We start from the raw sequence: 144,179 nt of genomic DNA, 5'->3' as shown, positions 1-144,179 counted from the left end.
ATTATTATCTCAAGTTATCAAATACACAAGCAACCTAAGATATATATCTGAACGACTCTATTAAATATTTAAAGGTGAAATCACTATAATTCCTGTGTCCACAGTTATGGTGTGACAAAAGCTAACTTTTGTCACACCATAACACAGATTTATGTCCAAACAGTTGTGGAAGGCTCTGATAAATGATGGTGTTTTGACAGTGTTTGCGTTTTTAAAATATTCAAATCTTTGCAATAATACATCGCAGAAATATGGTTTGACGTGTAGCGGTAAGAGGAGACCCGGGGAAGACCCAGGACACGCTGGAGGGATTATATCTCCCGGCTGGCCTGGGAACGTCTCGTGGTCCCCCAGAACGAGCTGGAAAATGTTGCTGGTGAGAGGGAAGCCTGGGTCGGTCTGCTGGGCTGCTGCCACCGCGACACGACCCCGGATAAGCGGCGGAAAATGGATGGATGGATGGAGAATTACAAATAGCCGGCATGGAACTACACACTTAAGCTTTGAAGACATGCTGGTGTTTTCACTCATAAAGAAGAGGGATATTATTGCAAAGACGCACTTTATTTTGGCGACGAGGAAAACTGGAGCGTCAAACCCTGAACGCTTCAACTCCTGCGACGAAGAGCAATATGCAGGCAAAAGGGATCCATTTGAAGATGGGTAAGTGTATTTTAGCTACTGAATTTGGTGTTGCGATAGCATGTTTACGTTAGCTAAGTAAGCGCATTTAGCTGGCATCGCTCCCATCCATGCGAAATTCAATGTTTCAGCTTTAGTTATGTTTTCTCTTTACACTTTTGCCTCATGACTATGCTGCCTCATTAAATAGAGAGCAGAGATTGTTCTGCAATTTTTGATGTAAAACATGGGTAAGTGCCTTTTAAAAGGTGAATTTAAAATTTGATGTAAAACCGAGAAATTACCAAATGCTGCTTTTCACGTTATGATTATCATACTATCTAAGTTTAGCATGTTAGCGTGCAACAATGTGCTCGCGTAGGCTGGTTTTAAAGTATTTAGTTCTATAATACCAAAGCTTCTGACAAATGTAAACACTGACCTGATTATGGCATTACATCATGACAATAGATTCTGAGGCGAAGATTCACGCGTGTGTACCAAAGTTTGCAGAGCCATCTCACAAAATCCAAACTTAGCATGATTTTGCTAAGTCATCTCGCCACTTAATGGATGTCTGTGGTCCACGGAGGATGAAGCCCTCTGAGTTTAAAGTTTTATCACAAACCATCCAATGGATGACGAGACATTACGCTACAAACCATGTTGTGATGGACAATGTGTTCTTCATTCAGCTTCATTCTCTGCTCAGGTGTTCATTACTCTACTCTATATTCATATTTTTACATTGCAAACAGTTTGCTGCTAAAACTAAAGCTCTGATCTTCCATTTAAGCTCCTGAACCACACAGTACGTCATCACAGCTGTGCCTTTTTGTTGCAAACGACTACCAAAGCTAACTCAGTATTTTGAGCAGCATCTGAAGTTTATGTACAGCTTAAGAGAAATATTAGCAGTGACAAACTATAAGTTACACTATTTACGTCCCGATTTAGACTTATCTTGTTTGTGTCGGTGTACCTGGAAGTAAGCAGTCTGTGCGTCTGTCTGTGCCCTCTGCCAATGACTAAGCCTGCTCAGTAATCTTGTTACAGCCGCAGTGAGAAATGCTGGAAAGGAACTACTTGTACAATATTGAGTTTTGGCTGCAGAACATCGTCTTCTCAGAACTTTCCGCTGCAGCCGCCATGATCAGTAGCTTAGTTGTAGAGAGGGCGATAAAAAAATCACAACAAACTTAAATAAATTGCTTTTCCAAGGATGAATATTTATGTCTTTCCCCTTTAGGTTCAATGTATAGCTTATATAAGACAAACCTGTACATATCCATTACCCAACGCATTATTAAGCTTGTACGAAATATTATTTGGCTACGTGAATAATATTTCCAATTGAAATGAAGGATATGCTTATTGAAGCTGTATGACTCAATATTATTATATTACAATGGGTCAAATGGCCGATACATTGTGCCATAGTAAGTATTTTAGCTCATTTTCAGCTAATTGTTGCTTTAAAGCTTCATGGCGTTACTATTTAGGGTCACTACTCTCATGGCGTTATTTTCTTTTTAGCATGAAAACTCTAAAATCCTGCTGATTCCTTTTTATTCTTTCTTTAAAAAATATATATTTTAACTTATTGAATTATTTTTTCCTTTTCGGTCATTCTTTGTCAGATGCATGTTCAGTAACTTTTCTTCTTTCTTTTTTATTAAGGGTTATATTTATCATTAGCTGTAAAAAAAAATTGTAAAAAAAGCGTAATAAAATGTTAAGTATAAAAAAGCAGTGTACATACTGCCCAGAACCAAACGTAACATTGTCCTAAAACTTGTCCTAAAACATCATGATAGCTGACTGGCTCTTTGTAGTTTGTGTCGCATCATTTTGCTTATTTCATTCTGGATCTGGTTAAAATGTCTTCTTTCAATGCATGACTCAATGATACTAAAAAAAACACACATTTTGATCACCACCACCTGAATATCTGATCAGGTTTCCTGAACTGCGGGAACATATTTTGTCTTCTCTCCACCACGCCACCCGTCCCACAGCTGCTATTTTTCAGTGTGGTTGACATTATTGTTGTGTGTGACATTATCTTTTTGCGTGCCACTAAGCCCTCTTAAGTTGATTTGTCAACACATTGTAATGTGCCAAATATAAAAGCATGAAGCCTGCGATGACATGTACGAGAATAATAGATAGCCAAGGGGGACATTAAGTCGCCCGTCTATTAATTGCACTGACTGTCGTCTGCAGGCTGACATCATGACAGAGTGAGCTGCTGCACGCAGCCTGCCAACCACAAACAAACAGAATAAAGTGCATTAGATTGGGGGAAAGCATTAGGTAGCCTTCAGTGTAATATCTACAGTCACTTCCCATGCATCCCTCTGCGCATTATGCACAGTATTGCATCACATGGGGCCGAGAAAAGGGTTCATCTTTAATTGCCTGGTAGCACTTTATTTTATCTACACACTATTTAGCATTAGTAAATCATGAATGAACACGTAATTCATCATTTATAAAGCATTCAAGCACTCATTAATAACTCATTAATATGCAATTCATAAACACAACTATACATGTTTTATTCTTGATTAATATGCTTGACTATTATGCGTTTCATTATTGGGTTTTCATACTTTTCAAACGATGGATTCCCCATTTGTAAATGAAGTATTAAGGGCCTATAGATGATTAATATGATAATTTATAAACTGTTAGTAAATGATTTAAATGTGATTTATTCATGCATGTATTTATACATATAAGGATTCAGCTATACTCTTTATGAACGTGTTTTAATACTGAAAATCATAATTAATTCAGGCAGTTAGAACTCGTTAGTTAAGTATTAGTTCCGTATAATCTGTAACCTCATCTCCAGCGAGGACTATCTATGCTTTACGTTTGCTAACTAGTGTGTAGTTAGTGTTGCTTTCATTAGCTTTTGATAGAAACAAAACAGTATAGTCCCACATGGGGTCTCTCTCTAAAAGTTACGCACTTAAGAGACATTAAAGCTGAATGTGATCCACTATTAACTATTTACATAATTGATCAGATTGTCTGCGGGCTGTATTAATGGAAAGTGACGGTTGTAAAGATTAAAGGTTCATGAGGGCGACATGGAGGCTTCTGGAAGTCAAGCAGCTGATTTAAAATGGCAGACCCCCCCTCCTCCCTCCTCCCCCGTCACCGCCCCGCCAGCGGCTCCAGAGTCAGATGGCGTCGAGACCCTCGGAGGGTCCTAATGAGCAAATGCAGTTAGGTGAATCACCACCTGTACCCCATCAAACAAGATGATTTCCGCCTCAGAGTGAGCGAGCTCCGACGTCGTTCGTCTTCCCCGCTTTGGTTTCCCCGAGACGCCCGGCATTATATGGGCCGCATTTATCATCACTGACAATCTCAAAGGGGACGCCGGCCCTCCCGTCACAGCGAGAGACACTTTGACAAAGTCAGTCCGGACCAAACGCTCCGCTTTGGCCTCGCTTGGACTGTCAGCCATTTCACGTTCCTCCATTAATAATCCATGACAAACAGAGTGGTGACACATATCATTGTTGCCACAAAAGCCCAATAAAGCTGTAATGACTTCATCAGTTAACAGTTTACCATCCTGTCAGACTTGACTCCTGGCCAGGGTCCATATTTGATTTGAAAAGTGATAATCCAATCAAATATCATCACACACAACGTGTTATTGTGCCTTTATCTACATTACGAGGTACACGCGCCGACACGCAAACACGCCGCGGCGGCGGCGGCGGTAACGGGTGTTATCTGCTGGTGGAAGAGGGAGACCTTTGATGACTAATTAGCGCAGGCAGCTGTCAGAACAGCACGAGCAGAGATTTAGAAGTTTTTCATACTACGGTTATATTTACGCTTTCACGGCTCGCTTTGTTCTCTCGGGGATTATTGGGTTGCCGCTGCAGAGGAGGAGAAGAGGAGAGGGGGACATCAGATTTCCTCTTGCCGCGCTGGATGTGACCACATTAATTATAGATTCTTTGGGAAGCAGCGGTTACTTTCATTGGGCATATTTTTAGAACACGAGAGGCTGATTTATTTCTTTAATCAAGACGACAGGTGTCAGCTCAGTTCAGGAAGAAAAAAATACTGAAAGCTGCTTAAAGTTGTCAAGACGGTGACATTTTTTGGAGCATGCTGAGGTGTGAGGCGTTTATTTGTGAATTCTTGCCTGAGGCTAAAAGGTGGTGAAGGTGAAGACCTTACAGTATACACACACACACACACACACACACACACACATATCTATATATATATATATATATATATTTACTGTATAGGTGCAGTTGAAGACCTGGTGGAGGCTGCAATCTAAAAAACCTCTCCAGCAGTCATGACCAGGGCTGGACAGAAGTTTAAAGTACTTAAGTAGAAGTGATATATATCTATAGATACATCTATAGATATAGATGTATATATATGTATGTATATATTACAAAAGAAATGTGATACTTCTTTAAATGCAAATGTGCTCTGCAGTAAAAGAGAGAGGAATAAGTGCAGCACGAATCCCCAGCACAGAATTCCCTCCCATCAAAGCGAGATGGAAATTGTCCCACAGAGAAAAAGCTCAAGAACATTCTCTCCTACCTGTTTTATTTTTTCATTAACTGGGTATCCTTAATGTCTTTTAATTATTAAATCATGAATATCCAGCTGTGGTGGAAAGAGGATCTGAATAAAGTTAACTCATCTTCATTCGCACGGCTCAGTTTAATCCTGCAGAGAGTCAACCGCAGTGAAGAAGAGTCCCATCCAAAGTGTGAGTGCCTTTAAACCAATTATTAGTTTTAAAAACGGTACTCAGTCTTCTCTTGCATGCTCTTTTGTTTATATATATATATATATATATATATATATATATATATATATATATATATATATATATATATGCTCTATTAAATGCTTTATTATGGACTAATAATTGTTTGTAATATATTTCTTAATTTCCAAATTCCTCATTCATACAGTATAAAAACCCAATCGTGAAACGCATAATAGTGAAGCTTATAAAACATTTATAACTGTCTATGAATCGCATACTAATGAGCATTAGTGTTGGAGTGTTAAGTGTTTACTCATACTTAGCTAATGCTAAATAGCGTTAAGTTATTCTAAAGTGTTGCCAATGTTCCTTATGGTTATGTAAACGTCCTGAACTTCCCTTCATCCCCTCTGAGGTATGAAGTGATGCGTTGTCCATAATCCATCAGTCTGCATGTCTATCAGCTGTCACCACACACTTAAATCTCTGAAAGCCCATCACGAGTGCTGATCATGTCAAGCCTGTTCCTTCTGAATGTAATTTCATAATTTCCACTTGTTGCATTTGTGATTCATGCCTTTTGGCACACAAACTACTTTGCGCGTTGCTCTTTTTGTTGTGTTCTTTCTCCGGCAGCATCGCACACACTCAGCGAAGCTTTCAGCCGCGGCTCGTTTGGAACTTTACAAATCTACGCATCTACGTACTCAGCCGTATTTAGTAAAGTAAGACAGTAAAGACTCTCACACTGCTGCAGACAGTGTTTACCACTGGTTTTGGTTTTCTCACAGAGTTCTTGATGCACTTATGAGTGATTGTAGAGCACTTGTGACTGTCTGAGTGCTCCGAAGTGCCTCTAAGTGCTTCTGAGTACTGGTCTACGGTGCAGTACTGGGGCTTTTACCCCTTTGTGGGGCAACTTTCAGTGTGGTAAATCCAGCATTGGTCTCAGAGAGAACCAATATTAGAAGGACCCCTAAGAAGAAGCAATGAAACTTTTGATTTTCTTTACTCGAAGTTCAAAATCAAATGTCAACGCTGTAAGTACATTATATTCGTTGTAGGAATAAATAAATTGAAAACTATTTTATAGACACTTGAAGACCCTTCCCTGATGAAAAGGGTTTACCCTGTTGACCCCAGTAGACTTGAACCAAATTAGGTTGCATTGTGGGTATTGTAGGCCAGACATCTCTGGTTTGGTTAAGCGACAAAAATGGGCACCATTTTATATCAGATTACAAGATACAAATCAACAAAAACACATGGAATAAATCAAGGAAAAAAAACATGTTAGGTATCAAATTAAACATAGAAATCAGGGCTACAATAATATATAACCCCCATGTATAACCTTTAAACACAACTCTAACAATAAATAGGATTAAAGGTTATAATGAGGGCTGAAAGGGCTACTCGCATTATTTTCAACGGTCCATCGTGACTCGGCGACATTTCTGTCTAGTTTTAACACACTTAATGTTCTAGTAGTGTGTAAGCACTGCGCTTCATGGAAATGTAGATTAAGGTCTCGTAAGGGTAAAAATAAATGCAATGCTGGACACCTGCAGCAAAACAATTCTGGAGATAACTAAGTCAGGGAAGTAATTTTTCCGTCTTCTCAATTCCACATTAATGCACCGTTTAATCTGACGTTTCTATCAATCTGTGTATTTAACTGTGTTTCCATGTGGACTTCTGAGCGGACGCAATGACTGTAAAACGACTGTGGGTTACTGGGCTTTGCACAAACAGAAGTCAGTCTCTAAAGTAAAATCTTTATGTACCTTCTCATTAGATAAACAAGTATCAAGTGTGTTTACTCTTACGCGCCGGTTGCCAGCGATTCCTGTCTATTCATAGCGTATCCATTAGACAGAGCTGTGTGACTAATGGATGAGAGAGCACCTCACCTGTCTGTGGATGCGTTTTATGAGGCAGTGCTGAGGGACTCTCCCGTTCTCACATGGCGCTTCAGAAGCGATGAGGCCATTAGGACTTGGCAGAGAACATGATACATCCTAACTCTAATTTGTTTGGTCCAGGGATTAAATTAACTCATCTAAGAGCTCATTTGCAAAGGGAGAAGAATAAGTCCGACTCTCTCTCTCTCGCGCTCTTTCTCTCTTTCTCTCTCTGGGGTTTTCTGGCGTCACCTTGGGTGGAATTTCCTCTAAATGTGGTGCAAAATGATCAATACCCTGAGTAGTGTAAAATGGCAGGTGACATCCTCTGAAGGGGAGATGTGATAATGGATCCCACACCACGTCTGATACCAGCAGCATGTCGGCAGCCTCTTCCTCCAATCTCTCCTGCGGTCTGCTCGAGGTGTATCATATCAAGCTGATTGTTTTCAATGTGACTTTGATTGATATCAGAGCCACGCTGTTGTCTAGTTTACAGACCAGGAGCCCGGCTCTGGTGGAGTATCGCTTTCCCCGGCGAGTCACCACATCGCCTTTTGCTGCAAACTATACTTTGATACATGCGATGGCACCGCGATACCCTCTCGGTCCCGCTCCGTCCGCCCCGTGCGGGATGCGTCGCGTTTCGTTTGATCAAAGGGGAGCGAACGAAGTCGCTCGGCTTCGACGGATCAATGCCCCCGCTGTACGACAGCTCAAGCCTGAGCTTTATCTCCATTATTCTTCTTTCATGTTTTTCTTTGACTGCAAACGTCTGTAAGTGGCTCTGCCGAGGCCTTGACTTGCTTCAATGGCATGAATGTTAAAAAAAAGAAAGAAAAGGTAACGGCTATGAGTGGAGGCTATTTTAGAACGAGGGGACATTTAATAGCTCGTCGCTGCTGAATGGAGCACGAGGGCAAAACACTCACTGTACGAGATGCGCCTCTCTTTTTTTTTTGTAAAGAAAACCCTTGAAAGTCATTTTGCAACTCTGTATCGAAGGTGTTTTCTGACAGCGAGCGCGTAGTCCGTGTTCGCCGCCCGTAGATGTTGACGCTGTGTGCCGTTAATGGGTGGCAGCATGGTGCTGGTTACCAGCTATTTCTGTGCGGAGCCACCTTCTACCGCTCTGCTTTCCTCGGCCCCGACGTCCCGCCGGAGATTGTGTTTAGCGCCCGTCGCAATGAATCGGCGCGTGCCCTGTGAAGCGAGGCGGCGTGTACAGGACGTGCTGGTCGGGGTCGTGAGGAGGCGTGCGGAGAGTCTCAAGCTGAAGTTTGTTTTCCGTTCTGGGCACGCAATTAACATTTGCCTCATTGTTTTGGGTCGGACTGTGTGGAACCTACGCGGCTATCTCACGCAGCGGTCTCCTCACCTTACACCATCTGCGCTCTTTTGGAAGGGCACCGCCGCAGCATCCTGGTGAGGGCCGCCCACGCTGATTGAGATTGGTTGAAAGAAATACTAACGAGCCAAAAGCGTAAGAGAAACAGGACAACGGCAGGAAGGACTCAAAAGCAGACACACGAGGCGAGGTAGTTTGTTGCAAAAACAAGGTTTACTCTGGCGAAACTCACAACAACAAGACGGCATCGAAAGACACACTGGTTCAGGACAGAGAGTAGACACAGACACACACAAGGTAACGAGACACAGGTGGAAACAATGAGGGCGGGGCTTGCAATCACACATGAGGCTGGCACACGAGGAGGGAGGAGCCTGGAAGCAGAGACAAGGTGAGTGACAGCCAACACAACAGACACACACAGTGAACACAGAACTACCCAGGAGGTCTGGAAGTAACAAAAAAAGGTTGTTGTTATTTTTTAGCCCATTTCCTGAAATGATAATTTCATCCCGACTCCTGTTTGGGATTACGTTCAGAAAAACCAAAGGTTACAGTTCGGGGGAAAGACATTTAAATCAAGTCGGTTAGATTTTTTTTTTTTAAATGCAACGCACATGCAGTAATCAGGAATCCATTTGAACCGAAGCTGAGCCAAACGGTGAAGCAGGCGAGCGGCGAGAGGGAAGCGGAGTCTCTCTCTCCGTCATAGTGACTCAGTGGCAGCGGGTCGCCTGCATCACAGAGGCTATACCTGGATATGTGGTGCTGCTCCGAACATTTTACATATTGACACACTTTTTAAAATGTTCAAATTTCATATAACCCCAAAGGTGGGTCGACACTCTCACAGTCGTTTGGGGTAGTTAAGTCTGGCCTACATTTGGATCGTGTGCCACAGTAAATGTAAACCAGTCTGTATTTCAATTATAAGCTCAAATAGTCCGAACTGTAAATGACAGGAAATGGATCGCACTCATGTACTCCTACCAAACCGGCTTACAAGTTGCCTTTTGAAACACACACACACACACACACACACACACACACACACACACACACACACACACAGGCCAGTAAAGTGTCTTGCTTAAGGACACGTGTGGCAACGTGACCCGTGACAACAGTTCATAAAATCTCACAAAAAATGTTCATGCTAGCAACATGAGTACTGCCCTTTACGTGCATACGGCCTTTTAAAAATAAACTCAGACTTTGGGAACAACGTTATTTAGTTAGGTTTCAGACTAGATTGTCATTTGGGTTGAAATAACACGTTAGTGAAGTATGCATCTTACATGACAAAAACATCAGCAATGACTCCTTGTTTCATACGGGGAAGGACCGTCCCCCCCCCCCCCATTTAACACTCTTGACTAAGATTACATGGATAAAGGTAAAGTACGACAAAATATTATTTGTTGTAGGTGCTGGATGAGACGGGCCTGCTACTGGACTGGAGGAGCAGAGCATCAAACCTCCAAGCCGACGCTCTAGCTCTCGTATCGTGTTCAGTTTTTTTTGACTGAAACTCCTTTGAACACCCCAATGCTTCGTTTTATTGAGATTTGTTGCAAATTCTGATTTCTTATCTTTCCAAAAAGGTGTATTATTAGTATGTGGGATGTTGTGGATGACCAGTCCAGGAGGTATTTTTGTGAAATCTTGCTTATATCATGCTGGACGTTCATAGTTATGAGCAAAATATGTTATAAAAGGTTGTTTGTTTTTTTAATATACATTTTTTTTCACAAATAAAGGGGTTCATACGACTACTTGAACACAAGGAACAAGAGGTCCAGCCCGCGCATAATCCACAAGCAACGGTGGAGTTTCCTGACCATCCGACGGTTAGCTTAGCATCTGTAACGGCTCCAGCGTCCCAGAAGTCGCGACCTCAGCTGCACAGTTCATGCATCTCTCGACTCTGAGCGGTCGGAGCAGTACCTCTCCTGAATGCACTGACCAGACACCCACATGGCATTGTGTGACAAAGCAAAGTTTTACTGGAAATAGTACCTGCGATACAGTTGCTCACTTTATTGCTCTTTAGTGGAAACAAGTGATCACGCGCTGTAACACATTCGTACTGAGTGAACACCAAACTGAGAGGGGGGGGCTTTTGTGTTACGTACATATTATGGTGGTTGATTTGGTACTGCCGATTTCACCTGCACTTCAGCGAGAACATGCTGGTACATACCAAGTCAGCTGTTTCCATGGGAACATCAGTACCTGTCTCCAAACTGGAAGCAACCTAAGATGACTGGAGACCGACGTCAGGTTGGTGTTCTTTAAACACAGATAGAGGGATGCATTCGACAGTGTAAAGACAGCACTGTTCAAGCACCGACGCGGGCCGAGGTTATTCATGTTTTCAGGTGACGCTCACGCCACGATGCTCAATGATTAAGAACCATGCAGCTCACTATCTAAAACCAATGAGGAAGCCACAACGATGCTGTGCAGTAGCATTTTTTTGTGTGCATACCGCACCGTGTGCCAGCACTGTACTGCTGCAGTGTATGCAAAAGTGCCAATGATTATACAAGCATACAATTCACAGGTCGTACATGTATTTCTGCAACATTAAGGCCCGCTGATGTATTCTTGTCTCGTCAACTGAACCACACGTCCCCACATTGCATCAACCTTTCAGTGGAAAAGCATGCACAAGTGGCACACCGGCCTAATGCTATTCAGCTATCTAGAGGCAATCACAAAATGAGCAATGCTGACCAAGCAATTATATTATTACCAACCCCATTTGGGGTTCTTTTCATAAATAGACGTTCTTTTTCCGGGGAGAATGTAAAGGGATGGGTGGAGGAAATGAAGTAACTCGGGTATTAAGGTGCATAGATATCGCAACATGTTTAAATGAACAACCACGGTCAACAAAAAACATGCTGTGATTCCTATCAACGGGAAATGCAGGCAATTTGTGTCGAGGCGGCGCTTTTTTTTTCTTCTTTTTTTTTTCTTTTTCTTGTCAGCTCCATTTGCTAGATTTCCATACCCCCGTCCCCGCTGTTCCCACAGCCCCCCCGCTCGCGCCGGCCGGCAGGAAATGGGCATTCAATGCTTTCTAGATGACTTCCTGAAAGAAATGAATCTCTCCACGGAAAATGAGAACAATGAATAATGAAACGCTGGATGGGATGTGCCTGACCCGTGCTATTCATACAACCAGAGAGCCGTGTATGAAATTGAAGGTTGTGATCACAGGGCTGGAAAGGAGGGTGGGGAGACAAATAGGTTTTTTTGGCGCTCATATAATCATTTGATTTAGGTTATGCAGGCCAGAGCGCTTCCGTCAGGATAAATCTTGCATTTTGCAACTATAAGATAGATTATGTATTTTCCCTGCACTCATGACGTCCTGTATTTCTTTCCGGGGAAACAGTGAAATTTTCAATCACAGACGTTTTACAACTCGGCCCGCGTAGAATTGAAAAATGGATATAAAACTTTACCAAGCCTGGGGAATATATGCTTGGAGTGTTACCAACCCGAAGGTCCGCGGGGAGGAATAATACAGTCAGAAGCGAGAAGACTACTTCCGCCGCGCACATCCACTTTACGGCAGGAAAAGTGTCTTAACAACATCATAACCCCACAGAGAAAATAACCCACCAATGACAGCGAATATACAGCTGTATAGTGCCGGAAGAATGCCAGGGCCCGGAGGTATTCAGGCTTTTTGACAGCCTTCCTCTCTGCCTCACATTAGCCTCAGCAGGACGCCCCTCCTCCCCCCCTCCAAAAAAAAGGAAAAGAAGTTGCTTGCGCCGTTTTAAATAAAGAGTCCGACTGCAGCCCTCCAGCTACTGCTGCAATCCTGACATGAAGGAGTCAGCTTGAGCACTTACAAATCTTTCTAATCCCTTTCAACATAGAGCAGCATTTGCCAGACCCCTGCTCCAGGGTCTTAGAGAGAGAGAGAGTGTGTGTGTGTGTGTGTGTGTGTGTGCATAGGTCTGTCAGTTAGGGTAAGTTAGGACGTGCGAAGGACTTTTGAGAGTCACTAGGAGAGACGAAGCACAGCGGCTGCTCAGTATGAAGCTCCACACTGTGCTGGAGAGCTATCATTTACCCTATGGATGTCTGGGTGGCTTACCGCCTGTGTGCAAAGGCTGTGAGCTGCAAGATCAAGTAATTACTGAACACTGTCAAGGCTCCTGTGTGTGTGTGTGTGTGTGTGTGGGTGTGCGCCATGTCGTAAGTTTCCATTGAAGTGAACGACCGCGCTGTTCATTTGGCTGTGTATAATCACATTGAGCGTAGTGGCAGGGGTGCCTATCTGACACCCGGCGCCGACTGCAGTGTTCCGGGTCACCAGGCGCTGTTTACGAATCATTGATTTTGTTGTACGACAGCGAAAGACACAAGGCGAGGCTTCGCCTCATCACGGACATTCCCAGCGAGGCACCGACAAACAGACGTGGGGATCGGGGGGGGGGGGGAGGGGGAAGGGGAGCACCGCGAAGTGTCAAAGCAGCCCAATTATGTTTTTGTAATAAGCCAGTGTTGCCAGGACAATCACGGGACGCCCTCTTCCTCCCCCCGCCCCCCTCTCCCGGGACCTTCAGCGCTTGCTAATTCCAGCGGAGTCGCCAATTCCAATCTCATTCACCGCGTCGTTTTCATCTTCACCAAATGTTGGAATGGGGCGTAATGAGATGATTGATCGAAGAGAACCGCCGCTCTGACAGGTTACTGACGTGGACACAGCTGGCTGCCTGTCAGAGGAGGAGATGGCTGAATGATGTATGAGGATCCTCGCTCAAAACAAAAGCAACAAAAAAGAAGAGCGAACGCCCACATTTGCGAGGTGATACTGTATGCGTTCACTCATTATTTGAGGCGCGCGACGCACATCCAGTGACCTTTGTGCCTTCGCGACTGTTGATCTCGTCCGCACGTTTGTTTTTGCCCATTCGGGGGAAAAAAACGACAGTGAAATTAAAGCGTTGGGAAAAGCCTCTGTAAGAAGTATTAATCATTAAATGCACTTACAGCGTGCAGTTATACCAGATAGCATCAGTGATGAAAACACTGAAGATCTTAATTTCAGTTTGCCGGAGAATGAACCGCCTCGACGTCGAATCACCATCTATTCTCCTCCTTTATTCCAATGAATGCTGTGACTACCGTGCAGCAGGGGGATATTGAAATGCAAGAATACTCCCACACATGCAACCTCATTGCTCATTTTAAGTGGAGACACAGTCATTAGAGGGAGAACACACAATAGAGCTATACACTCCATTAAAGGTTAGCGCTGGAGATAGCCCCGCTGGTGGATGGTGCTGAAAGAGAGTGCGTTGTAATTAAAGTTTGGTGGGTAAATATTAAAGTATGCACGCGTTGCAATGTAAGGTAATACAACAACTGGCAAAATAACAAAACACTGCACACGTTGTGAAGCGCCGTCATCTGTAAAATGTTTACAAATGAGAAAATCTATTGGGAGACAAAAAGCAAATCTAAAGTCCACATCCTTGTGTGATCTGATTGATGCCTAGGAAAAGTGGTATTGATTGATTTAAGTCTCTTTATCATGTGTATTGATTGCGTTGCAGCGCGCTGTGGATTACAGCCACACGTCCATACTCTTGCTTTCATTGAGGAGAAAAGTTTTTCTTCCAGTAATGAAATATGAGGATCTATTGAATTGGAAAAATAAATGCTTTGGAGAAATATCGCACGACAAAGCTAAATTGACGGGCTTCTCAAATGGTCATTATTTATGGGCTGGGAGGGGTGACGTGGCGCGTCCCGTTCAGCATTTTTCATGCAACGCGATACAATACAGCGGCGAGACCGTCTCCGCACAAAAGACTTGGCTAAGAGGAAAAAAAGTGAATGTGGCAATATGCGTAAAGAAAGCGGGATCAATAAGCAATCTAGGGAGCGGAGAGGGTCAGGTTGAGCACGGGGAGGTTATCATACACTGCACCTCAACACGGATAATGGAGGACTCCAGTGTGTTGGGCCGGCTTTGCGGTACACACTCGCCGGTTTGGGTGATACTATTCAAAGTGGAGAAGGGCTTCCTTTTTTTTTTTTGGCTTGCACAAGAGTAACCGAGCAGAGGTTCATTACACCTGTAGCAGATTACCTTTCATGTGCTACCACACACACACACACACACACAACTTGACACACTGCTCTTGTGTGCGTGTGTGTGTGTGTTTCGGAGCCAAGCCAGCTCTTTTTCTTCTCATCTCCAGTGTTAGTGCTAAGCTAGGCTAAGAGACTCCCCTTCTCTTGCGTTCCAGTTGTTACACAGACATGAGAGTTGGATTAATCTCCTCTTTTAACTCCCTGCAAGAAATTGGATGTATCAAAAATATAATCCTTCGACTCATATTCACAGCTGCAGTACGGAGTGACTTCATCTGACGGTGTCTTTTGTACGGGTGTAAATATGGACAACGTAGGTGTGGTTGCCCTTCAATAATGTGTTCTCAGAAATACAAATTAGAGAATGTATAAACTCATAAAATATTTAAAATATTTGTATTCCCCATAAACTACACAAATATCAACTAATTGTGCAAAACAATATTCAAATAAATGTTTAGTATCTTGTTTTCTTTGCTCTTTTTTTTTACCATGTGCAGATATGCAGTGGTGATTGCTGGGTAAAATATCGAGTCTCTATTTGATCATGTGACAAGGCGATGCGATATGTGATATGATCAAAATCTGTCAAGACCAGACGAGCTGAGCGAACACTCGTACCTTTCAAGCTTAAAAGCGTCAGCAGGAAAAGACGAGAGAGAAGAACAGAGCGGCGGCGGCGGCGGCACATCTCTCTGGATGAGACTCCTTTGGCTTCTTTTTTTCAAACACTCCGGCGCGTGAGCTTCATCGCTAGTAACTAGCCTGAACTGGGACCCGTCATAATAACATACAGTGGGAACGTTCACATCTTGATGCCGTTTGATCAAACTCTTTCTGCACTTTGCTGGGCTGCTTGTGTGACTAAGGAAGTCTCCAGAACATGAACATGCAAAAGATTACCTTCCAGCTTCGGGGAACACGCGGTGCAGCAGCTAATGGTGGCGCGCCGCTAGCTGCTTGCTAATGAACTGCTCCAACTTGGGCTAACTTCTGTGACCTAAATATAGTTCAACATGTTGTCATTTACAGACAATCTTTGTCAATGTGTCTCTCTTGTTGTCTAGTTGTGTACATTATGTATAGTGGATGCCCACAATGTCAGCGGTTGTGCGGCCGGGAGGATTGTAGCGCTTCTGCAAAGTCAGCGTTTTCTAACCCGGTGCATTTCTGACACTAGTTTCTGAATGACAACACAGCCTTCATTAAGCCTCAGCGTGGACACTGTGTAGTGCGCCCAATTAAACAGCATCAAAACAAACAACAAAAACCTACATGCGGTTGTAAATTCATTATACCGTTAGCCCATGAAATATGAAAAGAACATTTCTTGCAAGAAATTAGTCAAATATGAAATGACCTAGATCCGAATGGTCTGTTTCCCATTGAAGCCGGCTGGTTGAAAACATCCACACATTTGCAAATAAATGCAAAGCTTGAATTAGTCATGCAGATGATGACCCACATTAAATGGAGTCTCGTACCGTGTGGTCTGGTTGTTAGAAACTTAGTTTTGTGAATACGAGCCATTATGAGACCTCTTGAGCCGATCAATGAGGATGAGCAGCTTAAGCTCTTTATTTACCTGAGTGTCGTTTATTATCTCTGCGTGTCATCGACGCATTTACACCGCTTGTCATCGTGCCTACAAGACGTAGAAAATGTAAAGATTGGTGTTTGTTCCTTCCTAAAAAGGTATGGAAATGCAATCTTCGTACATTTTGGGAATCTCCAAACCACATAATAAGAACTAAAGCAGTGAAAAGCATATACCTGTTTGTGTTTTTAACCTCATAAGAACACTGATTTCTCACATAGTTGGGAGTAAAGACAATATTTAACTGAGATGCAACGCTTGCTTTCTACATTTGAGGAAAGAGAAATATTGTGGAAATGACAAACACACTATAGTTCAGGTTGTGTGTTACGTAATCACACTTAACTTTTACAGTGAGAAATATGTCAAATCTCCTCGTCACCTTGTCGTTCATACTCGCCAGAAATCCAAACCCTTTCCCTTCTGGACTCCTCCGACGCTTTCCTTTACACCTAAATGTCCACTTGCACACACGACGGAGCATTAAATGATCAAAGGGGCCATTTAGCGTCCGGGCTTTTAAGGGATAAGCCCTATTGAGTTTCATGTTCACTGGACTAAAAAAGATTGGCTGAAAGTTTCCACTCAAAACGTTTTGATGAGGAGCCTTCTCTATTCCCTGAATGATCCACTTATTCAAGAGTTTACCCCCTTTTTTTATTTACCTGAAACCCACAAATAATGACAATGTACAAGGAGAGGTTCAGCTTGGCAGCACAACCCTCACAGAGTCTGGTTTAACAACAATCTGAGCCGAGCGGCTCCTGAAGCAGCAGGAGAACCTCTGCAGGAGCGACAAGATGGACCACAAACGTCCACAAATGCAATTCCAGACTAAAATTAACTTTCTTCAAAAAGCTCGCTCTGCTAGAATAATATGGAGTTTCATAACTCACCTTATTGCTTACAAACCCTCTGTGTGTGCGTGTGTGTGTGTGTGAGAGAGAGAGAGAGAGAGAGAGAGAGAGAGAGAGAGAGAGAGAGAGAGAGTGTGTGTGTGTGTGTATATATATATATATATATATATATATATATATATATATATATACACACATATATATATATATACATATATATATATCAGTGGCGGGCCAGCTAGGCTTTCTCTGCTGGCCTAAACATAATCACAAAGTTATTTTATAATTAAAAATAATATATATATATATATATATATATATAATAATGTAATTGTTTTTCACAAATACACTGCATGTAATATCATTTATTTTTTTTAACTCATGCGCGATGCAAACTGGAAAGCAGGTCTGCATAGCTCGCTGTTAGCTTGCGAGCTAACTAGCGCTCACGAGCTAGCAGCTACAGATTGTACAGATCTCAACCTGCTTGTGAGACATGCGCCATAGAAACTGGAAAGCAGGTCTGCTGAGCTCGCTAATTATCTCATATTTAACAGCACAACTGAACTCAGAAAAAGCTGATGAACACTTTTAGACTCAAAGCCTGAAGGAGGTCTTCATTCATAAATTCCTGAAGACCAGACCGAACAATATTGTGTGTGTGTGTGTGTGTGTGTCCAAAGTCCTGATACATCCTCTTCCTCTGTGTCATAGGACCCCGTTGTTAAAAACCAACAAGTATAAACACACAGTGAGCCACATCACTGCACATAGTGACGTGTTGCTGTCGCACTCACCGCTACAACAAAGACGCATCAACTCTGAAAATACAACTTCTTGTCTTCACTCCTGTTTCAAAGGTGTTTTAGAAAAACCTAAGTGCCTGCCACCTGTTTCCATGAATTGCAGAGACATGACCTCCTCACCCCCCGAGGATGAAACCGTGACTTTTTTTTACTTTACCTCTCGTCAACGATCAACACGTATTTCTCCAACACGGGACACTATAGGAAAAACTTTTTCGGTTCCTTCAGACATGCAGTTGACCTAAAAAAAAGATGTGTAGCAGGTGTTTATGTTCAGGCTGCTTTAAGGAATGTAACACAGCAGCCGTAATAACTCACTTAGTTAATTGAAACTGGTAAAAGATCAATAAAGCTCCTGGTCCCTCTCCCTTAATTCCCCAGTATTAATTAAAGATACTCACTTTGAAGAGGTTTTTTCTCTTCTGTATCTCGTTAATTAGAAACTTTGAAGCAGTAAAGAGAGGCTCTAAACTAGATGAGCGAAACAACAGTAGATCAAATTAGGCCACAGGATCTTAATCAAATTCCAACAGCGAAGCGTTTTTGGCTGTGAAACGACTACAAATTCATATCACGGCATCGTCATCAGTTGCGTCCCGCGAGGTTGTGGCTTTAGCAGCTTTTGACTGGTTTCACAATCAGAATTTAAATGACATGTTAGGGGTCCGGCGACAAAGCAGCACTGCCCTCAAATTGTTCCTCAGTGGCCTGAAGCGCGCGCGGGACACGAGGCAAATGGCTTTCATTACATCATAACCTTGACCGCGGCGGCTGCTCTGCTTTGAGCTCTGGCCGTCGATGTGCTCGAGGGCCACTTTGTGCCTGTATTACCCCTCCATGTCGTCCGGCCATCACAGCGCAGCGAGCCCGGTGGCAAAAAAATAATAAAATGAAATGTCAAATCAAAGAGAGGACGGGGAATGGTCTTTACCACGGGGCTTAGATTTATTTTTTTTTGGAGTCAAATGGGAAAAGTCTATTTACTGCCACTATGCTCTGTGTTGGGTGGATATACTGCAAATTGAGTCAATGAAATATGGAAGGAGCTAAATGGCCACACGGCCACTGAGCGAAGATGCTCATCATGGGAAAAGAAGTGTGATGTTAAGAGATGTGTGAAGAAGTGTAACATGAATAAGGAACTTCAACATTGAGACAAGAGCATTACTACTGTAACAAATCAGACTCTACCGGTATTTATTCTTTATTTTACAATCCGTGGACACAATAGCAGCACAACAAAACACCACTCATTTAGTATAACATATCCCTCCTCAGTAATTAAAAAAACACTTCAATATGTATTTATTTGTCATGAATATTCAAGACATCAACCAATTCTTAAAACTGCTCACAGGGGAGTTGGAGCCTCTCCCAGCATGCACTGGGGGAGATGCAAAGTGTCACCTGGAAAAGTCGCGAGGCCAACACGCATATGGACAGAAACACGATCACACTAATGAACCACTGTGCCAAAGTCATAAATATATAAATATATATATTCTTGTCTTATTTTGTTGCTGGGATAATAACTTATTGATTGACGTTTATAAATTCTCTCTTTGAAGCATCCTGTGAGGTTTTTTTTACCACTATTAGTCGTACAAAGCATGTTTTTATCATTGATAAATTATATTTCATTAAACTATTTGTGATCTGCGCTAAGCACTGCTTGGTTTCCTTTAACGGGTCTTTGATTTATTTCGTCAAGTTTTTTTTAGTTGGGTCTTATCTACCTGAAAATAACAACACAATTAAATGTCTAGAGTTTGGGAAACCCAATAATTCAAGATTTATGGGTGAGCCCATTCTTGAAACCAGCCAATTATGTGGAAGGAATTTGCTCTGCCTCTGGCCTCTGGGCGAAGTAATCATTGAGTTAAAGTTATTGATGAACAGCCTACCCACTCTCTCAACTATAGTCATTTTCTGCAATCAAGAAACAGAACACTAAACATCAGCTTTAAAAAAAAAAGACTTGAAAAAGAGGCACGTCCTCGCTGGATGAATGTCTACACCAGCTACCTGCAAACGCCGGCTGCAAAGACCTTGTGCTCTGTGCATCGGGCGGCAGATTGTGATGCATGTTGGTGCTCGTGCAGCGATATTATCAACACTCCATGGATCAAGCAGTTATGGCAGCCTCTCGAGAGTCCAGATGCTGCAGGGGGAACCTCCGTTGACCTCCCAGCAGACCTGGGATCAGTGTACTGTGGGCCTGCGATGATCATCCTCGGGCCCTTTTTAGATGAGGTGTGCATAATGGGGAGGTTTCTCTCACTGAAGGATGAATCAATGTGGCATGAAGAAGAGAATTTCCAGCCCATTTCCCCCCCTGATTACCCCACCACATACAGCTCCTTAATAGCCTGTTGTGTGTCATAAATCTCTTTTTTCTTTACCACCACAGTATCACAGATGTATTCCAGTGTATGCCTTCCATATTAAACCAGAAAAGAAGGCGTCATTGGGATGTTGGTGCCGGTAGCATGTTGAGACGGTGCTGTGAGGATTCTGGCACCGCGTTTCATTTGTCGGGTTTGTCAGCGATATCTTAGCCAGCACACAGAGCCACGATGTGCAGCCGGCCTGCTTATCTTCAAACAGCTCTCTGGCTTATAATAAAGCCGTCCCTGCACGGGACGATGAGAGGGATGCTGCTCCTCTCACCTGGCAGGTGGGACTGCACTGGACGTTCAGGCCCACAGGCACTACAGAAAGACCAAACTGTGGCTACGGGATCTGCACTCACAGGGATCCGGTAATAACAATATTCTTAATACAATTTTTGTGAGTGGATTTAGAGAACAAACAGACAGAAATTGACTTAACTTGCATTTATACCAACATCATGCTGCAAATGTGCATCCCAATATGTTCTAAACATAGTACAGGGACATATTATTATTGTACAATATTATTAGTGTTAGCATTTTAGCTAACTGTTGCCTATTTACAAGTTGTTAGTGTAAATGGGCAACAGTTGTTAGCGTTGTTAGCATTGATTTGGAATTGCTATGGTTGCACCCTTAAAACGAACTGTCCACAGACACGTTGGTGTTTGGTTTGTAACTTTTACTATAACAAATCCACAGTTTAACACAAGCACATGTTTTCGTCTTTAGCCTGCACGTCTTCCTAGCTTCTCTCTTAAAGAGACAGCGCTCTCTTCTCAAGAGTCCAAACAATGCTTTCCTCCCTTCACAGTCAGTATGTTTGCAGGTAATTAATGTTCTCAAGCATTGAACTCACAACATATGAATTAACTCAAACAAATGACACATTTCAGGGCGCTACGCTATAAGTTCAGTATTCTCTCTCTCTCGTTTGTCTCCACCAGCTCCTGAGAGGTATCTGACTGTTTAGCTGCTTCATGTTTCACTATGTTCATCAGCTACAAGCGGCGTCTGCGTGCTGTTTGCTGCAGGGCAGGTGGCTTATCTGAGCTTTTTCACTGAAAACAAAGCGTGAGTATTGGATGTCCTGGGAATGAGAACCCAGCGCTCAACCACACATGGCAATATAATGATAACACTGGAAATGGAAATAGTGGGGGGAAAAAATGAATCATCTCCTCCTCTCCCGCCCGCTCTGACTCGCTTCACTCAGAAAATGACTACAACTAGGACAACCACCTCCCATCTCCCCCAATGAATATTTTAGGACCCCACAGCTGGCAAAATATAGAAACACCCTTGATACTTGGAGCAATCAGAAGAGGCCTCAAAGCAAAGCATACAAATGTGAAGATCTCGGTTCATTATTGAATCATGACTCCCTACCACTGGAAGGGGTACCTAAATGTATAAAATGTTTCTAATTCCATCATTATTTGTGCCAATGATTGGAAATCTAGTACAGATGCACAAATAACACTTCTGAATTGAGCTTTGAGAATCTGAGTATATGGATAATGTATTTATTTCCACCTAAAACCTCTAATATCACTGATCAATGCCACATACTGGTGATGAGCCTCTTCTCACTTAGTTTCCCTTAACTGGGCTTGCAGACCATCTCCTGCTTTCACACTGACTGTGGATAAGCACCTTAAACAAATCCACACTGTCCCTTTAACTGTTCATATGGCAACCAATATTACAGCTCTATGCCGTCTGATAGGGATGCCAGCAAAATGTACAAATCACTTGCTCCAGACAGACGGATGTATACTTTATTCATCCCCAAGGGCACATTTGTTTGTGGCAGTACCAAGCAAAACAGCAGAGCGTATTATTTAAGGAAACTAAACAATAAAGAAAGTGCTAAACTGTAAAGCATATGCAGTGATATAGGAGTATGTACAGTGACTAAGTAAACAACACAAGCGGTGCTAGGGCTTTTGATGTTGATTCAATCCATGGAGGATCTGACCAGAGGTGATTTTTACTGATTACAAACCATATTACCCCCATCCCAACACTCCTAACATCAACACCATGTGAGGCAAAATTAACAAAATGACACGAAATGTCAATCTATGTAAGTATGCGGCATGTCAGAATCAACTTTTAAGCAAACCACCGTGGACTCTTTAAGAAAGTCCTCGTCTGTGGGGCGCTGCAGGAGCTTGCGTCGCAGTTCGGTCTGCAATTCCTTGATGACTAGTGCAAAGACGACTGAGCGGACACGAGCCGTTTCCTGTGAGCTGAACGCTGCACGGGTCTACTGAGAAGGTCTCATTCCAACTTCTGCACGGTAGCTTCTGCACTGTTCTCTCTACTCTCTGTGCTGTTTGTCCATTTGGGCTTCCCAGCTGCTGATAATCTCCATGTATTTGTACAGTGGACCGTGATTAGCTTCATTCATGCTGTCACAAACCATGCCTGTCACCAGCGCTGAGTTCAGACGGGTGTGGACAAGCCTTCAATCTTGAGCAGAGAGATGTGCGTGCGTGTGTGTGAGTGTGTGTGTGTATGTGTGAGTGTGTGCAATGTATTTAATGAAAATCAAACATCCAAGAAAACAAGAAAAAAACACATTGAGTCTAAAGGAGGGTGGGGGGTCTTTGAAGCAAAGTCAAAGCTTAGGATAAAAAATGTGTATCAATTAAAACACTTTGAAGGTATAAAAATGAATCACAGCAGGAGTCTATCAATCCTGCCTGTGAAGATATTCTCCATCAGATACGTGGAGAGTGTGGTTTAGCTTAAGCAATGTAGCTCATAGCTTAGCTGATGGGGTCCAGAGGGATAAGAAACAGACTGCGCTTCAACCTTCATTAAGTCTGGCTGTGCATTGATACAACAGTCGGTGTAGCGGTGGAGGTGCACATGGACATATTCACTGTTCAGGTGTGTTTGCAGAACACACTGCGAGTCACTTTCCAGTCGAGCAATTACCGATGAAAGCCGGCCCTCCTGGGTATCCTCACATGTCTTCTTGTTTCAGAGGGAGAGGTGCAAAATCCCCGCACTACTGGGACTGCACGCACAACTCCAAGCTGCATTATTAGGCGATGGGATTTTTTTTTTCTTCTTTTTTTTTTTTGCTGTCAGAGCTGCATATGCAAATGTGACAGAAATGTACCAACTGGTCATGAAGAGCAGTGGGAGAGCTCTGCGCATTAGTCATCCCCAGCAGAATGAACCGCGGTGACAGAACCGCTAATTAATGGTTTAAAAAAAGATCCGAGAGTGATTTCCATCCAGCTCTCCTCCACCTAATCAGTTTATAATAGCGCTTTCGTCCTCTGGGACGATAATGTCTCCTCTCAGATGTCTGCTCGCTCCGTCATTAAGGCCTTGCAGGACTTGAAGTGCAGTAGGTGTTTTGTAGAAATAGTGTTTTTCTTTCTTCTGTAAGGACCATAAATATGACAAAAAAAAAGGACAGAGTGTATAAACACTTGAGTGACCCTTGTGTGCTGATACAGACTTTTTCCTCTCCAGCCAAACCGGGCAAATTACAGCAACACTCTGTGGTAAACAATGTAACTTCATCTCGCTCACATGCGTTCATTTGTAGCCAATTATGCTCACCTTTGTCTCGCTATGTTGTTAACTGCCAGCAATATTATGTGTACTACAGTGTCGGTTACCCAGCAAGTACAACCGGGCTGCGTTTACAAAAATGATATTGGCTGGCGACAGCAAAGGGACCGTGAGCATAATTGTTATAATGTATCTGCAACATGAGGACGTTATCCCCCCGTTATCCCTTTGTTATGGCGCCAATGGAGGTGATATAAACACACCTGTCTGGTGTCAAACACACCTGTACCAGCAAAGAAGAGTGCATCCTGGGAAATGATCTTGAGAACAGAGTGGGAACCCTGATTCAATTTGTATGCTGTTTAAGAACTCTTAGGAAAAAAATCATCTTGTGGAGATGTATGTGTATGTATATATATATATATATATATATATATATATATATATATATATATATATATATATATATATATATATATATATATTAACAGGTAAACACAGGGGACAGGAAGTGCAGAGACACCGAGGACACAAGACACAAACTACAAAACAAAACAGGAAGCCGCCCAACACCGTGACATTGTTTAGCTGAAGAACCATTTCAAAAGGGTTCTTTATCAAACCGTGTTTTATTTAGCTTCTTTAAAGAACCAGAAATGGTACCTTAAAGAACCATTTGGTGAAAGATACTTGAGGTACATTTATAGGTTCTTTAAAGAACTATTTAAGGAACTGGTTTGAAAGTCTGGTTTGAAATATTCTTCAAAGAACTAAAAAATGGTACCTTAAAGAACCATTTGTTGAAGGTTCTTTGAAGAACTATTTAAGGAAATTGCTCTTTCGAAGAACCCTTGTTTGAAAGGTTCTTCAAAGAACCAGAAATGGTGCCCAAAAGAACCATTTGTTGAAGGTTATTTGAGGCACCTTTATAGTTTCTATGACTAACTATTGAAGGAAATGGTTCTTTAAAGAAAGGTTCTTTGTGGAACCAGAAATGTGTGATCTATGGCGTCACGCTGAAGAACCATTTTCTGTTCCAGATGCCACCTTTATTTTTCTGTGTACGTGATTGAACGCGATCACACACCAATCGCACAATTACTGCAGATACCCGGACACGCGTTAATACTGTTTTAGCGCGCGTGTGTCGCTCGGCTTCCCTTCTCTGAAACGTCGCTGAATAAATGCATCGTTCAGCAGAAGAAGAATTATTTTGTTATCAGTTAATGATTGTATTTTTTTGTTGTTGTTGCCGTGTTTATTTAATGAAACCGTTTCATGGAAGCAACAAACGTCTCGAGGCCGTGATCTGACTGCGAGGGCGCGGAGGGGCCGTGAACGCCATCGCTGCCCGAGCTCACCTCGTCCCTGAGACGCTTCACGGTTGGACCGTTTGTTTTTTTCGCAGTACTTTGGCAGAATCCTCCGTTGCAGACGTTGCTGTCTGGCGGGTTAGCGTGAGGGAATCCCATCGCCACAGGTTCAGTCAGTAAGTCAGAGACAACGTTTTGCAACGTAATGAGATCAGAGTTTGTAAATCTATTCAACGCAATCCCCAAACACGGCAGGAACCAGTGAGGAAATACATCTGCAACCAAGCACAAGAGTTGCTTTCTCACCGTCGAGAAATGATTTTATTACCAAATATGACATAATATGGTTTGTGGGAAATGTGTTTATAAATTGACAACACATTCTTGTTTCTGTCCCCGTGGAGTGTTTTTTAAAAAAAAATGTTTTATTCTGTTTCTTCAGCAGGAAGAAATGAATTGTGCTTCGCAGCTGAAACGTGGAGCTGAAAACATCCCACGGAAAGGAAAATCGTTTCCTGCTCTTGAGTTTAATCCTTGACTTCTACTGTCCGAATTCTAATCCACCAAATAAATAAACGCTCAAATTAAAAAAGGCCCATGCCCTTTTTATTTAATAATTTCCATTCCACAAACTTTCAGGCCTTTGCCCATCGGTCAGAGGACTGTATCCCATACTTGCTTTGCTAAATGGGAAATATGTAAATTTCAGCAACTTCAGAGCAGAGTAGAATGTCTTTTAAGAGCATCATTTATTTTCTTTTTTCCCACAGGATATGGGTACGCCAAGCCTTCTACAAATGTCACTTTGACATATTTGTTTTACTCGGGCCGTGTGAGAATTGCATATACAGTAGATGCAATTACAGGCTGTGTGTATAGACCATCAGCCTGATCATTCCAGTGTCAGAGCTGTTTTATTCTCCCACATGGAGGGAATGGATGGAGGAAGCATGTGTTCCCGGGGTGACTCTGAGTTCACTCACACCTTTGCTATGGAAATTAAGTCACTGCGACGCTTGATATTTGTTTTCCAAGCCTCATTTAAACAAAAAAAAGGTGTCTCAGCAATAACTTGTTTATCGCAACAGCAATGCAATGTGTTTGTCATAGACCGCTGCACTGACATGGTTTATTTAAATAAAATGTATCACCCCCACGTGCGCGTGAGGGGAGTGCCATAACCATGCTCTATGAGTTAAAGGCTTGGCCAACCACTGACAGTTAAACATTGCAATTAAATAATTTGAGTCAAACATCTATTTCAGTTTTACGTTTGCATTGATTGTTGTTTGTGTGGATCCATGTGCTTCACAAAGACAAATGATTCCCACTTACTGTCGGACTGTCCTGCACAACAACAGATTTTTCTTTGTGAAAGCTGAACAGGATTATGATGCATGTTGTCGCTGGTCTCTATTGATCCAGCGCGCGCTTCATCTGTAAACCCAATAATCAATACAGCGAGAAGCACGTGAAGACATTGTCATCTGATGTTTGAGCTGCAAACTACTGTATTGTTTTCTTTCTATTTAGTAACATTTACTTTAATACCCCCTATGTGGCATTACTAAACAGTATATAAACAATTAATAAATGCTTCATAAACACAGTAATGAAGTCATAAGAAGACATAAGTACATTTTAAACTATTTATTATGAAACATGTATTGGTTTAATTTAATCAGGCCACATTGTCTTTACTAGTGTTAATGAATGATGGATAACAGTGTCACATAGCTGCAATTATATTTATTAATATACTGTATTTTTACACAAACAAATCCATACAGTATCTGTTTGCAGACATTCACATATGTTTTACATGTTTAATAAATATGCTCAAATCTAATGAAGATATTATAATTTTTATAATTTGAAGGTCTTCATTGGCTTATGGAGTTTGCTAGAAACCTGTCATGGATGTGTCAAAGAGTTACAGGTTTTGTCCAAAACTTGTAGCAATAACAAAACTAACACATAAAGTAACAGACGACGCTGATTTATCTTTAGCACGTCAGGTCAAAGACGCTGAAAACAAGAACTCTCTCTCCTGGTTTCTCCTCTCCAGACACGATGCACGAGATGCCGTGAAGGCCTGTCATCCTCCTCCAGGCCGGTCGAGCTCTCCGGGTGGAAACTCCCGCTGGAGTGATGTGAAAAGAGCTTCTAGCTGAGATCTGTTTCGGACCGGAAGGAGGCCGATGTGAGGCTGATCGCCTGATGAGGACATCCGAACCAAAAAGGCCTCGCATCAAAACTGTCAGTCAGAGTAAAACCAGTCGGACATGTTTCCTCATTCTCCTCCATTACACCAAATGATTTACAGTTGACATTTTTGACGTGGGAGATAAGCTGATCAATCAACCCGCCGGCTGCAAACAGGAGCACGTTTCAGGTCTGCTGGCCTCAGCATTGAAAGGAAAAGTGCAACCAATCGAGGGAGTTCATCCAGGTGTTAGCCGGGTGGGGAGCTCTGTGGAAGCTTGTCTTTTTAGGAACTTGTGTCAAGCCAAAAAAGATGAGGTAAGGTACATTCAAGTTGCTGAAGCCTTGAGCTTCGACCGGGTCTCTCCATTCATCTTTCAACCTTCCCACCTTGCAAGAGGGTTCAAACGGTCAGCTGGAAAAAAAGGACTCATAAAGAAACCCCCCTGCCCTCTTCGTGTCAACTGTGGTTGGAGGCTGACCTTTTCCCCAAAGCCATCGTGGATGTCTTGGCTGAAGGCGGGACGGACGGCGATGACCTATTTGATGAAAGTTGACGGGCGGTGTACCAGATTAGAGTTATGGTTTTGAGGAGACACATGAAAAATTTGGCCCACAGCTCTTAAAATTTCACAGAGACGTGGTCGCCGTGAAGTAAAAGGTATGTGGGGGTTTTCCAAGTTGTCACATAGATCACGGCCTTGTTAATGCTCCTCAACTGAAGATGAGGATGAAAACCAATCATAGTTCATGTGTGAGCCGTAGGAGGTTATGACGTATCCCTGAAATGAGAACATTTTCACAAACTGGAGCCTGTTGTCTTCTCTCTGTTTGGTAAAAGGTGTGTTCATCAAGGTGAACATTTGATGCTCCCGAGTTAGTCTATTTCTGTTATAAGTGTTTAGGTATGTTGTTCAATGTTTAGTACTTAATGCACATTCATTTGCAATAATCATATTGGAACATATTGCAAGAGACAAGACTGTTTGCTTTCTCCCATCTGGGCGGCTCTGAAGCGCTGAAGGAGGTATTTTAAAATAGAAAGGCAGAAAGCCTCAGCATCTTATTCTGATACTTTCCCCCTTTGCTCTGCCGGATTTGATATTTCTATAACTATTAGCAATTGTACCCTAATATTGTCATTTACATAACTTTGCCAGAAACATGTTCAAAAACTGTGTTTGGCCCTCTGAGCCCACATGACCTCCAGTCGGGTTTGCTCGTTAGCAGCTTGTGCCGGCTCAAGGTAACAAGAAAACTATACGGACAAAATGTAGCAGGAAACATCCTGAAGGCTGTCGAAGCCAATTAACTGGGACGAATAAATAAAACGCAGAAACCGTCAGTCTAGTATTGAAAACTGACATGGCGGCCCAGGACTTTAAGATGCTGTGCTTAATAACAAAACACCAAATGAGTTGTGGAAAAAAAATGGAAATTGGATGAATCCAGAATCGATATCGCACCAGAGCAAAACACACGAGGAGGCAATAAGCGTTGCACACGTCATCCATACATCCATCCGCCGCTCTTTGAGTGAGCTGCTGTCAGAGTTCATGCAGACTCTCGGTCTTCCTCCTCTGGCCCCGCGTGCCGAGCAGCCACCAGGCGACCTCTGACCCCGTGGCTAGTCACAGGGTTTTGATCCCCCTTCCCGCCCCCCCTTCCACCGTCAGCCAGCGGCAGCACAGCTGCAGCAGCAGAGGGGAGGCGTCCTCGGGCCCCAATTAGACTCCTGAGTCCCAGCCGGCCCAGTGCGGCAGCCGGCCCCGGGGAGCCGGGGCCTGACACTGATGTGGCGGTACAGCTGCTGAAGGGGAGGGCAGCGGGAGGTGCTACCTTTGAGGCAATGCCAATAAGTGGTTTCGGAAGGAAAAAAAATGTATATGCGCACCCCCTGTCAAACTTTTCTTCATTTTGCGGTGCCATGGCAACCGACTCGGGCTCGTGGCGTGGTTGGCGGTAAGAAGAAAAAAGACGGAGGTTTCACATTTGTTCTCTTTTGTCTTGCTCTGACTTACAGACACGCACACCAACACACACTTCACATCGCGGTGACCGCGGCTGTTCCAGTGAGACGATGTCGCCCAAAAATGGGAGGGAATTAATTGAGGCGATGTTTGTTGTTTGAAGCCCCGCCCCAAAAAAAAAACTGAAGAAGGCTGAAGTTGTCTACTTAGATTTAAATCAACATTTTAGAATCTCACTTTAAAAAAAAACTATTGTGGCTCAATTCCTACGTATGAAAAGCTAAATAATGAACACTAAAAGCGATATTTCACTAAATAAAATGATTAATCAATAACGTGAATGACTTCATATTGCTTCATATTCGCTGTGCATGCTGGGTAGGCACAATGGCTCTGCAGCCCATCAGAGATGCATTCATGCGACGGAGTAGCAGATAGTTTAGCTTGTTTGCGTTTCTACAACAATAACTATGTGACCTTGAGAGTTTCCCCCCCTCCTCCAGACGGCTTACCTCGCCGCGTGAGCTATAGCATCCAGCGGCTAACGAGGTTAGCACGGCAGACGGACCGCTGCTGACCTTCTGTCGACGCTGTCTGGCGTTGAACTCTCAAACTTGAGAAGCTAACCAACTGTCCATTTTGCGCCGCGCACTGAATGTACACGGACATGTTCAGATTACATAACATAAAAACACTTGGCTGACAGCAGCGCCTCAACTTATGTTAATGAGCGTCTCCCATGTTGAATTGTGGCCAGCGAGCCTGGCAGTGCGAGGGAGTGAGAATCTGTGCTGTCAATTAGCCAACGTGAGAGTCGCCTGGTGGGGACAGCTTGTAGCCCCGCCGCTCATCAACCAAATATAGTCCCGCTAATGCCGCCTTCTCCATCAGCCGCTTCACTTGTTTGAATTCACCTCCTTTCAACCGAGTCCGAGCTGTTGCATCCAGGGGGAAAACCTCTAAATGTGTTTTTGGATTCAAAGAGGCGAGCGCGCGACAGGGCCTGCCCCGTCGCCATGTGTCCACCAAAAGGTTTGTGATCAAGACGAGATGACTCCGTGATTGTTTGCTTCCCGCCGCGCACCCTCCCCCGTCCCCTCCCCGGCTTATCAAACCACTCTGCGAGGCAGGACGCCACTGAAAGCAGCCAAACGGCCTCAAAAAAAACAAACATTTCAGCTCCGAAGGTTAAAAAGTGAGGACGACACGCTGACAAAGCGGCATTGTTGTTGCAGCATTCATCACGTTTCCTCGACACCAGACGTTTGTGTTGAATCCCTGCTCTAATTACCCAGCATGCTGCTCTACATTGTGTAAAACGGGACTTTGCAAAAGGGGTGGAGAGGCCTCTGCCAAACACCTGGTTAGGTCGGTGGAATTCCTCCCGCTGACAGACCTCACAATTGATGACTTAATGTGCCTGTAATTTGTGCCCCATTTTCGGGGGTTTGACAGGAGTTGAATGTGATCCGCTCTAATGCCTTCCAACACACATTATGAGCACGTGAAGAAGACAAAGCTTTTATTAGGGATTGAGAGTGTGGTCATGGTGTGGCCATATCATATTCCACCAGACCGGCTGAAGCCATTCAGCCTGGATGCAAACCGGCTCTGGGGGCTCTCGGCGGGTTCAACCCTTGCCAGTCATTCCAGCGCTTTGTTCATTTGCAATTTTGCTCTTTTTGTCATATTTAATTACATTTGAGAGAAGCCAATTGTTTCTCTGGCATTAAAATAATTGCATTTTCAGAAAAATCCAAGTTCTGTGTTTTGGAGTGGGGCATGAGACACAAAAGATCCTCCACAGTTGAGCAAATCATTGATGAAAGGAAGACGCAAACAGGGGATCTCTTCTTTAGCGGTGAAGGTCATGTTTTCACTGATTTTAAATAGTCTTCCTATTTATTGCACTGTTTTTCCACAGGCTTTCATCTTTTTGTGGGATATTTTCAACATCACAGACACATTGCCGTTATCCATTTTCAGTCTAAATAGTAATAGGAAGGAAAATAATCTGGATTTTTAAGCTTAGTATATCTTTAAAATCCATTTCTTAATCCGTTTAACTTTGCCCAGATGACAGCTTTGAAGGTTTATGTGTCAAAAAGTGTTCCTTAAAGCGTCAGACTCCGGCTCCTCCAGCTTGGTCTTCTAACACAAGCAATTGACGGAGTTCATGGATTTGAAAACGTACTGCGTTGAAACCGTCATCTAAAAGCTACAGAGAAGCCCCGCCCCCTAATTATAAATAGAACAAGTAAGCGCACAATGGCTACACAAGCGGAAGTATAGAAATAATTTGCTTTCTTTGTGAGAGTTTGTTGAGAAGATTGATATCTAATGTCGGCCTGTTAAATATGATGCTACGGAGAGTTAGCTTAGCTAACTTCATGGAAGTCACTGGGCCAAAAGAAAACACGAGCATGTGGATAACCACTAGGTGTCATTTTTACATATGTGTTGTATGGATTAAAGAGATGAGGTCATTATTTAGTGAGCTTTGAAAAGGCTTGTAAGTGTACTTTTTGACCAAGCCAAGCGTCCCTCCTCCCCTCCCCCCGTTTCCAGTCTTGATGCTAAGCTAAGCTAAGCTAAGCCAACCATCTGGCTTCTACTGGAGGGAGTACAAATATAAGGTAGGAGATCAAACGTGAGACAATTTGAATGTTATTTACCAAACTGAATCTTGAGACGTCAGTACATCGGGGGTGTGTGTGAGTGTCAGGACGAGTGTGAAAAATAAGGCACGAAGGTGTCGAGAGCTCAGAGAAACGTCAAACCAAACAAAGCGACCGCGGGGACGACCACTGAGAGGCAGCGTGGCAGAATGAACTGGCCGGCTCTAGAGGCTTGAGAGCTCATCAGCGCAGGTGAGCTAGCTCGCTAACGAGCCGCTCTGCCAGCTAACAGCACCTGCAAGGGGACGAGACACAGGACGGATGGTCTCAAGGGACGGCAGACTGTGAACCACAGCATCCCTGATGGGGACCTGGTTTAACATCTCTCACCCTCCTTTTCCCTCTCATCTCTCTGTTATGATTATGACAGCAGCAGGGGGGAAACACTGTTTTCATAGACAGATCAAACATTCCCTCATACTTTATTCAAATGATTTAATTGTCCATTCTGAAACCATTTAATACTGATGCCTCTATCTTCACAAAGTAAACACGGTTATAAGTGAGGAAATTGCCTGTTTTCTTTATTAGTTTTCCTTAATGCTTGTCATCGCTTGGATTCCGAGCAAAATCGTATTAAATCATGCAAATTCACAAGAAAGTATTTGGGCTCAGACTCCAGCTGGGCCTTCAGCCTGCAGTCAGACGCTCTGTAGGGAGGAGGAGACGCCGATGTCGGGCGCTGAGCTCTCCTCGGGCCGGGAGCAGAGGTCGCCTCGCTGCCGAGCCGATCCCAACTGGGAGCCGACACCGACGCCACGCCGCCGGAGGCCCGGGACGTGTTGCTGGAGGGAAGGCAGGCGCAGGAGACAGAACCAGGACTGAGAGGGGCAGACTGTCGGACCCGAATGAAGTCAAGTAAGAGGCTTTCTGAAGGGACTCTGGCGCTCTGAAACACTACCACGTTCATCCACAGGGACAACACAAAACCAACACAAAATGAAAATTGCAGTATTACAAGCTGGGTGCCTGGTGGCATTCCTAGGGGGAAAAAAGGTTGCTCCTTGTAATATGCATCATGTCAATGCACTCCAGGCTGCTATCCTCTGAGCAAAATGTCATCGTTTGCACTCATAACAAGATGCTAAATGAAGCAGGAATAAAATCTTAAAGATTGCCACTTTAAAGATGATTTATGATACATGTATACTCTGTGTGTTTAACCTTTATCTGACAGCAATCAGTTCTGACCTGTTGAGGCTGTTTCAGAGATGGCTGTCATGACCTTTATGTAAAAGCGGCTCATTCACACATGAGACCAACATGCAAATGGCCGTCACGTTTACGGAGAAGGGGCTTCTCGCCTATTGATCTGAGCGGAGGATGATTGGCAGGAGGCGGGAGTACTGACATAACCACAGGAAGTGTTAGGAATTGCACGAAAGGGTTTGATTTTTGGAAGAACACCTGAAAATAACTCAGAGAGAAGGAATCAGAGAGAAGCAGGAAGGAAAAGTAAGATGATCGCCATCGTCCCGGTCGCCTGTGGTGATGTCGAGTCAGAACTTGAGCTTCTTTGAGAATATAAAACTGGGAAGACTCGTACTCACACTGTGAAGCCGGTTTTCAAAATGTTGTGCTTCTCATTCACTGTGATGGATTATTACTGACTGCGTTTGAAGTCTCCAGTTGCTTTGTGCACTTGCAGGAAGTGAACAGGAGTGAGTAAGCCGAAGACATTTCGGGAAAAGTTCGAGAAGTTTTTCGCTGCAAAAAGGGAAAACAAAAGAGCGAAAAGTGAAACTCGGAGAGCATCGTCTTTTACAAAAGACAGTAAAAGCACAGCGTACCCTTGAGTATCGTTAGAAGAAAACATTTGAAGGAGCCCAGTTCTGTTCCCTGTAAAGAATTACTTGGATAAAGACAACAAAAAAAGCTAATTTCTCTCGCTTTGGTACGAATGTGACCCGCTGGAACTCCGGGGGAGGATTTCTTGTTGAAGGCTCCCGAGAGATGTGATATTTTTCCCCAAGTGGATAGCAAATGGGGCCGGCTATGAAACAGTGTGGGGCGGTGATTGGAGGGGAAGGCCCCGCTATCATTGTCCCGGGGGATGTGTGTGCACACGGCTATGTGAGAAATTAGCATCAAAAGGTGGCCTCTTGTTTCTAGAAGCGAGGAGGGAAACTTCCTTACAGCTGATTTATGTCCGCTCACCACTCCCACAGACGGCAGCCACCCTGACCATTCAGACAGCGCTCGCATTAAATGGAGCCATTTCATTAAATGTAAAAACCAAATTACCTCATTGCGTTTGACCTAAATATGACCCGCCATAACACGCAATGATCTCTGAGGATGAGCAGCCACGCGACATTTCTCCGTCTGCAGGGCGTTTAAGCTCTGTGGAGGTAAAGGAAACATAAAGCAGAGGAAGTGTGATCACTTCAAGTCCAAACGCGCTTTAATCGACACATAATAAAGACATCGTTCTTTGCGGTATTGATGGTTTATACATAATTGAAAGTTTTACTCTAGTAAGTATGCGCTTCATTAAATGCATCCCGAGTGAAGTAGAGCATCCGGATGTATTTCTCTCCTAAAGGTGCCAGCACCGCCCCTGAATGCATCCTCAAAGCGATCGTCTTTATATGTGGGTGGAGAGTGTTAAGATTATAGGAATATATTGACTTATACAAACTAAAATGAGAACCATACAGAAGTACCCAATATTTGCCCTCTGAGGTCATCACAGTTGAACTGAAGACACACAACACAAGAGATCATTTGCCCCCACTGACCCCCTGCACACACACACACCTACACTAATAAGCGACACATACACTCACTGACATTTCCAGAAGGAGTCGGGGTCAAAGAAGGGAGGAGCCAACCCTGCGCTCCACCAAGGGGCTCTCGACCTCTAAACCAGGAGACGCCCCCATCTTAGTCCCGTCCAATCAACGGGCTCGCAAGCGTGAGCCACGCGCCGCTCCAACGTCTCGTCTCGACCAATCACAATGCTTTAATAGACAATACAAAGGTGAAAACTACACATAGAGAAGCTGCCTTTTCTCTTTCTTCTCCCAGGGGGTTGAGAAATCGACCCGTGTGCACGGAAAAGTGTGCTTATTAGTGTCTTTGCTGAATTAAATATGTGTTCAACTTCATCACAATGTTGTAATCTATTCACATTCAACAGAAGTTAGTGGGGATCACTTCTTGAATCATATGTAGAAGTATTGTTCCTCGTGCTTCTATGCAGTTTGTGTGATATGTGAGTCACTAGTGATTTTGGAAACCAGCTGACATTCGTGGTAAGCTCTTGTTCTTCTTTGTTGACCTCGCTTGATGTGCACGTGAAGAGGCAATGATCCCACCCCACAGTGGCGTTAGCAGTAATCTCCCTCGTCTCACATGCGGCCAAACACTCAGGATTACTTTTCTGCTGCTATGACACTGTGCTAGTGGGCGTGGTCTGCGCTCAGCTGCAGGGGGCGTGGTCTGGGGGGGGGCGTGGTTCAGGTATAATTGGCACAGCTGTAGCCTGTTGCTAATTATCCCTCATTGGTTTAGGCAGTAGCACGTAGCAGAGCGCTCACCGGCCTGTGTGCGCTGTGTGGGGCGCGGGTGTGTGTGTGGGGGGTATGACACACAAGATGAAAAGTACACAAAATCCTCCACAGCGCTAAAAAAAAAAAGGCACACAGATGGGCAATCCCAGAGGTCAGGAGGTCCATCTCTGTATCTTTATTCTGAGGGCACGGAGACAGCGGCGCGCTGACAGTTTGATCATCCCATCCAACACTGATGCAACGCGAAGGCTGAGTCGTGTTCACCCGGCTGCCCGGGTGATTGCCCCCAAAACCTGAGACGAAATCAAACCATCAGAGATGACTGACCGCGGACAAAGATAAAAGCCATCCGCTCTGCTGGTGGCGCTCTCTGATGAGCTCGCCTCTGTAAAGGGTCTGTGAGACGCAATCAGAGGTTTTAAATAGAAGAACTTTAAGATTTGTGTTCATATGCTATTGTTTAGAAAAACCTTTCAGTCCTTAATCAAGGTTGTTTTTTTAAAATCACAATCCTGATCTCACCATTAATTATTATACTTCATTGTTCACCGTCACAGCTTTTCTGTTTTGAATCTTCTCTAAAAAAAATAGTTGATATGGTTTATATGATAAATCCTGTTTATGTAACCTTGATGTTAGCAAATATGCTGAACATTAGTTTGACAGCTGAGGGTATCTTTACAATAAGCCTCTGTTCTGGATCAATATGCCACACATTCATATATTCTTGCCACTATTCGGGTGAGATCCGGGCTTCAGTATCTTGCTCAAGGACCCTCCAGGAGGGAACCACCAACCGATGGATGGACCTGCTCTCCAGCTCTCCGCCTTGTACCCGACTCCTCGGCTTGGCGTTAAGCCGCTCGCTGTGTTCAACCGTCACCTCCATGGTGACTGAGCAAAACCATGCATGACTGCTGCGACCGGTGAGCGCTGCATTCATACACCGCATGTTGCTGTTTAGTACGTTTCACTTGTACTCTGTGATGACGCTTTGCTGCTCAGGAAGAACACTCTGCGTTAGCACAGGAAAAGCAGTCTATAATTTCTCAGTTACATTAAAGCCATACTAAAGTTAATACACTACAATTAAAGCGTTGTGAAGTGTGTAGACAGACTTTCCCTGCAGAGTAAGAGGCAGCACATTGATTCCTTCCCCACCATTATTTACCATGTTCCTTTGCAGAGTTAAGGTGTTGCCGCCAGGAAAAGGACACTTTAAATGCCCAACACGCTCAGCTTAACAGGAATCAAATGTCATTGAGAAGGTCAATGTTCAATGAGTGGGAACCGGTGCTAAAGTAAACAGTATGGGATGGGCTTTTAACTTTGCTCATCACGGTGTCTCTGCAATATCCTCTGAGCCTCCGAGTCTGTTCATATTGTGCTCGCTGACGTGATCGCATAACGTCGGCGTTATTTCATTCTGAGCACTCTTTCCGCTCGTATTGCTTATATATCTCCCCACGCGTGTATAGTGGAAGCATAAACAATTGTTTTTAATCTCCCGGGCCCCGCTAGCACTGTTGGTTTAGAGAGAATATTTGCGCTGAGGGCGCTCCCTCGCTGCCGCTGGAATGGAAAGCCGACCGCACAGGAGAGGTGGCTTTGCTGGGTATCGTGTGGACGCATCGGTTTGTTGACCGGGCTGACCGGCGGCGGAGAAGGCGACAAACCCGCTGCGGCCTCGCACCGGGTTTGTAGGGGAAAGAAAGGAAAGAGACACCTTTTATGCGCCTTGACCAGCTCCCGGCCGCCTTTCGAGAGTCCAGCTTGAGTCCTTTTTTTTCTCCTGCGCCGATGAATAAATCAATTAGATAAGGAATTCATTGTGTGCAATGCTCTGTGCCCGGTGTACTCGAGCCATTGAAGCCCTTCACAATCTGTGGCTCGATCCTTTTTACCTGTTCAAAAAAACAAAAACAGCAACCGCTTTTTAGTTTTTGTTTCTGTGTGTGTATGTATTGATGGGTGAGGGGGGGCAGGAACAGATGGACTCTAATCTCAAATTTCACAGAGCTAAGAAGCAACTTCAAAGTGGATCACCCTGAAGGATGCAAGCGGAGGGAAGAAGGAGAAAAAAAACCCCCAGAAAGAATAAAGAAAAGCAGCATTTACATGAGGAGAGAGATGTATCCAAGGCAGCGGCGGAGGGGAACATACAATATTTAAAAGGTTTCAGACGGAGACAGCCTTCGCAACACAAACTTATTTGATCTGCAACTATTATTTCAAGGGCGTAGCAAGGTAAACAATATTCCTGCAGTGGGGTTTTAAGTTACAAAAACAAGCCAACCGCCAATACTCTCCCCGAGCTTTCCCCCCTCTGAGTTATTAAAACAAAATTTAGTGTCAGACTTCATTACGGAGTCGATCCTCAACAGTCGGCACATGGAAGCTGCCTTCATGATTTGTTCCCCGGCACACGGCTGTTATCATGTGTACTGACTTTGAAGTGTGTTATCAAAGAGAGAGGAGGCTCACGTTGTCGTCGGTGTTGCACAATCACGACGCATTTTTTGTCAAAAGAAGTCTTTATTAGCAGTAAGGATATCTACAACCTATTAACCTATGGAATCAGAAATAACTGCAGAACAGCACATTCAACAGACACTTTGATGTATAGATGCACTTTATATGCAGCGCATGGTTGACAAATGCATGCTGAGTTTGCACACACACACACACACACACACACACACACACACACACACACACACACACACACACACACACACACGTATAAAAACATATTAGTATTTCCAGTCTTCTTCCTGTGTTGTTTGCCCTGACGTCTATTCTGGTACCTTTGCTTTAATTTAATTACTTCTCTTTTTTTCTCCACATCTTTTTTCTTTGACTGAAATGGTATTCACACATAAGTATGAGCATAACAATTATTATATTTCCCAGAAGAAAAAAAATCTGTTTTTCATTGTAACTGAAAATATTTCCATTGCTCAACACAACGTGTTTCATTCTCCGTATTATTGCCCCGTGAAGCCAGTGATCCTTCACAATCTGAGCTCGCTCCATGCGGTCGACGCCCCGCCTCACAATAGTAACGCTCACGTCAAAAAGGAGATGAAGGAGCACCTCAACGTTGATCAGGCTGTTTTAATCTCAGTAAGATTAGGAGCCCTCCAGTTAATCACAGAACAAAAGGCAGGAGACAGCCGCGCTAGACCCTGAACATGAAGATGAAGAGGAATGCAGGTGGATGAGCAGACTTCACACAACAAAAAGCCATTGTATAAAAAAAGAGGAAAAGAAGGATTTCAAAGGACAGTCAAAGAAAGACAGATATAAAGGACCAAACTCTGTTTTATAGAGGGGATGTAATATTAACAGTATCAACAGTATCTTACTGTGTTTGCTTTGAAGGCAATGACAATAAAACCACTTTAAATGGAAATCTAAAATGTCTGTCTTTATACTTCATGATGAGTCTGACCGAAGGACATTAAGAAAAAAAGGCTGAAAGCAAAACATAAACTATACCAAATTTGTAGTTAAAGCGATTGCCTAATTTCATATACCGTTACATCAGATACCATTGCAACATCATTACGGGTATTTTAATCATACATAGGTTAAACGTGTACGTCGTAACTTTAAAGCATCTGAAACTTGATTTAAAATCGTGGAGAAAGAACAGAATAAGGAAGAAGCTTCATAACAAAATCTGCACACCTCTAGCAATCACTAAATAACATGTACATTTTTGTTTAATAAGTACAAACAGTGTGTAAAAATAAGCACTTCCAGGCCAACCGCTAAACCCTCCAGGAAGTTACTCATCAAAGAAATAGTCCGGCACACACAGGAAATGGGCAAATTAAACAAAATACAGACTGCATTGTAATGTCTGAGCTTTGTTAGCGCTGGACAGGGCCAGGCTAGCTGTTTCCTCGTATTTCCAGTCTTTATGCTAAGCTAACTGGCTGCTGGCTTCTGCTACATGTGGACCATACAGACATGAGTGTCGTAACAATCAAAGATACTCTGTCACTAAAGTTCTGCATTACATGTTGCACAGATGGTTTGAAATGGTATAGCCTTCCAGTCTCCGGCCCAATGGGACCAATATTTTTCATTGGTCACTTGGTAGTCTCAAAAAGGGGCGGGGCATATGTGAAACCCGCGTTACACAGATACAGAACATCAAGTCTCTGAAACAATCTTCTTTTCTAACTTTAGGAAAGCAATCCTTTCGGGGTTTCCCACCCAAACACTGAGCCAAACTGCTTTTTTTTTCCAGGACTGTGAGAGCGTGGACTGATCCAATTTGACTGACAGTGCTGGCAAAACCCACAAACCACCCCACACCTGTCATCACATTTAAATGCAAATGTACCTCTGATTGGCGCACAAAAACAAATCGCCTTCCGACAGAAGCATCCCCACATGAAATCAATGATAAAAATGAAAGACAAACACATGAATCCTCTGAAAGAGACAGAACACTGTTCAAGCTGTTGGTGGAGCATTGTGTCCATGTAGCACCTCATCATTCATAGAAAGAAGCTTTTAAAAAAACAAACACCTCTCGTGGTCCCAGTTCCCAACGGTTGGGATCCATCGATCTGTCTTCCACTGTTGAAGTGGACCCCCCCAGTAAGGGATCCCGGCATCCTCCTTTGTATACATTCCTAATCAAATAAGCTGCTCTTACTTTATTAACTTGGACAAGCTCACGCCAGATAAGCCTGTCGTGTAAAGCCACCTCAGAGGAAGAATCAGCCTCCCGGGAGGTGATGAGAGTTGACTCCCGCAGCCCGAGACGCGAGCTTTAGGTGGCCGTGTTATTGTCTGAGGCTTGGCCCGAAGCTCCGGAGAGAATCACTTCCTCTAATGGAAAACTATTGTCAGCCGCTGAGGACACACAACCGTGTGGAATACGGATCAGCCTATCTGGACTTATGCACAGGACCGAATGAAGCTCTCTATCCGCCAGAAAGCTATTTTGGAAATGTAATATCCACTGAAGTCGATTCTGATTAAGCAATACATCTGGAATAGACTGTACTGGAGTGCGGGGGACCGGCTGGTGTTTTCCAGTTCTGTGGTGATGCATACAGAAAAAAAAAACTACATTTTCCATCGCACTGCCCCACATTTTAATTCTGGCAATGGGACTAAACATCTACAGCTGTCATAACAATGCAACAATAAGGCACTTGGTGAATTATTCATCATGGGAGTGGATGGGATATAGGTTAATGAGTTTAACAATGTGGGATTAGGAGTGTCTTTGCTATAAATATGTCATTCCCTTAGCATACTGTATTATTTATTTACTATTCCTCCCCAGTGGGCATTGTCTAATGTAAATGGTGGACACATCCCCTCAACAACAGCCTAAGTCAAGAGGGACCCGGTGCAGGTTCAGGATCAGTTCAGAGCACTCCTGTGTGGATGAACTCCATTTGCCTCCCAGGTTTCCTCGGCACTGTCCTTCCACCGGGGAAGGGCGACGTGTGATTCATGCGCTATCTCTTTTCCCCCTCCTTTGTTTCCTGCATCTCAACAGGTCTCTCCATCTCGTCGTGCCCCCTTCAGTCCAGACTGTGGAAATGTAAAAACAAAACCAAAAAAAAAGAAAAAAGTCCGGCGTTTGAGCCAAGAGGAAATCCTTTGTGATGTTGTTTGACACCGCGTGGGCTCAAATATTTGGACGGAAGCTGGAGTGCAGTTGGTCAAATCTATTGAAGAGAGGAAAGAAGAGAAAGACGAACAATATGAGAGTCCTTTTGTCACATCCTGGTATTCACACTTTAACTTTCTTTTCTTTTTTTTTTTTGCGGTAAATGCAGTCAAGCGTCACATTTCTCCAATTAATGCAAGCTTGGTGTGTCTTTTTCAAAGTGCAGCAGCGGGGACCCCATTGTGGTTCAGATGACTCAGAGTGCTCTTATACTCTAATTGCATCGGTACAAAGTGAGGAGGGGAGTCCAGCAGAACAGAAGTCCCCTCGAGGGGATTGTGGAAGGGTATATAATACAGGAGAGATGAGGGTCCAGCCTCCAAACTGGGGTGGACGATTCTGGAGGATTTCGCAAGATTTTCAACATTAAACATCCATCAAGAGAACATCAAGTCGCCTCAAAGTCACATTAATATTTGATGTGTCCTGATAATAACACGGTCCTCTGTCAAATATTTCATTTTGTACCTCCGAAGGGATTTTAAATCAACACCCAAACAGGTTTAGAGTATCGTTCCCGATTTTCTCTGAGAGTCGGCCCTCCGTCTTTTGTGAGATTGTTGGAAGACGTTGGCCGATGCTGCTTTGTTTCAATGTCGAGAATATTTTATGCTTTCGATGCATCGGATCGTTTGCATGCAACACGCCAGCATGCACGAACATCCGACACACAATGCAGACAAACTACATACCTTTACCACCAATGAGATCATTGGACGAATGGCGCGGTCCAACCGGGCAATCGGCCTAGAAAGGAGTATAAAAACACTATGACCACGCAAGTTCACAACAGAAACACATTTTACAACTAATGTCATGAAGAGAAATGCCAAGACACAACACATTTTATGTTTTAATTATTGTAACAGAGGATATGTTTGATCAAAGTCTTAGGATAAAGTTATTTCACTATACAGTTCGTTGAAATATTACTGCTATTTATCATACTTTTTTTTATGTTACAGATATCTAATTATTCCCAGGTTTGTGGCTAGATTACGGACTTAACAGAGACAGGAAAACATGTTACATTTAAGTTTAGAGAGGGTTTATGTTCAACTACGTTAGGGGAGAGGTTAAACTGGGTCAGGTTGTTTACCTTGTGGGACGGAGGTCTTTTTAAACCGCTACTGCCATCCTCTCTCTGCGGAGGTCAGCTGGGGGTCATTTAGAGTCTCTTTAATGGACGGGGCAAAGGCAGGCCCTTTAAACGACTGGGAGAGGGGTCACATGACCGAAGGAGAACAGAAAGAGCAAAACAAGAAGAGAGAGCAATCCCACCACCCCCACTGCGCTGAACTGAACATGGCCTAGAGGTCAAGGAGGCTTTCGTGCAGCGCTGCCGGGCCGTTTCTGTCGGGGTAAACACTCAGAGAGTTAATGTGTGTTTACTGATGATGCTTGACGTGATCAGCGGTCGCCTCACATCGAATTATATGAACAAACAGAGCGGATAGGGTTTCAGGAGCGACAAAGTCGTTATCGCTAAACCCTCTACATCTCGGTTGGAGAGATTTCCAACAAAATGCATCACATGGCGCTCAAATACAAATAGGAAACCGTTCTCATCAGCTCACCAAGGTCATCTCCAAGGTCACAAACTGCCACGGGCTGTTTGTAAGTATATATATATATATTTTTGGGTAATACCATCTCGCTACCACTTTGGATTTTACTGACACAACATATGTTGTTTTTTCCCTCACTTAGTTAAAAAGATGTCCAATGTGTTTAAAGTCGTTGCGGGCGTCTACCTCGTGGAAAGATATTCCCAACTTATCCAGCTTCTTTCATTGGGGTTAGTTTAAATTATGAGTCTTATTTATGAGTAATTATTCTCTCCAACACAAAGGGTTTCTTTCAAAATGTTTATTGAGCATCAACAAAGAAGAGAAATATTAAAGGGCTTACATAAGCTAGAAATCATTATCGTTGAACAAATCGTCGGGATGGACACGATTACAAATTCACCAGCATGTGATTTTAGCATCTTAAAAATCGATTTATTATGCCTACAAAGTCATCTTGTGTTAAATCAAAAGAATTACATCAAAATTACTTATGTAGAGCATCTTAAAAAAATCACAAAAATTCAAATAAAAAGCCTGTGGACTGTTTTGCTGCTCTGGTTGTTTCGGTGTTCGTGAAGTATGAGTGTCTATTTATAAATGTCGGTGTACATACAGTGTGGGCGACTATTTATATATGTATTTAATTGGATGTTTTTGGGGCATAATCATGAACCACGACACAGGCTTTTCAGAATAAAACAGCTGACAATATCCACAGATGCACACAATGCTTTTATAAGCCCTTTAACAACTAAATAACTATTATTTTACAAAAAAAGGAGGAAACAGCAAAGCATTATGTATACAAGTATGACTTTTTCTCTTTACCAGTTTGTAAATGGTTCATTTACAATTTCACCAGTTACCCCTCAGAAAGAAATATCTACAGTACTGCACTTCCCTAGATCTAAGCTACTACATTTTAAAGTGATCAACCACGCAGATCAAGGTTTGAAGAATAGAGGGTAATAAATTAAGTCGCACTGGCAGCTGTGTAGGAATGTCGTATCGACAGCTTCATAGCGGATCACCAATCATTACCGAGTGAAACAGCTTGGTACAATGCCATTCTTCACAATCACAGAGCTGAGAGGGAAACCTAATGTACTATGGAGTCGTTCTTAATCTCACCGTCCAGTCAATTCCTCCTGGAGGAGAGGATAGATACTCTAAATTGCTTTACACATTTAACCCAGCAGGAGCATGTTTTTATAATCTTGTGGATGCCATTTTCCTTTTTTGGGGGGGAAACCAGTTCTTTTTACTCATTCAGCGGCTCACTGTCAGCGTTTCTCTTTCGTTATTATTTTTGCTGTTTAGTTTTCAATTCTAAAAAGAGGGGAAAGCGTCCATAAAAAATCCATTACTTGGGTTGAAACAGCCATGAGGACTCAGGTGCAGGTTGTATAAACAGTTCAATATCTGGTGTACGGCTGATCTCTGTACACTCCCTTGGTTGTCCGTGCTGGCGGTGCCTTGGCACGATTGTTTGCCCACTCTTCCAGTCCTGTTTGAGGAGGAAAGAGCAGAAACAGACAAAGGGGTGGATGACAAAGGGGTTATTCTTAATCATTCACTTGTAACAATCCCCCGCCCCACCTGCAAGTCTTTCAAACTGCACACACATATTTTTTTAAACATCCTCCGATGGAAATACGACTGAAAGTTGCGAGCACTTCGTGACTGTCTGCTATCGATGGCGCTCGTCTTGTAACAAAAGCGCCGGCGACGCAAGAAGTGACTCACGCCGAGAAGCTTGACTTTCACCTGGAAGGATGCGTCTCAGATAATTGAATGTGAGAATCAAACGGCTACTTGAAAAGGACCCGTTTAGCAGCTCCCAGCGAGGGGGGGGGAAAAAAAAAAAAAAAAAAGGTCACAATTACCATTAGCTCAAATCAGCCCCCGTTCACCCGCACGGACCCGTCAATGTGAAAGTGCCAGTATCGATGGCACCCTTTGTCTGATCTCCAGCCAGCGCTGAGACTTCCCCAGAGCCCAGGCTCACAAAGGGATGTTTTTCCTCTTCTCCTCCTCCTGTGTACAGGCTCTCTGTTGACAGCACATAGCCAATACCCCTTAATTAAACCTGTCACCCTCTCACTGACAGTCACTTTGAAGAAATAGACCAAGGTAACCTTGTGTTTGGAAAAACAAGGGTGCGCATCAACGCTGTTATCTGTTTCCTTTTGAACTGTCGCCCTCTTTTCCGTGACCTGAGCGGCAGCATTTATTTTTTTTTTACATTGTATGTGGAAACGCGCTGCGCTGTAATGAGTTGAAGGCGCTTGGTTCTTTCACTCCTGTGGTCCGAAAAGTTGGGGGAAAGTTTCTGTGAGGACGTGGCTTTCGGAAACAAATTCAACTCTCCAAAAAAAGAACGAGATATCCGGTTTTGATATAATTCATACACTGCGATCTTAAATCTGTACTGACATCATCAAAATAGATTTTGTCTTAAAATAATTAAAGAGTACACGTGAACCAGAAACAAGATAAACGCTCGATGAGGCTCATCTTGTATTTTCTGGTTTGCGTAAATAACACAAATGCACCGTTAGAGACGGCTCAACCTGCAGCTGTACCTGCCTCCGCTGTCATTCTAGTGCGCTCTGCAGCTAATGTGTCCTTGGCCCACTTTTCACCGCATCCTGTCAGAGGTTGACACCGTTGTTGAAAATTACAGGCGGTAACTTTTGTCTGAGTTTTGTGGCTTTTTATGAGCAAAATAAACTTCATGATGTGTAAGGAAATACATATTGTCATGTTAGCGTCCTGGCTCACTGCTAACGAGCTGCTGGCTGTGCCTTCACACACTTTCTTGGCTTTTTTAAAGACACACACACACACACACACACACACACACACACACACACACACACACACACATACAAACGCCAGCGGTGAGCCGTGGAAATGGTCACTATGGCAGCTGTTTAGTTTTACAGCTAATGGCGACGCATTAGCAGAGAAGAGAGAGAGAGAGAGAGAGACAGAGAGAGAGAGAGAGAGAGAGAGAGAGAGAGAGACATACAGAGGTGAGATGTGATTGGATAAAGAGCGTTCCAGGCAGTGTAGCGTATTTGGGAAAAAACAAATATAAATTATTATAAAATAGATCTAACTTTGAATTAAAATGATAAAATAGCTTTAACTTTGTGACTTTCTGTTCAGGCTAGCAGAGAAGCCTTAGCGGGCACTGACGGCCCGTCACTGGCAAACACACACACACACACACACAGACACACACACAGACACACACACACACACACACACACACACACACACACAATAGAGCGAGAGCAGTGCCATTGAGGGCTGACAGCTCGTCCCATGGAGTCATATGTCAGTGGGGCTGAGAGCAAAACAGTTGTTGGACGCAAGTGACATTATTATTATTTTTTTTTAAGTGTCTGCTAAAAACTAGAGATTAAAACTGTTTCTAAATTGTTGTGAAATTTTGAAATTGTTTCATTGATCTTTTTTTCCCACCACCCTTCTGACGGCTGAGACGGTCACAGAGTGCGGCGGCGCTCGCCGTGCGTGTGAGCGCAGTAATTATTCAAACGTCAGTGTTGTGAACTGGTCGGTGCGCTCACGTATGTAAATGTCACTTTGCCATTTTGATTCACAACATCGAGCTGAGGACCGCCGACCCGCAGACGTGCAGTTCTGATGAGCGGCACACGGCGGTGCTCGAGCGCGCCCTGAGAATGAAATGCAACACTTTGCGTATGGAAATGACCGACGCTGCCCATCACGGGTCCACAAGGTCGTCATCTATATCGTTGTGTAATTGTTTAATTTATTCAAATTCGACTTTTATATCACGTTTCATTGAGTTTTTTTTTTTTTGTAGCTGAGAACTTCAAATGTGGAAAACGTATATTGGCTATTTAAAGCAAATTTGTATTAATACTGTAAAAAAAAAAGCTGGATAAACCTGATGGACGGACCAGGAAGTTAAGGTGTTCCAGCGAGCTCAACACATCCCCACACGCTGAGAGCGGCCTGCAGGCGTCTGGAAACCACTTGTGAAGAAACCTCCACGCTCAAACTCGTCAGCGAGCGGCCAAAGAGAGACTGAGGCCGCTCGGCTTCACCTCCACGACGAACGCACACCAACGTTTGTTCAACACGTTCATGTCAGACGCAAAAAACAAAGAGAGGTCACGTTCTTCAAAAGCAATATGGATATGTTTGTAGAATGTAATGACGTCTATCTACCAGTCTGTCTCTCTACCAGCCTGTCTCTCTACCAGTCTGTCTCTCTACCAGCCTGTCTCTCTACCAGCCTGTCTCTCTACCAGCATGTCTCTCTACCAGCCTGTCTATTATCTACCAGCCTGTCTATCTACCAGCCTGTCTCTCTACCAGCCTGTCTCTCTACCAGCCTGTCTCTCTACTAGACTGTCTCTCTACCAACATGTCTCTCTACCAGCCTGTCTCTCTACCAGCCTGTCTCTCTACCAGCCTGTCTCTCTACCAACATGTCTCTCTACCAGCCTGTCTCTCTACCAGTCTGTCTTTCTACCAGCCTGTCTCTCTACCAGCCTGTCTCTCTACCAGTCTGTCTTTCTACCAGCCTGTCTCTCTACCAGCCTGTCTCTCTACCAGTCTGTCTCTCTACCAGCCTGTCTCTCTTCCAGTCTGTCTCTCTACCAGCCTGTCTCTCTACCAGTCTGTCTATCTACCAATCTGTCTCTCTACCAGCCTGTCTCTCTACCAGTCTGTCTCTCTACCAACATGTCTCTCTACCAGCCTGTCTCTCTACCAGTCTGTCTCTCTACCAGCCTGTCTCTCTACCAGCCTGTCTCTCTACCAGTCTGTCTCTCTACCAGCCTGTCTCTCTACCAGCCTGTCTCTCTACCAGTCTGTCTCTCTACCAACATGTCTCTCTACCAACATGTCTCTCTACCAGTCTGTCTCTCTACCAGCCTGTCTCTCTACCAGTCTGTCTCTCTACCAGCCTGTCTCTCTACCAGTCTGTCTCTCTACCAGTCTGTCTCTCTACCAACATGTGTCTCTACCAACATGTCTCTCTACCAACATGTCTCTCTACCAGTCTGTCTCTTTACCAGCCTGTCTCTCTACCAGCCTGTCTCTCTACCAGTCTGTCTCTCTACCAGCATGTCTCTCTACCAGTCTGTCTCTCTACCAGTCTGTCTCTCTACCAGCCTGTCTCTCTACCAGTCTGTCTCTCTACCAGCCTGTCTCTCTACCAACATGTCTCTCTACCAGTCTGTCTCTCTACCAGTCTGTCTCTCTACCAGTCTGTCTCTCTACCAGCCTGTCTCTCTACCAACATGTCTCTCTACCAGTCTGTCTCTCTACCAGCCTGTCTCTCTACCAACATGTCTCTCTACCAGTCTGTCTCTCTACCAGTCTGTCTCTCTACCAGCCTGTCTCTCTACCAACATGTCTCTCTACCAGTCTGTCTCTCTACCAGCCTGTCTCTCTTCCAGTCTGTCTCTCTACCAGTCTGTCTCTCTACCAACATGTCTCTCTACCAGCCTGTCTCTCTACCAGTCTGTCTCTCTACCAGCCTGTCTCTCTACCAACCTGTCTCACCTGACAGTTGTGAGTCTCAACAATAAGCATGTTTTGTGCGTTCACTATATGTTTACGATGCATAATGTTGAGTTAATTATCTTTATATATGTCGACACTAATTATTAAATCTGCCAAAAGCATTTAAGCAAAAAATACACATTTTTAAGTACTTTTTTAAAGTAAAAATAAAACAACGTAGATACTGAAGTGATTTTTTTAGCAACACTTTTTCATTTCTCCTCTGAAGTAAAACAACACACATCCACATTTTTTCAGTCAAAAAATAAATGAAAAATCACAGAAGGCAAAGTGTAAGACTTCTGCTTTTTGTTAGTTTTTTAAATAAAGGATCAAAGTAATGAACCCGAGTCAGACATCATACTTCCACGTGTCTCTACTTAGAAGCACACGCCACAAAACTTTGTGAATAGTTCTTCTTTTTTGTTGTATTGGCATTGTTCTCTCGCTCGTGAGCCAAATAAACTGCAGAGGCTTATTTTGAACATGTCGAAGACATCGCCACATTACAGTTGCCATGGCAATTGAGGCCAGCGCCGCAGGTTCAAGAGCTATGCATTGATGCTGTGACAATTGACACGAGGTACATTGGAGAAGGAAATGGTCTGCAACTCACCATACGAATCATACGACTCCTCACTTTGTCCGTATTCGTAGTAGTCGTCTGAGCTGGAAACAGACAAAGCAGAAAGGTGAATATCCGAACGTATCCAGGAATATGAAACGGGAAACATTGCACGCCGTGTCAATGTGCCTCATGGTAGAACAGCAAAGTCACATCAGTCATAATGTATGCAGTGGCAATAGTGAAAAACACACAGAAAGTGATTTTTATACAGTAAAAAACAAAGGAGAGGCAGCTTTCAATCACTCCAAAAGTTCTGCCACATTTGCGTTTTTACAAGGCAATTTCCTCCAACGTACCTCCGCACAAACTTCCAGTTCCATATCGCTGCATATGGAGATCTATGAGAGGTGGCAACTTTAATGAAAAATAAAAAGACGGGGAGGCGAGTTGCAGAGCGGCTCCTTTCTCGCCTATCTGTTTATTTTTTTTATTTGCGGTTTTCGCCGCCGAGATGCTGACAGAACAATCCTGCGTCGGTATCATTCAGCAACAGCGCTATCATTCAAGAGAGGTAATTCATCATAAGGCTGCCACTGAGCCGACACCAGCCATCACAGCTGGGTCCTCGCCGCCTGCCTGTCAGTCAGTCTGTCAGCGACAGCAGCACCTCTCTGCTCGCCGGATTAGAGAGCTGAAGGCACCACAAAATAAAAAAAAAAAGCCCCCGACACACCACATCAACGGCCGCCCGACTGCTGAGGGCAAAGAGGTGACGGTAATGACACACCACGGTGGAAGTAACGGGAGTACATCGTACTCCAGGGCAGTGTTACTGCAATGGAGTAGCTTTTTTTTTCTTGCGGTGTGATCTTAAAAAGCCAAACTGAGGTCTGAGAAAGGGTTGAGACACTCCGCTCCTCGGTCAAATTACACCGCGGTTTGCAGCACTCCAGGAAATCAATCTCTACTAATTCCGTCTGCTTTTAAGTCTGCTCTCGCTGAGCAGTATCTGCTTCACGAAAAGATGCTTCACAGCGAATAAATAGTTTCAGTAATTAATATTGCCGTATGCAGTTTTGTTTTTGTATCCTCCAAAAAATATCAACGCCAAACTGGAGACAAACTTCTTAGTGTCACCTCTGTTACTGAAAGGCACTATTATTTAAAGGGTGCCTGTTTGAAGATAAGGAAGGTAAACTCAGAGATTTTGTTGTCTATATAAACATATATTAAACATGTCTTATGACCTTCTGGAAGAACAAACTTTCAACCTTGCGGAAGGACCTTGGATTATTATGCTAACTGCTACAATTTAGCTTAATGATGAAGCTACATTTGTTTGTTGCTGCCGTTAGCATAAATGTTGTCTGTCTGGCTAGCATGCTGTCTGATTGGAGAACCATGTGCATTAATATGTGTTATTATGAAAACATTTTGTTAACCTAAACTGTAAAATGCCAAAGACACGCCGCGCTATCAGAGCCCAGTCGGCAGGAAAACCGGAGAAAGAAACTAGCGGTGCGCTGAACGTGGAGGTTTTTTTTGCATTTGATAAGTGAAAGTACAACCAGCACCTCGATCATTTTAACACAAACCTTGAACCACTTCACCATAATACAATGTAATCAAATCCAATTTTGTTGGCGGTGCTTCCAGCACTGGCGATAAGATGGAAAAATGTAACTGTAAAAGTGTCTTTGTACAAACAGTGTTACTGTTGCTCTGAATACTCCACAAAACACTTTCAGAGGGACTTTTCTTTCAATAGGAAGTAGTTCCAATGAAAACCGCTCAGTGTGCTTTGAGAACCTGAAAATAAAAAGAAATGAAAATAATCTCGTGTGATCCCCTCACAACACGGTATTCTCTGTGCCTGCAGTGTGACGGCACTGAGGCAGAAATCAAAACACGTGTATGAAAACGTTGAGATGGTCAACCGTTACATTTTCTGCATCGCTAACTAAATACCAATAAAAGAAAGTGAGAAAATATGTTTCCTTGCACTGCGGGCGAACTGATCCTCTGGCAGCCTTCCAACAACCGATAATGGCCGTCAACATCGACAGCATGACACACTTTGTGCTTGTTTTGTTGTTTTTCCGCAACAATTTCTCGTTTAGGGTGAACAAGACAGCACGGCCAACTGAGGACAGGGGGAGGAATCGCTTAAAGAGCGCGGCGGCGGCGGCTCAATGAGACGTGAGAAGGATCCCTCCGGGGGCTCCAGCCTTAAGTCAGGCTATGCATACATTTCACACGGTTCGTAATTACAACTACAAACAATGCCCAGCCAAGCAGCCGCAAACAAGGCTTTGTGCCGCCTCCGTCCGAGACGCGAGGCCAGCGGCTGCGGGCGAGAGGTTTCCAGTCAGCTCTCGCGGCCGAGGCGCCACCGTGCATCCGCCACGGAGCGTCGAGTCGCCGCAATATCCTTGACACCATTCACTGGCCGACACAGACATGTGGAGGAAGAAGAGCACGGGGAGCCGGAGAGAGAAAGAGAGAAAGAGAGAGCCGTGGCAACTGAAAGCATGTTTTGGCTTGTCACGTCGTGTACCCCGAGACAAGACCTGACAGGATGCTACATAATTAGATTTCACACAATGCCAAAATGCGGGTGTGTGTTCGAGAGAGGTCGCCTTTCAAAATATACATCGATCTTTAGGAATGTCGGAAAATCAATTTGCCACAATTCACCGGCGCTTGCAGACGGACTGGGAAGCATGGGAAACATTGGATATTCTTGAGCTTCTCCTGTGCGGCTCATGTCATATTCAACGATAAAAAAAACAAACACAAAAACGTCCGAACAAAACAAGCGAGGATGCTGCTCAGCAACGCCGACACTATTTCAGAGGCTCGCTTACGTTCTGCTGAAGGCGGTCAGCCTTTTCTTTCCGCAGCACATTCATTTTCACAAAAAAAACCTGTTGATAAACAACACTTTTTAATTAACCCTTGAGGTTTCCCTGTTGCTAACGGGAGAAAGGACAAATACTCGTGCTCGGCTGTGCTGAGAGTTGCCACGGCGGACCTTCTCTGTTCACAAAAGAGGAGAGTGCAACAAAAGCTGTTAGGCGCCTCTAATTTCCAAAGGTGACATTTTATCAATATTGCTACAAAACTTCTCACTGTGGTTACTTTCTCCTCTCAATTACAGAGACCGGTGAGTCTTGAGAGACACATCCTGAAGGTCAAAGATTCCAGTAAACTTCTGCTTTGTGCGGCCAAAAGTCGAGCAACCCCGGTTGCCCAGTACAACACGTTGCTCATCAATCGGCACTCTGCAGCGCAGCAAGCGTTCCCACTGATGAAGAGCTTTATTCATGAAACGCCAGTACACGGTGAACGTATTCAGTTTAAAGTACAGTACCAACGCAGAAAAGGACTCAAGGGACAACATCTATATTAGTTTATTTGGCAATTTAAGAGGAGGAGCAGTTGTTTGTAGATTATTATCTCCGCCAGGGGAATCATGCTCTACGCTCGTGTTTGTGCGCGACCGTGCTTGAGTCAGTGTGCACCTTTGTCTCTGTCCACGGCTAATCTTTCATTTTGCGGCGGCAAACTGCATATTTTGGGTGTCCAGGCTGCCATTGACTGCTCGCCGACTTACTCGCGACTTGTAACAGAACCCGGACGCGAGCGACCACATACCTGGTTGCATTGCCGACCCCCGGCTGCTAAAGTGGGAGTAGCACCGTTTGTTCACTTCCATTGCTAACAGCTAGCGTCACTACGAGTACGCGCGCTGCTGAGCGGCTAGCTGCCACTCAGCCACTGCTACACAGGCAGACAGCTTTGTGAGTTTAATACACTTATTTGGCGAGATTGTGTGACTTGTCTTATTTGACAACTTCCAGCCGATTGCCTGGATACTCGCTGCTTGTTTTGTTTAAACGTGGCGTTTGATGGAGCTTGATGTGGGCCTACGCCACACAAAACTGTAGCATCAAGCCACTGGCTGCATTTGAAGTTTTTCAGGTTCCTTTTAATTAAACAAAAAAAGATATGTTGCCAGCTTCAAGGCATTATGAGATAAAAGGAAACTTGAACCTCAAAAAACCCGTTTCCACTGCCTCGCACATTCTACATTTATCCTCCTTGACTTGGGATCACAGCGCCGCCTTGTCAGAAGTGCACAGCTGGCTGCGTGAACGCGGGCATGAGCCGCGGTGCCGAGCGCGGTTAGATCTCGCTCCAGACGTAGCCCTGTCGTAGGTGTGAAAATGCTTTGACTTTCTAAATAGGTCAGCTGCTGATTTGCCATTCATTAGCAGGCGGCGTCCGCTGGTTTGTGCTTCCCTTAAACTCCGCGTGCCAAGAAACAAAAAGGAAGAGAGAACTCGTCCGTAGGAAAGCGCAGGCGTGGACCTCGAGAGGCAAACGCAACAGAGGAGCGTGTCTCTTTCATCGGGCGTCTGATTCCAGACCTACTTTTCCACAGGTAGCGGACCCGGCCTCTCCAGCGTATCCGTCATCTCTGTAAATGCTTCGTCTTAAGCACTGATGTTGCCATTCCCGGGCAACACGAAGCAGATGGCGGTGTTAAATCTGAATGATGTAGTACACGTCCCTCGTGGACTTTGTTTTCTTACACCGCCATTACTCTTCCAGCCCTGTGTGATAAATCTGATGAGATCTAGAAGTGCATTACGAGGAGCTGCAGAGGTAATATGTGCTGTGTTCTTCTTTAGCCTATTTAATGCCTATTGTACACTTTTAAATTCAACTCATTTGGGGACAGGGTTGGACTGTGAATCCTTCAGCACAGATACTTCCTTGTGTAAGAATGTGTTTTCATATTTTCTTCGCGAAAGATTGAAAAAGTAAAATGTGGATGAAACTGCGCCACTGAAGGCTCTGATTACTCCGGTGGTGATTTCGACAGACAACAATACAGTGAAAATGGCCGAGGGGGAGGGGAAAAAAGAAGCAACGTTTCTCCTTTTCCGACTATTTAGTATGAAATGAAGCTCACATAATTTCAAATGGAATCCCTCCTTATGGATGCACTGGTGATTGCTCAGTGTGGTGGCTGATTGCAAAGCTATCTCCAACGCTGACCCCCTGCTGAAGAGTCACAAAGAGTGAAAGAATGGCCTACAGCAAAGATTTGACTTTACAAATGAGCCTTCTCTCCGCTTTTGAACAGACCATTTATGTTACTTTCCTCTCCTTTTTTGCCGGGTTTGGGTACATAAAATTCTCCTCCAGGGAAAATACTGTCTCTTAGAAACCTGTTTGGGCTGTTACATTGAGACTCTCCGGGATCTGTGAAAGACTTTATGTCTTATTGCGGGAACATTACATTTACAACTTACACTATGCCGCCTTTTGTCTCCCGACAGAGCGAGAGGTATAAATCCCGCCCTTCCTTCCCTCAGATGGTCTAATTCCCGCCACAGCACCTGTCACTCATCCTGACAAGCTGTCTACCTTGAAGAGAGCATCGAGGTACCCAGCGACGGTGAAGCACCGTAGGCGTTTTCAGAGGCAGACAGCTAACACAACCAATCTGTTCCAAGATAAAACACAATCCTGATATTCCCATTGTACTAAATGGGTGTTGTCTGCCTCGGGGCCCCGACACAACAAGCACGCCTCAAAGAAGCAGCAGCGGCTAAGGCAGTGTGATCAAACACGTTGCATCAGCTGCAGGTACAACGCAAAGACTTTCGGGGACGGCGTGTTGAGCGCTGACACACTGGCCCTGCTTCGGCACCGGAGCGCAGAACGAGTCATCGCGACGCATCCGCCATCCGATACCCGGCATTTACTAGCCGTAGCATTAGCTCACCACTGTGCCGAAACACAGCCTCACATAGCTGCAGACCCCTAGTTTAAATAATAAACACTCACACTGATGTATGTAGAGGTCTAGAGCCGTGAGACCAGACAAGCGGAGCTCTCTGCCGACCCAACGTCTGGGGATTATTAAATGCAAAGCTGTTGAGGGATCGTCCTCCCTAAGTGTCTTTGTCTGGATGTGCACGCAGGTAGATTCCACATGGACAATTACACACCGGTGTTTGTCAGTGTTTGATCAGAGGACCATGATCAACCGTGCTCAGCTGATCGAGACTCAGACAGCACTGAAGGCGCAGGTAGAAAATCCATGGCGCACCACTGTAATACATATATTATTGACATGTATATTTGTAGTATTTTGTAGTGTAAAAACAAGTTGTCCATTGAATAGCCAGGAGGTGTTTGTGTGTGTGTATGTGTTGCTTACTTCAGTAGTTTTGTGGCTCTTTTAAGGAATCAAGTCTAAAATGAAACCTAGAAAGGGAAAGCCAGCGCCTCTCCTCCTCCGTTCCCCTCCGTGGCCGTCTCTTGTACTAAGATTTACAGCCATTCCTCCCGGGTGCGCCTGCCCTTTAAAACACTGTCACACAGCTACCCCTCGTGCCCCCCGGGCCTCCGGGATCCAGCCGACGATGTAGTGTGTACCAAAGCAAGATGCGAGGAGGGAAAGGTGTGAGGTGTCAGCAGCCGGCTCGTCTCCGAGGTGTCGAGTATGAAATAACGCTTTGATCGCACACGAGCCGCGAGAGACGACCTCGCCGCGACCTCTCCAAGTGTCCGGCCGGGGCGCGCGCCACAGGCCGCCATCGCTCTCATTTCCCTACAGGGACGTCACCTTCTCCCCGCTGATGAAATTAAAGACGCTCCGCACACAAGCAACCGGCCTCCTCGACCTCGGCGCTCGATCGGTCGCCGGAGCGCCGCAGCTTCCGATGGCTCTCCTGAGACGAAACTCTCTGCTGCCGCCAACAACAAAAAAAAGAGATGACGGCTCGATGCTCCGTGTTGTATAAACACGGTAAGGAGACGCTGTGATCTGGAGGCCGGCGGACCCGACCGCCACAGCTGTCGCGCTGAGGTGACGTTCCACAAGGCTCCCTCAGGCGGCAGCTCGCTTCTGAAACATGTAAATGTTGTGAAATGTCTTCGAGGCGAACCGGAAAACAGCTTCTTCTTTTTTTATTTAGGTCTCATGTCTGATGGTTGTGAGCGACTAATTCTCCTTTCATATTCAATTATGTCTAAACTACTCAATTCTGGCTGTCCTGTGTGGCAGTGTGTACAGCACGGGGACACAGACTGTCTCGTCTCATTTGTCAAGTGGTTGCTGTGTTTTTTTCTTTATTGGCCGTAACGTGAAGTATCACATATCAGCGTCACTGCCCAACAGTGATATCACAGCAATACGTTAAAGTCCGTCTGTTTTTATTATGCAATTATAACATACACGGAAATATTCCATCCATAGTTTTTCTTGGCTGTAATTCAGGAAGACGTATTTAAGTGTTACACTGTAAAACTACTTTAGTCCGACTTACAGAGCGGCGTTTTAAGGGCAACTCATACGATCACATTGCGGTGCATCACGTTTGTAACGCCAACATATTTCCTCCAGGCAGATGTTGATCTCACGACACACACGTCTCACGCTCAGGATGTCAAACATCAACGCTTTGTCCCGCCCCTCCGCGTCCATACTCAGGGTCATGATGAGATGCAAAAGGCCGAAAAATATGCCAAGTAGGAATGTGATCTTGTCGGCGTGTACGTTTAATATTTCATGCTAACATAGGTACGTCTTGGACGTACAGGAGCAAGGTGAAACCAAAGATCTGCCCTTAATATGAACATCAATATTTGATAGTTAGTACGTTAAGCGCCATGCCCACTAGCAGTGCTAGGGTGAGAGTCTTTTTGTATCGACCTCCTGTTTTAAAATCCTGCAGATCCCTCACAAATCTTTGTTGATCAATTATGTAAATGATCATAATCATCAAACGGCCGACCAACTAATTGGAGTCCTCTTTCTGGTGACGCTGCTTCCGATGAAAATAAACCCGTAATTACCTCGGATTAACTCTGTTCAAGCACGTATGGCTAAATGTATTTCATGTTTTATGGAAATATATTTCAAGATAATGAAGGTATCAGAGAATCCACTGATGCAGCATAACAATCTCTTTTTTTCTTCTAACCATCCCCCTTCCTTTCCCTTCCTGTTCACAAATGGCAGGCCTGTTTCCAGCACGAGCCACCGGGGCAATAGCGTGCCAGAGAGACTGTAAATTGTTCTGCTTGTTATCCTCCGGCAACCACGAAGTCAGGGCTCCGATTGGTGACTGGGAGCTCCTTAGGCCTGAGAAACATTGTTAGGAGACTTCTCCTTCACACAGACACACACACACACACACACACACACACACACACACACACACACACACACACACACACACACACGCTCCCTACGAGGCCCTGCTGCTGCAGCTGGGAACGGATATGACTTTGCTCGGGCTCGGGGGTGAAAGTGATGCACCTTTGTCCATCAAGAAGCTAAGCAGGATTGTGACTGTGAAGAGGACACGATGGAGGGCGGGGATTATGTTGCAGTATCGAGTGCAGCGTAGCCAAAACGGAATAACTAAAAGGTAATAAAAGGATAATCCTTTTTTACATTTACGGACGTCTCTTCCCATGTGAGAAAACGCCAGCAATACATCTTACATCTGAGGGCAAAATGGCCAAAATACAATCAATTCTGGTCAAGTGACAGAGATAGTGCATGAAGCTGCACACATGCACAATGTCCGGCTGCAGTATCAGTAACCTTTCAACTAAATCCAGGACACAGAAATAAGAGGAAGAAGTAAGTGAATCAGCTGTCTCTGCAGGCACAGGCTTCCATGTCTGGGCCCTATTAGCTGCTTTGTTTCCCACCAGATAACAGACATGAAAATCTCTTTGAGTCGACCCAGCCTCCAGCCTTCATATGATGGACTCCATTTTTTTTTTTCCTTCTGCGCTGCCACCTTCACCAAAAACACCCCACCATTATTCAAGAGGAGGCTTATAAAACAAATAGCTCCAGATTCCTGAGGCGGACCTGCGCTCCCCCCAGCGAGCACAACCACCAACACTTCAAGATACAACCATCAGTGTGTTAGAGAGGCAGCGGAAATGTGCACGTGTGTGTGTGTGTGTGTGTGTGTGTGTGTGTGTGTGTGTGTGATGTGGCCCCAGCAAAAGAGATAGCACAAAAGATGGATGAAGCCCGGGTGACAAACATCCTGACACCACGACAAAGGGAAACATCGACCACCTCGCTGCCACAAAAGCCAAAGGACAGAATAATGTACCTTTTTCTTTTTTCTCTCTGTCTGTTTTCATCTTTTCCAACTGCTGCCAATACAATCCTTCTTTTTTTTTTGACACACTAAATGTCGCAACAATCACTTTTTCTTGAAAGTGGCACAGGCAGACGCACATAATTGTGTGCTGATGAAACAGGGCGGGACAGCAACAAACCCAAGAGAAAGACGTTGACCTTGTGCGGCTTGTAGAGCGTTATCGCTCCCTGGATGTAAGAAAATCAATATTTTTGCATTTAGCTGTGTAAGACTCTCTGTTAAATGAAGCAACGGCTGTTTATTTTGCATTGACATGAAAAATACATCGAGCAAAGCGCACCTTTAGTCGCGCATTTTAAAAGGTGATTAAAACAAAGGATTTCAATGTCCAACGTAATGAGCCGGCACGTCGCCGAGTCCGACCACGATTGCTTTATTCCCCCCCCCCCACAAAAAAATTAAATTATCAACTAATTTTCCACATCGTTTTAAAAAAAAAGTGGAATTCAAGGTTGAAGTTGTCTTTTATGAGTCTTAATCCTAAAAGACAACTCAGAGGTCAGTTAAAACATTTCACACTTCACAAAATACTTCATTAACACAAACTGTTCTTTCAAGTTTCAAGCAGGGCAGAAAATGAGCACAAATGACTCCTAACAGCTCATGCACCATCATCCAGCTGTTCACCAATCTCTAGCTTACCTCGTGTTCTCTCACATTGACTTCAGCCCGATCGGCCACACTGCAGCACATTTTCTGCCTTCTCTGTGCTGCTCATACGTTTGTATTTTAGACTTGGAGAGACAAACATATGCCCTGCCATTGTTGTGTTTTTCCCCGGGTTTGAACTCTAATGATAACCAAGTCGTATTGAGTCATTTAGTCTTTCTTGGTGCAGTCAATTTGCCACTTTATTAGGTACACCTCGCTAAAGATCCAACGGAGCTGCAATAAGTTCTCCTTCTGAAGTTCAGTTGTTGTTGAAACGGTTTGGGAGAGCTGTTGATTACATGTTATGTTCATTTGGGAGGACGTAGTTTGTTCCTGAGAAGTGTTTCTGTTAATCAGACGACCCTCATGGTGTTGTTAGAGTCATTATAGAGCAGCGCGTGCTCTCGTTCAGTAGCGAGAGCAGCATTGAAGTGCTAAGGCTTAAGTTTGTTACGCGCTAACCTACTCTATTCATGTTAACTCCACAGGTTTGCATGTAGAAATGTAACGTTTAAGAAACGTAGACATCTCCTTCCGACCTCTCCGGGTATCGAGCTTCACGATGACGAGCTCAAAATGCAGAAAACCACTCTGAACGTGAAGGAAATCTAAAACAAATGCATCGAGAGTTCATGTAGCAGCGCTGGATACGAGGCTATGCTATGATGCTAAGCTATGATGCTCTGCTATGATTGGCGCATCTGCGTTCAAGGGGGCGGGACTTGGCAAAGTCACAAAGCCTTAGAGAAACAGGGGTGTACAAATAATAGCAGAACTTACTTCTGTCCTTGAGTGCTGTAGTTGTTGTCATACGATTCATATCCTTGGTCATCATAAGTCGTTCCGTAGTCGTCTTCATATTCCTGAAGTAACAAAGACAAGAAGCAACCGGTTTAGATGTGCAACCTGTTGAGATGCAGAGCGAAGAGCTCGGTCAGGCGCGTGTTGGACGTGAGCTGCTGTGTGCTGCACCGCTGGCCCCCTTGTATTCTACTTTGAATATGTTCTTCACTATCTCTGTTTGCCAGGAAGATCGTTTTGACAACACGTTGCAGTACGCCGAAGCCTTCAGCTGAGCGCAGATGCAGGTCAAACTGTTGATTGGTATAACGGCCCGTATGCAGCGACCGCAGCCCTGCCCTTGTCTTCGTGTCGACTGGCTGACGGTGGGATGCAAAGACTCTCGCTGTGGCGATGTTTCATCAGCACCTCAAAGGATGAGCCTTGAACATCTGTTTGTGCTCCAGCAATCTGCCCCGGCCCCCCCTTCTGCACTCCACCCGGGCTCCCGCCAAGAGGAACATCAAAGCGAACCAGTGCCGCACCCGTCCTAATTTGGGATAAATGGGATTTATGTTCCACAAAAGGCGTCGACCCCTAGCGACAAATCTCTCGTCCCCCGCACACTTCTTCGGCTAATTCCATCTGCCCCTGATTTGCATGCTCGAAATGAACGTCTGTGAGATTTAGCACCCAGAAGTAAATGCTCATCACATCCATATTCTTATTAAGGCCCTAATTCCTGATTAGAAACATGCATTTGCCAAATGACAGCATTGGAATTGACTCTTTTATCTGTAATCCTGCAGAAACTTAGTGTGAAGATGTGAACTGGAGCTACTTTCAACAAAGAGACCCGGATGTTGTATCACTTCATTGTTTCTGGCTAAAACGCACAACACATGTTTTCTAACATCATGGGGGGAACCTGGCAGGTACGTTTTCAGGAATCACTTTCATACGCTGTGACCTCTCCTTCCTCATCCCGCCGGGCGGCTTTTAAGACTTGTTTGTGTTTCCTTTGTTGTTTGTGTGTGCGGGTGAGGTTTGTTTTTTTTTCGCGGAGGTCCGTCTATTTGTCTGGAGGTAGCTCGAGGGGGAATTGAAGTCCCTCCTCGCATTTGTAATTCTGCAGTTACAGGAGCTTTTCCAAAGTCAGCAATTCCCCCATCCTAATGCAAGGACCAGGTTTAGTCAACAACTGTACGTTTGAAAATATTAAACCCCTTTGAAAGCTTTCGAAATCGGTGCGAGCAACAAAAAACACACAGCGCAACTTTCTCCAAAGGGATGTCATGAAAAGCTCTTATTCACGGGCAGATCAAACTGTAGACCTTGATTTGCTATTTCCAATCATAACCTTTTTACTGCTTAATGAAACATTAAGGAGGCTGGTGGACATGGCTTCTGGAGGGAACGGGCTCGACAAGGCAATCTAAAAAACACTCGGAAAGTCGACATGGATTTTTAAACTTGGAAATCCGGAGTAGTACTTTTGCTTGTAGTCCTGGAATAATGAACATATAAAACAGAGCTGGTACAATAAAACCTTTGTGAAGGTTATACTGCTCTATTTCTGTTGTGTTTGGGCTGAATACACATATATAGCTACACATGTGTGTGTACCCTAACACTAACCACTGGAGACCTGATGGGGCGCTGCGTGTATCAGTAAAAGTCCTACGTTTAAAAAAGTTGAATTCAAGAGAAGAGTGACATTATCGTCACAATGTTCTTCACTTCACTTAACTCTGTTCAAGGTGGAGCGTTCGATTCTAATGGGATTCGACAGTTTAATGAGAGATAATGTCTCTTATTTGAGTTATTATATTTTGAGAATCAAAACTGAATCTGCACGCTAACCGGTAGCAGTTAACCAGAGAGTTGTATAGTTAAAGTACACAGTAAGTATCAAGCCTTCTCTGCTGGCCTGAACACAATCACAAAGCGATTTCATCATTTTATTGTTTCATTTTTTCAAGCTAATCAGCTGTCAAACTAAACAGCTGGCGTAGTGACCATTTCTACAGCCGCCACGGGTACGCGGTCGAGTTGTACTCTGTTGCCATCAGCTGCTTTCTTTCTATGAATTGTTCATATTTAGTAACATTTCAAAGTGTTGAAAATAAGCAATGCAACACAGTGTTTGCTCAAAGCCGCGGCTTAAGTCTTTGAAGCTGAAGCAGCTTTCACTGAAAGGCGTCTGCTGACGTGCGTTTGTGCGTTATAGGGATGTCACCTCATTTGAAATTGAAATGGCGTCTTTGTTTTTAACAAAAACACGACGTTTTTGTTGTCGCAAAACTCTAGGGATCATCTGTATTTCAATATATTTAAAAGTTGTCTCTATCATACCTATTGCAAGCTGGAATAAATAAGCATGGTCATGAATATTTAAATGATAGGAATCTCGACAGGCGCAAAGCCATGAAGCTGGGATTGTGCAGGAAGCCTCAGTTGTCAAGTAAGATATTTCCTTTGAGCAGAAAAACAGGAGGACAGTCAACATCTGTGAGAGACGACTAAGTCGCCTGTCTTCACCGTTTCTTGGATTGATGTCTTTTCCCCATAACTATGCTCGCCATTCGGACAGATGACGGTCATAAACAAGGCTAATGAAGGGACAAGCATCATGTTGCCTTCGGTTTACATCTTTAACATGTAATTCCAGACAATTAAACAATAACAAAATACTTGGTTTTGAAAGCTCACCTATGAAACATGTATTGTTTTACAGGTAAAACAAGACGGGGCGACGTATACATTATGCGTCGCATCACTTACATGTACTGCTCGGCTGTTCAGCATCTCTAAATAACTCATGGTCAGTGGGCGCAGGAATACAGAGGGAAGATGACATTCAGGAATGTATGAAGTCAAAGGACTAAACGTCTTGGTTTGAGGTACATCATTCCATCATAATAGGATCATTATTGCCTTCAGCGCTGAGTATTCAACGGGTAAAGACCAAGTGGAGCAAATCAAAATCAAAGGTTGGGGCGTCTGCTGTACCGATCTTTAAAGACACTGATATCATGAACTTTCATCACGATGTCCATTCAGACCAGTGATACAAATGTCAGTTGAGCCACAGCGGAGATGACGACGTCTCTCTCCTACACCTTCTGAATGTTTCATTTCTGCAATGGTTTAATTCATTCTGCGTAAGAAATAACAACTTCATGTGTTGTGTTATACGTGTATTAATATATTCCCATATCATGGAGGCGGCGAAGAGATGTGTTCATGCAATTCAAAAAGTAGTTCTCCTCCCCGGTAGAAACCTGTAGCGCTGACACTCTTGGTACTGAAGCATTACGCTGGGCAGACATTTTATTATTGTTGAAAAGAAATAGCTTTTCGTGTCAAAGTGTGTAATACGTTTTCTATTCCTGGAGGAACTTAAAAGGCTCTGGTATAGAGTTCAGTAACTTTACCTTGATGTCTTTTAAATTACTTTATATTGCCCACATTATATAAATATAGCTGTTGTGGCCATGCGACCTGTCACATACTCAACAGAGAAGCCATCCTGTTGCTCATGTGGAACACATTGACGTGCTTTAAAGGGCTTTTATCCAAAGTGCTGCAACAATTTGCCTCTCATTTAGCCATTATCACACACACACACACACACACACACACACACAAGAGTATAACAATGGTGGAAAGCTGCCATGCAAAGGCACTGGGCTAACCATCAGGAACAATTGAGGTTCAGTGTCTCGCTCGAGGACTCTTTGATATGCGGACGAGAGGAGCCGAGGACCGAGCCGCCAACGGACATCCTCTCTGCATCCGGAGGCCGTCCGGACAACGGTCGGACTTAATTTGTCAATTACAACACACTTAAGTTATTAGATAACACAGTCGCATTTAACACGAGGCCGATTTTATGAGATTGTACCACAGAGACAAAAACATTTGAATATGGCAAAAATGTCTGTTCTACCAGCGCCTTGAATCTTAAAAAGGCAATTATGAACCGTTACTCGTCACAGTACTCGAGTGTGACAAAATACCAGCTGATGTTGCCAGGAGGAACACCGCGGGGTCACTCGATTTAAAAATGTTCATCCACTCAATTAGCAACATTCATTAGAGGAAATCTTAATAATGTATCCTCTGGGACGATGGATATCAAACAGAACATTTTTACAGAAATCCATCCAGGTGGAAAGGAAAATGAAAATGTTGACTGAGGTTTTGAGGGTCTGTTCTGTTGGTGGTGAAAAGACGTTTCATTACCAGTAGCTGCTGAAATAAAGCTTCCATCTCACATTACTGACATCGCCAGTTTTAACGCGGCAGAGCGGCTACTAGATACCTCGATTAGCTTTCAGCACAAGCCACGTGCCGTTAGTGTTAAGAGAGTCCTCCTCGCGTCTCGATGACGACTCTCTCTAGGTGCTGTCCACTCGTATTGGACAACACGGCCTGGCATTGAGGACCATATTAAACTTTAACAATGGCATGTTATTGCCATTTATTAGGGCAGCTACTCTTTAATTGAGTTACAAGCTCGCTGAGAGCAGAAACATGCTCGTTTTATAAATCACACTGGCACACTGAAAATGTCTCTTTTCTTCGGTGTCTGACACAAGGGGGGAAAAACACCAGCTTTAAAATGGAAAGCGGGCTGTGATGGTAGTGTGAGTGAAGCTATTATAATATCTGATGTGTTTGCATTGATATACCATTTACTCAAAATATCTCGGAGAGCACAACAGCGCGACAATACTGCGACAGCGCTGTGTTTCCAACACTAAACAGGATTAGTGTGACAGTGAGAGGTTGCAGGGGAAAGGGGAGGGGGGGTTAGCAGCTCCTAAGTGAGTCTTTCATTTGTATGCCAGTGGATGGCTGAGAGGCGTGTTGTTAAAAGATAAGGACTGGCCTCTGAGGCCACTGAAGACTAACAGAGGGCCTGGCACTGCATGTTACAACAGCGGTATCACAGCCGCTCCACTGTGCTCCACAATACCAGTGTAACAGATAGGATGCCACAGACACCCAGAGCAGGCTTTTTCAGACGCTGAATGTGTTCCCCGCGCTCTGCACTGAATCCAAATGAGTTCAGCGACACGTTGTCCTCACATGATGAACTTTGCGGGCAACTGCGCACGCCGCGTGGACCGCAAACCCCCCCCGAAAGGTGTCAGGAGCGCCAACAATAAAGCGAGAAAATTAAGCAAATCAAAAGAAGGAGAAAGAGCCTCGTTCTTCCGGATGACTTCAGTAGAACACCATCTGGTCAAAGAAAATGAAGTCTTGCCTCCGCACAGCTGTGCCGCACATAGCTCTTATACCTTCTCCGCGATAAAAGCAAAATAAGACCCTGTGATGTTGTTAAAAGAAAACAAAGAATGCAGTATCTGTAACCCTCGGTCATCCGTCTTGCTCTCAACATTTTCTCAAAGCTACGTGTCATTTATTCTGCTCTTCCTGCCAGCATATTTCAGAACGCTGAACAGGCTGGAATGTGCTGAAGCTTATTTTTTTCCACTGCAGTGGTAAAAATACTACTCAAGCTATCAGATTGAGGACGACAAAAAGTTGGCCCATGCATCAAGTTGAAGTATCACGAACCTGTGCACACTTGACAAATGTCTTTGCTTTTCTCTGTGTTACTTCACCACCTTTTGTTTTTGATCATGGCTAAGTTTTGAATGAAGCTTATTCACACTTGTCAGGTATTATCAGGGGGGATTCGTGTCATTAATGCATTCGCCCTGCAGAAACATCCGCACTGGGAAATGAAATCCAGCATCACTGCCTACGATGCAAGGAGCTGTACTCTGTTCTCTGCGTATCCTGTGTGAGTCATGGAGGCACGCGAGAGGAAATGCAATGAGACATGTATTTTATTATAAAATGGTTCCATGAAGGGATTCTACAAAATCAATATATCAAACGTGCATTATTTGTTGATTGACAGTGGTTTACTCCCATTTTTATGACCGTAAGATAAAAACTCAGCCACTCTGGATAGTAAATGCTAATTTTAGAATGCTAACATGCTCACAATGACAATGTTCAACACGTTAGCGTGTGACCATGCTAACTGCAAAATGCTAACATGCTTACAATGACAATGTTCAACACGTTAGCGTGTGACCATGCTAACCTCAGAATGCTAACATGCTCACAATGACAATGTTCAACACGTTAGCGTGTGACCATGCTAGCCTGAGTATGCTAACATGCTCACAATGACCATGTTCAACACGTTAGCGTGTGACCATGCTAACTGCAGAATGCTAACATGCTCACAATGACAATGTTCAACACGTTAGCGTGTGACCATGCTAACCTCAGTATGCTAACATCCTCACAATGACAATGTTCAACACGTTAGCGTGTGACCATGCTAACCTCAGTATGCTAACATGCTCACAATGACAATGTTCAACACGTTAGCGTGTGACCATGCTAACCTCAGTATGCTAACATGCTCACAATGACAATGTTCAACACGTTAGCGTATGACCATGCTAACTGCAGAATGCTAACATGCTCACAATGACAATGTTCAACACGTTAGCGTGTGACCATGCTAACTGCAGAATGCGAACATGCTCACAGTGTTTAACACGTTTAACGTCTAAATTTAGAGTGTTGACATGCTAACATTTGCTAATTAGCACTAAGTCGGGGCTTACAGCCGGGGCTGAATGAAATGAAATTAGCTTTGCAGGTGTTTGCTCATAAAACAAAGTGTTGGAAATAAAATATAACCTACTGGTGGCTGGAAAAGGTCAGAGGATCGCCAGAGTTATTACAATTCCCCCTCTGCTTCATCATGAATATCTATCTGTACAACAAAGATGTTAAAGTATGTTCACTATATATTTAAAAATCAACTATGCTGCTGGTGGTGCAACATGAAACATTTAGATTCATTTTCTGGTGACCATGATTATCACCTGATCACTGACATTGCCATCTCATACTGCCGGCATGGCAAATATGAGAATAAAAAATGGATGTGCTATAGAAATAAATTACAGTAGCATATATATATGTGTGTGAGTGTGTGTGTGTGTGTGTCTAACTTAGTGGAAATTATAGATGATTTGCATTTGCAGGGGAGGCCATGATTACAAATCACAGGTTTTGTCCCATGTGGATGGGTTTCAATCTTATCTCCGTGACTGGTCTTGCCTGCCACACCAGTCGGATGCAGCTCCTTTATTACTTATATCTGAAATACTTTCCTAACCATTACACCCGGTTTAGATTAAAACTGCTACAAGGACAGCGGCACAGAGAACATGATTCAATTAACAATGCTTGGCTCTCAACAGGGCTGGACATGCGGAGAGGGGGATGTTTTTTTTTTTAATGCCACAACACTCAGCGAGGACGGGATTACTGTATCTGGAGGATTTAACATAAACGATACCGACCCACGTGCATCGCACATTTCTTGGTCTTCTCACCCAGAAGAATTAAACCTCCCGTGTGAACAAAAACAAACGCGCTTACATATCGCTCCAGAATTAACATGGAAGTGAAGTTCTGCTACTTTGATTAGCCTCGTCGGATTGCATGCTGGTGAAATGGGAAAACCAAAAAAAGACGACGTCGCGCAGCCTCGTTTTCTAAAAGGAGAATTACATCATGTCTAAATTGTTCTTCAGAGGGATTAGCAGCAGGTAAAGAAAGAGCTCTCAACGCACCTAATGAATTATATGAAATGAGATTTGGCTGCAATCACGGTAACCATTCAAGACTGACGGGGCTGCCAGGGCCGGATCACGATGTAATAGCATCTCTGAGATTTTGACTTGGCTACCAACTGGATTCAGGGTAATGTGATGCAGATACAAACTGCTTTACCAGAGGGAGATCATGTCAAACAAAAAAAAAAAAAAGATCATCCCGACAAAGATACCGTGCGCCGGATGCGTCATCATAACAAATTCGCCAGAAAGGTAACCCGCTGCTTTTCCAGTGAACAAGAGAGAGGAAGACGACGCCTCCAGCTGAAGAGACGTTTTGGCCCCGTGGCAATGCCTCACAGCGAAAAGAGAACGACGGCACCGTGCAGACGATTGAGTGATAAGCGGTGATGAATGAAGGCAACAACTGTAAAAAAAAAAACACACACACAAATTAATTGATGAATACAAGAGCCTATTTGTCAGCGCACGATGGAGAACACTTGTCCCGCCATGGTGATGTATTCTGATGATACAGGAGTCAAACTCATTCAGCCTCTAATTTGCAGCGATGTGGTTGGATTTATCATCCGGCAGATGTTGGGGGTCTTTTTTTTTTTTCCTCCCTCCACCCGGATACACAGGTGCAGGTGTCGAGGGGATGCAGTTTACAACTGTGACAATGATGGGAAACAGCTGGTCCAGGAGTCATTCTCTACGACCTCCACACATTTAAATTGCAACCTCTGAATAAACCTGTCAGATGTGGTTAGGTACGGGGCTGCCGGGGCAATTTCCCAACGCGGGCCACCTCCTCTCCTTCTATCTGCTAAATATGCGATGTTGATGCTGGAGTCCCAGGGGAGCTTGGCTTGACAGTGCGGCTGGGGACTCTCTTGGCAAATGTACAAAGAGTGGATTCGAAGCCTAATATATTCATCTCTGGCAGCTGTTGATATTACAGACAGGCTCCCATAAGACTGTGCAGGTAAGCTAAAAGAGCGAATCACAATAATTCACACTCTGCTAACTCCTCATGTCGCGAGACACAAAACTAAAGATGGTGGAGTTCAACTCCTGCGGGATGATGTTTAAGCAGCTGTGCATATTTCCTGCTGAAGTGGACATCTTTAGTTCACCCGTCCTATGAAACAACATATTTTCAATAGGAGCGACGGAACGAAGGGATGCCGCCCCAAAACAATGGAGATCGGTGCAATTCCAACATCGAAATGAAAACATTTAAGACAAGAACCGTCTCCCTGCTCGTGTGGACCATTCAAACAGCTTGTTTTCATTGATTTCATTGGTGAATGTTTCTTCTGTTTCCAACCAACAACGTAATCCGTCCCCGTATCCGGATAGAAGACTGAACATTAATGGGCGCGGATGTTGTATTTTACAACTTAACATTCATTGGCAGTGCAATTACTGTGGCTTCAAAGCATCTCATTGATTCCATATTGGTAGACAATTAATGATGAAATATATTTCGACATATCATGATTGAAAAGGTGCAGGCGGAAGCAAAACGCTTATATATTCCAATCCTGAATTCTTATCAATTAAGTTACACAATAATACCACACCATATGTTTCTTTAGCTCCTCCCCCTTCTCCTCTTCCTCAATAGTGAGCTCTGAAATGACAATTATGACTGTTATTGAACTCAAACTCCAATAGGCTGAATCTGGTATCAGATACCATTTCTTTTAATGAATAACTATTCAGTACATTTATATCGCAGCATTTCTTTGCTATATTTTGTTTTACAAAGTTAAGAAGCCGAGCAAGATGTTGAGAACGCTCTCTCACGCAGCTGGTCTCTGACGGGTGAACTCTATGGGCTGGTGTTCGACGCTCAGGTGTCGTCCGCCGCCGCTGCTACAGCAGCTCTGCGCTATTGATTTGGGCCTGAAATGTTTGCATTGTTGACTCCTAATTGCATGTCTTAATTCTGTGGTTTAATCTATAAGAACGCCACAAAAGAATGATACATGTTTTGCACAAGGTCCCACAGATCAAAAGAAGCTTGTTCACTCAGATATTCACTTCAACCAAAAGAAAAGCAGCTCATCCTCCCCCCTGAGAGCCTGGCGCGAGCCCATTTATTGTGCACGAGTTGTGATCTACTCACATATTCGCCGTATGTGTCCTGAACTATGGGAGGAGCCGGCCGGTACCCGGCGGTTGGCGGGGCGCCTCTGGCTCTCTGGACCCCCCTCCCTCTGGAAGACGGGGCCCGGATGGGCGGGGCTCCTCTGGGTGCTGCTCCCCGGGGCACCGCTGCATGCAGAGGAGGAACTCCTCCTCGGGTCCTGAAGAGAGAGAGAGAGAGACAAACATCCGCCCAGGTTTAGAGGAAAGAGCAGAAAGCATTGATTTTTTTTGTTGTTGAGGGGAGTGTGATGAGGTCTGAATATGGGCACATAGATCAGGTAACATACAGTGTATCCTCTTTCTACACATGTTGATTTTAAAGCATTAAAAGCTACCACAAGGATAGTGTTATGGATCATGAACACGAGACGCCAATGCATCCCCAGGTCTTTATGCTGAGGTGCTGTAATTTATCATGTTTGGAGTCGAGCTGCCTCGTCTACTTTCACTCCAGCTCGTGATTTTCCTGCATCGTCGGGAAAGACTCGGTGCAGCCGCAGCGATGCACCCGTTTACATTCAGCGGCAGGTTCCATGTGTAGGTGGAGAGACAGAGGGAAAGCGAGGGTGGAGGGCAAGTCGAGAAAAAGTGAGTCACGTCCATTACTCAAAACACAGCATGTCTTATGGCTGAATCGCTTCCCTGCCTATTAAGTCAAATGCAGACGACAAAACGGCGATGGATGTTTTCTTGTCTGACATTTTGACAGCGAGGAAGTGGAACACCAACCCAATTTTCACCGTTAATGTTTTCGATACTGTGGCGCACGTTTGTGCTGTTTGATTTCCCCTTTGAATGTTTAGGTAAACCGGCATAATACCCATAAAGCCCCGCCGCGAAAATAGCTGCGACGGGATCCGGAAATGTGCAGCCATCCAGATGGATTAACACAGAACCTGAGTCTGAACGGCACTGTAATGACGATGGAAGCAAAGTCAAGCCGCTCTGTTGGAAATCAAAGGCAGTCTGACCTTGTGGTTTGGTAATGTGTTGTTTGAGCTTTTTTTTTTTTTTTTTTTACACCGACTGAGCTTCCTTTTTAAAAGCAGTTAGCAGATCTGAAGGAAGCAGTGGAAAACCACCAAGGTTGTTCTCCGGGTGATTATCTCTCTATGCTTTTCCATTTCTCCATTATCATTGGTAAAACATCACAGATTTGGGTCAGGAGGAGGGAAGAAAAGGGAAGTCTCTCTTAATTTCCTGACTAAAAGGGGACAGCGGAGGATGTTTACTTGATGGAAATTGGACCACCCTCAAGCGGAGGACCGAAAAAAAAAAAAAAAAGCACCGAGAGTCGATTCCTCTTTAACGGTGCAACTTCTCCTCCAGCGAAAGACAAAGAGGAAAATGTGACAGCTGCAATGAGTCAATCCAGAGCACAGCGGTGACAATCCAAAGAAAAAAATGTAGAAAAAGGCCGTGCAACTTTCCGGTCAGGAGCCAAAAGGACTTGCGTCTCCACACACACACACACACACACACACACACACGCTGAATTATAATCACAGTGTAATTTAAAACGTAGCCGACTGTATCGCGACACACACCGCGTCTGTGACCTTGTTCATCTGAGGATCTGATGAAAGAAGTGTTTTCTTTTCCCAATACAAAGAACAAACAACAAAAGGCTCTTTGTGTTTGACGCAGAGAAACTAAAAGTTTTCTAATGGCCGTGAGCATTTTTTTTATTTGTAGTCCTGTGAGGTCTCAGAGGAGCTGGAACGAGTTTGTGTTCACAGGGAGAGGAGATGGGAGAGCATCTCCTGGAGATCATTTGCATATACAGAAAGGCTTTTATGCAAATGTGACTTTGCATCACTGTGTACGACCAGACACTATTTACTATCATTTCTGTTTTTCTATTAAAGCTACTTGCTCACTTAATGGCCCCTCCGACCTATTTCGGCACACATGAATACTACTCTCAGCTAAAATATGGCGGCGTCGGAAAAAACTATTTCATTTACCAAATGTAAACTGCCTGAATCACAGAGACCAGAGTCCCTCGCCTCAGATAAGAAGCTCCACATTTGCCCAAATTCAATTATGTCTCATGAAACCAGTTCAATGAGGAAGCACTGGTTTAATGACACCAAGTGCTGAGGATGAGTAGATGTACAGCGTAGATTATATTTAATAAAGATAAATCAATGTGTCACGCGCCACCTCTCCAACAACCACTTTAGTTGATGGACATAGTCGGTCAACAACATAAAGCTGAACATTTATAATCTCTAACGACTCCTGTGCTTGTTGCTCGTGGTCGCCGACCTACGCACAATGGATTCATACGAAAAATAAAGCAGTGATCCTATAGCTCAATATTTACTGTTCTCAATTCTAAACTGTCTTTAGTTTCGAGTAGTTTTTGTGGATTTTAAATACTGCAATCAGTAATGGAACTAGTAGGGCTACTAGATCGGTGATCTGCATAGCAGCTCTCAAACCACCGGCCCCTTTGGCCACGCTCCCACTTTGTTTTTTACCCCTGTGATTCTTTTCTCGTGAGGGTTTTTATTTCCAAGCAAAGCGAGTAAGCATAACATTGACTTTTTATTTGTTTCTCATTCAATTAGCGACTGCACTTTGACGAAATGACTGCGTGGAGTTTGGAGTGAACGCCGCTCTCGTCTACAAAGACGCCGACTCGTTCCGTTTTTTTTTGGAACGCGACAATAGACGACATGGCCGAACACGTGAAGCAGTATGACGAGGGCGGCGGGGGAAGGCGGAGCGTTCGGGCGCTGCACTCTTGATGACATTTCGAGGGAAACGAATGGAAACGAACACAAAAAAATGGAACAAAGTACTTGGTTCATGCGGGACATCGACAGCAGACATTCCTCAAAAAAACTTCTGCAGACTCACTCGAAACTTTATTGGGGAACATTTAAAAAAAAAAGCAAACATAATACACAACAAAATATGTTTTTAACAGTCTGGGAACAGGTTTTTAGGAGACGGCGCTGCCAGCAGAGAAAACTCTATCGTCTAGCCAGTGGGCTCCGGATAGTGTATTTATTTTTGGAGTTTGAGTACGATGGTCGACACATTTTATTCCTATAGTTTGAACAAAAACAGCACCATAATGCACGGTGCACGTGGGTACCAGAGAGGACGGGGGCTCACTTTATTTGATGAAGTGAACAAGGAGAGATTGTTTCAGCTGGAACAGTATCAGGTAATAGGCTGGGAGTACAATATAGGAATGGATCGAAGCCAAGAGGAGGGGCTGAGTGATCATGAAAGAGAAAGGGGAGAAAGAGTGAGATAGTCCCCCCGATTGAATATTCTCCAAATTGTATTGACAGACAAAGCAGGACTCGCCAGCGTTGGATCAGATGTTTTTAGCGCTCGGGTCCATTTGGTTTCTTTCGGTGCACAGAAAGCAGCCCGGTAAGTTCAGTGGCTGGGCGGCCGTGTGCACGGCGCAACTTTAAATGAAAGCAGCGGTGCTTTTGGTTTGTAGTCTCATGCCAATCATCTGTGCCTTCTGCCTCCTCTTTGTACTTCCTGCTGAGGTCTGCACACAGTCAGCAGGGCTCATTTTTCTGCCTTCTGAGGAAGTGATTTGCTGCTATTCATTCTTGTGGAATGCGAGACAAGACTTCCACATCCAGAGACAGATTAAACAGGACACCTTCAGTTTTATTGAAATATGTCCCGTTCAAACAACGTTGTGTCGGTCTGTGCCTTCACATCCTGATACACTGTTGCCTCCTGCCAGCCAGCAAACAACTGGAGGTGATGAAACAGGTTGTTTGTCGTTTAGCCGTAGAGGTATGGGTTCTTTAAGTTTAGAACAACACAACTTCTCAACATCTAGAAAGTCAATCTGGCCCACTTCTCAAGACGCAAGGCCAGCAGAACTTTAACCCTGAAACACCAACGCCGGGTTCATGGGCGATTGTGATGACGCTACTTTCATTGTGTTGTTTTTGTCTCAGTTGTGTGGGTCCTTGTGTAGCTTCATGCTGCTCATTGACGTTATTGTCTTATTGAAGGTGGGCGTGTCTTATTGGAGGTAGGCGTGTCTTATTGAAGGTGGGTGTGTCTTATTGAAGGTAGGCGTGTCTTATTGAAGGTGGGTGTGTCTTATTGAAGGTAGGCGTGTCTTATTGGAGGTAGGCGTGTCTTATTGAAGGTGGGCGTGTCTTATTGAAGGTAGGTGTGTCTTATTGAAGGTGGGCGTGTCTTATTGAAGGTAGGTGTGTCTTATTGGAGGTAGGCGTGTCTTATTGAAGGTGGGCGTGTCTGATTGAAGGTAGGTGTGTCTTATTGAAGGTGGGCGTGTCTTATTGAAGGTAGGTGTGTCTTATTGAAGGTAGATGTGTCTTATTGAAGGTGGGCGTGTCTTATTGAAGGTAGGTGTGTCTTATTGAAGGTGGGCGTGTCTTTTTGAAGGTAGGTGTGTCTTATTGAAGGTGGGCCTGTCTTATTGAAGGTAGGTGTGTCTTATTGAAGGTAGATGTGTCTTATTGAAGGTAGATGTGTCTTATTGAAGGTAGGTGTGTTTTATTGAAGGTGGGTGTGTCTTATTGAAGGTAGATGTGTCTTATTGAAGGTGGGCGTGTCTTATTGAAGGTAGGTGTGTTTTATTGAAGGTGGGCGTGTCTTATTGAAGGTAGATGTGTCTTATTTAAGGTGAGTTGGTCTTATTGTTTCACCCTCAATCACTAACCTGATGTTAGTGATAGAGGGTGAAACAATTCTGGATGGGTTTTCACATTGAGGGAGAATTTTCCTTCACAGGACAAAGCTCACATGTCCCAGGAACATGTGGACCAAATAACAAGTTCATAGCTCCATTATTTATATTTTAATCATGTTTTATTGACAATTCCCTAATTTTTCACTTTTTTTAAGGGTCCATCCATGATACCATTTATCATTTTAGGAGAAGAGATATAGAGTAAAATACTTCAACTTGCCTTGTATTGTTGTATTTTTAGAAATTTTAATATACAAAATGTATATGTATATTTTATCAGCTACATTATAACGGGTGAAATATACCCGACGTTAGTGATAGTGTGACTGTTTTTAAAGTTAGTGTTCTAGTGTTAATGCATGTCCATGTCTTGTATTCATAAAACCAGACAAAGGACCAGACAGAGGCCAGTTGTAAAGGGTCTGTAACTCTAAATGGCAACGGTAATACTCTACAAATACCGTCCAGTAGCTCCTGAACTGTAAATAACACCTGTTCCCCAGCTGCACGAACGTGCACGTACACACACACACACACACACACACACACACACACACACACACTTGGAGGCGGGTTACCTCGGTGGCCCTGGAACAGGTGTCCCTCTTCCTCGGGCGGCAGGCTTGCCCCTCACCGATGGCACCTTGGCATCCTCTGAGCCCCCGTTCAGGTACGTGAGCTCCTGCAGCTGGGCCTGCCGGATCTCATCGTTGTAGTCCTGCACACACACAGAGAGGCGAGCGCGTTCACACACACACACAAACACACCGGCAGCAATGGACTCGCTTGCAATTACACTGTATTAAATTCCTCCTCTATCTCCAGGGCCGCAGCCCCGGGAATATCTAATTAATGTACTTTACAGTACCGCCGTGACCGCCGCTCCTGAGGCTGCGAAACATTTCAGATCGCCTCGTTGATAAATCCTCGCGACCCCATTTGCCTTCATCTTCTCGCGGAGTTGCTTTCCCCCACTAAATTAAAGCAGGTAATTAACATGCAGGTTGGTCTTAATCATAAAAAATAAAAAAAAACATGATGTGATTGTCACGTGTCCGCTCTATCAATAAATATGTTTTATGGCAACGGGGGGGGGGAGAAGTGGCGTGCAGAGGATTGGGGGAGGGGTCTGCTGATAATTAATAGGGAGATGTAGATCATCATAGCTCTGAGCACTGGAGAGAGCATCCATAATGAATGCAGGGAGCGTAAATACGCTCCCTGCTGCATGCTGCTGCCAAGAAGAGTTTGGCCCATGCAGGAATCCCCCTCCCTCGCTTTTGTATTCTCGTTGTACCCTCGAACTTCCCACTCAGGATCGCACGCGCGGATCTTCAGACGCTTTCCACAAAAGTGTGAAAGCAATAGAGCAGGTTGCCGTTGCTCTCTTCAGTGTGCACAGCGCGGAGGAGGAGTCTCATGGAGGTTCTCCAGGAAGAGGGAAAGGGAAACTGTTCCCCTCTGAGGTTTACAGCTTGAAGTTAAGGGGAAGTCGGCTTTTGGCAAGACGCCAAGAATCGGCAAACCGCGCATACGCAAGCTAACCTGTTAATGTGACGTAAACATGACTTAGTTTTATATATGTAATATGTGAAGTTGATAAAGTATTGGTTTAAAATCATGGCGCCAGAGACAAAGTCACATGTTGGCCACGTCTTATTCCCTAAATCCAATGCCGTAGTGGACCAAGTGCTGATATTGAACGAGTGAGCCGAAGTCTGAAATGCCTCTTCTCGTATTCTTCTACCTAAAAAATAAAAAGCAACTGGCACATTAGTTATCTTTCTTAATAAAGTTCTTGAAAGAAAAGAAATCTGCATTTCCTCTTTTGCTGCATCCACCCGTACCTTCGCCCCGCGCAGAGAGAGAAATGACATGCCGTCGTGTAGATGAGGTAAATAACATGAGGCCGTTTAGTTTGTTGAATAAGAGAACACGCTGGAGACCTGCTCTATAGGAAAGAACACCTTGAGTTAATTACTTCTGTTGTGATCTGGAGCTATAGAGAAAATTGAATTAAACAAAATTAACTCGACCTTCAAAGGGGGCGGAGTGTGCGGTTGGAGGCGCCCCCCTAATATAATGGTAGGGGGGCGCTGGGAAAGCCGGAAATAGTCTGTGTGTGTGTGTGTGTGTGTGTGTGTGGAGGAAGAAGGGGAACCCACCGGTATCAGAAACTTCTTGATCTCCTCCAGAGCGTGACCCATCCTGACGTAGGCCTCGGCCGGCGGCGCGAACACCTCGATGAGGACGTGCAGGTCTTCGTTCAGGTGGTGGTATTTGGCCTCGCTTTTCTGCCGCAGCTCTTCTTCCTGATGGTACGGAAACAAGTTTGGCGTCATGTATATTCTCCGTCGAGGGAACGAGCGTGCGTTAGCTGTCACAGTCAGCGACATTTATCTTGTGGTTTTTTTTTCTTCTGGATTTTGTCAAGGATTTACTGCAGCGAGTTTTCACACAATGAGGTTTGATGCCTCGGTGATGGAGGGTTTGAAAAAAAACCAAAAACAGTCAGACAGACAATATTTATGTGTGTTCTTGTAAACATATATATTTGCAAACAGGCAATCCCTACAATTTGCTTCACTGCGGCTGTCACATTTAACCGATTACTTTTGTGGTCACACAGCTGCCTGTCCTTGTAACAAATGCACAGATAAAGTACGAGCTCTCGTGCACTTCATCACCATATATCATCATATCTGCTCTGCTGACTGCATTTTTTGTGGGAGGCAAATAATATATTTGATAGCGTGAAATAAGTTATTTTTAACAATAGTAAAAAAAATATTTAAAAAAGAGGGTTTATGTTGTAGAAGACATGTTTATATTAGCCAAGAGTCAAGAAGTGTGAACAGAAATATATATATATATATATATATATATATATATATATATATATATATATATAGCCACCGAAAGTCGAAAGACATCACACTCTTAGACACCCTCTGACTGGGAGGTGAGTCCCGGGGAAATGAATTGCACAAAAGACCTCAGCAATCACCACAATGCACCAAAGAGACTAATTAAAAGTAAAGATTCTCAAGGATTAGTAAATTAAAAAAAGATCACAATCTTAAAATAGATGGTATCCATGCAAAACCTCCCTCCTGCTAACACATCTCTGCACTACGACTGTAAATCGCCAAAGACATTTTGGTTGCAGATGGTGGATTGACCCCTTGACCTTTCCTTGCTTTTGCACCACCAGCAAGTCCGAACCTGTCACTCCACCACTGGAATATCTCTCCATCTGCAACACGGATTGACGCTGATGGCGGTCCGGTCCTTCGTGTCCCTCAGGGGATGAACCGTAGTGCCTTTGCTAAAGCCCTGACTTCTGACTCTTGGGAGCTGTGGGATGGATTAGCATGCAAATTTGGTTTTCATATCCTCAGAGACGTGGCCAACGCGTGACTTTGCATCTGGCTCCATGATTGGTCCGATTTCAAACCAACGCTTTATCAATCGGACATGTCGGTTCTTTCTTTACTGTGCAGCCTCGCAGATCCACCATCACGGCAGATGGTGAACGTCAGTGAATGAAGACATTCGCTGATATATGCTGAAGAAAAACGACCACGTATGCCCGGAAACAAAGTTCCACGACAACCCATCCGACAGTTTCGAAGTGAGTCGCACATTCGGACGGCGGACATTATGTTTCGGTACATCTGTCCGTGTGCAGTCGGTCCACGGCGCGGATGCGGGGATGTCGATCAGCTTGTCGGGTCCGACGTGTCGCGCCAACAAAGTCTGTTCGAGACAACTGCTGCACCAGACTCGCGTTTCACACGACACCTTTATTTTCATGCGTCGCTTTAGCAACTCAAACTAAGTCGTGTCTCACGACACCAGTCTGGGTGAATGTAACGTTTTCTCCGTGACAGAGGACGACTTTGACGTCTTCGCTTTGGATACATCACCAATCCTCTGTCGATGCCGCAGAGGGCGTCAACAAAAAAGTTACGGATTTTTAGCCTTTAAACAGTTTTGGGGTATTTGTTGTTTAGTTCCTGTGTACTAAAACCAGTAAAAGTAGAGCGTATGCTGCTACTTTTCCTGACTTCCTTTAATTTAAAGTCCAACAGAAGGATATTCCATGTAAACAGTGAGGGCTATTCAGGCCCGACAGAAGCAGGCCAGTGTAACGTTATTGATGGCGAGAAATAGGACAGCGAAAACCCCAAATGTCTCCCGCCACATTACACAAAGGAAACTACAGGTTTCGGCGTCCCAGTTTCTCTTTCATAAAAAAAAGAAGAAGAAAAAAGTCTTCTTTTTGGTCTCAACTCGATGGCTGCGACTTCCTCTTCCCCTTCTCTCTCTCCAGCACCATGCAAGCCAGTGTCTCTGATGTCACCTAATTATAAATAACCTTCTTTTAAGAGAGCCTGTGGTATGTTAATGATATGTTAATTCCCCCCCATAAATCTGTGCTTTACGAGCAGAGGGCTCCTCAACGCACGGCACCAGCGCTGACGGAGCTGACGCTGTCGAGTGGGGAGCGTGAGCAGGGTGTTAGAAAGAGACGACTGATTGCAGACCTCTTTCCCTTTCATGTGTTCCTTGGTAAAAATGCATGAAGAGGGGAAAAAAAAGATTTTAAAAAACAATCTTTATTTAGTGCAACACCAGATGACAGACTACTGTCAGCATGTGGCATCTGAGGACTTCCTTTTCTTTAAAAGAACAATGTTTTCTTTCCAAAGTGTCAATGTTATTCCTCCTGGATATCTCTTTGAGTATGAAACCCATCCGTATGTGTGACCACATCATTTGCATATGATATTATCATAGCGGTTTAATACACAAGGACTCCCCCCCCACACACGCCAGCGCTGATAAGAAGCGTCAGCGCTCCAGCAGAGTCCTGGAGCCGTTAAGCAGCCCACGGTGGGAGATTACAGCTGTCTGTTTTTCATATCTGCTGGCGGATCTTCCTCCCACTTTTTTTTTATTTATTTTTTTTCCTCTCTCCTCGCAAATCTGCTTACGAAAAGCCGCTCGCCCTGGAAACAGAAGGCCGGAGCGCCGTGGACGCGGGCGCTCCCGCAGACGCAAGGAACGCCGTCGAGCTCGAAGCGCTCGCGTTCAAGTGAAATTAAAGGAGAGATTTTGGCAAAAAAATGAGGTCAAGTTCTTCCAATCTGTGTTGATCATCAACGCTTCTCCTTCCTTTCTGAGGACTTATACCAGCTCGTCCTCACCGGTCGAGTGAGAGGTCGCACTGTATTGGCTCTTTAGTGGCGTCTCTTCACTGGTTACCAGCAGCATACAGAATTGATCCTTTCATTTGATTTTAAAGCGCCGAATGGACTGAAACTGCTTGATTTCTCCAATCTTCCTTCACCCCTCAGATGTGCTGACCAAACGCTGCCCTCCGTTCAGTTGAAGTGAAATGGTGATCGAGCCGTTGGCGTCTCCGGATCTGCTTCCATCCGTCAAAACCACTTAATCCGAATCAATCACACGAGCACGAAGGAGAAGTCGTAAAAATGACAATAAAAGCCTGAGAAAGGAAAAGAGGAGGCGGCTCTCCTGCAGCAGAACGCTGGAGTTTGCAGAAGATAAAAAGGGGACGGAGCAGCGAGAGTGATTAAGACATCGGCGATGACCTTAACAATTAGACAATGAGGCAAAATCACAATTGAACAGCGACCGACACTGTCAATATATTGGCTTCGTAAACCGGTGAGGACAATAAGTGTCACCCTGGACTTCATCTCCCGTAATTCAAAGGCTTGTTAATATGGGTGAAATTATAGCAGCCCGAGCTCTTCAAATAATTATGCAAGCACACACAGCTGGGTTCTGTTAAAAAGAAGGAAAACATTGGGTGCGGGACTTCTTCCACATGCGGAGCAGTCCTCTCAGTCCACGACGGTAGTCCAGCAACGCCATGCAGGGCTTCAACCCGAGAGTGAACTCAAAGGCGATTGTCGGGTCTGTCGGGCAAATTGAAGCGAGACTACGAGTCCCAGGGAGGGGAATGGATGAGTTCATGGCGGCGCTAACGAGGAGGCGGGGCCGTTACGTCATCCTGCTTTCGGAGGCGGCAATTGAGGCGCCACAACCAGCCGGTGGAGACTTTCAACCTCTCCCGTTCTTCTGAAATGCACTTCCGTATGGGGCCTCCTTGCGGGGCAGCGTGTGGTTCATCGTGTGGTTCATCGTGAGACATAGGCGTGTGTCCAGAGCCTCATGTGCTGCTCCAGCAATGGAAAGACAGCTTTGTTTCACCTTGACTTGAAAAAAAAAAAGAGTCTCAAAAGTAGATCCCTCTTTTTCTTTTTTTCTTTTTGGCTCTGCAGTGAACCGGCCCCGTGACCTCCACGAGGAATTTGAAGTGCTCAAAATGATGATGACACATACTGCGCAAGTCAGCAACCGGCTGAAGATAAAGTAGTAGTTTTGTAGCGAAGGTGTAGCCTTCTTCCCTCCCCCCTAAAAAAAAAGGAAAAGAGGAAGCGGCGCCCCGGCAGAAAGCTGTCAGTCATAAATCCCGCGTCGGTTTGGTGCAGACAGGTAAGGGCTGCCGAGGTCAGCACATCTCCGTGACAGATCTTTTCTTCAGCTACTCCAGAGGAGTCGGACCATCGACGCCTACAGAGGAATCAAAAAGAGTGTCCTGCACGACGGCGAGAAGCATCGCCTCTTACGAATCAACCCCGACAAACAAGATGGAGAGACGCAGGCAGGTCAAGAGAAGTGGATTTATTCTCCGTTAGCCGCTCCAGCATTCAATTCTGCCGCTGGGAGACATTCAGATATATATTTTTATATACAGACATGATCGAGAATGACTGAAGTCGTTAAAGTGGATTGTGTTTGAAATATAAAGTTGCCGTCTTTTCGTAAAATCCTTACCTTTTTTTTTTTTTGCCACAACGTTTCCATTTATGCTTGAATCACTGCGATGCATTTTTTTTAGTATCTTGGGACGGAGCGTATGTGAAAACAAAGACATAAATTTAGAGGCTTGTCATTTGCGCGGTCTGCACTCTGTACTTTGTTTACGATGAGAGAACAGGCTTTGAACGGCGTCAGGCGTGTTTGCTGATCCCCGAGATCCTTCCCATTTCCATAAACTTTTGAAATTTGTTTTCAAGTTGGAGCTGTTTTTCAAAGCCGTGTGTGACCCACGAGCTGTCAATCAAACTGTAGGATGGTGATCTGTTTACAGCTTTAAATTATACAATTTAAATTTAAAATGAGACAAATAAAGTTTGAGTAAAGAGTGCAGAAAAACTAAATGAGAGATTTTCCCCGTGTGATGAGGAAGGAAACTTAAACGCATTGGTTATGAAACAATTGGATTACTAATTATGTAAAACACATACAGAAGCTGCGTATTAGAACAGACTTCAACACGTTTTTTGAAAATTACATTGAATGAAACTGATATAACAATAATAGTTTGATTAATTAATTCTAGTTAACCAGCAGACAATTCAGCTGCAACGATTTTGAAAGTTTTTAAATGACAAAAACTGTACAAAATGTGCTTGTTCCAGACTGTAAAATGTGAATATTATCTTGTTAACTTAGTTATCTAAATGAATATTAGACATTTAAATCAGCAAACATTCAATCATAATACGTATAATAATAATCAAATCAAATAAAAAGATATGCACAAAAACTAAATAAGATACAAAACAACAAAGAGATCCAAAACAAAAAACAAAACAGCAAAAAGAGATGTGCAATGACGACAGAGAGATGCAAAAAAAGCCACGAGAGACGGTGATATTTTCTTGTTAACTCAGTTATCTACGAGAGTAAAATGAATGTTGGACATTGAAATGACCAAACATTCAAATGCATTGCTTTTGAACAGTTTTAACTTCATGAAGGAAGAACTTCACATTTGTAACTTTGAGGAAGAAGAACACAAAGCCACATCGCGTCACTTTGTCCCACAATCCTAATGTTGGATTTACATGAAAAGTTCTCCTTCTAAACTTTAAAGGTCCAGCCCGCCTTCACTTCAAGCCGTGTGAAGACAGCAGCAGGCCCCGATGAAATGATGTGCCGGTAACAGAGTGAGATCAGCGGGTGGAGGGGTGAAAGAACAGTCAGGTGGCGTTACCTTTTCTTTGTCTCTCATGGATCCTTTTCCAAGAATTGACATCTTTGTGAGCGTGTCCTCCTGTAGTCTCTTTAACGAGTTCCCGCGTGGCCCGAGGAGTTTGCCGACAAAGTTAAACTGCAACAGAGAGCGAGAGCGCGGATCAGTGTGTGTTTGAGATAAAAGAGGCGCAGACGTGTCTCCTGCCAGAGCGCCGGCTGAAGCTTAATGAAACATTATCAGCAGTTTCTGCTGTCGCGTCTTGACGGGATCAGCCTGGAAACATCTCCGGGAGACGTCTCATCCCAGGTTCACTCCGTCACCTTTCTCGTGGCTTTGTGGTTTTCACAGTGCAGGAAGAAAAGTCGGAGCATAAAAGTAGCGTTAAAATCAGAAGTATGTACAGTGGACACAACGAAGTCAGTCACAAACAAAAGCTGTTATTCCCTGCGTTACACATATTCACTTCATGTTTGCATGTACCATTTGTTTTTATGTAATTCCCATAATCCTGGTGGAATAAAAGAGCGTTTCAAGAAATGAAAATACTACGTAAATCGCTGTATTGTTGTTAAACCCATCCGTGAAACACCTTTGTTCATGTTAGAGACCTGACACTTATCTATTATGTTATTAATATGACAAATAACAGTGTTTTTCATCTCTCCAAAGACGGTCAGTGTCCTCGAGGTTATTATGTTTCAGTGCAAAGCCGACAGTAATGAGACCGAATTCTTCGACTGCAAAGAGGCTCCGAACTTGCAACAGCCAAATAAAAAAAAGACTGTGAATAGAGTATAATATGCAACACAATTAAGTCATACAAATAAAACATATCTCCTGCGGTCCGTTCGAGTAGACCGTAAATAAAAGCATCGATTAAATGCCCGCGGTCGGCCCCGACGGCCTCCACTAATGAGGTGGAGGAGTCTGCACCTGTTTGTTGCCTGAGAGGTGGAATCCAGGGCAAAAGAAACCTCTGTTGTTCCAAAAATGTAATTACCAGCAGTCCATGGCAACGACTAAAGGTGATAAACTCTTCTCAACCTTCAGAAGTTTGGCAGCTTGACACTTTTTTACTGATTAAGTCAAACCGGGGTGAGTGATGGGGACGAGACAATAATCTAGATCCCAGTAGAAAAGATGCCCTTGTAAGGTGTTATAATTCATCAATGCGTCTCATTCATCAGATTATTTAACAATCTGCATCCAGCCAATGTGTTTTGAGGTGTTTATTAGACAGATGGCAGCAGAGGCATGATGGGAAACATATGGAACAACATGCAACAACATTTCCGGGCCAGATGTTGCAGTTCACGGACTAAGCGTTGACCCCGAGGTCAGCAGGGCCGCCCCCCACTCAACCATCATTTAATCATTATTAATATCAAAAGCATTTCAGTCCCACTACCAGATTATATAAATGGTCACAGACACAAAAGATGGTCAGAAGTGATGCAGCAGAAGCCGAGATACGCTGAGTTTTAGCACCAACGTCAAACCTCTATTCACTTCCCACAATGCAACAGTTATCTCAGTGATGTCAGGCGTGATACAGCTCCCTCCAGAGCGACAGAAGACATTATACAAGTGTTTTCACAGGCAGTGTACAACTCCCCATGACTAGTTTCACTACTTTATTTTACATTTGAAATGTTCTTTTATCAATTAATCCCGTGTCCTCGTTAACCTTTTACGTTCACCACTCGCATTGAGTCGCATTGACGTATTTATGGTGATTTTATTTGATGAAACCAGAAACTGTACCGACATCGGTTTGAAAACATCCCCTTGAATCTGTTGAACGGCATGTTCCCCGAATGTTTGAATATAAATGTGCAACATTATCATAATGCGCGTGTTTGAGCCAACATTGAACTTCAGCGCCGCCGGCTGCGTCTCCATCTATCAAAGGCTTCCCGGCTTAGATTACTTCACAAGGTCAACGCTTTTTTTAGCCGTAAAAAAAAAAAAAAAAAAATGTTATGCATTACTGTGTCGAGGCATGTTGTGTGCAGACACCCATCAAAGTCGTGCGTCCTTTACGCGGCCTAAACGCAATTCCACCGGCAGCTGGAGATGGCCGGGGAGACAAAAAGGAGAGCGATGCTTTTCTCCCCCTCTCCGTGTTTTCCGTTAGCCGTGAGTTATACAGCTGTCTCCCTCAACTATCTAGGTCATCAATTAGCTTGCAGGAGGTAAAAAAAAAACAAAAAAACACTCTGGTTCTACACCTCACCTATATCTCTCCCGCCTTTTGTTCACAACCCGAGTGCTTATTAGGAGGCTCCTGCCGATACCTGGGTGAGGGATTCGACAGGCGAGCTTTAGTGATTCGCTCGAATGCGGTAAGTGACTGTTGATTTTCACTCCGGCCGGGCTGAACTCCAGCAGCTACTCAGCTACTGTACGTTCCTTCAGCTTTTTTTTTTATAGCTAGCCCAAGTCCTGTGGCTGGATGTGATCTTACAGGCGCCTCTCCCGCCCTTCGCCTCTTAAAGAGCCGTGTCCCACTGTGCTAATTCCCCAAAGTAGCCTCCCGCGAAGTCTCTAACCTTGAACGGATGAATATGCGAGACATGTGCACCTTCACATCGGAGCGTGTGGACTTTGATGCTAACTTCCGTCACCTGAAACAATTCAATGGCTCCCGCTCAAACGTGCACATTAATGAACTCCGTGTGTATTGCGTGGGACACAATACACACAAAACGGCCTCTGGTGTATTTAAATATATGAACGGGTGCATCAAAGGAGACGGCGCTGGCGCCGGGGCGAACAGAGGTTGTCAGGAAATGTTTTAGGCGTGCTGAGTTTAACCGATGTCCCGCGCATCCATCATCTCCACCTGGATAGAGCCTCGGTCACCGAGCTGCACCGTCTCTTGAACAATGAATCCGCGGGGCCCGGATCACACGGCCGGCGTCCCGCCGCGCTGCTCCGGTTCCACGCGCACGCCTTCCACCCGTCTGACATTGTTGTCAGACGGGTGTTAGTGCGGATGTCTTGGGTCGATGTATAAAAAGTGCTTGAGCACGGAGAAAAGCTGGTTTTTCGTATTGAGAACAAACCGCCGCTGAGTTGCTTACAATATTCTCGGTAAAACCATCAAGCAGAGAGCAGAAAAGAAATTCACGGAAAGGGAAAAATGAGACTGTGAAGCAGCACGGCATCATTAAACTGTGCTCGCCGACCTCAGAAGCGCCTCTGACATCGTCTGAAAACATGCTTTTACTTTAAGATTTGATTCATTTCCAAAAGTGTTTGGATTCAATGTCAGATTCTGTGAACACGGTTTGTTTCCATTGTAGGTCCAGTTTGTTGGTTTCCAGTTGAGTCTTCCTGTCTGCCATGCAGAGGTCACGTGAAGCCGCATGAAGCGTTAGCGATAGCTAGCTAGCTAACGAGAGACGTCGCGATATGAGATTTTGAAACACGTCACAGACACAGGTAACATGACATCTTGACAAAATACCCAAGTTGTGATCTTTAACCTTTTTTGGTGCATCCTGAACATAAACTAGCTAACTATTTTTGCACCTTGATTTGGGCATGAAAGACTCGATGATCATCTCAAAGATGTCGGAACACATTCAAAGTGTCGGACTCCTTTGTTGTCACTATTCAACCTCACCTGTGGCAGGTTGGATATCCAGCTTCTACAACAAGTAATGGCAAAATGTGTGACTGAGTGTTTCTTTTCTATTATTTCACATTCTTAATTGTCTTTTTTTAAACCTCTCTTTTGGGGGAGGTCCACTATATAAACCCTGTCACATCTGTTTCATCAAATTATCTTCCTCAACACACACAAGCTCAGGCGCTCAACGTGTCCCTCTCGTCGTCCTGTTGTAATAAGCATGCGGGCGTGTTATAGTTTCAGGCCCGTTGCAGCTCATACACACTCAACAGAGTGCGATAAGCACCGAGGAGCACTGACCAGGCTGTGCTCTTTGTCTGTAATTACGGCTTAAAAAGAGGCAGAAAAAATACTTTCACGAAAGGAATTGTTCAAGAGGATCGAGGGTTATAACGCCAATAGATATTAATACTAAACACTGCGATGGTCTGGATTATAGACATGCTGCAAGGCCATCAGATCCCCGAAGGGCCCCACTCGCTCCAATGCTGCAATCTGCGTCAATTTAATTCATTCCAAATCAAATGTATAGCATGTTAAAGGCACAACTAAAGCACAATTTAAAATGACGAACATGGTAAGGACCTCAATCAAGTTTCACTCGTAAAATGTTTAGGATGGGTTCAATGCAGAGGTCACATTTCATGTAGGTTCCTGTATGTATTATGATGATTGTAATGAAGCAACTGTCTGTACATCTTTACAACGTTTCCCCAGGTTTTGTGGCAGGTTAAACAAGCCTCGGGTCATGTTTTTATAACTTGTCTTGAGCCACTTCAGACAGTATTACAATGCTAGTGATTTGTTCGCCGTTAATTTATGTTCCCGACTATTTAAAAAGAGATGATGCAGATGTTTGACTAATGCCGGTTCATGTCAGAGAGAGAGAGAGAGGTCTTCATCTGGACGTCGCGTCACACGAGCGTCTCCCCGTGTGGACAATCCTCCGAACACATCAATGTAATCCCAGCTGTTTTTTTTGTTTTTTTTAATCAGAAATCAAAATCTGTCTGACTCCTACTGTGATTGATGCTCCGGGGGTTTTGCTAATGCTTGAGTTATGACAAGGGATTATGTGACTTACAATGAAAACCTGCCTGGGCTCCTGCACTGGTTCATGTCATTAAAGCGTGTGAGAGGATTGTGCGGCGGCCGTCTACAATCACCACAATAAAGGCTGCTGTGTTTAAGCACAGGTTTTTGTGGCCTGCTGCTCTGTTGTGGTGTTAGTTACACACACACACGCACACACACACACACACACACACACACAGAATGACTAAGAAAAAAGAACAAAAAGGAAGAATTGTATTCAGCTGAAACAAAAAATAGGAAAAAAAATAGTTATGCGGATGATTGGAAAAACAGTGGACACAAGGAGAGAAAGGATGTATGATTATTCACACTAAACATGAAAGTGTGTGTGTGTGTGTGTGTGTGTGTGTGTGTGTGTGTGTGTGTGTGTGAGATCTTTTCATCATTTGCTGCATGCGATACTGCGAGTCTGGCGAAAGGTGTGCTCACGGAAGAAAGCCAGCGCAGAGTGATTGTGCTGAGGACAGCAGGACGGGAACTACAGCAGAAGGATAAATCACCGCTCCCAGCGCAGAGAAAAGCCACAGTCTGAACTGGAAACAAACCAGTGGGACTCCTTACGCCTCGCTAATGGCTCGCGGCGCTTTCTGCCAAAAGGCGCTCTGCGAGAGAGGGGGAGGGAGAGGAAGAGGGCCCACAGATCAAAATGCACAGATGAGCGCTGATAGTGCATCCTTGTTCAGGAGGTGGGGTATTTTTAGTTGCTGAGTAGGTGTGACATTATGTGTCATACTCGTGAAATCAGGATTTTGAATCTGAAGCTCTCTAATTCTGTAAGTAATGCTTAAATTATATCTAAATGGAAGCTCCTGGGTGAGCATCTATGAAACGATGGGCCCTGATTCAGCAAAATCTTCCAATGTGTTGTGTCCTGAATGTATTCCTGCGAAAAGGTCAAGGTCAGATTAACCCTCACCCCAGTTCTAACAACGATGAATCCCTTTGTTCTCGTGAATTGAACAGCAGTCGATCCCAATCAGCAGGTAAACGCCCATAAAAGGCCATCGGACTGCAGGGCCAAATTAAAAAGAAAAGTTAAGAGAATTGCGATGAACTCGTGTGTGCTCAATGTTGTTATTGATTTCATTTATTTGTTTTTATTGCATAGCTTTTATGATGATTCAAAGGAGGTTTTGTAAAGTGTCTTTGAGTACTATTTAAGTGCTATATAAATTTAATGCATTATTATTAGTAGCAGGAGTCGCATCAGTCAGCCTTTTACCGGCCGTCATGGTTCCCTATTACAACATTTGATGTGATTGTAAGTGTTCATGTATTTTCTAAAGGCCAAGTTTCGGAAATGTGGAAAATAATGACTTAGAAGAATCAAAATAATAGCACACATTTGCTGAATGAATAAAAAGAAACCACAAAACTGTCCTCTCTCTCATGTGCGTAAGTGCGCTCTGGAGTGTGCGTACCTGGCTTTTACGTTGAAACAAATCCAATTAAGGAAACATTGGCGAATGTCGAGGACAAGTGGGGTTTTAAAGAAGAATATTCTTCTCAAGCGAACGAGGCCCATTGTTTGCTGCAGAGCTTCCACCGCTGAAGAGCCCATTACACGACCGAACTGCACCCGTACGGCACAAAGATTCATCACTGTTGTGCGTCCAAAACCACGGCTGAGGAACAGCTCTGTCTCATCGCGGGGAATCAACAGCCTGGAACCTCGCTGCGTGGCGTCCTTGCCCGCTTCACACTGATAAAAAGCCATGTTTGCGGAGGATGGATCTAACAACCCCCCCACCCCCTCCCCACCTCTTCTGCACGTGCTGCTAAATGGCTATTTGGAAAATGTCTTCAATGCCAGGAGCCCAAAGGTGATGCTCGCAGCTCAGGAGAAAAACCCATTCGAGTCAGACCGATCACTCTCGCCATTGCTACCTGTCAGATGGAACAAATTGAATTTGTCTTCCTTCGGTGGCTTGTTGGAGCTCTAAACAGCGTATTAGTACTACTACTTATCAAAGCTGTCAAAGCAAATCTGTTTAGCTGTGAACCTCGGAGACTTAGAACAGCCTCCAGATGACACGACATGCAAACAAACACAGCTCTCAGACCGTCACAGCGCCGCACCTCAGAGTGCTCAACAAGTGGACTTAGATTTGGTGAAAAGACGTTCCAACGACTGTAAGCCAGACGTTTGTTTTTTAAAACTCTACTTTAATATGTTTACTGCTCACAAATAACTGTTGCTTTGGCAGGATTGATTTCTGGAGGCGGTCCTGACTGAACATTGATATTCAGCCCGTGAAGGACAACACTTTATAGTACCTGCACGCGATGCAGCGTTAGTTAAGTATGAGTAAACACTTCCTTCATCATCAACAAAGCATTGTTCTACACTGGATTCAACATAAGCATTATATAATGCTTCATAGCACGCAGTTATTACATAGTGTTAGCGTATATTTTAGTTTGTCTCTGTAATATTTGGTCCTGTTAGAGGCAGCAGTGGCCAAGATAACTCTCTCTCCATTATATAATGCCTCATTTACAAATGGTGAATACATCACGTATGAAGTGTGGAAAAACGCTTTATGAATGATGAGTGAAGTGTTTACTCATACTTAACTAATGTGTCATAGCATGCAGTTATTATAAAGTGTTTCCAGATGTTTTGCACTGGAGTCTAACTTTCACGGTCTGGTACCATGCAAATGCACATGAGTGAACACACACACACATATATACATATAAATATATGTATATATATATATATATATATATATATATATATATATATATATATATATATATATATATATATGTGTGTATATATGTATATACATATATATATATATATATATATATATATATATATACATACATACTTACATACATATACATATATATGCATCCATCCAAATATATATATGTATATATATATATATATATATATATATATATATATATATATATATATACATATACATATATATATATATATGTATATATATACATATATATATATACATACTTACATACATATACATATATATATATATATATATATATATATATATATATATATATATATATTCACAGATTATATTTTTGCATAATGTGGTTACTGTGGTTGTTTTTGTTAAAACATAAAAATAAATGATTTTCACTGTAATTTCAGGAACATTTTCTCTCACATGAGATGATGAGTGTAAATGAAAACGCTGGAAGATTTTTCAGCGACAATTATTTTAATTTAAAGAGTGTTGGCAGAGGACGTGTTTGTGTGCGTGTGTGTGTGTGTGGAGTTTTTAAAGCTATACGTGTGAAATGAATCGCCGGTCTTGAAACTCATTTTTACACCCTGCACATTAAACTGACAGACTGACAGGCATTATTCTACCGTGCACGTCGTCCAAATTCTGCCGTTATTGTGCAGAAAATCGTGGTTTTGGGGAGAAAATAAACCCAAAAGCACCTTGATGGAGCAGTGCTGGTTGAGTGCTTCCTCTATCCTTCCCCCCCAGAGAGCCGAGGTGAAAACTTGAGTGATGTTCCCAGTCTCAGAGCGTCCCTCTCACTTTCCCACCAACCTCCCCATCGCGCTCCCAGCGGGAGATCCCTGTCATGCACCGAGCGCAAGGCTCCACTAAACCCACGCTGCCGGTGAAGGCTCCTCGCGGTGGAGCGAGGCTGAAGTGCTCTCAAATGTGGCAACAGTGTTATCGCTCAAAAGCGGCTTCACGCGGAGGTCACCGCCAAGCCGGCTGTCCCGGACACCCATCGCATGTGACTTATGTGCAGCATTGCAGCGGCGCTCTCGACCCTACGAGCTATTTGTTTTCCTTCAGAACTTGAGAAAACCTCTTTTTTTAAAAAAAAAAAAGGGGTCATAAGAAATCCCCTGCACACTCAAGAAAATAAAATCCACTGTGAGATAATTCTTCTGAATCCTATGTTCATAAATATTCATTGACAAATTAATACACCAAGACATCAAAGCGTCATTGACCAAGGTCAGTGTAATAGAGAGGTGTGTGTGTGAGGGGGAGAAGAGTGAGAATTATGTCCCTTGAACGCACGCAATCTATCCCTGAAATGTTCAGGAACATTACCTGCATGGGAGCAGGGAGCGATATTCAGGCAAATCCGTACCGCCAACCGCCATTCCTCCAGCTCGAGTGGGAGAAGACGCAAGATTGAAACGCTCCTGACCGTAGTAGTGCACGTGTGAATAGTGGAAAAATCCCCAAGTGGGGCATGAAAAGGTTATCCCGGTAATTTACCCAGAGCTGTGTGTGCGAAAGAGGCTTCGCGGAGTCTCAAAAGCTCGAACAAATTCTGAAGAAGAAGAGGAAGTAACTTCCCTCATATAGTTCTACCCCAGTTCTGTCAGCCAACATCCTCCAGATATGTTACATCTGATAACATAAAGCGTCAACAACAAGTTTCAAGTGGCTCTTGTGAGGAATCTCAATCAAAAACCGGAGCTACTGTAGTTGGTTTCATTATCTATAAATACCCCATCTGAAAGTCTCTATCTGTGCTCTTGACATGCTTGGAGAAGTCTCTGGCTGTGGCGGCGGTGCAGCACTTACTTTAGGAAACTGCTTGACTGGTATTAAAATTTTCTGGCCCAGTTTCATGTTCTTGTTGATGACGACGTCGATGAACTTCTCCTCTTCCTTGTCCTCGTCTTTCTGAATTTTCTCGATCTCTGAAAGGGAAGGAAAGAGAAAGCTAATGAGCCGGCGTCGACGACAAGCTTCTTCATTATCAACCAGAGGAACAGTCGGACATTTTGGAATGGTTTCTTTCCACGAGAGAGAAAAGAAGATCAATATAGCATTCTCCTGGCTAGCGTAGCTTAGCATAACAACGTCAAACAGGTTTTGTAATTGATGTAGAAGGAAGCATGGTGCCAAACATGGCAACCTCACTGTGACCCAGCTGTGCTTATATATATATATATATATATATATATATATATATATATATATATATATATATATATATATATATATATCCGTCCTAAACTCCGTCCAAGATATGAGTTGTGAATTTGTGATCTTTTGAGGTTTATGTTTTCTAAACGTTAGACTAATCTGGTTGTTCTGTTTCCCCCGCTTCAAACATGCTAAGCTAGGCTAGCCATGGGCCGTAGTTGAGTTAGAGAAGAAAAAAAAGAGGTTGATTGATGGATTAGTTGTTTGGCTCCAACATTACATTAAATATCTTTTGATCTTGGACTGTTGGCAAGACTAAACAAATCAAACACTGAGCAAACAATTCAATAACTTTTAAAATAATCAGAAGATAAATCAATAATGAAGTAAGTATACAGCGCTATAAACAATGCACATGGCTTTCAACCTTCCCATCTCACTTTTTGGAAGAAAGTTTGTCAGCGGAGTTCCCAAAAATATGAATAATTCACTAGTTTTAAAAGGAAACATTTCAAAGACCCCATGCTGTGAAAGAAATGTGATAACCCAGAACCAGTTATTAATGTTGAAAAGACTTCGCCAGGTAAGCAGTATTCCTGACCGTTCCTGAGTGTTGCTCTGCAGATTGGCTCGACCCTTTTAGGCGTCGTAAACAAAGCATCATTCCTCTAACCTTTAGGCTCCGTCTCGATCACCGTAACACTTCTCAATTTGAGCAGAGAACCCAATTTACGTTTCCAGAAGAAGAAACTAATAATAATAATAATAATAATAATAATAATGGGGAGGACATTGGAGCTCGCACCTCCGGGCTCCCAAAAGTGTTGGCTGTCACCGTTCTTCTGACGGGAGACGGAGACTTTGATGTATTTGGAGATGTAACCTTGAACGTTTAATCAGATGGATAACATCTGTGTTTCAGCGCCAGGAAAATGGTTTTGCGGAGAGGGCGGCTGAGAGGTGTGTGGAGGTTACGGCTAAAGACTCCCGGCTAAAAGCCCGGCAGGGGAAAAGGTGAAGCAGAGGGCAAGCTCCATCACAGATGTGTTTATGGTGTTCAAAAACGACTTTTAAGTAAGAAGAAGCAACAACAACAAAAAAAGATTTAAAAGGGCGAGGTCGGGATTCTTTAAAAGCTTTACAGTTCACGTGTTAATAGAAGTTTCTTTAGATTGGTTCACATTCAGATGCGATGGTGAGATTCTGGTGGAAGAAAGGTCCTGTTTCAGTCTGGCAACGTGAGAAACTCAAACATGTGCACATGTTCAAACGACCAGAGACACCACATGCCCATTTTTTCAATTACGCTGGATCAGAAGTAAGCCGGGCATATCAGCGCCGCAAACTGGAAACTATAAAAGGCGTTGGTGATTTCTCAACAAAGCTCTGCAGCAATACGGCGGAATGTAATTAAAACCTTTGATACGAGTTTTAACGAGGATAAAAGAGGTATCAGGGAGACGGAGATATCTTTAAGCTTGGGTTTATCCCAAGGGGGGGCAGAGAGTGCACACGTTCTGAGGAAAGACAACATTAATATTAACGCCTCTTTTTTCTCCTTTCCACCAGGCGTCGTCCTCAAAACATCTGGGCTCTGATGTGTCGGGAGATTGTGACTGAGACTGAAAATTATCCATGTTTTTTTGGTTTTTGTTTTCAAAGCTCACGGTTTCTTTTCTTCGGCTCGCCCGCAAATAAAACCCACCAACAGAGCACGGCGATCAATCAGCAGGTGAAATAAGCAGCCAAACCGCGGCTTCAAATGAGCTCAACATCCGAGCTCAACATCCGAGCTCACGCCGACACGCGAAAACTAACCGACTGCGGCGTCTTTTTTTTTTTTTTTTTCAAAAGATCGCTTCTTTGCGGTGCAGTTTCTTTTTGGCGGGCAAAAACTCTTGAAACTGCCTCCGCCCGCGAGCGCTCGCCGAGTGTTTTCAAAAGGAAGAGATTGAAACGCGCGCCACTGAAGCGAGCTTAACGGGCCCGTTGTTTTCTTTCTTCTTTTTATTCTCGCCCAGCTCCATTGAGGCTCCTCTCTTCCGGCTGTAAGTAGCGTGATTTCTGCTATTCGCTAATACCACATGACGTTTGCCGTTGCTTTTGTAAGCCATCTGATTTTTCTTTGTATAAATTATGGATCAGCTGCACAATACACATGCTGGTCCTCGACTGCACTCGGTATCTGACTGTACTGTTTGTACTGGTTTTAACTGTTATGTCTTGCACGTTTTTGTGTGTATTACGTTTTGTCCTGTCTGTGCACCACAGGAAGATTAGTGGTCAGCTCACGGGAATCCAGTTAATCAACTAAACTAAACCTTTATTGAATAAGTGCGTTAGACTCCTGGAAATCATTGAAACGCACCGAGAATCACTCATAATTGTTTTGGCCGCCAGAATTTTTTAATAAAAAATAGAATCAAATCAATTCAGTCAATTGATGAAGCTTTTAAAGCTTGCGTTGCTCCAAAATGCTTAAATAATATATGTTTAAAGTATACGTCTCGGCCATTACATCTCTGGTATTGCTTTCCAACTTTTCACCAACATCATTTGCCAAAGAGGTGACGTTGCTAAAAACACAGTCCCATAGTCAGCAAGGCTCTACATGCAGCTCTCCTCTTACATTGCACTGGACCCAAAACATCGTGTTCAAAAATCCAACAGGCAGAAGTTCATATTCACGGTTACAAATGTCTAATTATGTAAAACTTTGTGAGAATAATTGTATTATCATTATAAATAAAAAGAACTCTAGTCAGTACGCTTCAAATGAGGTGCTTGTGTAATTGTCCCGACCACAATGTCACAATTAGACGTTAATACAGTTATTCACAGTCAGAGGTTGGAACGTACGGTGGACTTTGAACCTCTCACGTTCTCTAGTTATCCTTGACACGCCCACTTTGATAACTTTTTACCCCATGCCTGTCTTTGAGGAGAGGCCGCTATCCGCGATGTGATGACTCACAGCATCTCACCCTGATGGATAACGGCAGGTTTCTTTACACGGTGCATGTTGCACATTTGCAGTTCGTCGAAGGTTAATGACTCATATTATACTGGAGGAACGAAACAAAGTTTCGCTTCACACAATAGGAATAACCAACATATTTAAACAGCAACAGCACCCCTCAGTAGAACACACAAAGTCTGCTAATTTAATATTTCATTGATTCATGTCAACTGCCTCTGCGCAGCAGCTGAGACATATTGGCTTCAAAAAGCTGAATTTAATTAATTTTCAGAGCTTCACAAGTCGACTTTGTTGCTAAATGACGATCCCGGATCAGAACAGTTAACTCTGTGACTCCAAAACAAACACAATAGCATGGCTGTGATAAACTGTGATTGTACAATATCCGCCTCCCTTGTTTCTTTGGGATCCGTTCGTCGAATAAGTCAACTTTACAACCTTTGCACACATGAAAAATATATTTACAGTCTATAAAATGCGCCCCTCTGGGTGACAACACCCAACAACGGGACACCATCCCAGCTGTCTGCTCTTCTATTAGCAATGGATTCACTTAAAAGCAGCTCTGTGATTTAGGCCTCCCCATTTAAAATTCATAAGCTGGGTAGATTTTGTGGGATTATGCATGACTTCAGCTGCACGCTGCAGAGTCGAGTTGGGGAATGGGGACTGAGGCAATTGGGTCATTAAGTCCACCAAATTCCGTGTTGAGGGGTGCGATACATCATGAGTACGGTATCTGTATGTATCCCTGGGTCCAGGGCGTGAGGGAGATTCACATCTACAGTCACAGGATCACGTGCTGGAAACCGCTTTACTGCCGTGGTTTGCTGTTTGTCTTTCAATGGATTATTTAAACTGCACACAATTCAGTTTAAATTAGAATTTTCTCGTCATATAAATACAAAATTTGGACTTCCTTCACACTGGTCGGTAATCTACGAACTCTTCATGCTTGGATTTGTGTCATATTTGTGAACTTTTTCCTTCATCTTAACCCAAATTGATGACAAAGGATGCTAAGTGTGGAAACTAATCTGACTCTAAATGAGATAAGCATCTTACACAAATAATTGTGATACCTAAAACTAAACCCTCTAGCCGTTAACCTAGCTTAGCATGAATACTGGACTCGGTTAGCGTGACCGACACCTTTAAAAATGTACCGTTTACTTAATCTGAGGAACACAAACTCAAATATAAAAACCCTCGATTTGGGATTTTAGGGTCTTCTGTAACTATTCCTGAAGAAAACATGTTTATTCCCCAGACCAGTTCTTCTGTATTTATGCAAAACTAATCTGACCGGCTCCGTGTGCATTGCACTGAAATGTGAGTGGAATCAATGTACTCATCAAAATCTTGGCAAGAAATTCGATAAACTATCAAAAATGTTTGAACCGTTTCCCTTAATGTCAACGAAACGGATCCAGAAGAAGAAAAGAGAAATAGAGATGTTCATTAATTCACTCCATGCATGCTGGAGGAAAACCCAAATGATAACCCACTTTTATCATGGTTTCATTTCCCATAACTGATTACCAATAAAATCAAAGTGCTGAGGGGCCGGGGTTGCTTTAATTTAAATGTGAAGAATAGCACCGGGTCAGCAGTTCTCCAACGAGGCGGTGCGCTGTGCCCTCGTGGTGCCACTGTGGGAAGCAAAAGTTCACAGCTCACAAATATAATAACGTATGCACGGATTCAAGCACTAATTATTCAAGCGCTCGCAGTGGCTGCGAGTGTTCAAGGGAGTTCTGACACCGTTCGACACAGACGTTGGATTATAGATATGATGACCCCCTTTTTTTATGCTTTTGTTATGCTTTTTTAATGCTTTTTTTTCATGCTGTGAGCGGAAGGTTTGGATGAGGCCGCGTCGAAAGCGATGAAAGCCTCAACCGGTGCTTTCTTTCACAGGCGGAGAGGAGCCTTATAACCCTGTTTCTGACTTGTGCTTCAGAATTAATTGTACATAACACAGTGTTCCATGCCACATTTTTATCTTATTTCTTATGTCCGTGGCTCAACCTACAGATATTTATCTAACTGTGATATTTATCTGAGTGCCCCAGGGCAGCGCATGCATCTCACAGAGACCTTCAGCAGCAGTAAATACAGGCTGTCAGACGTTTCGTCCACCTTTTTGTCCTGTTAAGATGCATTTCTTCGGTCCAGACTCATCCTGGTTGATGTTAAGTGCTGAGAAGAATTTGTTATTTCAACTTTCTGCTCGCATTCCCCGTCATAAATAAAGCAGTAAAAAAAAAAACATTGCACTCATTTGCATTTTATGGACGTTATTATAATTTGCACCGCTCCTCATTTCCGCTCACCTGCATAGAAGAGCTGAGCTCACGGTGCGTTTGCTCGTGTAAATAAATGAATTGAGAAATCGTGAGGAGACGGCGAGTTTCTCTTCGGCTCCAACAAGCGTCTGAGGCAATAAAAATATATCTTGTCTAACCAGCACAATGGTAGTTGGCAGCTTTACGCCACTTCCTTTATGCGACTGATGCTGCGTGTGGCCGTCTGCGGCAGACAGACTCATTATTTTGTTGTTTTGCAATTACGGGTCAAATGAATGAAATGCTCAAACATGAATGCCACATCGTTATTCTCATTTTCCATTTTCTATCCAGCACAACATGCTTATATAAACACAATCAAAAGGACATTGAGGTCACTCAGATACAACTTTAATGAAAGAAAATTGCAGGTGGAAGATTGTTTACCCCTCCAACAAAATGCATATGCACATCATACATATTTAAAGGCCTTGATTTACTCAATGTGCTTCCAACACTTTCTGACAAAGTTGGTTATTTGGTTGGATCTGCGTCACGGTGGGCGGGGCAACAGGTGAGTCACGTATTTCTATGCACCAATCAGAATTCAGCTTTAATTGATATTTTTGTCTTTTACTTTATAAATATCTATACACAAAACAAATTATGTTTAAACTGTGGCGATAAGTGGCGTAACACGGCGTAACATTAGCACAAGTATGAATGCGTAATAAAATCAGTGAACCGACTCCGTAATGTTCATTATAAAACAATATCGAGCTAAAGTTGGCTAACAGTAGCAACGATACGCTACAGTCTCACGCGGTGCCAGGCTAAATATCTCAGGCTGTTAGCAGCAAAACCCCTGACACGATTGAATTGAGCGAGCATGTTTTTACTGCTTATTAATTAAAGAAGTGTGTGTTTTTTCTTCTTTTTAAAGTTACATAAAAATTTTTTTAAAAACAAGGTTTCAGGGGCTTTCAATGCATCCCAAATGCACATCAAATACTTGTACTTGCTAAATTATTGCAATCTGTATTTTAGCATTGTAGCATTTTCTTTACCAAGAGAGCAGCATTAAAATGCTTTTTGACATTTCAGGTACAACACGGAGCAACCAAGCCTTCATCCACGTATACATACTGATCCACAGAGATCAAAATGCAAAATGTCCCAAGCTCAATAAATTAGGAGATGCGACGGCGGTGCTTTGGAGACGTTGCCTGTTTTTGCTTCAGCCGACACAGACTGCACTCGCCTGATACAGCGCTGAGGGCTTCAGGCAGCGCGGCCAGCGCCAGAAACGGTTTGCCACACACACATTTCATGTGTGCTACCAGTGTGACTGCACGCATTTAGCGTGAATCATAGTGTCAAGGCTTTGACCCCCTTGAAAAAGAAACACTAACGCTCAAATAATAATAATAATATATATATCGCCTCGACTCGACTCGGTTCTGTCCTGAAATCTCAATTTCACTCTGGCTCCTCCGTTGCCTTGACAAGGTCAGGCTGGCAGCGGGAATTCGTCTCGCCCCCTAATCTGGAGATTACATTCTCGGCGGCCGGGCGAGGCGCTCCTCCCCTCCTCCCCCTTCCCTTTCTAGCTTCTCTCCCTGAAAACCCTGCCAGCCTGGCTCTCCACTGCGAGGTAACGAGCCAAGACCCGCTTACAGTGTGGAGATAATGTCCGCGGATTAAGACAGAGAGCCCCTCGAGTGGTGCCTCTTTCATTTTCCAAAGCGTCATAAACAACATCCGGCCGGTCGGGGGACTCGGAGTGCTCCGCGGATCTCTGAGGAAGTCCCGCCCTCTTCTTCTTCTTCTTCTTCTTCTTCTTCTTCTTCTTCTGGTGATCTTGAGCCCCTCAAAACTCAGCGGTAATGGCGAGAGCATTGAGACAAATACAAAAGAACATTTTTCTCTGCAAAAATTGTGGGATCTTTAGGAATGCTCTTGTCACCCTCGGGGGTGAGTCACCAATTTAAAATGGTTGAGTTAAGAACATTAAAGTTCCTTCAAGATCCCCTTGGGTGGCGGGGTTGTTTCAAGTGCACAAGCTTGTTGTTTTTTTTAAAGGCCTCCACTCGCCTCAAAGATGCCAGAACCGCTACAGGCGCCATCGTTGGTGTGACAGCGTTCCCTAAACCTCGGGCCTGCGTTGTTTGCTTATCATTAAGATAGTTGCAGGGTGCATTTATCTTGGCACCTGTTCATTTAAAGACTTGCTTGCACGGAGATTATCAAAGTGTTCTCAACCTGCCAGAGGATTTCTGCTTTACAAATTTGTCCTCATCCGTGAAATCCTGAGCAGCTGCATTAAACAGCAGAGCGTTTTAGGTGGAGGCTTCGGAGGGCGCGGCATCGCAAGTATCCGGGTGTGTGTGTGCCTGTTGCAATAATGTGGCGTTATCATTGGGGTCGCGTGTGGTTTAGAATTGAATCAGTGGGAATTTTAAACGGCGTCGAACGCTTTCAGGAGTGCTTTCAGGTCACGGCAGGGTGAAGTGTTGACGAGAGTGAGAACCTGCTTCCAGAGTATGATGACTTTGTGTGACAAGACCAAGAAATTCATCACAAGCAGTGAGTTAAATAGACTCACGGGGGTTTTGACCAGGAGACCGGTGTTCGTGTCCGCAGAGCGTTTCAAGACGTTTAAAGGCAGGGTCGCTAATCGGTAATTGAGAAACTAGCAAGAGCACAAACAAATGAATGGAGAACAGCCAAGTGGAGAGCGGCTGTGGCTCACGGGTGAAGTGTCTGTCCTAAGACCGCAAGGTTCACGGTTTGATCCCTGGTCTCCTCTTAGTTTGCATGTGGAAGTGTCCTTAAGCAAGACACTGAACCGCCGGTTGAACCCCGGGTGCTTCTCAGCAGCTCACCGCTCCTAATTTCCTATGGATGGGTTAAATGCAGCGACGTATGTAAAAATATGTAATATGACCAACGTAATTTAGTTTAGAAGTTTGCAATGAAAGCAGCAAGAGCTCCAAAAGTTTCTGAATCCAGCAAGAAACGGACGAGCCTCCATCCAAACCAGGACATTCAGAACATTCATTCATTATATGTATATGTATATGTATATATGTATATATATATATATAATTGACAAGGTTTTGAAGATTGTTACCAACCCTGTCTTTAATTGGGGTTTTATTAACACATTAATGACTTCTTCCTAAGTTCTCCTACTCTTTAAAACCTTCCTAACTCACTGGTGGTTTTGTTTACGTCGACAAAGTGTCCGTCGTTCACGAGAGAGCGAGATAAAACACCAGGTGAAGGACCGGGCAGAGAGAGACGTGTGAATCGGCGAGGCGCCAACACACGATACTCATGAGGAACGATGCGTGTCCTTCAAAAGGATCCCTCCTAACAGGTTTCCAGGATTTCCCTCCCCTGCATGACAAAAAGCTGGAGCATTATCTCATCACACTGGCCGTTTTTGAATGAGCGTTTCTATTTTTAGCGTTAAAACCACAGACATGAAGGGCAGGGACGGCATAGACGGCCTCGTGCTCCTCACCTCAGGTGATGAAGACGTACACAAACTCAGGGAGTGGGTGAAGTTACCGTGTCATGAATCCGCTCTTCATCTTTGATAAAGTCGACTTCATTTGAGGGGGCTGCACTTAGGGGGACAATAAAATGTCCATTAAGGCATATTTACCGGAGAAAACAAATTCTACTGATCATTAAAAAAGAACTTGACCTTGGCAGCACGTCAACTCACAACAGGAGTGTTGGGTGTGTTAATGAATATTATAATAACACACGCTGTACAACTTGCTGACACGTGCTAAACACAGCGGATGTAAGTTCCCGAACATTCAAAACTGCGGCCTAAAAAAATGCTGAATACGCAATGACTTTGATCCTCAAACACCTTTTAATAGTCCCACATATACCGTGAAAAACATATTTCTCTTCATGACATATCCTGTATTCTGCACAATAGATCAGAATTCATCAAACTGCTCTGGAGTTTTCTTACAATCAGCAGGATGCAATCAGCCGAGACGTATTTTTATGATATCTGTGAGAGTCTTCCATGAGGTCAATATGTCATTGAGTAAAATATCAGGATTCCCAAATAAAAGAGGCACCGTGTCTTTAACCTGGAGCACAACACGCTGTCCACTGAAGAGCTTTGACGTTTGTTGAATCTTGTTTAAAAAGTTAGTTTTCTGCAGAGAGTATAGCATCTTTCATGTTGTGTGTGTGTATATTTATCTATCTATAGAGAGAGAAAGAGAGAGAGAGAGAGAGAGAGAGAGAGAGAGAGAGAGAGAGAGAGAGAGATAGATAGATAGATAGATAGATAGATAGATAGATAGATAGATAGATAGATAGATCTATATCTAGAGGTTTCCCCGACTAAGAATTGACATCGACAGATTGTCGTGTCTTTTCGTTCTTGCTCATCGATCGCCCCTCTGTTCAGGCTCCACGCATCTCAGTAAAACAGTAAAAACAACAACATCGTCTGCGCTACACGTTGCTATCGCTTTAGCTGTTGTCTCAGAACAACAAACGTTTGTTTGTTTGTTGCTGTCGACACAGAGCCGACGCCCGTAGACAAAGGAGACGTTGTTTCTCCTCCTGCTTGCATTTTGGTGGTTGTAAATTAAAGCGCGTTCCCTGTTTGAGTCTGACTCTACTTTCCTTATTGCACCGAATCAGCGGCAGAAGGGAAACTGCAGGGAAGCGAAGGGACAGTCGACGGGAGACGCTGGGAACAGCTGCTGGAAGGCCTCTGCGCAGCAAACAGGTGTTTCTACGCGCCTCCCACAGCCGCTTTTAGAGGATTGTTCATCAATTCAAAATTTCTCTCTGATACCGACGCGAAGTCGACTCGGGCTTCTTGGACCGAATCGGCATCTTTTCCACGAGAAGTGAGCGTCACGGCACCGGTGGGAACGTCGAAAGAGAAAGTGATGGATCCGGTTTCTGCGCACTCTCTTCTGCTGTCGTGACTGTGGCTAAAGGGTCCTTTATACTCGTGTTTCACGCAGAGACGCAAGCACGCGAGACCCGCAAGGGCCCCTTGCGTCGGCCCGTCAGCCATCTTGCGCGCGTCGCCCAAAATTTCTGACTATCCGTCAAAGCTACGCGAGCCGTTCGCAGCAGCAAGGCTGCGATTGGTCCGCTAACCGCGTCCTGTCTGAGTCTCTCATTTCTGGTTTCATAGCATAATACCGCTGTTTTTAAAAGCCACAGCAGAAACACGAACAATGGATCCCGTTGAAGAACGTTTGGCTGAAGAGGTCCACAAATATGAGCATTTATAAAACCCGTCTGACGGAGTATCAGGACACGCAGATGGAGGTGAACTCCTGGAGGGAGATATCGGTGAACGTCGACTCTAAACGGTCGTTGCGCCACCTGCTGGTCTGGCGTATGGAAAAAGGCGGGAACCACAAACCAAAACGAGTCCGTCGATGCAACTGCGTGGCCAGCCGCAGTTCTAGTTGCAAGAGTGTGTATTGCAGAAGAAAAGATGCAACAAAACAACAGGACTAAGGGAGCGCCAGTCAACCCTCGATCTAAAGACCAGGATGTGGAAATGTGACGCTGGAAATATAACATTTCTGTTGTGTGGAGAGTTTGAAGTCACGTGCTTCATGTAGAAAACAATGTATTCGCTAACTCTGTTTCCATTGCAGTTTGCTGCATTTTGTTTTAATCCATTGATTCATGTTTCAAATGAGGAATATAATCTGGTGCCGTCCACTGATGCCCGACCTGCCGCCTTTTTGATTCTCTGGGTACAAAGAAAGTCTGCAAACAAGTACCTGCAGGTTATTAAAGCCTCACGCTGAGTGACACACCGCGTCTTTACTGGTGGGTGAGGCTCCGCCATGCCAAAAACGGATTAGCATTAAATCAATAGATAACATAATGCAATGTTCTTGACGTGTCGGCGGTCAAGGATGAGCAGGATAACAGAAGTGGACCTCATGACTGAGATCTGATACTTCATGATACTTAATAAGAAAAAAGGCCCGCATGATCCCGAATCCGATACGTTGAACTTAACACTAGAAGACACCCACTTAAGTGTCCTCTGCTCGGATTACACGGGAGATGAATCACCATCTTTGTTTATCCGCAGCCCCGGTGCTGCTTTCCTCTCCATTAGAGCGCCGTGTGGACAGAGAGACGAGCGAAAAGTCCCAAAATGAACAGCGAGGGTGGAGGAGGAAAAAAAGGGATGGAAAGATAACTCCTGTTAAACATGAGTTAATGAACAATAAATCAAATCTGGTCACACCTCAACCTTTAATAGAAACCTGGACACTAACATGAAAGGACCACAGCAAGGCCACTTCATCCCAGAATTAACACGAGCTGATGTTTATCGGTTCGACATCCCTTTTGCCTAATGAAGTTTCCCATAAAACTGTCATTAGGCTGTGAAAGGGTGGGGGGGGGGATGAGAATGAAAACTGTGCAGCTTAATGTACATCATTATCGGGGCCTCATCTCGAGGCCGCGTTATCAAAATACACTGAATCATCATAACCGGTAACGACCAGACCTCCATTTTTTATTTCAATTACTCATCGCGTGTCAATTAAAGCTGCAGACAAACGCAACGAAAAAGCACGTAAGTGGCTGCTAAAAGCATTTCGGGATGCTGGTTTGGATGTACGCACACACACACACACACACACACACACACACACACACTCCATCTCATATTCTGGTAAATAGAGAAATTCATTTCCACACTAAGTCAGTGTGCATTAGCGAGGCATTAAACTGTGGTTATGATATCATCACATGCAAATCATTTCCCCGACGTTTCTCCAACACGGCGCTAGGCTAACGCGCCGCCTCCCCGCGCCGCTCGTCCTCCGACGCTCAGTCAACCTTTCCCGCTTCCGAGCCGAGCCAAATCAATTAGATCGCAGTTTGTCATCTTTTCATGCTGGTGAGCGTCGAGCAATCCAAGAACAAAAAGATCAATATTGCAAATGAAATAAAGCACTTGATGTTCTCCAGCGGAGAGAGGCGCGCACTCGCGTCTACACACACACACACACACACACGCAGACACGCAAACGGTGTTTGGCATCGAGGAGCGAGGCGCTGGCACAGACTCTCTGGATCAGCTCCGACAAATACATCCTGCGTTGTTTCATTACCAGAGATTATCTGACAGTTTTGTGTGTGAGATTAATAGGCGGTAAGACGCCCTGAATCTGTCCCCGTCGATCCAATTTTCTTCATTACAGGTTTGCTCATTGTGTCTCCTGACGGCAACCTGAATGTGGATCTGTGTTAGCGCCTCAGAGGGGCGCAGCCACTGCAAACACACGGGGATCAAACCGACAACCCGTCAACCAGCGGACGGCCGCTCCCCCTCCTGAGCCACAGCCGTCTGTATCTGTGTTTGAGGAGTCGTAGTTTGCAATGAATACATATATCGTGCAGTTTATGCACATGTTTATACTCTGTGTTCCCCACCTTGTCAGTGAGAAAGGTTGTTTAGATTCCACAGAGGAGCATCAGTCAGTAACGTCGTAAAATACTGCGACATCACTTCCTGCTCTTCAGACGTTGGAGTCATTTATCGTTCAGCCTCCATTGAGACAGCAGAAACAGCTTCTGTCTGTTAGCATTAGTCGGCGCTCACACGCTGGATTCTTATGCAGTCAAACAGTTTTGCATCGTGACAAAATCTGTTAACTCATCGGGCGCTCTTTCAGAAAGCAAGAAAAAAAGACGCTCGAATTCATTTATACCTGGCGGAAAACCACTGTGATTGATATTGTATGCAGTTATGATATGATGTTGCTATAATTGATGCTAACGCGCTGATATTTCAGTCTGGACCAAAGTGATGAACCGACCAACCCAACAAACACGACTACAGCGCCTGAGAAGAACACATAGGATACTGATCCAACACTTTATTTTACACTTTGTTGGAAATATAATGTAATAATTCACCATAATTTCCCTGGAAGCACCTCGACAGTTAAAAACGGAAAGAAAATAAACAGGAAAGATGTCACCAAATCCTGTTTTAATAATAAACTGAATAACTGGCCTCGCCTCCTTTCTTTATGTCTTATCAAAAATACAGTCGCATTGTGCAGATGTTTAGAAGAAGAGAAAGGAGTAGTGCATGCTCTTTAAGTTGCAGATGACTTCATTATTCAAGCGCACAACACTTGTCGGTCAAACATCGGGACGGTTAACTTCCCTCCACCTGCTCGCATCCTCAGTGCAACATTAACCCAGAGAGAGTCCCATTATAGTCCTCTCTGTAAATGGCGGGTGAAGAATTCATAATTGCTCCAGACAAAACACTTCTTATGTATTTGACTTTGACCTGTTTGTGTGCAGAAAATAGCTTCTGGGGAGAAACTGGAATGAAAAAAAAAAGACATAAGATTTCACAGAAAACGTCTGGACGATGCAGGATTCTGACATTTTTGGAGCGTAGAGGATCCCGGCCCGGCCGCTCAGGGAGACCATGACAAGCTGCACAGGTATGAGGGAGGTCCTAATGAGTCTCAGCGGGCTGTGGGGAGGCACCAGCGACTCCATACCGCCTTAACAGAGTGACTTAAGGCGGCTGCACGAATGAAATGCGTCCTATGAGGGAGAAGAAAAAGAAAACTTCGTCACCTGAATTTTTCAATGCCGCCGAGGCTCCAACAACTTTCCGCTCCTTGTTTTCGGCTGCTTGTGATTTATTTCTCTCTTTTTTTTTTGCTTGTGACCTGGGGAGCTGAAGCTTACTCTGCCTTTGCACTTAAATTCCAAGCATTGGCTTTAAATGTAAAAGGGCATAACTGGTACATGGAAGATGGCATGATCTAAGCTCTCAGATACACAGCGGGACAAATCTCCGGCGCACAGTTTATAGACGCTCGCTGAAAAGGAAAATGTTTTGACCGCGAACTCGACTCCGCAGGGGAGCGAAAACCAACAGCTCTATTTTGTGTTTGTTGAATAGACTCTGTTTCTTTTTCCTGTTGCCCTGTGACAGGTTGTCCCCACTGAGTCGGCAACTCTGAGCAGAGGAGGAGGAGGAGGAAGAGGACATTATGAAGCTATTTAATGCCTAAGCATCTGTCTGTCATCATCTCTGCTATGAATTCATAAATAAGACATTATTTATGTGTATTTTGCACCATCATTGAAGTTTGACAAATAAAAAGGGCAAAACATTTTTCTTCTTTCGGTTCCAAATGACCCGCAGTGTCACTCTCGCATGAATCGCAGGATTTATAGGCGACGTGTATACGCGGAAACTCTCTAATGAGTTCGGGAACTAATTAAATAGTTATGTGATTTTTTCCACATTTCTTTTGCCGAACCTCCATTACATGACTGTCAAAAGTTTAATTACAAAAGGAGATTAAAATGATTTCACACTGATCAAATATTAATACGGCGAGTCCGATCATTTCTCTTGGCTCTCATATTTCTTCATAATAACTTGTATGGGATACTTTTTCTGGAGACATCATTTATCTGGAGGAGACTTGACCTCAATAAAAGATCAGCCGCAAATTACTCAAGATGAAGCTTCTCGGTCTGAATTTTTGCGTCTTCTAAGTACAGTTACAGTACGATCAACTCTCAACCGCTCGGCATTCTGGGTTTCCCTCCCTTTGCAGGATGAAGAACACCACATCCCTCCTTGTACTCCTCACAGCCTCGGACGAGGTTCGGACAACACGGTGACGGTACGTCAGCGCCGACTCGGTGTCCCGTGGCGGCATATAGCGTTTCAGTAAGAGATATCCATGAATGGAGAAGCAATTGATACCCAGTGAACTCCTGTTTCACAGCACGCACACCGAAAGCACGGTCCACTTTTACTTTTCTGTGCACCTTTCACTGTGGAGCCGAGGCTCGTCTCAGAACGGCACACAGGTGATAGATTTAGCAGAAAGAGAGGTGGACTATCAACAGGACAGGAACTAAATATCCAAAGTGTGTGTGTGTGTGTGTGTGTGTGTGTGTGTGTGTGTGTGTGTGGGCATGGTTTTAATTAGATGTCGCCTAATTAGGTAACATTTGACCATGAGAGACAGCTCGTTGTGTTGTCTCGAGCTGACCGCAGCAATATAATTGTTACAATGTGTTTGTCTGGTTGTTGCGCTGCTAGCTAGCGAGCTAACTTTGGTGGCTAATGGCAACTTTTAAAAAAAACTTTCGCTTAAATGAGTAATAGGATTTATTTCCAATGATCAGACTACTAATTAATGACACATGTCGAGCATCCGTTCAGATCTTTGTTTTCTGTCTTTGTCTATAAACCATTTTCAACACCACATATTGAGCTTTTCTTTTTCAGCATGCTTTGGTAAAGATCGCAGGAATGTAGGAAGAAGAGAGTCAGCACTTTCTACTTTTCTTACCACAAACTTAACTTACAGTCAAGGAATGAGAAGCAGGGGAAGGGAGGAAGAACAACTTCACAAAAGTCACTGCACCCTGAAATAGTTCCAGTACTGTACTGTAGTTTTTGTACATATAAAATGTAAATTAGTGTGATTATGAAGTGGTAGGCAAAAGCAGATGGCAACAAGCCCTGGTTTACAGTCTTTAGCCTATGCTAAGCTAATAGTCAGCTAGCTCTAAGACAGACATGGGAGTGGTATCTATCTTCTTAACTACCCCTCAGTAAGAAAGAGTAAGAAAGCCAATGAAGCCAAATTTCCCCAAAAAGTCGAGTAAAGACTGGCAACATTTTTGAGTCGTCTACGCACACAGATTGTGAATAAATCCACGACTGAAAATATTCTCCTAGCAAATACACGAGCTGTTTTAGAAACCTTCTTTTCTAAAAATGAAACTGTATTTGTGACCCATTTAAAAAAAGAAAGATTTACATCTTCAATAGAAACAAATGTGTTCAGTGCCACATGAGAAGCTGCACCGGTTTGTGGGTGTTGGTCTACTTAAGAGATGTATAGAAAAATGTAAGATTTCTAATCCAGCTGAACACACACACATGAAACCTTCTGGTTGCTGCACTGCGAGGCAGCGTGTGGTGCGTATAATGCTTCACTTAACATTAAATATGTGCATTAAATAGGTTTCCTCTCCATGCTTCTGGTAGTGGTCAGGTCCTCTGCAGATTATCCGTGATGAGGCATCAATTATGAAAGGTAGCGAAGCTCTAAGTGTACGCTGTGGCTACACGGCGTGTGGAGGGAGGCAGATCATGACAGAAAGAGAGATGTTGATGGAGGGGCTGGAGGCGAGGAGGGGCGGTTAGCAGGAGGCAGCTGGGGCCGACTGTGCTGAACGGGCAGCAGCCAGGCTGATGGATTACACCGGCTCTCTCCTGGGTAAACGGACACCGCCGCCCCCTCCCCTTTTAACAATGTCTCAGCCTGTATCGTCATTGAAACGTCTCCGAAAGATGGAGGTGAACATGCAGCTGAGGCACTTAATCTGAGAGGCTGCGTTTCTGCCACAGAGCGGCGGATGGGAGAAGACCCCATGCGGGGGATCTTTTCTAAACAAATCTGAGATCAATTTCGCACAAAATGACTTGTGTACCAATACGGCCCGCGAGCCAAGAGCAGCGCTGGAAAAACAAGACAATCCAGCCGCTCATCGATTCAGTCAAGACTAATTGCCGGGAAAGGAGCCCGTATTGTTTTCATACATATTTCCCTCCCGCGTCGTCATTTGCATTGGAAGCTATACGAGCGCAGCGTCTCCTCGGCCGCGGCTTGACGCCTGCTCTCACAGGTTATGACACCGGGGATCATCATTAGCCTTTCTCCGAGTATGAATGAAGCTTTTTTTTTTTTTTTAGAGCGGGCTGACGGCAACACAAGCCACTTCAATGAGGTCTGTGCGAAAAGGTCACGCTGCTTAAGAGTGCGCTCTGACTAAATAAATAATGAGAACTGGGAATGTGCGAGAGAGCAAAGCAACGCAAATGAAACACACACATGCTCTTTCACATTCCCTCTCATAGTTTCCGTGTCGGGGTGGAGGCTGTCCTCGTGTTTTAACGGCTGCAAACTGAGTCCTCAGCGAGCCCTTGACATTTTCTCAGCTACTTCATCATCGGAGCGAGGAAATCCCACCGCCGCGGCGCCCTGCGCCGTATGGCGGAGACACAAATTAGAGGGAAAGTCACGGGAGCCGTAATCGTCTTTTTTTTTTTTTTTCACAGTTAAAGACTCACACGATTTGTTTTGTACAATGACTCATAACTGAGATATCAAAAACGCAAAATAGAATAGAAAATAATATCTAATTGTGAATTCCTTAGAAGTTTGTCTCGAGGCAAAAGCTGGAAAAAAGAAAATTACAGATGAAGCAATTATGGCTGTAAATAATTGCGACGTGATTTGGCATAACATGTGGGTCATTTTAATAGACCGGTTTCAATATAAAATACTCTCAGGGCTGGAAAGTGTCCATTAACACTGTGCTGGGACTTCTCAGTAATAGTCAACAGTTTAATATTCATTGGTAATTAATTGTTACATTAAAGATTGAAGACACCAAAGGTTAAAAAGACGTCTAATGAATGTGAATGTCTTTTTTGGTCTCCACCAAACTCATGAGGAAAATATTAGTCGCTCCACTATGTTGATCTGTCTGCTGGAGCTAACTTTAAAAGCTCACTAAGGATGAGAAAAGCTGCAGACGCAGGTGATAATTCCTCTGCAGGTTTATCACTGTAACACATTACAACAACAACAACAACAATATGTGTTATTCACAGCCGGAAAAGCACATCCTGCCAGATTGGTGCTATACACACCTCTGGGTTAAATGTGCTTATGGAGCCAGGTTTGTCATTAATAACGCTACATTGTGAACAACAAATACCTGTTGAAATCGGCACAAGGAGAGCTAGTTAACGTTAGCTTCGAGCAGCTAAATAACAGAGCTAACAGCTAACGACAGCCGAGGTGGCGCTGAGTGCATTACGATGCATTCATGCTCAATTCAGTACAAATGTGTACAGTAACTTCATCCTGACATGTTTAAATGTAATCTTGTAAAATTCAAGTTTTGGGGGCAATATTTTGACGATTCATCATGTTTTTCAGAAATATATTGTAATTGTATTTATGGATATTGAAACTTCTGCATATCACCATTTTTTTTCTTTTTACGTTTCTTTGATAGAACAGTCTCCAGAAGGTCACGATATCAGGTAACTCTTGTGTTTCAAAGCAGGAGGCGAGACACGGACCCCCGTACTTTAAAAGTGATTAAATCAACTGCGAGCGCTGAGCCTCGCTTCGGGCTCTCGCCGGAGGAGCGATAGTGTCGGCCCGTTGAGTCCGTGTTCGCTGAGTCACCCGACGCGTACGCTGCCACAAGCACTTTACTCGTTTACTCGGTCCCCGGGAAGCACATCAAACCTGGGGATTTTATGAAAGAGGATACTGCAGAGGGACCGCAGTGGGGAGTCAGCTCGGTGACCGGGATTAGGGGACGAAAATGAAGAGAGGCGATAAAGAGAATACGCGCCTTCGCGAGGATTATTGTCCTGCGCGCGTCCGTGCGGCCGCTCACGCGTCTCTGGTCTGGCAGCCGGAAGCCACAAGTGGCCCGCGGGCTTGAACTTGCGAGCAAATCTGCAATTAATCATCCGACACGAGGCTTAAGAAGGAGATCTGTTCAGCATCTTTATTAAAGATATTGAATTACGGAGCGTTTTTTTAAAAAAATTTCCCTCTTTCATTTTTTGCAGTGGATTTTTCTTCCCGTCTTTATCCGACCCCCCCCCACAGGAGGCGATGTGTGTGTGATCAAGCAGCAAGCAAAACCGATGGAAAATAATGACTCGGTGATACCGGGTTGGCCTGTGGGCAGAGATTAAGGAAATGGAAGGAAAAAAAAGAGTTCACGGAGTTATTCATGCCGCTCGTCCCCGGTCTCATTATCGACCTCGCACCTGAGGGGGAGGGGCCACGCGTCGACGGCTCAGCACCTGCGGCCGCAAGACGATAGACGACATCGCGACGGAGGGAAGTAAAGCTGTGAGTGAACGAGGCAGCGGGAGGGTGAGAGGAAAGCTTAACTCAAAACTCTTTGCGCTCTATTGACTGACAGCTGCGATGTTTAGTCTACTTTCCAAAAACCCACAGTGGATGTGAGCGAATGCGGCCTTTGAGCCTCGTACAGTTGTTTTTTTTATGTTTGTTTGTTTGCTTAAAGTAGTGACAGTGGATAGAGATGAGTTACGGGGAACCAAATTACCACATTTCTGTGGGAGCTCTCCGAGTTCAGTGTGCTTCTCTGTGTCGACTACACACCGCACAAAAGAGTGACACAATGGCGCGCGTGGCTCTCGACCGCACACGTTCTTTTCTTTTTTCGCCGTCTCACTTAGTCAATTTTTATTCGGGGGGGGGGCACACAGACACATTGAGATGTATCTTTAACTCGGGTGGGCGGTCGGCTTTCCGTACGGGCCTCGGTGGTTTTAAGAAACCCAACTCCTCCACACCTCTGAAAGCGTTCTCTCCCCGAGCATCTGCAGCTTCAAAATGCACTCAGGATCCTCCAGGTGTATTATCGCTGTGTGTTGTGAGGTGGCATTCATCCTGCAGATTGGAGGTTTCATTCTGAAAACATTCTTCAGACGGCGGAGCGGCTCTGGAGGCAGATGGTTGGGTTAACGCTCCGCGTGCAGCGCGAGGGAAGAAAAAAAAAAAACGCTTTTCGGGAGTTATAGGAGCAGCAAACTTAAACGGCAGTAAAATAACTTTTATCCGAATCTGAATAAAAGAACGACTTGTTTTCCCTTCCTCATTCATTTAAACATGAGCTGCATGCGGTGGGATAAGCGCGTGAAGTGCCGTCTCCTCTTTTCCTCGCGTGCATTCAGTAAACTTCACGATGACATTCATTGATAAATGTTGCACAAAGCCGCCCTCGCGTTCCCACCGGCGTCGACTGATGAGCGCTGAGTGGAAGCGTCCTTGCTCCACATAAGCACATTTGCAAACGTGTCGTTCAGAGAGCTCTGCGCGGCTGTTCTCTGTCGTACTTGCGACGATTTCCAGCCGCACGTATCAATACGTGTGTGTTAATTACGGATTAAATGACGAGAAACAGAACATTCTGGTGAATTCGTCACACAGTGTGGAATAATATAATAATTGCATTTATTTAAACGGACTAAAGGAGAGAACAAGGAGCGAGAGGGAGGCTTAAGCTGCACGAATCAATGATTGTATTTTCATAATGGATCCGATTGCAAGGCGTTCATGTGCAGGAATAAGAAGAAACCTGATATACTGGTAAACGTGGCGTACAGTGTGGATTAAGGTTAAACTCAAAGGAGAAAAAGAGGAGCGGGGCGGTTCAAGCCGCACTAATCAATACTTGTATACTAGCATTAGATTAAATGATTACAAGTGAAGCAGAAAAGGGGCTGCTGGTGCTCAGGAGTGCGTTACATTTCACATTTGTATGATAATTTCCCCCTCTGTACAATCAATAACGCCCCAAACGTGTCATAATGTACAATCATTTGATGGTTTTGGTGAGCGCTGGTTCATCGAAATACAGATCTGGATTGTCAAATGATGATCCGGAGCGGAGATTATTTTGTCATCCAAACAGCAAAACGATGAAGCACACGTCAGAACACGCGGGATCGGGTCCGGAGGATGAACTCGTGTTTGCAGCTTCGTTATATTTCATGAAAAACGAACGTCCCTTCTCGTCGACAGCCACGTGTGTTACTGCCCTGGAGTTGTGGCGGTCCTCCGACTCGTCCTGCTCAGGTCGAGCTCTTCAGCCGACGCTGCAGGAGGTCTGAGAACATGTGCAGAGGTGGAGTCTTGTAGAGAAACCGCCTCGGCTGCATTTCTCGCGTCGCGTGCTGATTCTGCGGCTGCCGGCTCGGTGTCGCTGATTGCGACTGCGAGGTTAACCAGCTAACTCGGACAACTGATTGTTTTTTTTTGTTCAGCTGCCGGCGCGAGCTTAAAACCATCAGCTCACCTCTCTGGCTTGTTCATCGGCGCTTTGGCATCTCCTATTTAAATTCAATTTCTGCCTCCAGAGCACTTCAGGGTGTGTGAGAAATCCACCAGAAGGTGATTCTTCTGCAACGCGTAAGCAATGTACTGACTGCACAATGTAAAGGTGACCACAACCCTCCCATCCCCCACCCACTGTTAATGAATTCTGTTCGAAAACAGCAACAACAACAACAACAACAACAAGCCCGGAGTGAATGATACGGCGGGCTGTGGATCAGCATCTGGGCCAATCCTGCCGACAGAAATGCGGCAGAGTGTGCCGGCTGACACCAGACCTCCATCTCCCATGGCTGCAGCCGCAGCCAGGCTGTCAGGAAGATGAAAATATGCCTGGCTTCATTTAGTGCTGTGGGGATCCTGTGGCGAAAAAGGGGCAGGTAGAGCTAATGGACTACTCTGAGGACACAGTGGGGCTGTCGACTCAGCAACGGCCGCCGGCTGTCTCTTCAGGATGCGCCATTTTTTTTGCGACAATCTCGGGTGTGGTGGGCGGCCCCCGGGAGCCGGCACCTCGCATGCCCACACTCCTGCAGGACCCAAAACAAAATGTATTTTCAAGGGGAATTTCTGATTATTTTAGAAGCAGCCGGGTTGTCATAAATCATTAGAGCTGGAAAAAAAAGACCCGGGATTTAAATACACACTTCTTTTTTCTGATTCACGTCATCCGATGCAGCGATCTGTTACATATTCAAGATGTGGCATTGTCTCAGTGTGTCCCTCTCGTTTCAAGACTCGATTCTCATTAAAAAAAAAAACACTCGTCAAAGGTGGCGTTTCATGAGCAGGCGCAGTCCGAGCAGGTGAAAGCGAGTCTCATCCACGCAATCACACATTTCTGCCGGGAACCCAGAACCAGATCCATCACGAAGCTGTCGCTGGAGCCGAGCAATGAGAGCGACGCAGCAGCTGCACTGATTGACAGAGAGGAAATTGAAGTGTCACATGAAACATGTTAACCATATTTTGCTGCGTGTTGTCACCTCCTGGCGCGTCGCTTCACTCCAGCAACCGGCGCGAGGAAGGAAAAAAAAACAACAACAATTCAACGAGGGAGGAGGAGATGAAATAAGACGGGATCGTTTCCTCAACTATCGAGCATCTTAACCGCAGTGTAAGACGTTGCCGTTTAAGGCCCCCGGACACTGTAAGTCTGGGGGTGCATTGTGGGTAATCGGCCCCTGTCACACCCACGACGTGAGAACGCCATGCCTCCCCGTCGTCGAGTTTTTCCGAGTTGAATCGCACCTCGCTTCGTCGACGGGGCCGTTTTGGATCTGCACGGAAACATCTGGACCGCCGTCGACACCGTCTCTGTCATCTGGACTGTCGTTGCGGGGGAAACAGAAAAGCGTGTTCGCGTGAGACTTGGCGGGGGAGAGCCGTCCATTAAATGATCGGGTGTGAAACGCGCCTTCGAAGCAAACACGCCAACTGTGGGCAGGTGATAATGGGATGGATCTCAGCGGCTAAAGGTCAGCGGATGTGTTGTGAGTGTTTAACTCTGCTGCTGGCGAAGGACATCTCGCAATCCCGCTCACTTAAACGTGTGGGAAAATAACAATGTACAAAAAAGCTGACATAAAAACACAGTCTTGACTCCTCAAAAACACTTTTTTTTAAAGATTCGTTATGGAGATGAATTCCAAAACAACCCCTACATCCTCTGACTTATTCAGGAAAGGAAGCTCAGCTCAAAGCCAGCAGGAATAAACAAGCACACAAGCCTTCGTGAGGTTAGCGCGAGTTATTTTTTTTTAGCATTTTGCGCCGGATTTGCTCATTTGAAGACACGATGTCAAGTGGTAAAAGTTGAAAAACAAGCCGTTGATCAGGAGCCAGAAAGCCTGCTTCTAAATACAATCGTGTCGCTCGGCTGTGCCGGAGCCGTCATTACACGAGGAAGAAGAAATGTTGCTTTGTTGTAATTGTGGTGTTTGCAACTCTGCTTCCAGAGCTTTAAACAAATCAAATCCATGAGCGAACGCAGCGCAGTGTGCAGCGGCGTCAGACAGCCTATTGAATAAAACATGCGTCTGACTGGTGATGCTCTCCCTCCCCACCTTTTAGCAGCGCTGCTGGCTTTACATTCAGGAAACACGATGCCAAGTCTCACCACTTCCATTTCTGGCTCTCGCTATCCAAGAGCAGTTTGGAAAGAGTTCAAGTTTTACGCATGCAGGCGAGCGTTTAACATGCGATGAGGAAAGTTATGCTTTTCCACTGAAGAGAAGGGAGTCTGAAGCCAAGAGCTGAATCACTTTCACATGCAGGGAAGCTGGAGATGAAGCAACTGGTCGCAGAGCAGCTGCAGGAAAATCACAACATGTGTACATGCGCTGCTAATGCGATGTACAACGCACCTTCAGTTCAAAATCAGACTTCTTCTTCACGTGAATCTTCTGTTTGTGCATTTTGAGCGTCAGGATCGCAGCTGAACATGCTCATTAAATGCCAAAATCATGATTGCAATTAATACTCGGTTAATTGTGATTGAAAAATTTTGATTATTTTTTTTTTAATTGTTGTAGTTGAATTTCTATCATAAGACTATTTGATGAACAACAATGTTTACGATCATTTGGGTCTGAACCCGGTATCAGATTTTCACTGTCACAAAATAATTTGCAATAAAAAAAAAATGTTTACGATATCATGTTCAATAGAACATTTGAAATTCCTCTTTCACTTTTTCTCTTTGTCTCTTTTTTGAATTAATTATACTCAAAATGTCAGTGTAGAAAGGTGGAGGGATAATATGTTACCCAAATTGTAAAAAAAGGTGTGATTTAAGATGAGCTGGATTCTTTACACATATTGTATTTCATGTATTATAAACATCAACATTATTATATATTTTTTAAATGTCACGTTATTATCAATACCGATGCATCGCAACACCGCTACTTCCTGAGTATTATATAATTTAGACCCTGTGAGGTTGACACAGGTGGTGTTTTTAACCCTGAAAACCGACAAAAAAAAGTCTTTTCATCTCGGTTGTCTTCTTGCCGATGAGTTTAAAACTCCTGATCCAAACCAACACAAACTGTTGGTTTACTGTCGGCTTTCTGTTCCCCGTTGTGGAACAGAAGAATAAAAAGCTGGTTGACAGTTCCTCCGCCTGCTGCACCTTGGTATCTGCAACAAGACTCCGCTCCTCGCGCTGCCCTTCGCTCCTGGACTCGCTCCCAGCAGACGTCGTACGGTGCTTTGCTCGGAGGAGAGAGAACCAGACGTGCATATCTCATTAATTATGTCTCAGTTGAAATATCAGTCCACAGCTCCCGGCCATTTGACTAACGCAGGGGTAATGAAACCCCGCGCGACGAAGCTAAACGAGACAGCGCGTGGGGGTTGCCAGGTTGGGCTAAATCTGAAGCTGAGGTTAAATCAATGTAAGGGCTAAAGTTTGGGGCTGTAGGGCCGAGCGGGTTCGGCTATAGGGTTCCAAAGGAAAACCTGCGAGGCTTTGGTTTCCAAATCCTATAAGACGCTCCGACTAGAAAGCCACCGCCCCGACTCAAGCGGAGCAAGGACGTCTGCTGCCGGCCGGCGCTTGAAATCGGCCGGATAGTTGGGAACGACAAACCGGCGAGCCGCTCCCCCGATGCAGGCCGGCGTATCATATCAGCATGTACAGTATTTAAAGCGCCGAAAGAGACGGCTTCATCAATAAATGTTTCCCTAAATGTAAAGCGTGGAGAAGGTCGCGGTCAATTAGATGGATAAAGTAACAGCGATGACATTCACGTCGTCCCAAAAGAGGAGCATTCGATCCCCCCGGGAACCGAGGGGACGAGATGGACTGGAGACACATCTGCAGGAAGTCATTGACTGATGCCAGCAGAGACAACAATATTTTTGCCTTTTGTGCAAATTGAAGAAACATAACCATAAATTTGCAAGCGGCCGATCAATACGGCCCAGACGCTGGGGCCAAGTCCTGAGAAACGGATCCAAGGGAAAACCATTCGATAACTCCGATCAGAGACGGACCGGCAGCCCCGCTATTAATCTTCCATTACCAGCCACAGGTCAGCGGCCATTGCGAGCGGGGGCGCTGCGAGACGCGCGCTGACAGATTCGGCCATTAAAGCTTCGCGCCGATGTGTGTACCTGGCAGCCGGACAGATTTCTCCTGCGTGTTATTGGTGCAATCAGGTCCATTCATCAGGCGCGGTCCATTAGAGTGGTCGCGTTACACAGGGCGGCACCGCGGCCACTCTCCCTTCACCGACATGACTCTATACGCCGTATCACCGGGCAAACATCTTCAGTATTTCATCTCGTATTGCTTACATGACAGATCATTGATCGCGTGAGTTGGATTTCCAATAAAGAAAGATCCAGGGCTGCTTTTTCTTTTCTTTTCACCGTCTGCAGTGGATGTATCCGTAATAATGCAGTATTGTGACCAATAGCAATGCTTAGTTAGTGGAAGTGTTTCATTGAAATGACAAGGACAGAGCCTGTGACTACATGCTTAAAGGTAATGTTCCCCACTACGCACTGCAGCATCTCCGGAGACTACCTTTAAATACGGGGCCGCTCAATCATGACGAGAGGAACCCATGTCAGAATGAAATGGGTCACACGGTACTTTAAATAAATATGATAATGAGGCAGACGCTATACTGATCGCCAGGAGCGATATTTGTGTTATGAGGAGAGAACAGTAGGTATATAGGAAATTAATAATACAGTTACAGTGGAGAGGCGGCGAGAGTGGAAAAGTGGTCCACAGCGGCAAATGGGATGTGCTTTGCTTTGCTGTGTGTGTGTGTGTGTGTGTGTGTGTGTGAGCAATGATCCTCACACAACAGTTATAGGAGATCTTATGAAAAAGGTCAACCCCAATTTTGTTGGTGCGTTTTCCTACGTAAGCTAGCAGCTGGTGTCAATGTCCGCTCGTCAGATTTTTTTAAAATATACTTCCGTGTTCACGGGAGACGTATTAGGTTGTGTTTGAGTAACCAAATTACATATTTAGGTTCAGGTTTGTTGTTTGGGTTGAAATAAACTTCAGACGTTCCGTTACTGACACATTTCATTTAGCTAACGTTAGCGACTTACAATAAGTGCATTCAACCATGAGAACAAGCTCAGAACAAGAAGAATCAAGAAAGTACAGTGTCTTTCAGAAAGTTAAACTACAGATTGCTCTCAGTAAGAGACATTTAAGTGCTACTCCGGTGCTACTTTCCTTATTCAAGGCAGACACATAGCAGGTTACGTGACAGCCACAACGCTGACGACGCGCTGAAGACGGGATCGACCTGCGGTCTCCCGTCTGAAGGATCGCTGTTTGTTGGAGAAGAAAAAGATCATGTTTTATTTATTTTTTTGCCATTTAAAACCAATATTATAACATAAATATAAAAACTAACCGGCGCCAGAGCTGACAGCGGAGATACAACGGAAGGGAAAGAGGAGGACGTGAGATATTTTGCTCCTGAAGTGAACCCCGGACCTTCATTTCTGCATCCTGCGAATTACAAAAGATTTTTTTTTTTGGTTTAAAAGGGGGAAACAACAGAAGCTCTGCTGAAGGCTGACGCTGCTGCTAACTGGATCTGAGGGTCTAAGGGAAAGCACCGCGGGAGTTTTCTCACTTTCACTCTGGAGGAAGAGGCTTTAAACAAGTGCCTTGTGATGAATGGAAGGTGACTCCTGTAGCGGGGCTCTTCCCCCTCAGCAGGGGTCGCAATTATCTCTCACCGGGCGACCTCGGGCGCTCGGTGGGGGTAATGTACTTCTGACAGTGAGATAGATCTATGACACGTAGAGTGCATTTTGTCCTCCAGCGCCGTGGATTCCACCGGGCTCAAAGGCAACGTTTGAGGGGGCGTAAAGGAGCGAGACCTCGAGTGTTTTGGAGGGATGATGAGGATGATGAGGGTCGGATCCATCAATTAGCCAGCCCCGATATTCGGCTTCGGTTACGGCATCGATCGGCGATGCGATCGCAGCCCAAGCAGTCGATGAAAAGAGCTGCAGTGACATTACATTTTTATTGACATCCTATATTGTCGTTCGGCAAACAAACTACTCTGAACAAACTAGTCCGCGACCTCGTTCCTCTCACGGTGTTGTGTGTCTTCCACCCTGGAAGGGATCACATGAAACTCTTAAGACGTGCACCGCTTCTGCACGGCAGACACGACAATGAAAAGACACCGAGATTGTTATTTGTTATCAATTATGCTGCAATATTTGTGCAGAGCTAACGACGGCATATAACGAATAAAAGAGATCGGCAGTCGACAGTCCTACTCCTTTGTCCCTCTGTGTGTGTGTGTGTGTGTGTGTGTGTGTGTGTGTGTGTGTGTGTGTGTGTCGGCAGATGCTTCAGTAACTATAAGCAAAGCAGCCGGGCCCCGTGTGTTTGTGTTTTGTTTTGTAAATCAATGCCCTTTCTCTCATCGATTTGGAATACAAGGCTCCTCGTGCATGCAGCTGTTTCATTCGCGTTACAAGGTTACCGGCTCCTGGCTCGTGCACGCCACCTGCTCTGGCATTTTCTCCATCAGCGGAGGAATTGCAGTAACACGGTTACCGCCTCCGGGAGATTTCATTTTGTTTTTGAAACCTGCTCCTTTTTGCCCAAAGACGTCGGGCCCTCCGAGGCGCACGAGAGCCCGAAAAGAAGAAAAACCAAACGTCCCGGATTCCCGTCACTGACGTGTAATCCGCTCCTGCGTCGAGTCTCCCAGGGTCCCGTCCTTATCAGCTCCTCCAGGATGAGAGGCTGTCAATAACAACAACCACAGTTCCCTTTCCTCCTACTCCTCATATCGGCCCATCTCCACACAGAACCAGCACCCGGTCGGTTAAGACAGCAATTAAAACCTCAGCCCTCCGGTGGAGGTGGAGGAGTGGGCGCGAGTGAGAAAAGAAACAGCCCACAGATCTATAAACTTTCTGCCTCCCATCGACAGCGGCACCGGGAAGGCCGTCGACTGTGTGGACCGCACGCTCGCTGTAATTACAATCATCTTTTTTTCCTGCGAGAGGCGTACCGCACGGCGGGGAGAGAATTGAGCTGTGATGCTTCTGATCCCGTCACTAATAAGTTGCTGCAGTAAGCAGTTATTGCAGTTTCATAAATATCGCTGAGCCACTGCGCACTGCAACAAAGAAAAGAAAGACACGTTCAGCCTGTTATTAAACATCAGCGTGCGGAGTTATTCCTTTCGGATACTTTAAGGACGAGGCTGCCACTGGAAATCCAAAACCCATCACTCTCCTCTCACGTATACGGGATCTTTCAAATCTTCCTCTGAGCCACGAATGCTCATTGTTGTCCAAAAAAAAAGGGTTCAAACACATCAATGAGCCACGCGCTTGCATTGCGTGACATGTTTCGTCATCGCCGTGAACACGCACACGCACACAGACACACACGCGCGCTGTAGTTTATTTAAAGTCGGTCCTGAATGCACCGAGCTGCTGCTGCTGTAAATACTCACTAATGTGCCAAATGTGTATTAATCCACGGCTAAAAATAATCCCCAGCAAATGCACGGTTTACCCCTGTTTTAGTCGTGTTTTCCAAAGCTTTCACAGAGTCCTTCTTAAAGAGGGAAATACATATAGGTGAGCAGCTTAAATAGATGTATTTGTTCGAGGGGAACCGATGAGCTCGAGGCCACAGACGCAGGAGGGAAGTAGGAAACGACTGAGAGATTTAAAGCTCTGAGGAAAGTGTAGATAGAATGATGTCATCTTTTATTCAATAGGTGGTTCACTCTTAAAATGACATCACATCATGGTAAATGCTATTTGACCAAATCTAAATTGGTCAAATGTGACATTATTTCTTGGTCAGACGTTGTAAAAGAAACACTAGACGTCTATTCCTAACTACCATACGCATAAACGACATGTCCTGGGTTCCTACATCACAAAAGCATCTTTCCCCGATTTTAAGCGGCGGACAGAACAAGAAACTGCGGCTCCGCCCAGATAATTTCCACTCGGCGAAGAACAGCTGTCTCTTTTAAATCAAGTTTCGCACAATTAAGAGTCCAATGTGTTGCTTTTGTGGGAGCCCTGCATTCCTCACAGAAACGCCGGCAGGCCTTTTGTTTCGTCAGGGATATAAAAAAAATAAAGACTCCATAAACGCTCCAAACATCTTCTTCTCTTTTTTTTTTTTTGGCGGGCTAACGATGGCCGCGGAGCGAGGCAGCGATTTAACGAGCAGACGGGGCAGAGATGCACTTCCAGGTCAAACTATAACGAGCCTCTGATTGGGCAGATCCCAGGTCAGACTTTAACGAGAAGCGTTGCCAAATGGCTGGCTGGAGGACCGCGTGCGGTGCCGTCGGCTGGAGCGTCGGCCCGACGGCAGCGACGCACAACAGACTGGATTTATTACCCAGCGGAGACTGGATGATTGTGCTTGTTATGAGGACCGGAGCTGATGTGACCCCGTGTTTACGGTTTCCCGATAAGACTTAATGACTGTTTTACAGCCAATTGCGACAGCAGTGACATGTTAACAGGCCGACTGGAAAACAATATACACGCTGCATCTGGTCGCCGTGCCCCATCCACGGCCGCGAGGCGATGAGGTCGTTCACGAAAGTGTAACACAAGATGAGCTTTTTTTTTCCCCTTCTATTTTGAATGACTTTGTTGGCGTGCAATTCAAGAGGAATAGGAGGACGCGAGTCACAGCGGGAGATGTCTCTAACAACTCTGAACACAATTAGGCTTTAATACCAGGCTCTGAAAAGACACAGTGGAAGCGAGCGGCCCAGCAGGACGCGAGGGGGAGGGCCTCTTGGCGCCGCCGCTAAACGAGCATCCGTCCCTCCCTCATCGCTCGCTGCTTCAGCGAGAGAACTTCTCCCGCTCCAAAAACCCAGAAAATGCACTTAACTTTCATTTACTGGTATCCCACCACCCCTCGCTCATTAAAGATTCATGCCCGCCGCCACCAGAGCCTCGAGCTGCTCTTTTTTCTCCCTGTTGTGCAAAAGGTGAGCGCCACGTAGCGTGAGCGCGACAGCCCAGGATATGAAATAGTATTTTTGTCTGCCGCAGCACACACGTATCTGCTCTGGAAATCACTTGTACTGTGACGTCCTTTGAAAATGTGTATTTTTACATTTTGTGGTTTTGTGATGAAGAGCTAGTTGAAATCCAGCTGCAGAGATGGTAGTCGTGTAGCCAATGCTGCCATACGCCATTTACATCACTTGTATATGTTATTTCTGTCAAATGACAGAAATTATCTCCGCTCTGTCTGCTAGAAATACACGCCTGCAGCAACCGCTGATGAAAAACATCCATTCAACATCAACCCTCTGGGGTCTGAGGTCATCTTCCTTTGATTTTACATCATTTCCTCAATTCACCTTTTGAAGGCACTTGCATGGCAGATACATACTCATGTGTTCGATAAAGAATTGCAGAAAAATCTCCGCTCTTTATATAATGAGGCACGAGGCAAAAGTGTAAAGAGGAAAGATGACTCTGAAGCTGAAAGATGTCATCTCGATTTGGGAAATTCTTCATATCTCTCGTGAAAACATAACTTTACTCAGGTGGTCGAACGGTTTTGGTGCTTGAAATTGGTTTACCAAAGGTCTTGAGTTCACAAAAGCAGTGAAATATATGAATAAAAAGGTAGATACATGTAAATAAATGCCTAGAACGACATTTTTATCATCTTTTGTTGGAGTAAAAATGTGGTCAGTCACGACTTATAATGTGTGAACATCTTTTCGTGTCAAATGCGCCGTTTCCTCCCTGCATGTAAGTGGACCCTTTTTTGGATACAGTGAGCCAAACTTGGCATGAAGCAGTAATGTCAGCGTTGCATCAGAGACGGACGCCATCTTCCTAACAGCCGTGCCTCCAAACAAACATTCACCCGGAGGAAAAGTGCACCGCTGGAGTAAACTTGCAGGCGAACGCCAGACAGCTAAATCTCTTCTTCAATAGCAGCAACGCTGCAGGTGTAACACCGACACACTGGCATCCCGCCAGCTGCTGTCAATCAAACACAGACACGCCTCCTTCCAGCCAGCTGACATAAAAAGGATTTTCTATTAATAACACGTTTGAAAAGCACCTTTTTTGACATGGAGGCGACGGCAAAATGGGATTTCAGCTGGATTGTAACGCACCGGAGAAGATTATTGCTGTTCGCGGCCACTAATGAGAGAATTATTCCATTTGGAAATCTTTTTCATTCTGTCAAAATTACACTTTTTTTCAACCTGGATCGACTGATCTGACAGAGGAAGGATGGATGTCTTTCTTCCCCCCGTGTTCTACATGCGATACGGCGTGCGTCTCTCCTGCTATCTCCGTGTCTTTCTTCACTGTGCTATAACAAGACTCGAAGAACAAACGTCACATTTGAAATACTGAATTAAAAAAAAAAAAAAGGACATCAAGACTTTTACTGAGAACAGAACGAGTCTAAAATAAATAGATTAGTGCCGGGGTATTAAACCAGACTTCTTCTTGGGGAGGCGATGAAGATGACCGAGGAGCAGCGAGGACAGGAACACAGCGCAGGGTCTATTTCCCTTCACGGCCTCGCTACCTGTCGGGCTGTAACATCTGCTGCTCGCCGCGGTCGACGACATCCAGACAGCGAGTTGCCTCACACTGAATCGGAGGCGTTTCTCGCCCATGTACAGGCGGTCGAGGATGATGCCGGAGGGGCGTAAATACATTTAACCTCGCGGCTAAACGCGACGTCTCAGGCTTACACGACACATTCAGAGGGAAGAAGAGGCCGAGCCCTGGAACTGCGCCCGCCGCCGCCGCCGGAGCGGTTTGAAAAACTGGTTTGAGGCTTTTTCGTTGCGAGCTTTTGCCGAGCATCAAGACGCACAGAAGAAACAACGGAGACTGTGTAAATAAAGTTCATCCTCCAAACGTCTGGGGACAGCGAGGGACGGCTAAGCTGTGCAAACTCCCTTAACAAGCCAAAGAAATAATAAAACACTCAGGTTATGATCTCCAGCCTTGGCTATTTTTCTCATGTCACGGTGATGTTTGAAGGCAGCTCTGAATCACACGGCACCGAACGCCGTATTCGCCGAGGGTGTAGGTGACTTACACCATCTGTTTCTAAAGCAACAGGCTCAGGCAGACACTCTGCCAGGGAAAAAAAAAAAAAAAAGGCACCACAAGGTCCCCGGGCTTATCTTGGTCGAGGTGTGCTGCTGCTCCTCGGCAGCGGCGAGGTGGAACGATAAACATAATTAAATTGAGTTGGATTACACAAAATGGATCGGATCAGTTGGGAAGGCGGAGAAGCTAATCCAGTGCAATCCACTCTATAGAGGTGCCAACCACACAAAACGACACGGATAAAGGAGGAGGGGAGACGGGAGGCGGTGGCAGGCGGCAAAGAGAGGAACCCTTCCAAGGGAAAGAAATTATTAAAAAAAAAAACACACAGCTCCAAAGTCAAATATCAAGTCTTAATAGCAAAGTTTAGAGGATGAGAAAGTGCAGGGGCTGAACACACACGTCTCTTCTCAGTCTCTGCTGAATGTTGTTGGACGTTTGCAGAGCATGAAATGTGTCTGGAGTTGAAGCCGTAGAGGCCGTAGTTAAAAAAAATAAAGATAACAAGCAATGAATTTGCACCTATCCACCGTTAGAGAGAAGGTGGGACATCACACTTGTCGTCCGTCGCAGCATTAATTATAAATGAATCCAGGGTGAGTCGTTCTCTCTCTTCCACTGCGTTCATTCACTTCGTGAAGACGCGCTCCCTGCATAGGAAGCAGGGGTCAGCAGCCGGCTGGAGAGCTCACACGTTTTCTTTCCAGTCATGTGAACTTTTTTTCGTCTTTTCCACTAACTCATCTGCGACAGCTCTCCCCGTATAGACGCTTCTTTTTTTTTCTTTTCCCATTTCAACTCCCATTCCATTCCACTCCTCCATTTTTTGTTCCTCCCCTCAGATTGCATTTTCCCTTTTGTAAGTGACTTTGGTGCAATCCCCTAACAAATAACCTTTTCCCTGGGGAAAGAGACTCTTACTTTCTCTACAGCCCTGCCAAACCCACTGCTGCCCTCTCTGTCTTCTCCATCCCCGTCTCCCTTTGTCTCTCGGCCTCGGGGCACAGTAAACACACTGATACAGTCCAGGGGGAGGAGGGGGGGGGGTTGCTTTTTGCTTTTCCAAACTAATCCAGTGTAATCCCGCTGCTGTCGGCGTCCTGCGTTGGGCTGCAAATTATCTTCAAATAAAACGAGGATGGAGGGATCAATGAGAGGTTGTGTGTGTGTGGGGGGGGGGGGGTCATGGGCTCCTCTCGATATTTGTCCTGTTCACAAATCAAATGCGCGGAAAGTTGGCGTCTAACGTACATTTGTAATGTTTACGCCAATCTCGAAAACCTGCAGGCGCAAAGCAAAACGCTTCCAAAAGCCAAAGTATTGTCCCGTTGTAGAGATTATGCTCACGGAAATCACAATTGTAACGCAATTGTATGGCTGTTTGGGTTTTGACGACGTGCAACGTAGGAGAACTTTGGCTTTGTTGGATTAAATTAAAAGAATTACGCGAGACTGAGGTAGTGGAACAAGTCAGTGTTGTATTGGCCTCTCGTATCAGAACAACTAAACCCGGCCGTGGTAAAGACTCAGCAACACACATCTCCTTATCGGCGATGTGGAATATCCCCTTTCAGCCCAAACAAGTGCACTTTGCATTATTTAAGCCGGCCTGGCTGGACGCTTTCATTCTCTCCTCCTGGACCGCTGTCCTCTAACAGAGCGGCCTGCGGGTGCACGTGGAGGATGGAAACATGCACATTTGTGGGATTTGGGATATGACTGCAGCATTTCTACAGTCGGCCGTGTTCAACGGTGAAATTCGACAGCCTCGACATTAAGTCAACAAGTGGAGCCCAGGGCGAGCTCTGCGCCAGGTGGAGGCGCGAGGAACGAGCCGACAGATGGAGAGGAGTAAACGCAATTAATAACTTCTGCTTTTGTGGTGGTTTTTTAGAGACGGGTTCCAGCAGGAAACTGAATGACTGAACACCAAAACTACTGGAAGGAAGCGTCTCAAGATGCTTGCTTTGAAAAAAACATACAACGTTATTTTCCACAATATTCCTTTATGTTTAACACAATGATGCTATCTATCTACTTCTCAGTGCATCATGTGTTCATGGGGCTTGATGTTGCAGCCGTGAAGCAAGAATGGTCAAAAGTTACTCTCTGATCAGGTGAGTACAAATCATTTGTACAAATCTGTGCAAAGGATTTTCAAAACCAACTTCCACTACCTGGCCGTTTTTCGGGGCCGTTTTCTTTCTTCTAAACTATTTGCCTAATTACACATTCACACTGCGAGCGACAAAAAGGAACAAAACGACCACGCATGGCCGGCTACATTGTGGCCGACAATGACAGCACATGGCTTCCTCCCAGCGACCGCCGTAATATATTCAATTACCTCTCATTGGGAACGACTCTGTGTTTGTTTGCATGCAGACAAACAGGAATGAATCACGTTAATATTCCAGGTTTGACGTTTTAACGCCACTAGAGGCTATCGAGTGCTGCATCCCAGTGGAAGGGAGGGGGGGCGGGGGGGGGGGAGAGTCTAAATCACCGCAACGTTGGCTCATTATTGCCGTAACGAGTGAGAACATGCATCGCGCATAAGCAGTGGAATGGATGCACGTGAGCACGTCGCGTCCGGTAAAGAGATGCTGTTAGGTTTTATAACGGGGAGATCTGCCTGTGTTAGTCCTGGCCTACATTTCGCCCCTGGATTCCAGTGGGAGCTGCAGCAAAGCAGAGACAGAGCTCTGCAAACACACACACACACACACACACACACACACACACACACGGCAGCCAACCACTGCTTGTCTGAATGCAAAGCGGGTTTGCCGGAGCTCCCCCATCTGCCCTCTCACAGTTCACTTGCGAGCTCATTGCATCCGCGAGGGTCAAATAACCAGCGAGCTCCCGGCCCCTGGCGGGTCCGGGGGTCTGCGGCGGGCGCCTCCACCTCACCGCGGCGGGCTCGGCGCTCCGGCCCCGGCCGCAGATCCACAGATCATTATCGCTATCAAGCACTGTTTCCCCAACAAAACGATAGCGCTGCCTTTGATCCCACGCCGAAGCTTATTCCTGTTCACTTCTGGGCCTTCTCACCCGGGAACCGCTCGCCACTCGGGGCAAAACTCAAGCGCGGCTAAAAATACGCCTGTGTTTTGTTGAGGAGATGGAAATGTATGAATTAACAATGGGGCGTCACGTCTGAAATGTGTATACGTTTCCCCACCTGCTCGCTCTGTGCAGAGACTGTATGTTTTGTTGTTGTTGTTCTTCCGTTTCTTTGTGGGTAAGCTAGCCGGGGATGGTAATTCAATGCAAACGCTGTGCCGAGCTCCTGCTGTGGAATATCCAATTAAAAAGCACTAGATACGGAGTGTATCCAGCGGCAGCGAGGTTACAGCGTTCAATGTGGGCCAGAAGTCGTGAAACATTCAGAGTGGACGCCGCTCTGCATCCACACGCTCCACAACCAGAATGCATCTGGTGCGGGCCGGGCCTCCACACTTGAACATGCCGTGGTTTACACAGCTTCACTCGGGGATATGCATTATGATGTGAAGCAAATGTGAAATCATGTGAGAAAGAAAAAAAAAGTAATCAGCGCGCGATAATCACGATAATCATAATAATGGCTTCTTTCGCATCGTTTCTGAAAGATGTGGGAGTGAAAGTGAGAGGTCACATGCATTACATAAAAACACCATGATGTGAATCAAATCACAAGGAGACATGTAATGGATCCTCTTGCTTCTTGAACACACTCTAGCAAAGTTATATGCACATACATGACTATGAAGCTGCTTTCTCCTGTCAGCTTATACTTGTGTGTTTTTGTTCATTGTGAAAATAAGTTTAAAAATATCATCATTGTTTCTCTTTCAATAATAATAATGTAACTGTTTCTAGCATGAACATACAACAACCGCCTTAAACGTTATGTACAACCTTACTTTTACCTTTAGTTGTATACTTATACCTTTAATAATATTGTTAATAATATATTGTTAATAATAATATTGTTACGTACAATGCTACACAAAACAATGTTACATAACAGCGTTAAGTGCAACAGTGTTAAGTACAACAGCTTCAAGTAATACAACGTTGAGTACAACAACGTTAAGTACTACAACGTTGAGTACAACAGCTTCAAGTACAACAATGTTAAGTACAACAATGTTGAGTACAACAGTGTTAAGTACAACGTTGTTAAGTACAAAAGATTTAAGTACAACAACGTTAAGTACAAAAGCTTTAAGTGCAACAATGTTAAGTGCAACAACGTTAAGTACAACAATGTTAAGTACAACAACGTTAAGTACAAAAGCTTTAAGTACAACAACGTTAAGTACAACAACGTTAAGTACAAAAGCTTTAAGTGCAACAATGTTAAGTGCAACAACGTTAAGTACAACAATGTTAAGTACAACAACGTTAAGTACAAAAGCTTTAAGTACAACAATGTTAAGTGCAACAACGTTAAGTACAACGTTAAGTACAAAAGCTTTAAGTACAACAACGTTAAGTACAACAACGTTAAGTACAACAATGTTAAGTACAACAACGTTAAGTACAAAAGCTTTAAGTACAACAACGTTAAGTACAACAACGTTAAGTACAAAAGCTTTAAGCACAACAACGTTAAGTACAACAGCATTAATTACAGCGTTGTGTAAAACAGCGCTATATGAAAAACATGGAGTCAACGTTAGTGTTTAGTTTCACGCAGGACCCAAACAGCGGTCGCCAGGGTGAAAGTCTGTGTTTTGTTTGTTTCTTAATGCTTCACGTTGATTTTTGTGTTGTTTTTTACATAATTCTTTTCTTTACGTGAAAGCACCGTGTCCAAGGTCAAGAATGAACCTCAAATAAAGCGAACACTTTGGAAATGAGTGTTACTTGTAGGCCCTCGTGCCCCCTTGTGCTTTTGCAGCGCTATAATGTACATAACGGATGCACTTCATGCCACCCGACTGGTTTTCACACCTAGCAGCCCTTCATTAGTATGCTGTTGAGGATTTTCATTCCTTGTAGGCTGCTGGTCCTGCTCGTCTCTTATTCTGGCTGAAGATATTTCTCCAGCCTCCAGTGTCTGCCCGACTGTATGAGGCTTGTCACAGGGGCAGAGATATGGTCCTTGTGGGATAAGAGCTGCACGAATGGCCCAAACTTATCAAAGCAGGCCGCTCTGTCCCCGAGCTTCCAAACACAATGCTCCCCTAATTTCTCCTGAAAGGAAGTCTCTCCAGACCTGGGGTAATCTCGTATTCGCCGTTTGCACACAGTAACTCTCGTTACTCGAGCTCTGTTCCCTGCATCCCCTGCCAATTGCATAATCAAGTCCAGAACTCATCAGCAAGATGGCAGAAGAAGTGCTCTATTAAGCTGCATCGTGTCCCATCTGTTGTGTAAGAGAGAGATAACAGTATTTACTGTTTTGGAGTTGTGGCAGACTGTTTCGGCCAAATTTTTGTGCACCGCGGAGCTGTGCTTACTTCATAAAATGTCACAGATTAATTCTGCCGCTCGCGACGGCGTCCAACTGCCATCTCTTGCCCCCACCAGAAGAATCACAAACTAACTTTGTTGGAAGTGTTTTAGCGAGAGCTCGCGTGAAACCATTTGAATGAAAGCACGAGGGCGGTACGGCTCATCTAATATGCTTGTTTGTGCTTCTCCTGCCTTATGAAGTCCATCAATTTTATGTAGTTTTGGGGAAGGAGAAATGGCCAATACATATATATATATATATATATATATATATATATATATATATATATATATATATATATATATATATTTCAATAACTCTGCATACCTACTGCAGTGACTTTAAGAGAGTGTCTGTCAAGAAAGCCTTCAGTCGGACTCTTTCAGCTTTGCATACTGCATTCAGGGCTCCGGTCTTTCTCTTCGGGAGGCGAATATGTGTTCTTAGAGGAATAAAAAAAATTAAAAAAAAGGCTAACCCAGATTTTGTGTCACGAAAACCAGCTGATAACAAAAAAGTGCTGAGTGAAACACAGCAGTATCTTCCTCGTAGACCGGAGTGAATGCACCTGACTGTACATGAATCAGCTCTCTGAAGGATGCATTAACCCACGGGCCGTTCTCTCAAACAAGACTTCCATCGGCGCCCGATGGCGTCGAGGCCATTACATCCATTACTCCAACGTACGCCGAGAGAGCCGGGAATACATTTAATTTCACACATCACTATATTCGGTAATAAAGGTAATGCAGGCCCACCGTTGGACACTGCAGTAAGGCATGTGCCACATTGTCGTGACTTTATGTGCAGGCCATCTGAGGACAACGCAGGAGCGTTGAACTCTGTAATGTCAGAAACCCCTCACCATTTCGAAATGTCAATAATTCAGCCTCAAAACCCAAACAAATAGGACGACGTGAGAATAGAGGGGCAGGTTTTTTGCATGTGTGATAATTTGGGGAATCATTCAGTAACTTTGATTCATTTAATTAATAAATGTGTCAATCAACAGGAAATTCATCAACTGTTATCGTCATCAATAAGCCTGACTTTTAGGTTATTTCTAAAGCAAATATGCCAAATATTTGCAAGATGGACAATTGTGAGGACTTGATTCCCTTTTCATATTATTGTAAACTGAATGTCTTTGAGCTTTGTTCTGTTGTTAGAGCCAAACTAAAAAGCAATCTGTTACAGCGTTAAATGCAAGTCCATATGTTCCCCTCGCTGCTGGCTGGAGTTCACGATCAACCAATCGATTGATAAAAAGCATAATCGGCAGATTAAACAAAGAGGAAAACAAGCGACTGCATATTGGTATTGCGGGTTCACAAAGGGACAGAATATCCTGGAAAGTAATTCTGGGAAGAAAAAGAAAAAACTCAAGGAGGTAAACAGCGTTGCAGGTAAATCCTGCCTCACTTCGCAGGGGGCCCCTTCAGAACCACTTGGAGGACCCCTAGAGGAGCCCAGTTTGGAAGACATGGCCAGAAGGGACATGGCTTTGTGTGAGTAAAGACCACAGCTTGGTGCAGGATCTGCACCTGGAGGTTCAATAGAAGGAGTTATGGTGCAGCAGCGCTGTTTACAGACTCGTGCTCCTCGTCTGCGCCCCTCAAAGCCAACAGCAGCCCGCGACACTCCAGACAAAGCCCACGAGTGGTACTTAAGGACCCACTCGGATGCCTTAACCGTGCACTTCCCCACACAAGGAGGGAGAGAGGAGGGAGGGGGGGGGGGCTTCCACAGGGCTGCGGCTGAAGAAGTGCACAATTCTTGACGGCTTCAAAGCGGAAAGGGCTGTGCAACGGATTAATTAAAGCGTCTACACGAGAGCCGCCGCCGCCGCCGCTCCATCCGCTCCCATTTCAGTCACGTCCACTTCTTCAAAGGAGGAAACACATGTACATTTGAATCGGAGTGTGATTATTCCGCCGCTCGCGTCACAGCTCACACACGTCTGGGATGCAAAAGAGCTGGGATGCCGAGGTGCCTTCAGGCGTCCATCCCCTATAACCTGTTGGCGGTGATAGCTTCGCCTCGTCTGAAAACAACATAGGGGCTTTCTGTTCCTGTGCAAATGTCAACTTTGACATCAGTTACAGCTTTTCTTTTTCCTGATTAAAAACCAGCAGCAAAAGGCTCCTTTGAAATGAGTAGTTTCCCTCAATCTTTGTGCAGGTGCAGCCTTCAGGCAAATGCGTGTTTTTTTTTTTGAGGGGGTGTGGGGGGCTCATTTTGCTCCTGATTTCTACACCCCACAAGGCTGGCTTTGACACGCTTGCTGCATAACAACTTGGCAAAGCATCCGTGCTGCTAAAAGGACCTCGCTCTTTTAGTGTGACCAAACGGGAAATTGTAAGTACACCCAAAAAAAGAAGGAAAAAAAAAAAAAACCCTCTTATTTATAACTTGAAGTAGGCGGGCTGGTGGAGTCACGTCGCCCGCAGCTCAAAACCACCAAGCCTCAAACCCGAACCGCGTGTTGTGGACTCAAACTGTGGGTTTTTTTTTTTCCACGCAGCTAAACTGTTTACTTCAGTTGTTACCCGGCCCGACATTTACCTTGATCCAGTAGCCGCAAGGAGTGCTGAAAAGACGGATCCAGCGTGTCCTTCTCTGCCATAAGCTCCGGCAAGTACTTCTCGCTCTCCATCTCGCGCGCGGGCTTCGGGGCTCCAGGCGAAACGACTCAAATGTGATTCAAGTCAACAACAAAGCGAAGAAGAAGAAGAAGAAGAAGAAAAACTTGCTCGACGTCCACACACGGGCTCCAAGTTTGGGGCTGCGCCGAATATATCTTCTTTTTGTGTGTGTGTGTGTGTGTGCGTGTGTGTGTGTGTGTGTGTGTGTGTGCGATATTGTCATTCGCGCTCGCGCTTCACAAGAGCATATTTCTCGGGTCCTCGCGGCACGCACGCGCACAACACAAACCACGCAGGGTGAATCAATTCAATGTGAGCGGGAGGTTTTTATCCCATGGAAGTGTTGTTGTTGAGCCAGCTACGCATCACAGCCCGTGGTGAGGCTTCCCGCTCCTCTCTGGGTGCACACACTCTCTCTCTGGTGCTCCCCTCGCGCAGCACCCACAGCTGAAAGTGAGGAAGAGGCCTTCCTCCGATTGGTCACCGTGGAAAAGGGGGCGGGGCGACGCTACGGAACTGTCCGCGGTGCTGAATCCCAGATATTACCATAAACTTACCATGAGCGAGCGCGGCGAATCGGAGGGAGAGAGGGAGAGAGAGAGAGAGAGAGAGAGAGAGAGAGTACCTGCGTTTGATGTCAGCCGGCATTCAAACTAACGAGGAGTGTTTGCTTTGTGTGTAACGTTAATAATGCATCCAGAAACTCAGTGGAAGCTCCTTGACTGTTTGAAGAAGCAATACAATAAGACAAGAGCACATGCTTTGGATAAAAAAGCTTGAAGCCCGATGATTTCACAAAGGGCCGATTACAGCACGGTTGTGATGGGGCCAGATCAAAATGAGTGTTGTACAGTAAGGTGGCTTCATTGTATTTTACACAAAGATACAGAACTATAGTGGCATACCACCGGACAGAGGCGGAGACAGACCTTGTGAAGATTCGGGCCTCTGCCCAGACCAAAAGGTCAAGGAGCATGCGCCCCAGTTAAGATTTTGTATTTTATGCGCTTATTTTCAACCTGAAATGCCTAAAAATCTGCTCATCACTTGTGGAAAACATAACAATCCCTGTAGAATTGTTCTCTAACTTTTCTTCATTAAACCACCACCTATTACTCCTGCCTAACAAGAGTTGCAGCAGAGGCGTAAAATTTGCCATCCGGTTCCTTGTTTGCGCCGTTTAAGCTGCAAGCCGCCGGCTCGGCCATCGCCACGTTGAGAGACTCCCAACCTCGTATTTAGAAGCTTTAAGTTGTGTTGCATACATATGCAGGGGTATAGGAACCTGGCATAAACATCCTCACTCATCAGGATGTTGGAGTAGAGTTCACAAAATGAGCGTTTAGCTGGCATGTGAGCAGCGTTACAACACGGGGCGAATTGCCAAATACACCTGGGAGGTAAATCAAAAAACAACTCGCATCGGGCTTTATTCTATATTGGGCTTTTTGGGGCTGAAAGAAATGGCTGATGATGTAAATATTGGTCCAGTTGACCTGTCGTATTTCAAATCAGTCGGTACAGTAAAGTAACTGGAGCATCTCTGGAGGCTACATAATAGCCTCTTTACTCATTTAAGCAATTGATTAGGAGCGCGTGACTCCTTAGGTTGCTTTTCCTTGTTAGGACAACGTGTCGATAATTCTCAGGAAATCCATTCACCTTCTCATAGGTCAAGCATGCGTTTCTCCCGGGCATGCTTATGAATTCATTAATTTAGACAACCCTGTTGTTTCGAAAACACACGCCGCAACAAAAAGCAGAGACAAACTTGGCAATACTCCAGTTGTGTAGCAGATAACAGACACTGACACTATAGTGTCATTAAAAGGCAGATGCAGAGTTTATCCAGACAGCAGATATCCAAAGTCACATCCGCAAATCCATTTTATCAGACATCCTAAGCCTTTCAGTTGCTGGAAGCATACAATGAATGCTAAAGTGTCTTTGTGGGGAATTTGGGGTGTTTAGAGGCTGGGTAAAAAAAACAGGATTTGTATATACAAGCTTCATCTTTGTAAGAAAATGTGGAAAAAAGAGATAAGGATTCTGTCAATATTTGTGGAGGATGCTGAGGCAGCCTCAGGTGGGCGGCTATCTGTAGGCTGATCAGCACTGGTTATATAATTGAGATGAACATTTCTATTTCAATAACTTGGAGGAAATGTGACCCAGAGGCTAAAACCGAGATGGGTTTATGTATATTTATCAGTGTTATATTCTCCGTGAACTTTGGAATGTGCTATTGGTTATTTGGCTTTTGTGGCATGATTTGTGCTCTGGAATAGCCGCTCCTGGCATTAATGATGCACTTTTGTTTTATGTGTATCTACATAAATATGAATAGTGTGCGTGTGGAATGAAAATAAGTGGAAATATGCACATTTTGCTTTTTTGTGTACAGGTCTGCAGGGTGTGAGATCTTCGGGGATGGAGATGCAAGTTCAGAATGGAGACGGCGTGTTGTTTGTAAAAGCGATAAAAAAAACAAATATTAATAATTGATATATGATAAGTGATGGACCTAATGTTGAAAGATCCTCCAAAATGCACCCACGCAGAGAAGACATGTTTTTTATATAACTTCCTGTCATTTGCATGTTGAAGTTTTTTTCTTCTTCTTGTTCTGCAGATTCTTTCCAGACTCTTGTTTATGAGTGATTCACCGCAAAGAGAAACGCATTATGAATCAGCTTACTTTTTTAATCTCTCCGCGAGACCATTAAAAAAGCGGCTCAAATGCACTAATCCCCTATTCAGAGGAGCGACTTATTTATAGATATGCTTGCCATCTGTTGCGCCCCGTCACCATAAACAAAAAAGCTCACATTGTCGTTGATGTTTGAATCAAAGTCGCCGATACGTCTTCCTCCAGACGTTTGTTTTTCGGAAGGCGATTCGCTAAGTGACGGCAATCCGTCAATCGCGGTCGGGGCAACATTTCTATATATAAGTCACAGCCGGGCACAAAGGCAGCAGCACCGGTGTAAACAAAGCCCTGAGAAATGTTCTGTCAGGTGAGTGTAAGGAATGAAGAACAGTGGGCTATTACATTGACAAAGTGTTATTTTTATCATTAGAGAATGGCTGCTCCCCCCCCCCCCCCCCTCTTTTCCACGTCTCAGCACACTAAATATGATGTTGACTCCACGTATAACCACACAGCATGCGCAGCGCCCCGGGGTGTCATATATGGCATGAACGCCCGTGTAATTACGCCTGCATTCAGAGGCCGGGCATCTCCCTCTCGTAACAAGAGGCCGGGACCGACCAGGCGACTGGTTGTGAATCCTGACGGATTTCAAATGGAAACATTTGATTTGTCAGCAGGAGGAAGTCATCGGGGTGTTGTCACCCGGAGGAATAGCGTCACCTTCATGTGTCACAGAGGGAACATGAACTGGGACTCCAGAGCGAGGAGGCCTCGCCCTCGTCCCTGCTTTGTTTTGGTTAAATGGCAGGATTACAGTGGAGCAAAGCAGGAGCACTTTTAACACCTTCAATAGGTTGTTTCCCTCCATCGCCTCATTCCAGCGCTAGGAGAGTGGCAACACTGCCTCCTGGTGACCGTGTTGGATTATTTAGGAACACAGAAGGAGTTAATATGAGGAATAAGGCATTTTCTTGAGCTTTTTTCAGTGCAATCGTTTTGAAAAAGAAGTGGGTTGGAACTCAAACACTGCTGGTGCCTGAAAGTTGGAGAGCGGTTCGTTATCATCACGCTTTGCTGTGAACGCTGCCGTTTGTGTGCAGCTCTGTCGGGAAAAGCCTCGTTACAAACGTGTTTTCGATCCACAATTGGAGATATTTTGGGGAAAATACTTTTAATGGCTCACAATGAGATGAGAACAGTATTACAAGAGGTCCACTAACACAGAGGAGCATGTTTTCATGGCACTGTGTTGTCATTTCCTTCTTTATTTACCCTCTGTTTACTCGCGTTCAAAAGCTTTTTAAAACATCGCGCTCGCCTTCTGACCTTTCCAACAATAAAAATGCCCCAATTATGCTAATCTGCATTTTCTCCAAATACTTTCAGTACATTCATGAGAATGGAATAAAACACGGTATCCTCTGTCTTCCAAAGTGTTTTTAACAAAGCTGTTCTCTCCGTGATATTGCTTTGCTCCTCATGCATCCTAACAATGCCGCTTCAGTCACTGAAGGCACCTCATTGTGGCTACTAAATGGAGCGCTCACATCCATTAAACAGCCATTCAACAGAATTATATTGCCAGCGCCAATCTATCAGGTGCATTGATCACGCATCGTCGGCTGTAAAGTGCAGACTCTGGTCTCCTCTCCTGGAAGTGTTGTGCAAAAGAAACCTAATGAGAAACTGTCAGCAGTGCACAGGTAAACAAATCAATGGCACCCAGCAGTGCTCCCAAGGTCGAGCCACGCACACACACACACACACACACACACACACACACACTCAGCAACCCTCCTAACAAACCTGAGGATGGAGCCGCAGCCAAAGCTTACTGTGAAAAGGGTGCTGTCAAGATTTGACTTTCAGCAGATGAACAGGGTTCACATGGGATTACCTTAAAAGGAATCTTTTTGGCATTTTGGGAAATATGCTTATTTGCTCTTCTTGTCAAGAGGAGAAGATTGATACCCTTCTCCTGTGTGCATGTTGTATGTAAAGCTCCAGCTGGAAGCTGGCTGTAGTAAAACTAAAGCGGTGGAAACAGAAAGCCTGAAATCCAGCTACCAGCACCTCTAACCCTCAGTTAATAACGCGGCTATGTGCAAGACAATTCATTTAAAATAGGGAGTAAATAAACAAGATGTGACTGAGTGAGCTTCAGAGGAGCTGGTAGGCATCTTGTGTTACCTTCACACATAGCCAGGTTAGCAGTTTTCCCCCGTTTCAGTGTTTGTGCTAAGCCAACGGTAGCGGTAGCTTCATGCTTCGCGAACAGACAGGAGAGTGCTATCAATCTCATTTAACTCTGAGCAAGAAAGCTAGAAAACATAGTTCCTGGAATGTCGAACACTCCCTTTAAATGTCCGAACATATCTGTATGTGTCACTGCTGAGTTTTGAAATGCATCGACCATCTTTACATGTGAATTGTAGCGTTAGCTTTGGGGTAACTGTTAGCATTAGTCTGAGAGCGCTTACGCTGAGCCTAAGTGACCAGGAAATGAGTATAAGTCAATTTAGTCTGTGTGTGTGTGTGTGTGTGTGTGTGTGTGTGTGTGTGTGTGTGTGTGTGTGTGTGTGCGTGTGTGTTTGTGAGTTCTGTCGTACAGCAAAGGTAAGTGAAATTGCACCGCTCTGGAACAATACATATGATGACAAGTAATACAAAAGCACAATCGATAACTGAGTAAACGCGAGGAGATTCAAAAATAATACACTGACACGTTCCATTAGGCTTCGTGTTGTGTCAGATTATCACACTGCCGCCACAAACGCTGCCTTTTTACTCTTCTCGGCGATGTGAACATGACAGGAGACTTAATGAAACGTAGCGTAACAAACTGTGATGTCACCAGACTTGTCCCAGACAGATCCTTTCATTTCCAACGGTGCATGTTTGTGTTGGTCTGTAATGAAGAAGCGCTTAATAGAGCAGCCTGAAGTGGCCCGTGATGCGTAGTGAAGTGTGTGGTGGGAGTTATCATCGTGCACTTACATGCTAGACAGTGGCACAAGGTCAACGGCAGTGATTATTCTGTTGGTCTTCAGTGGGTGATTTCATTTCCTGTCATTAGCCACAGCGATTAAGCACAAAAACAATGACGCTGCGATAGCATCAGCCACCGCCGCGCCGCCCAAGGCCGCTCTCCACATTCTCTCTCAGTGTCGCCGTGCACCGGTTAACCCTCCGGTTGTCCTGAAGCCGCTCTCCGCCCGCCTCAATTAGCAAAATGATGATGACGGTTCGATGAAAATCTCATCAAGAGAAAATTCGGCTTTTTTTCTTCTTCTTTTTTGAACTAAATCTGTCTGGCATATTTAGAACTGAACGGCGTCTGTCAGGGACGAGCGAGAGATGAAATAGCCACCGACAGAAGAAATATTGAGCTTGAAGGTCCATTACTGCCCTTGGAAAAAGCAATTTGACATGCACTCTTTTGCAGCACATTTGCAACATGAACAATGCAATTTGCATAACTTCCTCCTGCGTTACATTTGAGACATTCCACTGGATGAACAGATCGTTTCTCTTCCATTTTGATTTATTTCATTACTGACTAATAACAGTCGAATCTTTTGCCGTGTCATGACATTACAGACACCGAGAAAAAAACACGAGGCCTCATGTGTTTCACATCTGCACAGTTTGACTCAAACAAGCTGCAGTTAAATAGAAAATCCACCCAAAGTCCAAAAAAAAAAGAAGATAGATCGACGTCACGACACTGGGTAATAGACTGAAAGGTGATTTCTGCTTCAGAAGAAGGCTTCGCGCCAAAGAGGGAGACAAACGAATGAAAGAGGATCTCACGCGCTGACTAATAATTGAGATTTATTTCTGAGCGCAGCTCCATATGCCCAGATATCCAACATGTGTGCTCTCACAATCATCCCTTTCAAATGATCAAGTCAGCTGTTAATGGAGCATTACGGGGCCGTGACATCTGAAATTAAGAGATGAACTGCCAGCCTGTCTGAGGAGCGTATTTAAATACTTAACTGTCCTCTGTTAAAGAAAATGGAAAGAAAACATTTGATCGTGCTTGCAGAAACGCACGATGACACACAGGCTCGACACTGTGAAAACATTGGTGAGGAGGCAATAAAACAAGATTAAAAGGTTAATATATATATATATATATATATATATATATATATATATATATATATATATATATATATAACATGGCAATGTAACAACCGTAGAAACGTGATTAAATAACAAGCCTTTCTTACGGGACTTAACAAGCGGAGGGACGTCACAAGAGTAAAGGGAGGGATTACTTGCGGCTTCACGCGGGACATGAACGGCGGTCACCTGGGGGAAAGTCCTGCTCTTGTTTCACCCGTCCGCCCCCACCCCCACCTGCCTTTACTACACCGTGTGATCTACAATAACGTCGTCATGATTTTGCCGCGTGTCTTTCGATGCGTTAGCTCAACATGCTAAGCTCTGACCGAATGCAAAAATAAAGAGGAAATTACCAAAATATATCCACTTTCGTTGTATCCGTGGTTTACAGAAACGTGCAATATGAATGTACAGATGTGCAGGTGGTGTTTGTCTGAATTCTGTGGAGGAAATCACAAAACAAAGCCTGTTAAGCGTAGATCTCGCTCCATATGGTCCGGATGCTGCAAACCTCGCTGAAGGCCCCATATGGATTGCAACGCTCACCACTAAGGTTTCCTTTAAGTGGCAGGGCGATCCACGAGTTCATCCTGTGACACGGAGGCGACGGGAAGGTCACGGGTTCGATCGCCATGAACGTCAATATCCATCAAAAGCAAAGCGGTTCACTCGCCGATGAAACAAAGAGTCACTTCCTGTGTAATGTCCTGTGAAGGTAAAGACAATAACGCTTGAGGAGCTTTTTTATTTGTAATGCTATATATTCATTTCAGGGCAAGGAAAATCATTACCCATACTTCATTATTCAGCAGGAATAAATATGTGGAAGTGTCTCGCGTTACAGGGCAACCACTAGATACATAGTTTAAATGCTTTCATTGGTTTTTATGGGTTTCATATTTCCTAAATGGAGGTTAGTTGGTGTGTGATCTCGGCAGCACATTCAATCAATCAATCAATCAAACTGTATTTCAGACTCAAGGTCCAGATGGTACAAAACATTAAAGAGAATAAAATACATACAAAAGCACAGTTAACCTACATAGACCTACCAATGCCTGATACATAGATGGCTGTACCAACGTCTGCACAGCTGGGCCTGGTAGCGCGTTAGATAAAACCAATTTCCCTTTCCGAGACTTTCACTTGATAGATAAATTAGTCCAGCACACAACATCTTTTAGTTTAGTAAATCTGTGAAGCCGCAGTGTAAAAATGAACCGTTAAAGGCCACATTGCCTTTAAAAATCAAGTACAAATAGACTTGATATGTGCTATAACTTGTTTTAAATATCTCTGTAGTCATGCGGCGCCGGTCCCCTGGGCTCAGGCAACCGGCAGCAGCGTTACACAGACTTCATCCTTGTCGAGCCTCTTTTTTGTTGTTGGTTTGCGTTTCTTCGTCGTCGCTTCTGTGGTTCTGCGTCTCTTTGTGGTCGATGTGCTTTCTCTTTGCGGGAAGACGTCGACAAGTTTTAATGAGGACGGCGATAAGTTAACTGAGTTTGTACTCAAATGAAAACATAATGATTCAAAGACATTTGCAGTAATATTGATCTTAAAATTCCTGCATACTGATCTGCACTTATTTAGAAGTCATTTCAATTCTGCAGGCTTTAAAGTTGATGTCTGAAACTATACCAACTCTCCAATCATTTGACATTTATTGAATTATTGTCAGTGTTGATTGTGTAATTATGGACTTCACAACTTCTCTGATTGCCTCCACATCCTGAATGAAAGAGCTAATTGTGAGAAAGGGAGTGTGATGTGAAGAATGAGCATCGCTGTAAACCTTTTAGGGCTTTACCATTTCCAGAGGACCTCAAATAATTCATGTCTTGACTTGAAACATAATTTATTTGCCGTAAACAAGCATTTTTCTCTCATCTCTACTGAATGCCGGTGTGCACTTAGAGGCTTTTATATGTGTGTACACAGCATATAGACACAGCCAATGCGGTGCTGGCCTCGGGAATTATTATGTCAAACACAAGGCGACGGGGATGAGATCAAACAGTTTTGCGGTCCTAGACAGTGAAAAGAAAGGAGGATAGTTTATATAATAACCATTGGAAATGAAACATCCCAAAGCACTAGGAGGGGATCTCCCACAGTGCACAGAAGGGTGCTCTTTTTCACAGCTCTACGTCTTTTCTCAACGATTGAGGTTTCATGTCCGGAGGCAATTACAGATGGCAAAGAAGAGCTTTCATCTGGAAAAGCGGCCTAAAGTAAGGATACGGCGCATCAAGTGAAAGAAAGGCCGCATACAGCCATTCGGTTTATGGAATGAGGTGTAATTTCTGATGGGAAATGACGTAAAACGTAGAATATCCCATTTTCACTCCAGGCTGAGCTTGTTAGTTTAACATAAACAATCTATAAATGGAGGGAATTAATTTACACAAACCAGTTGAGGAAGCTGCACAGTAACACGGGAGGTTAACACGATCTCTGCGACAGCGAACCTCCATTAGCTCTCGTTAACTACGACGGGGGAAAAGAAAGATGGGAGTAGTGTGTGTGTGTGTGTGTGTGTGTGTGGGGGGGGGGGGTAATTGGCTCCGACTCTCTCCCAACCAGCGAGCAGCCGGTGTGTAATTGTGCAGCGGTCGGCCGGTGCTGGGAAACATCCTTGTCAGCGCGGGGATGAGAGCAGCTTATTACACAGGGAGCAGCGCTGAGTGGCAGCTACAAAGGAAAGGAATGATAATTATCTTTTAAAGTGGGAATGCTCGAGACAAGCGGCGGAGCCTCGGGGTAACGGCGGATTGCTTGACAGTTTGGATACAGCGTTCCTTCGGCGAGCGGAGCGAGGAATCACGTTCCCCGTTGCACCCGAGAGACGTCCTCGACCTGGAAAATTACACCGGAGAAGACGGTTTACTTCTGGAAATCACATCCTGATGCGTAGGCACATCTCGTGGAGACTTTTTCATGCAAAAATAACTGTAGGTATCCAGTGCCAATCATGCAGAACTAACACGCGCCGGTGTTTCTCGCAGGCGGATGATTCAAGCTGGATTCAGTTTCAAATCTTTATTTGTTTTGACTGGCGAGGAAAAGGGCAGCGAGACACTTTCAGTTTGACTTACAACGTTCAAGTGAATGAGTTGAGAGGATTCTCTACCTCCATGTATTAGCATAATAATGCCAAACTGCGGAAGCAGAGTTCATTATGTACTTCACCGAAAGTAGCAAAATAAAACTAATAATGAATAAAATATAGATGGAACAGGTTAAAAAAGAAGAATACACATTTAACTATTGACACAAACAAATACATTACAACAGTAAAAATCCATAAAGGTTATGAGGTGCGCAGGATAACACTAATAACACACAATAAATCTGAGTTGTAGTCCTTTCTACTGGCAGACGTTGTAAACTCATAAGTACATACTCAAAGGTATTACAACGCATACTGAGTAAAACATTTGATTTCGTAGCGTTGACGTTGTCGTCATGTCCCGCAGTGCAACGCACGAGGGAGACGGAGGAGCTGAAGAAATCAGCTAAATTAGTGAAACCAGGCATAAGTCGCACTGGAGTACATAGTGCGTATCGTATATCTGTATCCATAAGGAACTGGCAGAGGACACAGCATCTCAGGTGGAAGTAACAGCATTAATCACGCCTGTGTTACATGGAGCTGCCGGTGAGTCAACATTCACAGTGCGGCTGCGGAGGAACATCTGAGAGGACTGCAGCGTCATTACTTAGTGAGTTATTAGTCACATCTGTGTTTGACAAGTCCAGCTATCTGCTGGAAGAAAAGCTCGGTTTCACCGTCTGGCTGTTTCATCTCGGAGGAAGACTGCCACTGCGTCCCGCTGGAGACCAGCTTCACCCGCAGCCCACAAAGAGGACTCGCGGTTACATTTACAGATCGGTCTGGTCCACAACGGCGGGGGCGTCACTAAACCGCCTGTGCACGGTCTCATTTATTGTCCCGCTTCTGAATCAACCAACTTGACTAAGTTGCGTTGACTTGGATGTGAAAACATGGCGAAGGAAGAAAGATGATTAAGTTGCTCCTAATCCTGCGTTCACACCAAAAGCGTTGCGAATCTCAACGCCGTGATTGGCTTTCGCATCTCAGCGTCAAGGAAATTTAAAATGTGAAAAAAGCTTTGCAAAAAAGCACATTTTTCCCAACGCTTTTTCGCCTCATTCGCGCCGCCAAACCGAAAATTAGCTTTTTTGCGAGCATTCGCTGTCTGTGCATTGGCTTTACATGTAATCTACTCGCACGAATAAATCGCATCGCTTTGGGTGTGAACGCAGCATTGGTGTTTGTTTGCTCACTAAAAAACTGCGAGAAATTCCCACATAAGATTCTGCGCAATGATTATTGTATCAAGACATTTCTCTGCGGTACACTGTTTCCTGACATTATGAACGTTTTACTGAACCGACCAAACGAGAAGATGAACTTCAGCGGTCGTCTGCCGGGCCTCGTCACAGAACAGGTTTCTCTGTTTGACATTGTTTTAATCAAATGCAGAGTGAGTGCACACTTACATGTGTGTGTTAAGCTGTAAATGATGAAACACATCAAGGATGGTGTAAAAATAGAGTATTCTCAGTGGAAAATAAAGACGATATTTCATATTAGAAAATGTCTTTAAACGCCATCTGCTGTTTTAAATGAACCAGCCATCAATTAGTTCCCCCAGATTATCCTTATTGGAGGGGGTGGAGCCAGCTGACATTGGGCGAGAGGCGGTGCACATCCTGGCCAATCACGAGGACAATGCAATCAGTTCAATGTAAAAGACACATGCACTGAAGAGATGCTAACTGTGAGGATTTAATGGCTCTTTCTTTGTAACAGGCCTGTAAAGCAGAAGATTAGATAATGAATTCAACAAATTCAAAAGGATAAAAACTACATTTTTTGTTGAAGGAAGACATGCGCGACCTTTCTTTCAGAAGAGACCACCAGGAGTC

General features: G+C 44.4%; 1 protein-coding gene across 1 annotated transcript; it reads right to left on the bottom strand.

The window, feature by feature from the left end:
* Positions 1-43,783: 43,783 nt before the first annotated feature.
* Positions 43,784-132,835, bottom strand: khdrbs3 (KH domain containing, RNA binding, signal transduction associated 3). Its single transcript, XM_068576378.1, has 9 exons — positions 132,357-132,835; positions 91,608-91,726; positions 82,347-82,463; positions 76,414-76,560; positions 74,827-74,966; positions 69,515-69,695; positions 59,714-59,796; positions 49,116-49,168; positions 43,784-44,435 (listed from the first exon to the last, which is right to left on the bottom strand). The coding sequence occupies exons 1-9, from the start codon at positions 132,445-132,447 to the stop codon at positions 44,344-44,346; spliced, it is 1,023 nt and encodes a 340-aa protein (XP_068432479.1). The 5' UTR covers positions 132,448-132,835; the 3' UTR covers positions 43,784-44,343.
* Between the last annotated feature and the right edge of the window lie 11,344 nt (positions 132,836-144,179).

Source organism: Clinocottus analis, unplaced genomic scaffold, assembly GCF_023055335.1.
Source record: "Clinocottus analis isolate CAN_PGR_092001 unplaced genomic scaffold, fCliAna1.0.p SCAF_14, whole genome shotgun sequence".
NCBI classification, from domain to species: domain Eukaryota; kingdom Metazoa; phylum Chordata; class Actinopteri; order Perciformes; family Cottidae; genus Clinocottus; species Clinocottus analis.
This window is presented reverse-complemented; position numbering and strand designations above follow the sequence as displayed.

Excerpts from the sequence above, each read along its gene's own strand:
- khdrbs3 (XM_068576378.1), bottom strand. The coding sequence starts at position 132,447 with ATGGAGAGCGAGAAGTACTTGCCGGAGCTTATGGCAGAGAAGGACACG. Across the intron at positions 76,561-82,346 it reads CCATGAGAGACAAAGAAAAG|GAAGAAGAGCTGCGGCAGAA; the intron begins GTAACGCCACCT and ends CCGTACCATCAG. Across the intron at positions 44,436-49,115 it reads GGAGTCGTATGATTCGTATG|GACTGGAAGAGTGGGCAAAC; the intron begins GTGAGTTGCAGA and ends CTCCTCAAACAG.